This window comes from Giraffa tippelskirchi, chromosome 13, assembly GCF_054371585.1.
Source record: "Giraffa tippelskirchi isolate mGirTip1 chromosome 13, T2T-mGirTip1v1.2.pri, whole genome shotgun sequence".
NCBI lineage: Eukaryota > Metazoa > Chordata > Mammalia > Artiodactyla > Giraffidae > Giraffa > Giraffa tippelskirchi.
The window spans coordinates 33,622,350-33,765,032 of NC_137287.1; the positions used below are offsets into that span (position 1 = coordinate 33,622,350).

Consider the following 142,683-nt stretch of genomic DNA (forward strand, 5'->3'; position numbering starts at 1 on the left):
ATGCTGGGTGTAAAGGCATCGTATGTAGTTCAGAAAAGGAGGGGATTTGGGGCCTTTTTGGGGCTGACAGTGTCGGTGGGGAGGGAGGGCAGATGCTAAGTGTGTGTGTGTTATTAGAGATGGGAAAATGTGCAAGGCAAGAGAAGAGTGGGCTGGTCCAAGGCAGAACAGCAGCAGGGGGCGAGTTGGGGAGCAAGGTGCAGATGGCCTGGGGCCCGGACCTTGAAGGGCACCCCAGGTATGGGGAGGAGGCAGGCCATGGGAGCAGCAAGACTGGCCTTCTGCCCTGGACAGGAGCGGGATGGGTACCCTTGCTCAGGGGAGGACCCTGATTTGGATCCACATCACTGGGGGGAAGCTTTGATGGTCAGAGAAAAAGGGGAGAACTGTGAAAGCTTGGGAGCACTTAAGAACAAGAGGAAGCGGCTTTAATTTGTATTTGTCTTTAGTTAATGATGCAAGCGATAGGACTACGCTTATCATGGATTTGTTGTTTCTTCTGTTAATTTTCTCCCTAGGTGTCTGCATAGAAGACTCTCCTTTTCCGGCTTCTTCCTCTGTGTTAATTTCTGCCATTCGGAGGCCATGGTCTGTGGGGGTGTGTGGGTGTGATTGTGTGTCTCAAATGTTTGGGAACGCTGTCCAGCCCTCCCCCAACCCCCATTGTCAGCCACCGTGTCTCTGTGGGTTCCCTAGATAGAGGGGCTGTATGTGCAGTGGAAGGCATGACCCAGAGTCTGGTGGTGGGCCTGAAGGGTCCTGAAGGGCTTCAGACCCACTCAGAAGTGCCGGCTCTTAGGGTAAATGGCATCTGGTTCCATTGACAGATGGTTTTATACCGACTTTAAAACAGCCAGAACCTGACTGCTCTCACCTCCGCCAGCCCCGCCACCCTGATCCAAGCTGCCCTTGTAGCTTCTGGATTATTACAGCCTGCTGCTTCCGTCCTTACCCCTCTGGAGTCTGTTCTCACAGCAGCCAAAGTGATCCTTTAAAAAAAGAGGATTACATCACTGCTATAGAAGCTGAAGTTCTTACTGTGGTCTATAGGTCCCGCCTGGAGCATGACCTGGCCCCTTCCCCCAGCTTCCTTGCCTCATCCACAGCTCTGTGCTGATCACGTCACTTGGCTGTATTTCCCTTGCTCCTCCTCCAGTAGTCAAGCACCCTCCGGCCTCAGGGCCTTTGTATTGACACAGTTCCTCTGCCTGAAGCCTTTCTCCCCAGATATCTACATAGAAGTCTCTCCCTTTCCAGTTTCTTCCTCTGCATTGACCCTCAAAAGTTTTCGTGTGGAGACTTCCCTGGTGGTCCAGTGGTTAAGACTTTGCCTTCCAATGCAAGGGGCGTGAGTTTGATCCCTGGTTGGGGAACTAAGATCCCACAGGCCTCACAGCCAAAAAGCCAAAACAAACAAAAAAACAGAAGCAATATTGGAACAAATTCAATAAAGACAAAAAAAAAATGGTCCACATCAAAAAAAGTCTTTAAAAAAAGTTTATAGTGAGGATTCAGTTATACAGAAGACTTGATTATATAATTATCTAGAACTGTCTGTGCCTGTCTCTACTTTTCCCTCACCTGCTCATCAAGTGCCTTCAATGCCTGTGAGCCTCTTTTCTCAAGGCTGTGCCATTTGATAGCCTGTTCCTATAAAATGTCTTAAGGATTAATGGTTTGACCTTGACTTATTAAAACCCAAAATGAACTCAAATAGGCCTCTTGGGATACTTGTAAGCACTTCCCTGAGCAAGCTTCAGCCCTGGAGTTTCTGATTATGTCCAGCTTGAGCTTGACAAATGCAGCCAGGCTGGGAATTTTTTTTTTTTTTATTACTTTATTTATTTTAGTTGGGGGCTAATTACTTTACAATGTTGCAGTGGTTTTTGCCATGCATTGACATGAATCAGCCGTGGGTTTACATGTGTTCCCCATCCTGAACTCCCCTCCCACCTCCCTCCCCATCCCATCTCTCTGGGTCATCCCATTGCCCCAGCCTTGAGCATTTGTCTCATGCATCGAACCTGGAATGGCGTTCTGTTTCACATATGATAATATACATGTTTCAATGCTATTCTCTCAGAATGTCCCACCCTCACCTTCTCCCTCAGAGTCCATAAGACTGCTCTATGCATCTGTGTCTCTTATTCTGTCTTGCATATAGGGTTATCAGTACCATCTTTCAAATTCCATATATATGCATTAGTATACTATATTGGTGTTTTTCTTTCTGGCTTACTTCACTCTGTATAATGGGCTCCAGTTTCATCCATCTCAATAGAACTGATTCGAATGTATTCTTTTTAATGGCTGAGTAATATTCCATTGCATATATGTACCACAGCTTCCTTATCCATTCATCTGATGATGGACATCTAGGTTGCTTCCATGTCCTGGCTATTATAAACAGTGCTGCGATGAACATTTGGGTACACGTGTCTCTTTCAATTCTGGTTTCCTCAATGTGTATGCCCAGCAGTGGGATTACATATGGCAGTTCTATTCCCAGTTTTTTAAGGAATCTCCACACTGTTCTCCATAGTGGCTGTACTAGTTTGCATTCCCACCAACAGTGTAAGAGGGTTCCCTTTTCTCCACACCCTCTCCAGCATTTATTGCTTGTAGACTTTTGGATAGCAGCCATTCTGACTGGTGTGAAATGATACCTCATTGTGGTTTTGATTTGCATTTCTCTAATAATGAGTGATGTTGAGCATCTTTTCATGTGTTTGTTAGCCATCTGTATGTCTTCTTTGGAGAAATGTCTGTTTAGTTCTTTGGCCCATTTTTTGATTGGGTCGTTTATTTTTCTGGAATTCAGCTGCAGAAGTTGCTTGTATGTTTTTGAGATTAATTGTTTGTCTGTTGCTTCATTTGCTATTATTTTCTCCCATTCTGAAGGCTGTCTTTTCACCTTGCTTATAGTTTCCTTTGTTGTGCAAAAGCCTTTAATTTTAATTAGGTCCCATTTGTTTATTTTTGCTTTTATTTCCAATATTCTGGGTGGTGGGTCATGGAGGATCCTGCTGTGATTTATGTCGGAGAGTGTTTTGCCTATGTTTTCCTCTAGGAGTTTTATAGTTTCTGGTCTTACGTTTAGATCTTTGATCCATTTTGAGTTTATTTTTGTGTATGGTGTTAGAAAGTGTTCTAGTTTCATTCTTTTACAAGTGGTTGACCAGTTTTCCCAGCACCACTTGTTAAAGAGATTGTCTTTTCTCCATTGTATATTCTTCAGGCTGGGAATTTCTGAAATAGATGGCCAGGATGGGAAGCACCAGAATAATGTGCCTCTGTGGATTTTGTTTCCCTCAACCATTTTTTTTGCCCCCTAAAGAATAGGTTCTCAGCCCGGGCTCCATGTGTAGAATCACCTGGAGACCTTTAAAAAAAAACACTGTTGCCGAGTATCCTTGCCTGAAAATCCTGTGGACAGAGGAGCCTGGTGGGTTACATACAGTTCATGGGGTCGCAAAGAGCCGGACATGACTGAGCAGACCCGCATGCCCAGGCCCATGCCCAGCTTCCTTAGGTGACGGTGATTACCATCCTCATCTAGGTTGACAGTCACAGCCCAGAGGTGTCAGCGCAGTGGGAGATGAGAGCCCAGATTCTCACCAGTTTTGGTAGGAAGAGCCACCTCTACCCACTCTAGTATTCTTGGGCTTTCCTTGTGGCTCAGCTGGTAAAGAATCCGCCTGCAATACGGGAGACCTGGGTTTGATCCCTGGGTTGGTCCAATCCCTGGAGAAGGGAAAGACTACCCACTCCAGTATTCAGGCCTGGAGAATTCCATGGACTGTATAGTCACAAAGAGTCGGACACAACTGAGCAGCTTTCACTTCAGTCTACTTCCCGACGTGTGGTTTGCTCACACAGTACCAGCAGAGGGCGCACAGAGCAAATGCATCATTCCACCCCTTCCTTTCCTGCTGCCCCCTTCCCAGCTCCCCACAATTCCGGATCACCCTGTGGCAACAGAAATGGGTTAGGGCCTCTGCAATGCCCAGCAGGGCAGTACCCAGGAGCTGTCCCTGTGCCTGCCCCAGATTAGCAACAACAGAACCAACAGGAAATGGGGTGACCTGTAGCATGTCTGTTTTCACATGGTAGTTGCTATGGACTGAATGTGTCCCCTCCTAAAATTCATATGTTGAAACCATAGCCCCCCGCTGTGTGATGGTGTTTGGAGGTGGGGCCTCTGGGAGGTGATTCTTATTAGATGAGGTCATGAGGGTGGGGCCCTCATGATGGAATCAGTGCCATGTGAGGACAAGTAGGAAGAGACCCTCACCAAGGACCCAACCATGAACTTCCAGCCTCCAGACTTGTGAGAAATAAATGTTGGCTGTTTATGCTGCCCTGTCTATGGTATTCTTTTTTTTTAATTTATTTTTGTTAGTATTTATTTTTTAAAGTTGTTTTATCATTCTTTATGTTACTTTATATTTTTTGGCTGTGTTGTGTGGCATGTGAGATCTTAGGATCTTAGTTCCCCAACCAGGAATGGAACCCATGCCCCTGCATTGGAAGCCAGAGTCTTAACCACACACCACCAGGGAAGTCCCTGCCTATGGTATCCTGTTTGAGCAGCCTGAGCTAAGACAGGGGGTCCTCCAGACTGTGGTGAGGTCAGCTGCAGCCAGGGGCATTCACAGTGTGCATAGCTGGGAACTATTGTCCTTACTATGCTTGCGTGTGTGCTAAGTCACTTCAGTTGTGTCCGACTCTGACCCTATGGGCCGTAGCTCACTAGGCTCCTCTGTCCATGAAGATTCTCCAGGCAAGAATACTGGAGTGTGTTGCTATGCCCTCCTCCAGGGGATCTTCCCCATCCAGGGATCGAACCCAAGTCTCTTACATCTCCTGCATTGGCAGGTGGGTTCTTTACCACTAGCGCCACCTGTCCTTCCTCTCCTGGTTATCGACACTGAGCCTTACCTTGTTACAGGCCCAGGTAGCCCACCCCAGCCCATCATAAACAGGCATATTTAATGCAATCCCCGAAACAGATCTGATGGACTTAGCTGTTTGCAGGGGGCCAGCCTGGGGCAAGTTACCCAAATAACTAGGAGCTTGCCCTTGGCTGCTTTAAGAATTCAGGACTCATGAGTCCTAAATGGAAAGCCACAAGGTCCTTTTGAAACCTGGGCAGAATCCAACTTTATGGCCTTGTTTTGATCGTGTAGCATTCATTCAACTGTAAATTCTTGCCTGATGAGGGTTAATCAGGCAGGGCCAATACCATCTGGCCATGTCTGTACCAACCCTAGAGACAAAGCATCCATTTTACCGGTTAACTGTTGTAATCTACCCTGGGATCTGGTGGGACTTGTCTCCTTGTTGGGATGTAGATTTTATATTTAGAGTTATATGTGAACCCTGTCCATGGAAATCAAGTTGCTGAAGGAACCAGCATGTATTTAGCACCTGTTATGTGTCAGGCGATGATTATGCGCTTTTCTTGAATCCCCCCAGTAACGGCTAGAGTTGGAGAACCAGAAGTTGCACGAGTATGGAAAGGACCGTGTTTGGAAGCAAGACTTCTAGCTGGTTGGAACCCCAGCCCTGTCACTTCTGGGCTGTGAGTTTGGGCCAGTCATATAATCGCTCTCTGTGCCTTGTTTTCTTCTTTTGTGAATTGATGACACTAAAAGCACCTACGGGTGGTTTTAGGGTGGTTGAAGGGACTGACTTCCTACACGAAAAGCACTTAAAATAGCCCTTGGTCCAGGGAAGCCCTCAGTAACTGTCAGCTGCGTTACTATGATCAGTTTCACTCTGCGGGTGATGCTCAGAGAAGTGAAGGGACTTGCTCAAGGTCTCCCAGCTAGAAAGCAGCTGATCATTCTCCTGCCTTGTCCTGCCTGTTCCTGGGGGCATGCGGGAAGAAGGACAGAAAAATGAAAACAGTAACTTTTTAACGGAAGTCCTGGCACCTTCCACCCACCTGCCTTAGGGTTATACATTCAGGAGCTTACACTAACGCTGACCAGTTCAAGTCCACTTTCTCAGGCTGGTGGCCAGAATGGCAGAGAGAAGTGTCCTGAGTGGCCACTCCTCAACCAACCCCATGCTGATGGAGTGTGCGCACACACACACCCGTGTGTCTCAAATCCCTGCTTCCAGGCTGTATGATGCTGGGCAGGGTCCCCAACCTCTCTGAGCGTCAGGATCCCCATCTTACAAACAGGCCACCACGTGCATAGGTGTGTTGTGACAATTACAAAGCCCCAGCAGAGTATGGGCTTCCCTGGTACCTCAGATGGTAAAGAATCTGCCTGCCATGCAGGAGACCCGTGTTCCATCCCTGGGTAGGGAAGATCCCCTGGAGAAGGGAATGGCAACCCACTCCAGTATTGTTGCCTGGAGAATCCCATGGACATAGGAGCCTGGAGGTCTGTAGTCCATGGGGTCACAGAGTCAGACATGACTGAGCGACTCACACTTTGACTTTCAGCAGAATGTGCTTACATGTAGCAGATGCTCAAACAAATGATAAATATTATCATTACCTGTGATTATTCTTAAAAGCACATTTAATGGTAGATATTACTTTCCAAGTGCAATTATTTCATAGACATGTTGAGTGTCCCAGCCAGAAGGAACATTGGAAATCATGTGATCCAAACCATACATTTTCCACATGAGAAAAATAAGGGCTGTGTAGGGCTATGGAGACAGCTGGGCACAGAAGTGAGTCAGGAGCCCACGACCCCTGCCTGGTTCCAGGTCAGGACACCAGGAGGACTGAAGAGGCAGACTCCCCCCCGCCCCCCAGGTGCTGACTCAGCATCTCTTCCCTGCTTTCCCACGCTGCACCTGCCTGTGGGCTGATTTCCAGCTGGTCCTCAACTTACAACCTCAAACGGTGGCAGAAAGAATGTGGTTGAATTGGTTTGGGGTGGGGCACAAGCATTAGGAGTTTTACAAAGCTCTTTAGGGTGACTCCAAAGTGCGTCCAGTGTTGGGATTTCCCAGTGGCTAAAACTCCACGCTCCCAAGGCATGGGGCCTGGGTTCGATCCCTGGTCAGGGAACTAGATCCCACATGGCACAACTAAAGAAAAGATCTCATGTGCTGCAACTGAGACCTGGTGCAGCCAAATAAATTAAAAAATACTAAAAAATTGAAGCAACGCAAGGTATCTAGTGTGGATGGTCACTGTCCTGGACTCTGGGCTCCGTGCCCATCCCCTCCACATCCAGCCCATTACTGCTGTCCTGGCTGGGCCGCCCGGTCATCTTGATGGCCACAGATTCCCACCTGGTCGTCCAGGCTCTCTGTTGTTCACAGAGGCCACTCAGGATATTCTTTCTAGAATGCATGTTGAGTACCCCCTTACCCCAGACCTTTGGTGGCTCCATCACTGTGTGGAAGGCCCAGCCTGGCCCAGAAGGCCCTCTGGATCCGTGCCCTGCCTTTTTCTTTGGCCTGGTCTCCAGGCTCTTCCTGTCTCCCCGTCTTTGTGATATAGTCATGCTGAACACCACAGACCTGCCTAACTCACCCAGCCTTCAGCTAGCTGTTCTCTTGGTCTGGAATGCCTTCTACCCCTCCTCTGAGTCACTGGAGCAGTTCTTACTCAACTGTGAAGTTGAAATTCAGGGGCCTAACTTCCACCCTGCCTTGGGCCTATCCTTTGTTCACGAACAGCGTCCTCCTGTATCCTGGTCCTTACACGGGCCCATGGCAGGTGAGCCGAGGATCACACCTTGTCCACCGTACGTGGTGTACCTTGGATGAACTCTGATGAACTGAATGGCCTCAGCAGGCTTCCTGAGCCCAAGGCAGACTTAATGCAGGCACAGAATTCCCCCAGGACACCCCGAAGAGGTATATTATACGTGCTTAATAAGAACCTGTCAAATGAGTCCTTACCAAAACCATTTCTAACCAAAAAGGCCACTTATACACAGGTGTTTCCATTATAAACATTTTGTTTTTAATTTAAGAATACTGATTAACACAGGAAACATTGAATTCATGGAATTGGGCATAGGGTTATCCGTTACATTGTGACATGTTAATTTATCATTTATTGGCACTGTCAACAGAATACTGTAAACAAGATCACTTTGTATGCGGGTAAGTTGACGAGGTTCCCTAGCTATGGTTTTCTACCATGAGCTGATATATAGATAGATATAGACAAGTATAGATATACAGACAGATGAATGTTGTGCACAATTTTGCATGGTTACTGAGTGTCAGTAAAAATTATAAAAAAAACACCCATTTATAATAAAAGTGAGGATGTGCTAAGATTTGCTATTACTGGACCGTGTTTTTCTGTAAAAGGATGAGATTTCCTAGCGACACGTACTAAACTCCATGGCACTAATGTGGGATGGATTCATTTCCAGACCATAGGTCACAAAAACTCTTCTGCACCTGTCTTCTGCTCTCCCTGTGTTCCACTAACCCCTGACAATTTTCTTGAACACTGCTGAGAATATTTACCTTGAAATTCTTCCAGCTAGACCCCCCATGCCCAAAAGAGGATGTCTCAGGAACTCACTCAGCCCTGAGTCAATGAGAACTGGCTGATAAATGGCTTAAAAAGTTTTCCAAGAAGTAACTTCCCTTGGTAAGGAGTGGATAAGTCTGGTCATGACTCTCCAGATTAAAAAAAAAAAGATTTCATTTATTTGTCCATGCCCTATGGGGAGAGAACAAAATATTGGAGCCACTCTCTCCACCAAAGAGAGCCATGTTTCTGATTATGACCTGGCTTAAAAATCTTTTGGACTCCAGGAACCTCACTGTGTGTTTGGATCTGATGCTAAAGTTCTCAAGAGAAAGCATATGTGAAGTATGGTTTGGTTTGCATTTTGCTTGTTTGTTAAATAAGGCCTTGAATCTTGGGATATTGCCTGTGGAATCTGGATCCCCAGTGAAAAGTGTGAGGCTGTGAACGGATGTGTCTTTGCATATGCTGTTCCCTTTCTGCAACACTCTTCCTTGCCTTGTCTGCTAGATGAACTCTTACTCATCCTGCAAAACCCTGCTCAAATGTCACTTTATCCTTGGACCCTCCTCTGACCCTTAGGTGGATCAGGCCACACCCTCTGATTTCTTGATGTTCCCACACATACTGCTGTTATGGCACTTGCCATTCTGCATTGATTGTTGTTTTAAGAGTCTGTTGTTCCCAATGGGAGGGTGAGTCCCTTGAGAGCAGGGACTGGGTTTTATTTCACCTTTGGATTTCTAGTGCTTAGCAATGGGCCTGGGACAGAGCAGGTATTTAATGCAAGTTTCATGAATGAATAACTGGATAAATAAATGAATCTACAAGTGAGTGAAAGTTGTAGAGAGAGGGACCTCCATTTACCCGGCAGTGCGCATGCCCTCGGACACAGCAGAGCTCCTTAAAAGCAACAGATTAGCACTGAGTGCAGGATGTGGGGTGAGCCAGTATTCATGGATCTGTCTGTGTTCTTGTTAAACATGTGAGTTTGCCTTTCACTCTTGGCAAAGATAGGTTGATGACCAAATCTGCTGAACAGTGGAAGCAGGAAGAAAAAACCAAAGCACTTTGAGATCTTTGGATGATTAGTTATTAAAAGAGAAAAGTGCTGAATTGAGATTCTTGATCTGCCCAGCTCCCCCAAAACAGTCAACCAAAGCACGGGGAGACCCAAGTGGCTTCCTTTTGGATGGACTTCCTTCGTCTACCTGCTAAACCACACCGCATTGCTCTAGGATGACCTGCTGCTCTGTTTTAGGAGCATCTGAAGTCAAATTAGTTGCAAAATTGTCTCACCTCCAGGAGAGACCCCCTTGAACCTCAGCCATCGTCCAGTGAAGCCTCTAAGCATCACCTGCCTGATCCTCTCACACTCACGCATGGCGGGAAAATCTCTGACTCGGAGCAATAACGACAAGGGAATTGCCGCGTACTGACAGGCTGCATTTTCCCGCCTGGAGCGCTGCGCATTTGATGCGTGATGCCTCCCACAAGAAGAAACCTGGCCCTGTAACCAATTCCCTCTGACGGAACAGCAAAGCCATTCCTGGGGCGCTGCTCACATGTGAAGCAGAGGTGGATGAACAGAAGCTAGAGAAAGGGTTCCCCCCGGACCAGGGGTCCAAAGTCAGGCCCCAGGTGCTGGGGGGACAGGAAGAGGGAAGTCTCTACTATCCCCGGCCTGGGCTGACACTCCTGGGAGTGTGTCCCAGGGTGATGGGCTACAGCTTTCCTTCCCAGGAGGGAGGTCCAGGCTGACGTCTAACAGGAGGGAGGGGACTTGGGGAATGAAGGTGGTGACTAAGACCTGTCGGTGATGCTGCCCAGAGATTCTCCCAGGACGAAGCCCCATCAAGGAGAGAATTCACAGTTTGGAGAGGAATCCCCAGATGCATCGGGGCAGTGGCCAGAAGACCCCTTCCCACAGCCCGAAGCTCAGTCTCATGTCCCTGCCATCCTGCCTTCCCATGCTCTGTCCTGCCCATCACTGCACTGCCCATGGGACATGCTCAGAGCTCCAGGGCTGGGGAGCAGGGGTCGGGGGACACGAGTCTGTTTGCATAGGACAGGGGAGGGGGGACCAGCATCCTCCCCTCTCTGAATGTGTCACTCGAGTGGAACGGAACCCAGGAGTCCTAGCCACCAGCCCCAGCAGCAGGTGTCATTCCCTTGACTGGCTTCCAAAGTTATTGTGGGGGTCCCCGGGGGGCAGTTACATGGCTAGGACCCCCGGGGACCATCCTAAGACCAAGTCCAGGGCTCAAGCAGAATCTCTGAGCTGAAAACCAATGTGCGCCATCAGCTCCGCAGAGACGGAGACCCCAAGCAGCCCCTCCCTGCCCCCAAGCCACCAGAGGCATCCCTGCCTCTTCATGAATAACCCTCCAGTTTATGCCTTCACCTCTGAAACTTTGAGTGAAAACATGAATTAGGTGAATTAATCAATTGGACAACAGTTGAGGTTGGGCCGTCCTCACAGCGCGAAGGAGAGGGCTTCTTTACTTGAAGTCGGCTAGGATGTCACTAAAGATGTTGAGGAACAGGTGGGCGTGGTGATCTCGGAAGACCAGAGTGGGACGGAAGCGGATGGACTTGTCGCCACAGCCCCCCAGCATCAGGCCTGGAAGGAGAGGCAAGGGGCGGGTTAGAGGCTCTGGCTCAGAGTCACCTACCGGGGGTCCCCCAGGGGGCGGTCACACAGGGGTGCTACCATCCATCTGGACTGTTTCATCCTTAGCCTAGCCACCCATCCAGCCTTCCCGTTCTCTCCCATCGCCTGGCTCACCCACCCTTCTCTCTTCCCTCCCTCCCTTCCAACAGCGAATGCCAGCTCTGGTGCCCCAAACTAGCCCTGCTGATGGAGAAACCCTGAGACCAAGTCCCTGCCTTCGAGGAACTCGGTGCGGCAGGGAGAGAAAATAAGTAAAGAACTAAATTACAGCGCTTCCCTGGTGGGGTCCAGTGGTTAAGAATCGGCCTGCCAATGCAAGGGACATGGGTTCGATCCCTGGTCCAGGAAGATCCCACATGCCACGGAGCAACTAAGCCCATGAGCCACAAGTACTGAAGCCAATGCTCTAGAGTCCATGCCCCACCACGAGAGAGGCCACCACAATGAGAAGCCCGCGCACCACGTGGTTAGAGAGTAGCCCCTGCTCCCTGCAACTAGAGAAAGCCTGAGTGTAGCCAAAAGTAACCGAATAAACACAATTATGAACAAAAGAAGTAAATTACAAAAGTGTGGGCAGGTCAGCAGCATGTCCAAGAGACAGAATCTGCTTATCGTTATCTTTTTTTAGCATATGGGACTTTTGTTCCCCAACCAGGGAGGGAATCTGTGGTCCCAGCAGTGAAAGTGCTGAGTCTTAACCACTGGACCGCCAGGGAGTTCCTGGAATCCACTTATTTTATTTTAAAAATCTATTTATTTATGGCCTGCAGGAATCTTAGTTTCCCGGACCAGGGACAGAACCCGTGCCCCCTGCAGGGGAAGCACAGAGTCTTAACCACTGGACCATCAGGGAGTCCCCAGAATGTGCTTAAAGGGCAACTTCACCTTTGACTAGATGGGGGTCCTTGCCTGGGTTTCGCAGTGTCTCTGAGACTTGTTTTTTTAAATTCTCAAGAGGAGATGAATTGCCCTTCAGGGTTGCTGCTGGGATCCTCTAAGATGGTCCACATGAAAGACACCAGCTTAGTCACGTAGCAGGCACCTGATCTCCCCCACTTAAAACTTCCAGGGCTCCCATAGCTCTCAGGAGAAAGTCCAGAACCTTGAACCTCATCCACCTGAACCTGATTCACCTGCCACTGCCTCTGTTCCTTGTCACACTCTAAGCCCCGTCTCACCCAGCTAAAAGGAACACCTCCCTCCCTCTGCCCAAAATGCGCCTTCTCACCTTCTTCACCTGGCCAACCGCTATTCATCCAGCAAAATTCTGCTTCCTCCAGGAAGCCTTCCCTGATTTCCTGGACATTTTCCCCAGCTATGTGCTCTCTAGATCCTTTTCATCCATTCTAGGACTTAAAACTGCAATAGATTGTTTCTGAAATATTCTCTTTGATGTCACCCCTTCCTGCTAGATTGAAAGCTCCTTGAAGGAAGTTTTCCTGATCCTCTCCAGCATGGGCACCACTCACCTTCTCTGGGAATATTGCCACATGAATCAACATATAAAGAAAGCTCCCTGGTAACTTTCTCTTAAGAAAGGAGATTCAGATTATTTTTAGTTCCTTGAAGGTTCATCTTCTGTGCCCCAACTGGGCCCCCCACCAGGAACTGTGGTCACTTCCCCCCCTGCCCGGGTGTCTTACCTTTGTTTCTGGCTATTGAAATGAGTTTATTCCGCATGGATTCGTCTGGAGTGTCGAAGGAGCAGAAGGTGCCTCGCCCTCTGACTCTGCTGATGAGCTGGGGGAACCTGGCCTGCAGTCGGGAGACAAGGCCGGCATCAGTGCAAAGGAAGGCAAGACTTCCCTGGTGTTCCAGGGGTTAAGAATCTGCCTGCCAATGCAGGGAACCTGGGTTCGATCCCTGGTCCGGGAAGATCCCACGTCCTGCAGAGCAGCTAAGCCCCGTGCACCACAATGACTGAGGCCCGCATCCTAGAGCCCGTGCTCTGCAATAAGAGAAGCCACCTCAATAAGAAGCCTGCATGCCGCAACTAGAGGTTAGCCCCTGCTCACTGCAACTAGAGAAAATCCCATGCAGTAATGAAGACCCAGTGCAGTAAAAAAGAAAAAAGCCAAGGCAGCCATCAGTCCACATGGACCTCATGGCCACTTGGCTCAGGGCAGGGACAGCCTCAGAACAGCAGGATCCTTGCAGAGCCCAGCCGGCCCTGGCACGTCCACACTCCAGCACCGACAACTGCAACTGGGGCCCAGCTGTCCCCCCAGGGGACATAGAAGTGTCTGACATTTCCCCTGCCACCCTGACAACGGGGAAGGAACGGGCAGCAGGAGGGAAGGTCCTTCTGCTTCCATCCTTCCCAGAGGCTTTTTCTAGCACCTGCTCCTGCCCAGCCTCAGTCTAAATGCAAATCCAGTCCAAGGACAGAAAAAGAAATCCCCCTTCGAGCTACATGCAGCACAATTGGAGGGGCTCAGCTGTCTCAGCAGTCACACTTAACCCCTTCAGCATCTGCCATTAGGCAGACCTGGGTTTAAAGCTCCCCATTCCCATCAGATAATGAGAATTAAATTTTTCTAACTTCTACTTGTTCTGGCTTAGGGGTGCCAGAAAAAAATACAGCACACCCAGATAAATTTCAGATAAGCAACTTCTTTTCTTTTTTAACTTTTTTTTACTTATTTTTGGCTGTGTTGGGTCTTCCTTGCTGCGCGAGCTTTTCTCTAGTTGCGGTGCGTGGAAGGCTACTCCCTACTCGTGGTGAGTGGTTTTCTCACTGTGGTGGCCTCTCTTGTTGCAGAGTACTGTAGGGAATATTCTATGCCCAGGCCTGTACTATAATTAACAGAGCTTCTTTGAAAAATAAGGATGACTTTCTCATCACCCGCAGGCGAAGGGCTGGGAGCAGTAAAAAGTACATTGGGGAAAAACATCTTGAAAACAAGATGTTGAAGTGCTGATGTGACTGATGGAAAGCCATTAGTGACTGTTCCCAGAGCCTTGAGGGATTGCTGAGAAAGGGCGTCACTAGCCCAAGGGCTAAACAGAGTCATGAAAGGCCTGAAGGTTTGACACTGAGGACTTTACTGTATATCTTTATCCCCTATCTGAGACTGTAAAGAACAGATATCTCTAGAGCACGTACAAGGAAAGGAAAAAGGAAAGTGAAGTCGCTCAGTTGTGTCTGACTCTTTGTGACCCCACGAACTGTATCCTACCAGGCTCCTCCATCCATGGGATTTTCCAGGCACGGGTACTAGGGTGGGTTGCCATTACTTTCATTGGAAGGACTGATGCTGAAGCTGAAACTCCAATACTTTGGCCACCTGATGCGAAGAACTGACTCATTGGAAAAGACCCTGATGCTGGGGAAGATTGAAGGCAGGAGAAGAAGGGGACGACAGAGGATGAGATGGTTGGATGACATCACTGACTCAATGGACATGAGTTTGAGCAAGCTCCAGGAGATGGTGAAGGACAGGAAAGCCTGGTGTGCTGCAGTCCATGGGTTTACAAAGAGTCGGACACGACTGAACAACGACAAGAGCTTGCAATCTGTCCCCCTGGAGAGCACCGCTACGGAGTGATCAGGGTGTAGAGGATGGTCCAGGGGAGAGAACAGGCAGCACATGGGTGGGAAGGAGAGAGGAGTGTTGGGGAGGTTTCTCAAAGGAGGGATATCTGAACTCAGAGGAGGATGTTAGAAGAAAACTAGGAGTTCAGGAACCGGGAACAAGGTTGGAAATGAGGGGTAGGAAGGCACTCCCTACAGAAATGCTGCAGCCCATTCAGAATCGCTGGGGCAGTGGGTGCGATGCCACCCTGAAGGGTTCAGCTGTTGCCCCAGGGGCCGTGGGGAGCCATGGGTGGGGATCTTGGAGGGTTGAGGTGGGGCCGGGGTGGCGGAGTACCTGGAGGTCGAGCAGTCCCGTGAGCAGGACCTTCCCAGCATGGGCTGCGTTGTTCAGCAGGTCCTCTCGCTTGATGACGTTGATGACCTCAGCCAGCAGCAGGTTCTTGGATGGGTCTCCCAGCCACGTGTTGAAGATCCGGTAAGGCTGGAATCAGAATCAGATATCATGGGGTATCAGAAAGGTTCCAGACATACCCTCAGACACACTTCTCCCCGTTTAAGAGGAGAGAGATCAACTCAGCGAGCAGCTGCTAAGGGCTGGGAGGATAACACATGGTCTCACCAAATTCTCTCCATCACAGCAACCTTGTAGGTATTATGTGTGTGTGCTAAAGTTGCTTTAGTCGTATTTGACTCTTTGTGACCCCATGGACTGTAGCCTTTCAGGCTCCTTTGTCCATGGGATTCTCCAGGCTAGAATACTGGAGTGGGTTGCCATGCCCTCCTCCAGGGGATCTTCCCGACCCAGGATCGAACCCGCGTCTCCTGTACTGCAGGCATATTTTTTTATAGCTGAGCCACTGGGGAAGCCCTGTGGGTCTTATAGTTACTACTATTAGGGACACCGACTCATCCAGGCCCTGGAAAATCCCTCAGTCCTGGGGAAACTGAGACAGTTGGCTCCTCATCACCACAATTCTTATTTTTATAAAGGATGAGCTGGGGTTCTGAGAGGTTAAGTGATTTGTATGTGAAAATACAGCACTTTGGTGGAGTCAGGAGTGGATTGATGGCAGCCTGACCCTTAAAGACCACTCGCTTTACTCCTCTTTCAGGTATCAGTGCAGCCAACTGAAGCACAATGCCCAGCCTCTCTTGCAATTAAGAGTGGCCACATCAACAGATCTTAGGCAAAAGCGGTAGGAACAGAAACATTGTGGGATTTCTGGGAAGGCTGCTTAAAGACGAGAAGTGGGCCACTTTGTCCTTGCCTCCTTTTTCCTTCCTACTGCCTCGAATTGAAACTTGAGGGCTGGAGCCCAGGTAGCCATTTTGGATCAGGAGGTGACTTTGAGGGTAAAAGTTACATGCAGGAATGATGGAAAGAGGGACCCTGGGCCCTTGATAACTTTGTGTGTGTGTGTGTGTGTGTGTGTGTGTGTGTGTGTGAGAGAGAGAGAGAGAGAGAGAGAGAGGGAGAGGGAATCTGTATGTACATATGGCATTCTAGTAAAGTGGTTAAGAGCATAAGCTCTGGGTTTATACCTTGACTTTGTCACTTAACTGGCTGTGTGACCTTAAACAACTTACTTAACCTCTCTGTGCCTGATTCCTCATTAGCAAAATGGGAGAGAAAAATAACATTTACTTGGTTAGATGTTGTAAGGATTAAAAGTACAAGCAGAGTATTTAGAACTGGGTCAGAGACAAAGGCTCTGTTCATGGCCGCAGCTATTGACAATATTTTTCCTTGTGCACAGAGAGAAAAATTAGAAGCCTGATGATAGACTGCTATAGAGTCAACCCTGCAGAGAGAGCTGGGGTGATTGTAACCATCACCTTTAAATCAGGTTGATAAGAAATAAGGCTTCAGAAACTTCTGTGAGACATTAGGTATTTACTGAGTGCCTTGTTGGTGAGAAAGAAGCCGTTAAGAGAAAGCAATGCCCCCTGCCCTGGAAAGCAGAGGTGGGGGGGGGGGCAGGCAGGCAGGGTCCCCACTCACAGCATTGGGCCTCAACTCCTCCTTGTGGAAGAAGCCCCCGGTCATCATCTTCTTGCTGAAGGTCATCACATCCGCCGGGTCATCCAAGCCCCAGTGCTCGTGGGCCCAGAACTTGCCGGTGCAGCCTCCTCCAGTCTGAACCTCATCCACCAAGAAGGCACAGCCATGCTGGTGGAGGTGGGGTGAGGGAGAGATAAATACCCCGTCCACCTCGCCCACCTCAGACCCGCCCACCTTGGACCTCAGATTCCTGAATCCAGCCCAAGAGCCACTGCTTTCTGAACCTCACATCCAGCCTGTGTTCTCAGGCTGTGCAAAACCAAACGAAGGCTTAGGAGGTCAGTTCTTGCAGGACTGTGTCTGCACGTGGCCTCTCACTGCTCAACGGGAACAAAATTGGAACATCAAACGCTCCCTGAACCACTGGCTTTGGTCCCCGAACAGGCCAACGTGCTCAGAAGGAAGTCTGTCCCGATGGTAAGGCAGCCCCATTTCCCAAACTTCAGGTGCCATGTTTGCCAGCTCTGCTCAGCACCTGGACTATTATTATTATTGGTCTTAACTTTTTTCTTTTTTAAATTTTGGCCACACCATGCTGTAGGCAAGATCTTAGCTCCCAGAGCAAGGATTGAACCCCTGCCCCTTCAGTGGAATCGCAGAGTCCTAACCAGTAGACCACAAAGGAAGTTCACCTGGACTATTATTTACTTAGCATCTGTGTTTAAATCAATTTATAGCACCTTTATCTGTAAAATGACTGCTTGGATGGGCCAGCTATACATGCAAGACACATTAAAATAGATATGCGGGCATGCTAAATGCTTCAGTTGTGTCCGACTCTTTGCAACCCTGTGGACTGTAGCCCGCCAGAATCCTCTGTTCGTGGGATTCTCCAGGCCAGAATACTGGAGTGGGTAGCCTTTCCCTTCTCCAGGGGATCTTCCCAACCCAGGAATCGAACCCAGGTCTCCCGCATTGCAGGCGGATTCTTTACCAGCTGAGCCACAGGGAAGCCCACAGGGTCATCTGGGAAGCCCAAAATAGACATGATATTAAAATAAAGTTTGTTCATTTGGTTTCTGTGGAGAGTGAACCACAATGGGCTGAAAGATGAGGTGGGATCCCTTCAAAGAAAAAGGACGAGGAGGCTGAGGCTTTCCCTGGGACGTTCTCTTGTTTGAGAATGTCCCTAAGATGGAAACTGCCTGCAAAGCGGGAGACCCGGGTTTGATCTCTGGGTTGGGAAGATCCCCTGGAGAAGGAAAATGGCAACCCACTCCACTATTCTTGCCTGGAGAATCCTATGAACAGAGGAGCCTGGCAGGCCACAGTCCATGGGGTTGCAAGAGTCAGACACGACTTAGCGACTAAACCACCACCACCATCTAAGACGGCAGGTTGGAGGCTGACTTTGGAAGAAGATTTTAGGGAAGAATCCCCTGTCCTGCCATCAGCCCCAAGTTTTCTATCCACGATGCCCACAGATAGCCTCTGAACATCTGGAAATTTACAAGGAGTTCAGGTTCACCCTTTGCTCTGGAAACCAACTAACTGGCCCCGTGCACTGACCTTCCTGGAGATGTCTCTCAGCCTCCGGAAGAAGTCGTCGGACGCGTGGTTGTCTCCGCCCTCAGACTGGATGGGTTCCACAACGATGCCGGCCACCGTCCTCTTCTTCTTCCGGTATTTCACGATCAGGTCCTCCACCTGGATTCCCAAGGGGGACAGGACAAGGGCTCGTGGGCAGCCCCCGAGGAGGATGGGCATGGGGGGTGCTGTGGACCCCTGGAAGTTATGCTGAAGATGTCATGGTGTCTTATCGTTAGAATATACAGTGGAGAAAAGACAGTCTCTCTTTAGCAAGTGGTGCTGGGAAAGCCGGACAGCCACATGGCAGTCAATGAAGTTAGAACACACCCTCATGCCATACACAAAGTAAACCCAAAATGGCTTAAAGACTTAGATATAGACGTGATACCACAAAACTCCTAGGACAGAACATAGGCAAAACATTCCCTGACATAAATTTTAGCAACATTTTCTTAGGTCAGTCTCCCAGGCAGTAGAAATAAAAGCAAAAATAAATAAACGGGACCTAATCAAATGTATAAGCTTTCGCATAGCAAAAGAAACCATAAGCAAAACAAAAAGACAACCAATGAACTGGGAGAAAATACTTGCAAATGATGTGACAGACAAGGGCTTAATTTCTAAAATATACAAACAGCGCATATAACTCAATAACAAAAAACCAAACGACCCAATCAAAAAATGGTCAGGAGACCTAAATAGACATTTCTCCAAAGAAGGCATACAGATGGCCAACAGGCACATAAAAAGATGCTCAAAGTCACTAATTATTAGAGAAATGCAAATCAAAAGTACAATAAGTTACCACCTCACACCAATCAGAATGGCCACCATCAAAAGTATACAAATAATAAATGCTGGAGCGGATGTGGAGAAATGGGCACCCTCCTACATTAAAATTATTAAAAAAACATTGAAGTGTAGCTACAGTGTTGTGTTAGTTGCTGGTATAAAGCAAACTAAGTTACACACACACACACACACACACACATTCTTTTTCAGATTCTCCTTCCCTATAGGTCATTACAAGAAAAAAGTTTTTAACTGTTAACAATGATGGAGTAGTAAGAAAAGCATCTGATTTTCCCCAAGTGGTTATATTTCTTGGAGTCTTGTTCTAAAACAGCATCGTCTTATAAATAACTAAGGAATAGTAATTGTGATACTTCATTAATAATTTAATAATTATACTTAATTTAAAAAACCCAAACCCCACCCAGATAGAGTAACAAGTGCAATCTTTCTCTGTTATGCAGAATTAAAGAAAAATCATCTATGTGAATGATGTAATTTTGGTCTTTGCCTCGCCGGTGGCCCCAAGGATGCTGTCAGATGCTTTTTTTACTTTGAGTGTCATTTGCAATTTGTCATCGCATGGCTATTTTTCCATTTGTCCAGCGCTGTGTTTCTGACTAGTCTGCACTTTCCGATAGGATGCAGAAGAGACACATGTCTATCCAGCACTTGGAATGCAGCTGGTCCAAACTGAGATGTGCTTGATGTCTAAAATACACCCAGCAGTTTGAAGGTTTAACATTAAAAACACATATAAAAATATCTCATCAATAATTTAAAAACATTAATGACATGTTGACACAGTAATATTCTGGGATACACTGGGTTCAATAAAATGTTATTAAAATTAATCACCCAGGTCTTTTTACTTTTTAAAAATATGATGACTAGAAAAAAATATGATGACTAAGGGGACATGTGGCTGGCCTTATTTTGCTTGGACTCCATCATCTTGCTTCTTTTATTTACCACTAAACAGCCAGGTGGCTCAGTGGTAAAGAATTTGCCTGCAATGCAGGAGATGTGGGCTCGATCCCTGGACTGGGAGGATCCCCTGAAGCAGCAAATGACAACGCACTCCAATGTTGTTGTTGGGAAATCTCACGGACAGAGGAGCCAGGCAGGCCACAGTCCATAGGGTCACAAAAGAGTCGGATACGACTTAGTGACTAAACCGTGACGATGAAATACCTAGCACCTAGCCTCACACCTGGTAGGTGAAATCTATTAATTCAAAAGGAAGATGTGGGTAAGAGGCAAGCCAGCCTTATTTGAGCTCAAATCCAAATCTGAAGAGTGATAGCCACTTCCCACCTGCCCCCTCAACAACAGAATCCTTTCAACGTCTTACATGGAACCCTAATATCTGGGACAGATCAAGGAGGGGCTGTTATGGTTGAAGTGAAGGTTGCCCATCCTCAGTCCCTCCCCCACCCCCTGCAACCTCCAGGGCTCCCCCAAAAGCCCCAGGATTCTGGAGAAGACTGACACACAGTGGACTAGAGGATCCCCTGGAATCAGTTTTCCTATGAGCTGTCCCATATTCTTTCCATCAGTTCATTTTCTCTTATTCTGGAGTCAGTGAAGCTTGTTCCCAAAGAAACTTAAACGACACAGAAGTTGGTACCAGAAGCTGGGTGATGAAGGCTGGGTGGCAAAATCAGTGTCTTGTTACCTTTCCTAACATGGAACATCGGGACACGTGGCTCCCTGTCCCTCTGTCCCACCCAGGGAGTGCCACATGGTTCCCCAGATACTCTGTGTGTATTCCTCTTATCTGGGCTAATTCTTGGGGTGCTGAGGGTCAGGATGGGGTGTTGAGGAGAGGACCGGGAGGGTCCAGGTGTTACCTCTTCTAGACAGCGGGCCTCTTCTTGTTGGTTCTCTTTCACAAACTCTTCCAGAGGATATTTCAGCCGTGGGAACGGTGCGATGGGCCAGTCAAAGGAGGGGATGTCGATCTTGTGAATGGCTTTGGAATGCGTGGTTGCTAAGCAACCTAAGCCCAGCAGAACAGAAGAGCAGAGGTTGGCTCAGGGAAGGAGGGTGGACCAATTTTTTTTTTTAAATTTCAAAGTTTGTGAATTTATTAAATTTTATGTTTTAGAGCACAGAAAATGGAGATTGGACTTGTCATAAACAGAATTAACCCCTCTATCCATTACATCATTACATCACCGACTCATTACATCATTATAGGACCAACTCAATGGACATGAATTTGAGCAAACTCTGGGAGGTAGTGGAGCCTGGTGTGTTGAAGTCCATGGGGTTGCAAAGAGTCGTACACTACTTAGCGACTGAACAACAACAACAACAAATCCATTACATGGTCTCTCTAAACCTTCATGAATGCCTGGTTTTAATCACAGTAGTTATAAAAACTTTAGGGCAGGTCAAGATATACTCTTAATTCCCAAAGTCTTTATCTAATTATTAGATTTTTTTTAAGGCAAAGATTGTACTTTTTTCATTTCAGAACTACTGTGCCTTCAGTGAATGGTACCTTCAATAAAGCAGGACCACAGCAAACGCTTTTTATTTATTTTTAAATTTACTTTTTAGTTGGAGTAAAATTGCTTTACAATATTGTGTTGGTTTCTGCCAGACTGTTTTTGAGAATGATATGGGGCAGCCTGGGGAGACCCGGAGCCTGCAGAACCCCAGTTCTGGGAACATCCTGAAGCTGAAGGGGCACGCTTGTTTCTTTGTGTGTGTGTGTGTGTGTGTGTGTGCCTTTGCTTTCTGATTTATCACAGACTAACTCTTTGAAGGCAAAGAGGCAAGGGTTCAAATCCTAGCTCTGCCGCTGAATGGCCTTGAATGTTCCTTCCCTTGCTGAGCCTCAGTTTCCACATCTGCAAAGTGGGAACAGCCACCCCTAGCCTGCAGGGAGTGGTGTGCAATTAAGGAGACCATAAGTAGAAGCCGCCATGCCTGATCAGAGGCAGCGATCGCTATTGTTGTTATTATTACTCTACCTGCCATCTCCGGATCCCACGGCCCTCCTTACCCATGGTCCTCCCGTGGAAGGCGCCCATGAAGGAGAGGATGCTGTAGTCGGGGCACCCGGGGGCCTGGAACCAGGAAACAACCATCATTCAGGATTGTGAACCAGGGACCTAGATGGCTGTCCACATGAACCTCAAGGAGCATGAGGTCTCAGAAGAACCAGGAGTCCCCTCGCAGGTAGAAGTTACAAACTGGACACCAGAGGTAAATATCCAGCTTGTGGATTTTTTTTTTTTTTTTTAAATCAAGAGGTTTCATGAGATACATTTCTGAACCTCTGTCTTCTCACAAGTTCTGCATCACAGACGCCCATCTTTCTTGGCCAAGCCTGAAGATGGGTGGGCGTGCTGCCCCAGGGCCCCCACCACCCCCCTTTCGCCTTTCCATAACCACCCCAGACGTCTACGGGCTCTTCAAGCTCCTCCCAGCCCCCCTACTTTCCCTGCTTCAGTGGCTCTGGCTCCCATAGCCCACAGGTGGGCCAGGTGTGGGGGTGGTACCTGCCTCCCATGACCTGATGCTGAGCTGGCTGGCCCCTCACAGGACACTCCCAGGCTTTGGACCAGCAGGAGGGGAGGAACACCAGCTTTTCCTGGCCCTCCAGGGCTGCCCCTGGGAGCAAGAGGAATTCATGAATGCCCAGGCCTCTCCTGGCCCTAAGCGAACAGCACAGCAGCACTGCCTTCTGACCCTCCACTCGGCAAGGAAGTCAGACCTGCCTCCAGGTGACTCAGGAAGAGTCGCTGGGGACATAGCAGAGGCCACCTTGGGGGCCCCTGAGTCTCTGGGAGGTTGACCTGGTTCAACTCCACTAGGTCCCCAAGACTCCCAGGAAAAACTCCAGCACCTTCTCCCGCAAACTCCAGAATACCCTCTCATCGTTTTCTTTTGTTCATCTCCAAATATGATATGAGATGCAGCTTGTTTTATTGCACTTCACAGATGTTGCATGTTTTTGTTTTTGTTTTTTTTTTACAAACTGAGACACCCTCCAACTTGAAGAGGACAGGACCCCACACACTGGGGCGAGGGGGTGCTGGGCTTACCTGGTTGACCATGCACGTCTCCAGCTCCTCTTTGGAGAAACTTGACTGGCCCCTTTCCTTGCTCTGACAAAATGGAACAGAAAAGATTCTCAGAGATGCTCTGGGGCAGGTAGAGCTGCCACTTTCCACTCACATCTAGGCAACAAGGGGGTGCTTTCTCAAGAGCTGCTCACACACGTCGATGTTACACGTATGGACGGAGGCACGAGACTGTTCTCAGTCTCGTGATGAAATGAATAGATGGATGGATAAGGCTCATCCCTGTTCTATTGGCAACATTGAAGATCTGTGAGATGGTACGTTATTCCAGGTAAAATAGCGTAGCACACTGGGGAGGTTTTGTACCATTCTCTGCTGGGATATTTGGAAAGGCTTGACTAGCCAGTGGCCCTCCCTGGATTTTGGACACGGTCACTGATGTCCAATATTCTGGCCAATTGGGGTGAATAATCGGACAAAGGCTGAGTGTGAGGCTGGGGGCTGAGGAGCCTGTGTGTGTGTGTGTGTGTGTGTGTGTGTCTGTGTGCACATGCATGCGCATGCATGCCCCAAACCTCACCCGGTACCACATGAAGATGGTCTTGAAGGCATTCTCGTTGGAGCAGGAGCCGCAGGCCATCGTGATAAGCTGGGTCATCCCTTTGGGAGCCACCTGTGGGGAGGGAAACAGTCATGGGCTCCCCACTACCTCCCTCCCTCCAGCTGGGCCGCTACATGTGGGGAGGGAACCAGGTAAGGAGTCCTGGACATAGACTGGGAGGGTGAGTGAGAAGCCCAGAAAGGCCCGGGGGCTGGAGGCCAGAGAGGATAAAAGGTGAATGAAGCCCATAGATCCTTCCTGATGGCCCTCCCTGCCACTGCCTGGAGGCACCTACATTTTACAGGTGGGAAGTCAGGATTCCGAAGGACACTGATCATTGTGGCCACTGAAACCCAAAGTCAGGGAGGACTGAAGGACACAGGCAAAGCTCCAGTTGTGGGATCCATGTTAATTTAAGTTCCCCTGGGTTCCCTTTCCCCCTACTCCACCCCCCAGCACACAAGGGATCCCAGCTTTTCTTGCAAGGAAAAATTTAAAAAGACTCATCCTGAAAGAAACAGCAGGAAGAGTGAGACTAATGCAGAAACATCCCATCCTTAATTGCTATGGATGTCAACCCTTTTCTTCCCAGCTACTCTGGCCTCCTGGAGATCCGAGCCAAGGGCCAGTGGTAGGGAGGGCGGAGGTGGGTCCTCATGTTGCAGTCTGTCCCCATGGAGTCACTCACCGAGAGCAGGGACTCCCGGAGCTTCTCCACAAAGTTCTCCGGAGGAAGGATTCCAAGGGCAGGTCTGTTAATGAACGTGCTCTGCAAAAAAGCCAGGATGCCAGCAGTGATTTCTTGCCTGACCCAGCTCCCACCCATAGGCGAAGCTTTTTGAGTGGATGTGTTTCCTGCTTCTGGAATGACAGATTTTCCTGCACTTTTAGAGAAATCCACTAGGATGGCTCTGGGTTGAAAACAAAGTGTCAGTTTCTTGGCTGGGGTATTGCACTATCACTATAAAGAAAGAACTGATGCTGAAGAATTGATGCTTTTAAACTGTGGTGCTGGAGGAGACTCTTGAGAGTCCCATGGTCAGCAAAGAAATCAAACTAGTCAATCCTAAACAAAATCAACCCTGACTATTCACTGGAAGGACTGATGCTGAAGCTATCCAATCCTTTGGCCACCTGATGTGAAGAGCTGACTCACTGGAAAAGACCCGGATGCTGGGAAAGATTGAGGGCAAAAAGAGAAGGGGGCAGCAGAGGATGAGATGGTTAGATAGCATCACTGACTCACTGGACAAGAATTTGAGCAAACTCTGGGAGATAGTGAAGGACAGGGAAGCCTGTCATACTAGTCCCTGGGGTTACTAAGAGTAGGACATGACTTGGTGACTGAACAACACCAAAAAGTTTTATTTAAGAAGGACGTCTTGACGGCAGCCTCACATTGATAAACTGCCCGCCTGCTTTTCCAAAGATTCCCAGCACGCCTTAGAGCCTGTGCTCCTCAACAGAAGAAGCCCTCACAGTGAGAAGCCTGTACACTGCAACTATAGAGTCGCCCCTGCTCCCTGCAACTAGAGAAAAGCCTGCACAGCAATGAAGACCCAGCACAGCCAAAAATATAAATAAATAAATAAAATTATTTTAAAAATTATCAAATAAATCTGAAAAGTTAAAAAAAAAATCAAGTTTTATTTATTTTTTGGCCCCATCAGGTGGCTTGTAGGATTTTAGTTCCTTGACCAGGGATCAAACCCATGCCCCCTGCCATGGAACCATGCAGGACCACCAGGGAATTCCCAGATTATGCATTTGTTGAAATCCATAGAACTGTATATGGCAAAGGATGGATCTGACCTCATGTGAATTATACTTTAATTAAAAAAAAAAACGAGGAAAGAAGTCTCAGTAACTGTAAGTTTTAAAGAGAGGGAGGCATAGGAAAGCACTCTGATGAAGGGAAGGGAAGGAAGGGAAGTCGCTCAGTCGTGTCCGACTCTTTGTGACCCCGTGGACTGTAGCCTACCAGGCTCCTCCGTCCATGGGATTCTCCAGGCAAGAATACTGGAGTGGTTTGCCATTTCCTTCTCCAGGGGATCTTCCCGACCCAGGGATCGAACCCAGGTCTCCTGCATTGGAGGCAGACACTTTAACCTCTGAGCCACCAGGGAAGTCCCGAAGGAGCTGGCTAATAAATGAAAGAGCTGCCTATGAAAGAAGCAGTGTTAGGAAACTTCCTTTTTTTGATAGATGTGGGTCTAGAGAAGGGGTCCCTCTATAAGGAAATCAACAGTGCAAACCCGATGCTTCACAGACACTTGATTCTGAAACCCAGGAAACCAGGAAGCGTCATTTACAACAAAAAGGAGAACCACTCTAAATGACAAAATCAGGTTAAGCAAACAAAGGTACATTCAGTTCAGTTCAGTTCAGTCGCTCAGTCGTGTCCGACTCTTTGCGACCCTATGAATTGCAGCACACCAGGCCTCTCTGTCCATCACCAACTCCCGGAGTCTACCCAAACCCATGTCCATGGAGTCGGTGATGCCATCCAACCATCTCATCCTCTGTCGTCCCCTTCTCCTCCCGCCCCCAATCCTACCTAGCATTAGGGTCTTTTCCAATGAGTCAACCCTTCGCATGAGGTGCCCAAAGTATTGGAGTTTCAGCTTCAACATCAGACCTTCCAATGAACACCCAGGATTGATCTCTTTTAGGATGGATTGATTGGATCTCCTTGCAGTCCAAGGGACTCTCAAGAGTCTTCTCCACACCACATTAGCTGATGACAATGTTGTATTGCTGCTAAAATGGCACATGGAAAGGTCACAGTTGTACATTAGGGTTCACTGAGTGGTGTACCTTCTGTGGGTGTTGATAAATGTGTCCACCATTATGGAAAGGATGCAAGTGGAAATGCAAATGGGGATAAGAACAGAGCTGACCTGTCTCTCCAGGTGCAGCCAGTGCCCCCTGGAAGGAACAGCGAGAGTCTGAGTGGGGTCTGCACAGTGGATAAGTAATGAGGTCATCAAGAAGTAGACTGGGGGATTTTCCCTGATGGTCCAGTGGTTAAGATTCCACGCTTTCAAAGCAAGTGAAAGTGTTAATTTCTCAGTCATGTCTGACTGTTTGCAACCCCATGGACTAAAGTCCACTAGGCTCCTCTGTCCATGGAATTCTGAAGACTAGAATACTGGAGAGGGTTGCCATTCCCTCCTCCAGGGGATCTTCCTGACCCAGGGATTGAACCCACATCTCCTGCATTGCAAGCAGATTCTCTGCCATCTGAGCCACCAGGAAGCCCTTCAATGCAAGGGGTCCAGGGTTCAATGCCTGGTCCAGGAACTAAGATCCTGTGAGTCAAGTTAAAAAGTAAAGAAGGATAGACTGAGCTTGGAAATTCTCAGGCACCCCTCTCTCTTGGACTCAGCTGTGTAAATAAACTCAGTGCAAATCCAAACAGGAGGAAACTCAAGGACGGGCGGGCCCCAGCTCTCATCCTCCTGTGGCACTGCGATTATTCGGCATGGCCGCTAGACTTTGTGGCAGCCTCGTGCCTCTGTTGGGTTTTCTTCTTCATGACTAGCCAGCTAGGTCTAGGATAAGCAATGGGGGGAGTTAACAGTTTTCATTGTAGAGCTGGGGAAATGGAGGACCAGAGAGGTCAAGCAACCTGCCTCAAGTCACACAGACAGAAAGAGACAGAACCATGAGTTGAATCCAGGTTGGCTGACTTCTGATCCCAGCCACTGGCAGGCACTGCAGGCAGCCTCCACCTGAAACTATAGATGCTGTTGGTAAGTAGGCTTGGCAGAGACTGGAGACCTTGGATGGCCCATGGGGGCCGCTGAGCGGCCTTTTGTTTTGTCTTCAAGCCATTCATTGTGTCCCCTGGAGAAGGAAATGGCAACCCACTCCAGTATGCTTGCCTGGAGGATCCCATGGACAGAGGAGCCTGGCAGGCTACAATCCACAGGGTCGAAAAGAGTAAGACACGATTCAGCAACTAAGCACACACACAGTCAATGTGCCCCCGAGGAAATCAAACACATCATGAGCTCGGGGTAGAGGTGAATTCCCAGCACAGGTAGTGGGGGAAGTGGCTCACAGAGGAGATGGCCGGGCTGACTGCCTCTCTGGGCCCAGGCAAGATGTGGTGGTGGTGTTCTTGTTTGGCAAAGCGTGACATTCATTAAGAACAGAAGGTATCTGAGACTCTGGGTAGCAGAATCAATTGAGGACAGGTTTCTAGAATCCTTGCCATCAGACTCAGCAGCTGTAAAGTGCAGAAGGAGGAGAATGGGCTTTGGTTTAAGTGGCTGTGCAACCTGGGGCAAATCACTTAACCTCTCTGGTCTTTAGAGTCTTTATTTGAGAAAATGAGGATTCCTTCCTGGCTGCTCGTCAGGAGCCAGTGAGAGGACACAGCCTACGGATGAGGCAGGAGCTAGTCCTGAAGGACAGAATCACACAGGTGGAAAGGCCTGGAGGTTACATTGCTGTCTTAGCTGACAAGGTCAGCTGCCCTACGGCCAGCCCAGCCAAGGTACCACGGATGTCAGTCGGCACTCATCATTCATTGCAGTGACCAGGCATATGCAATGACCAGTAATTACTGTATAACCCGTGAGCAGTGTGATGAGGCTGCCCCGGTGACGTAAGAAGCTCTATCTGCAACCGGTTAGATCCAGGTGACCCAGCACATGAATTATAGATGATGTGGTTGGGATATGAAAGGGTTGATAAGCACCATCTCAGGACTTCAGTGACTTGGCAGTAGCCTGTCCAAGACAGGTAAAACACCATGACCACCACCTGAGTGCATCTCTCGCTAAGAGTTTGGAAGACGTCAATCAAGGTCGTCCTGTCTGACACCTCAGATGTACTCTGCTGAGCTTGCAGTGGTCAACGGTCACTTCTCTAAGGCTGTGCCAGTCTCCCTGCCCCACACCCAGCCCTCTGCAAGAACGACATCAGCTTAGACTGTGATCTAGACCTTGATCCAGACTATGGTCTAGGTGGCGATATAGGCAGATCTGATCTGTGATCCAGACACTGGTGCAGACTATTCTGGACTGTAACATAGACTGTGATTGTGTCATCAAGCTCAGCACCAAGGACAGTGCCCAGCACACAGTAGGTATTCCATCCATCATTAAGGGAACAGATGTCAAGAAATGAGGCTGGGACTTCCCTGGTGGTACAGTAGATGGGAATCTGCCTGCCAATGCAGGGGACACAGATTCAATCGCTGCTCCGGGAAGATTCCACATGACAGGACCAACTAAGTCCATGCGCCACAACCATGGAAGGCTTTGTGCCTACAGCCTGTGCTCCACAACAAGAGAAGCCACTGCAGCGAGAAGCCTGCGCATCACAAGGAAGAGTGGCCCCCGATTGCTGCAACTACAGAAAGTCTGCTTGTGGCAATGAAGACCCAGTGCAATCAAAAAAATAAAAATAAATTAATTAATTTTAAAAAAAGAAAGAAATGAGGCTGAGGAAGCAGGAGCCAGATCACAAAGGGCTTTGCACGTGAAGAGGAGGAGCTGGGAGGCATCCTGAAGGCAGTGGGTGCCAGGAGAGGGTTGCAGGCACAGAGCAGTTTGGAGGATGGTTTGGAGGAGGTGAGAATGGACGTGGAGGTGGGAGGGAGCAATGGAGAGGGGCTGATAGGAAACTCCAAGTGGAAGAGGGGGAGCTAGGACTGGTCCCAGCCTGGGTGGGGGAAGGGAGGATGAAGGGTGGCATCCGGGTTCTTGGCAGGGATAGGTGATGCAGGGCATTCCCCCCACCCCCGCCCCTGCAAATCAGAATCCCTGGGCCTGGAAGTCACGTGCTGTTGGGGCCACTCTGCCTCCGGAGGCAGCTGACATGGCAAATGTGTCTGGCTTGTTTGCTGACACAGTTTTTTAGCACCAACTGCTGAGGCATCTGGGATCTGCAGAACGTTTCGAAACAAAGCCGGGCTCTGAATGTAAACACACGCTCGGAGATACCAACAGGCCTCTCCAGACACCCTGGGTTTGGGGGGTGGGGGGACGAGGCTTCTGCCAGAGCAGCCCCTGAACTTGTCAACCCATCGGAGGTGAGAGCCATCCCCAGGTCCCTCCCAGGCAGGTACGCCGGCCCACAGGTGAAGAGGAGCTGCGTTCTTTCCTGTTATCTTCTGCTGCTACTTTATGGCTGGAGAGGGGACTTCCCTGCTGGTCCAGTGGTTAAGAATCCTCCTTGCAGTGCAGGGACGTGGGTTCGATTCCTCGCTGGATAACTAAGATCCCACATGACATGGAGCTTTGCCCCAACTACTGAGCCTGTGCTGTAGTGCCTGCGCACTGAACCAGAGAGCCCGTGTGTGTGTGCTCAGTCGCTTCAGTCGTGTCCAACTCTTTGTGACCCCATGGACTGTGGTCTGCCAGGCTCCTCTGCCCATGGGATTCTCCAGGCAAGAATGCTGGAGTGGGTTGCTATGCCCTCCTCCAGGGGATCTTCCCGACCCAGGGATCAAACCCGCAGCTCCTGCAACTCCTGCATTGGCAGGCAGATTCTTTACCCACTGAGCCACAGGGGGAAGCCCAGGGAGTCCATGCACTGCAACCAAAGATCCTGCATGACACACACAAAGATCCACGTGCTGCAACTGAGACCCAAGACAGTCAAATATACAAATATTAAAAAAAATAAAAATAAAAAGCTGGGGAGTCGGTTCCTGCTTTCAGTCCTCCTGTCTTTCTTTGATTTCTTTTTGGGAATCACACCCCTTATGTGTGGACATGATGTCACACTCTGAGAAAAATGGACGCCCTAATGACACGTGGCGCCCAGGGAGGCGGGGTTGGGAAGTGGCCAGAGGGAAAACTGTCCAGGGATCTGGGATCTGCTGAGGCTGACCATGTGTGCACACTGCTGCAGAGATGCACTGGCTTTGTCTACACCTTGTATTGTGGGACGCATGGCTGTGTCACCAACAGACATGCTGGAAGGTCCACAGCAGTGGCCTTCATGGGAAGTGACTCAGATGCTCATCCGTGGTAGGTAGGATGCTAATTACAGTGTGTTCACACAATGGAATGATTAAAGCTGGGAGGATGGATGCCCTTTGGCTACCAAGGACACATCTCCAGATGGATTTTGAGTGAAATAAGCCTGACGTGATAAAGAACACACACAGTATGATTCTGTCCATGTGCTGTTAGAAGTAAAGGGAGGCTTCCCTGGTGGCTCAGCGGTAAAGAATCCACCTGCAATGCAGGAGATGCAGGCTCGATCCCTGGGTCAGGAAGATCCCTTGGAGAGGGAAATGGCAACCCACTCCAGTACTCTTGCCTGTAAAATCCCATGGTCAGAGGAGCCTGGTAGGCTGCAGTCCATGGGGTCTCGAAGAGTCGGACACGACTGAGCGACTTCACTTTCACTTTTCCCTTTCATGCATTGGAGAAGGAAATGGCAACCCACTCCAGTGTTCTTGTCTGGGGAATCCCAGGGACAGTGGAGCCTGGTGGGCTGCCGTCTACGGGGTTGCACAGAGTCGGACACAAATGAAGCGACTTAGCAGCAGCAGCAGCATACATATATACATACCATGTATCATAAGTGTGTTGTGGGCACCATTATGGCTTCTAAGAAGATACCCCACTCTTATCCCATCCCCACAAATGTGAATATGTTACACGCAGAGAGGACTTTGCAGATGTAATTAAGCTTCCTATTCAGCTCAGAAAGGACACAGTCTTAGATTTTCTGGGTGAGCTTAATGCAACAACACGAGCCCTTTGCTAAGGGCAGAGGCAGAGAAGGAAGACAAAGAGGGCTGGATCATACATTGCTGGCTTGATGGTAGAGGGGCCACATGAAACAAACTCTGCCAACAACCTGAATGAGCCCCAAAGCAGATCCTCCCCTGGAGCCTCCAGCTAAGAGCTGGCCTCAGCTTTGTGAGCAGCTAAGCAGAGCTTTCAGCTTTGCTCACCAGATTCTAGACCCACAAGATCTGTGAGACCATGAACGGCTGTTGTTTTAAATCTCTAGACTGGTGGTAGTTTGTGATGCCAATAACAGGAAACTAAAACAGGGTGGTATTAACATTTCATGGTTGGGGAGGACAATTAGGATCTAAAAAGCCTCCTGAGGGTCTTCCCTGGTGGTCCAGTGATTAAGACTCCGCTTCTACTACAGAGGCTGTGGGTTCAATCCCTGGTTGGGGAACTAAGATCCCACATGCAGAATGGTGCAGCCAAAAAAAAAAAGGCTCCTTAAGCGAGTGATAATGGGAGAAAAAATTGAGGAACACTGGATTACAGGGGAAAATTCATTCAGTAGTATGCTTCCATGGTGGTTCAGATGCTAAAGAATCCACCTGCAAACCCAGGGAGACCCGGGTTCCATCCATGGGTTGGGAAGATCCCCTGGGGGAAGGCATAGCAACCCAGTCCAGTATTCTTGCCTAGAGAATTCCATGGACAGAGGAGCCTGGTGGGCTATAGTCCATGGGGTCGCAAAGAGTCGGACATGGCTGAAGAGACTAAACACACACACACAGTACGCTCAGTGTGTGTGCACATCTCCATGTGTGTTACAGCCAGCGTCATCAATCAACGGCCCCCACCACTGAGAAGAATCCAGCTCCAGACAGTAGCAATGCCGAGGATGAGAAATTGCTCCTGACCCCTGCCTGCCACCCCAGTCACACTTGGACCCTTCCTGGCTCTTCTGATCTGGCTGCCCTGCCCTCTTTTGTTCCTGAAGCTGCTTGCACCTCTCCCTACAGGGACCATTCTTCCCCAACCCCCAGCCCGTCCATCCCTAAAAAGCCCAGCTCCCTTGGGTTTTTTATTTCCAGCACCTCTTCTGGCTGTGTGACTTTGGACAAATACTTAACCTCTCTGTGCTCAGTTCCCTCATCTGTAAAAACAGGGATAACAACAGTAGCCGCCCGAGAGACTTGGCAATATTAGATCTGTGCTGGCCACAGTGTTTATACATATTATGCTCTTAATTATTGTTCATTATTATCACGATCATTGTCTTGTGCCCACACAGCACTGATTGCATTGCTCGGTAGCGCTTCGTATGGGTGCGGTTCTCTGCTTACGTGTGTGGTTAACCGGCTGCCTCCATGGGAGCAGGGCGCTGTGTTGGCAAGGCGTTCCAAGGGCTTAGCACACAGTCTGGACTCAACAAATATTTCAGGGAGGACTGAATGGATGGACCATTTCCAAAGGCTGCCCCAGTCATCCTCTGAATCTCCATGAACACAATCCCGGGGACTCACCATATTTTGAGGCTGTTGGACGAGCTTCATGAGAGCAGGATGGTTGTAACCTGGGGAGAGGAAGATACAGTTAGAGACCAGCATCATATCCGGGGGTCCCCTGCCCCTCACCCCATCACCTGCCCCCTCCCTTCCCTTCCAACCCTGCAACCCTCTTCACACACAAAGGCCCATTCCTGGGGCCCCACCCAGGAAAAGCCCTGTGGCTTCACTCTGTTGGATGCAGGGGGTGTGGACTGGGGTGGTGGTGTGAGGACCAGGGGAGAGAGTGATTAACACTCTTGCTCGGTCTCTCCACCACCCACCCCACGCCCAGGGGTGCGGGGACCAAGGTTGGGAAGTGCTTGTTCCCCAAGGAAGGAACGCTCTGGGGGTTTTTCCAACTGACCTGTGGCCAGAGGTCTTTCGGCTCTGACTCTTACCACGCTGCCTGGATGTTGATGACTTTTCTGCCTCAGTAGATAAAGGCAGTGTCAGGGAATCGCATTAAGCCACAGACGCAGCTTTCCTTATCGGCTTCAGAAAGAAAGATGAAAGCAGAGCTAGGCCCTCTGATCAGGAAATCCTACGCCTGGACTTTTTTTTTTTTAACCCACACCGAGCAGCAGGTGGAATCTTAGTTCCCTCACCAGGGACTGAACCTGTGCCGCCTGCGGTGGAAGCGCTGAGTCTTAACCACTGGACCCCCAGGGAAGTCCCTGCATACCCGGGTCTTTGATGTCATGCCCCACACCCCCACCCCACTGCAGGGCAGGGGCAGCTGTCTGGAGGCTGCTATTATAGAAGTAAGCTTAGGAGGCAGAGTCATTGTTGCAAACCTTCGGGTTCCCTAGATGGCCTGGGGAACCCTGAAACCCCTTCAAACCTGACTCCCTATTGATGGGCCTGAGGTGATATTAAAAGGTCCAACATTATAGGATGGTTGTAGGGATTAAATGAGAGAACACGGAGGACACCATGCATGCGGGCTAGGTCGCTTCAGCAGACCCTTTGCGACCCCATGGACTGTAGCCCGCCAGGCTCCTCTGTCCATGGGATTTTCTAGGCATGAATACTGAAGTGGGTTACCATTCCCCTCTCCAGGGGATATTCTCGACCCAGGGATCCAACCCGAGTCTCTTGCATCTCCTGTACGGGCAGGCAGGTTCTTTGTCACTAGAGCCACTTGTGAAGCCGTTGGAAGACACTATGCCAGATGGTAAATTTTCAATAATCATTAGTTAAAAAAAAATTATTTCAGTGACTACAGATGTAGGAATAAAGGTGGCCAGAGACAGAACTTTCAGAACTTCTGGCCTTTTAAAAAAATAATTTTATTTATTTATTTATTTTGGGTTGCTCTGCGTTGTCGTGGCTGTGTGGGCTTTTCTCTAGTTTCGGAGAGCTGGGGCTACTCTCTAGTTGTGATGCGCGGGCTTCTCATTGTGGTGGCTTTCCTTGTTTCGGAGCATAGGCTCTAGAGCTCGGGTTCACAAGTTGGGGCACACCGGCTTAGTTGCTCCAGGGCGTGTGGGATCTTCCTGGATCAGGGATCGAACCCGTGTCCCCTGTATTGGCAGGCGGATTCTTCAGCACTGAGCCACCAGGCAAGCCCTAGAACTTCTGGTCTTTTAACAACTGCTGCCAGTCTGATCAGCCCGATTCCCCCAGCCCCACAGAGATGCCGGCTGGCTGGGGATTTGAGCTGAAGGAGCCCTGGGTGGTGGTGGGGAGGATGTAGGGGTTAGCCAGGAAGAGATCGGCCCACGGTTCCAGGATAATGTGAGATCTTAGCCCTTTCACTCTAGTGGGACGTGGAGAGAGAGAGCTGTAAATCTTAGACTGTGGAGAGAGATCTGTAAATCTCAGACGCCAAGTCACCTTCAGAGGCCAAGGCATCTCTGAATGATGAACTTACCAGAAACAATGAGTCATCTGCCTGCTGTTGGATCTCATCTTCATGGGAAATAAATAGGTTTGGGGGACCCGACTTGGCCAAAGCAGAGGAGGTGTGGAGACCTAATGGAGGAGTGGATCTCTGCGGAAAGACCCTAAGCGGGTGAGTGGAGGGGATTGGAGGGGGTTGGGGAGCTGTGGCTGCTCTAGCATCACCCATGAAGGGACAGCCTTCACAGATACTCAGCCTACAGACTGGCGGATGCCATGAGGAATCCATTGACCCAAGAAACATGGACCAGCCAAGCTACAAACAGCATGTGCCAGTCAGCCCTGCCTCTCCCTCCTGCAGTAGGACAGTCTTGCTCTGGATGGCCAGGAGGTGAGCCTGCTGAGAGAGATACTTCCTCGGGCCAGCCACCCCTCTCCCAGCTGCTCTGCGTGCATGTATACTGGGGGGAGGGGGACACTGATAGTGGCTCCAGCCACCTGCTCTGGCAAAGTGCCCCTGATGAATGGAAGCCGTGTTGCCTGAAAGATGACACATCTTTCCCTCTGGCAGCTGATCCACAATGACCCCACTGGCCCAGGGGGACCAAAAGATTAGCCTTTTCACATTGGTCTGGGATTGACTCTGGGGTGCAATTCACATTCCAGAGCCCCCACCTGCTCCGCCCCGTGGAATCAGGCTGCAGCTGGTCTCTGGCTGAGAACTCATCCTTTTTAACCTCCCCTCTGCTCTCTGCTGTTTCCCTCCCTTTCCTTTCTCCCATCTCCCCCGGCCCAGCTCTCCCTTAATTAACCACTGGCACTGAATCCCCACCTCCGATCTTCTTCCAGGAGTCCTAAGACTGCTGACATTGGACATGGGTTCACATCCTACCTGTGCTTCCTCACCAAGCTCTGCTCATCTACCTACAAATGGGTATATTTACCCAGACCCATACCTGTCAGGTTTTGGGGGAGGAGTACATGAGAAAAGACATGTGAAGTTCCTTTTGTAAAATACCCCCTGCAAACAACTTGTTCTTTTTCTCTGCCCTTGAGGGACGTGCTGGGCCCCACACACAAGGATGTGTCTCTTGGAAGGAGCGACTGAAGTCCGGATAACCATGACTAACACAGAGAGAGAAGCTCCATCCAGGGATTTATTTTCCAGCTCTTACCTATAGGGACAGAGGAGATCTGGGAATAAAGATCCAACATCCGGTTGCCATCCACATCCACCAGGTAATTGCCTCGACTCTCTTCATAATTGCAGAAAAAGTGCACAGCCTCTGCATTCTTGGGGAAAGAAGAGACTGGATCAGGCTCACTGAAATTCCCTAGACCCTCAGTCTTTCAGGACTAAGCTTGAACTGAAGTAAAGAGCCTCCCTGATGGCTCAGACAGTAAAGAATCTGCCCGCAATGCAGGAGTATGCGTGCTAAGACGCTTCAGTTGTATCAGACTCTTTGTGACCCCATGGACTGTAGCCCACCAGGCTCTTCTCTCCATGGAATTTTCCAGGCACGAATAATGGAGTGGGTTCTCATGCCCTTCTCCAGGGGATCTTCCTGACCCAGGGACCAAACCCATGTCTCTTATGTCTCCCCCATTGGCAAGCGGGTTCTTTACCACTAGCGCCACCTGGGAAGCCCCTGCAATGCAGGAGACCTGGGTTCAAACCATGTCGTGACCATTTAAAGACACATGGATGGTGTCTGTGGTTGTTGGCAATGTAGGATTTTTTGCCCTGCAAGTAATTATCAATACATAGGTGATTTGCTTTATAATCGTTTATGATGCTGTGGATTTGTATTTGATGATTTTTTTTCTGTATGTGTTTTATATATCCCAACAAAAAAGATTAAAAAATAAATCTGAAGGAAATTCTGGAAAGTTAAGGTGTATATGGTAAGTCTTAGGGCCCAAGAAAACTAAAAAACTAAGGTGATTATGTACTGATAATATAATATATATATTATATAGTGAAAGAAACGAAAATGGTACACTAGAAGATTTTCACATTATGTACCAAAAAATAGTAGAAAACAAGATGAGGAACAAAAAAGACAAGAGAAAGAGAACAAAAAATAAAACTGGGGACTTCCCTGGTGGTTCAGTGGCTGACTCCTTGCTCCCCCTGCAAGGGGGCTGGGCTCAATCCCTGGCCAGGGAACTACATCCCACACGCCACTGACCCAGTGCAGCCAAATAAACAAATGTTATAAATGAAAAAAGCCAGAAAATAAAACTGAACCTGTAAATACAACTATATCAATAGTAATGTTAACTGCGCATGGATTAAGCAATTCAATAAAAAAAATCAGAACTATCAGACTGGATTAAAGGATTCAGTGATAAGCCGTCTACATGAGACATATTTTAGATTTTAGAATACAAATTAGGTTGAGAGTAAAAAGATAGGAAAAGATCCATGATTCTCATAGTAATCATAAGGAAGCTGGATGTTTTATACTAATATCAGATAAAACTGTTAAACAAACAAAATGTTCCTAGAGGTAAAGAGAGGCATTTTATGAAGACAGAAGGGTCCATCCACAAAGAAGACGATAAACATGTAAGCAGCTGATGCTGTTGTTTAGTTCCTCAGTCATGTCTGGCTCTTTGCAACCCCATGGACTGCAGCCCGCCAGGCTCCTCTGTTCATGGGGTTTCCCAGGCAAGAATACTGGAGAGGGTTGCCATTTCCTCCTCCAGGGGTCTTCCTGACCCAGGGATCGAACCCATGTCTCCATCATTGCAGACGAATTCTTTACCGCTGAGCCACCTGGGAAACCTGCTATACAGCCCCAAATACATGAAGCAAAACCTGACAGAACTGAAGGGAACCAATAATTCTATAAGACTAGTTGGATACTTCAGTACCTGGCTGTCCATAATGGATAGGACAACCAGGCAGAGGATTAACGAGGAAAGAGATGTGAACAACACTCAAAATCAGTAGATCTCACAAAAACGTGTGGAACACCACCCCCCCCCCCAGCAACAGCAGGGTGTATGTCCCTCTCAGGTGCATACAGAACATTTTCTAGAATAGACCAAATGCTGGGCCATAAAAAAGGGTCAATAAATTTCCAAGAATTGAAATCATTCAAAATAAGTTTTCCAACCCCAGTTGAAGGAGATTAGAAATCTCAGAAGTTTGGGAAGTTCACCAAAATGTGGGAATTACACTATTTAAATAACCAATGAGGGACACCCCTCATTGGTGGTCCAGCGGCTGACTCCGTGTTTCCAGTGCAGGGGGGTCAGATTCAATCCCTGGTCAGGAAACTAGATCCCACATGCTGCAGAGAAGATCTAAGATCCTGCGTACTGCAACTAAGACCCAGCTTAGCCAAATAAATAACTAAATAAATATTAAAAAAAAAACAAACCAACGAGTCAAAGAAGAAATAACAGATAAATTCAGCGAAAAAAAAAGGTTTAGAACAAAAGCATGTTTTATAAAAAGAATCAGCACAGATTAAGTTGTAACCAAGAAGCAAAGAAAGGACGGCTATTTCATCCCCACTCACCTGAATTATATTCAACTGTTTCATTAGCTCCTGCAGGAGAGAAGAAAAAAAGCATCATAGTAAGGACACATACTTGCTTAAAATCTATCATCTTTTCCCAAGTCTTGGGGCTATTTCCCCTTCATGTCAATAACTTAATAGTTAGTCAACAATATTACACATATTTTTTAAAATCCTTAAAAGAAATAGTTGGTGGGAAATGATTCTTGCCAGTACAATTATCAGTACAACAGATGGGCTGGAGGGTAGGACACTTCAAAGATAACAATCAAGTAAACTAAACCATTTAACAAAAAAAATTGAGCTGAAGATATTTATCTAACGTCCAGAAAAGCATGGGTTCTTTTTTTATTTAGGGGGAAAAAAAGCTCTAACACACCATTAGGAAAATAGAAGTCTGCACCATTTATAATTATAATCTGAACATTCCATAAATCACTTGTACAATTATACATAGCAACTGGGAATTATAAACTGGGGTTTTACTATTACAAAGATTTCATCTTTGAAAAGAAGTCACAGAAAGTAAACTTTAGCAATTAGTATCATAAAATCATATATTTCCATGTAAAAATACAAAATAATATTCATGATAAGAATATGAAATTTATTCCAGCTATTTTACTATTATTAAATTAAAATTCACCCCTCACCAACAGAAATATGCATGAAAAAAAGTCTTCTTTTGTTAGCAAAGGACCATGCAAAATAGCTACAATCATTTACATCAGCACAAAGATTTCTAGTTTTATTAAATAGTTTCAACGTCAAAAGAAACATCTTTTGACTTTTAAAAAACAAAGACACTGTGTGTGGATAAAACCTGCAAAATATGCAGAGAAAAAATAAATTTGTATTACAAAGGTTTACACTGTTATTTTTTAGATGCAAACATTAGAAAAAGTATTGCACATCACAACACAGAATCAAGGTTAACCAATCTTGCAAAGTGCGGTATATACAGATTTTGTAGCTTCTTTGGGGAGAAGCTGCAACACCCCTCGCCACATTTATCTGTGTCTCTAACATCTATTCCAGGGATTCTGAGCTGCCCAAAATCTCTCACACACCATGCACTGTCACTTGTGGGCTTGTCACCATTCCCCTTGCCTAGAACAGAATACACTCCTTCCAGTTCCTCTTTGTGGCCCTTCAAGATCAAGCTCAGAGAGGCATCTATTATACACGCCCTGTGCCACATCACACAGTCAGGTTCTTTCGCTGTTGGTGGGATGCTCTGCCCCAGCCCCCGATTCTGGACTCAGAAACAAGCCATGTAACTTGCTTTGGCCAACAGAATGAGGTAGAAGTAATGGTGGGTCAGTGGGGAGCCTGGCTCAAAGACCTATAGCAACCACTCCTTTCCATCACCATGAGAACAAGCCCAGGCTGGCTGGCTGGAATATGAGAGACCCATGAAGCAGAGCCACATTACCACAATGACCTAAGACAAGCCTAACCTAGATCAACTGGTGTCCAGTTATCCCTCAGGCACATAGATAAGTCCAACACAGCTGCCTACCTAACTGCCAGTTAACCATGGATGCATGAGCAACTTCTATGCTGTTGAGGTTTTGGGACTGTTTGTTATGCAGAGCTATTACAGCAATTGATAACTGATACATATCCTTTAAGAAGACTTCTTTAACTTCTTATGCAAGGATGGCCTGGTTTAAAGTTCTGGATCTCTAATCATGAACTCTCTGAAAGCAGCTAAGGATACAGGGCCCTCAGCGGGGCTGTGTTCTTGCCCCATGGACCCTTTTTGCTCTTTTCTGAAACACACCACTCAAGTGTGCTCAACTCACCCGAGATCTAGGCCCTGGGACTTCCGTCTTCATCAAAGGTCCATCATAGTCAAATTCAACGTCGACTTTGGCTGCAGCCTGACTGATGTGTCTGGATCCTGCAGTAAACAGAGGCGGTGAGACCCCTGGGCACAGTGGATATGAGAATCCTGCCCTTACAACACTGGGAGTCCCTAACAGAGGCAGTGCCAGAGCCTGAGACCCACACCAGCCTGATGATCCCAGAACTCTGAGTATGGTCAGACATGGGTACCACGAGGACCCTGAGGATTTCAAGAAATGGGAAGCCTGGTGTCAGTGATGCTGTAGGCAAGCAGGCATGCTCACATCCCACTGTTGTGAGGATAAGGTGATGCTGACTTCCTATTCTTTTTGACTGAGCAACCTCAGTTTTCAGGATTCATCCCAGGAAAATAATTGGACCAGTGCAAAAAGATGGAGATTAAAAATATTCATCATAGCATTGTTTCTAACAACAACAGAGAGAAAACAACCTAAATGTCCAACAAGAAAGGGTCACTAAATAGAATGTGCCATATTCTACCATTTTCATGGACAGCAGAATATTAGGAATATTATGTATCCATAATAAAAATTATCCAAATTTTGTTAAAAAATTAATCTATATCTATATGTACTGTGTGTGCATGCTCAGTCATGTCTGGCTCTTTTGTGACCCCATGGACTGTAGTCTGCCACACTCCTCTGTCCATGGAATTTTCCAGGCAAGAATACTGGAGTGGGTTGCCGTTTCCTTTGCCAGGGGATCTTTCCAATCCGGAGATCAAACCTGTGTCTCCTCCATATGTATATATAGACTCAAATTTCTTAGCCCTGGAACTACTGACATTGGGGGCTGGATGGTTCTTTGCTGTGGGAGGTTGGCCTGGGTGCTATAGGATGTTTAGCTGCATCCCTGGCCTCCACCCACTAGAGGTCAGAGGCATCTCCTCGAGTTGTGCTCCAAGTTGTGTCAATCAAACATCACCCAGGAGATGGGAATTCCCTGGCAGTCCAGTGGTTAGGACTTTGGTGCTTTCCCTGCCCTGGCCAGGGTTCAATCCCTGCTTGGGGAACTAAGATCCTGAAAGTGGTGTGGCAGGCCCACTCCAGTATTCTTGCCTGGAGAATCCCATGGACAGAGGAGCCTAGCAGGCTATAGTCCATAGCATCAGAAAGAGTCAGACATGACTCAGTGACTAAACAATAAGATGTTTCATGTAAATCATGTATGTGATCTTTGCCTGTCAGAATCGGTGCCATCAAAAAGTCTACAAACAATAAATGCTGGAGAGGGTGTGGAGAAAAGGGAACCTTCTTACACTGTTGCTGGGAACACTGTGGAGAACAGTGAGGAGATTCCTTACAAAATTGGAAATAGAACTGCCATATGACCCAGCAATCCCACTGCTGGGCATACATATTGAGGAAACCAGAATTGAAAGAGGCACAAGTACCCCAGTGTTCATCACATCACTGTTTACAATAGCTAGGACATGGAAGCAACCTAGATGTCCATTGGCAGATGAATGAATAAGGAAGTCGTGGCACATATACACAATGGAATATTACTTAGCTATAAAAAAGAATGCATTTGAGTCGGTTTTAATGAGGTGGGTGAAACTGGAGCCTATTATACAGAGTGAAGTAAGTCAGAAAGAAAAACACCAATACAGTATATTAACGCATATATATGGAATTTAGAAAGAGGGTAACAATGACCCTATATGCAAGACAGCAAAAGAGACACAGATGTAAAGAACAGACTTTTGGACTCTGTGGGAGAAGGCGAGGGTGGGATGACTTGAGAGAATAGCATTGAAACAAGTATATATCATATGTGAAATAGATGACCAGTGCAAGTTCGATGCATGAAGCAGGGCACTCAAAGCTGGTGCTCTGGGACAACCCAGAAGGATGGGGTGGGGAGGGAGGCGGGTGGGGGGGTTCAGCATGGATGGACCCATGTACACCACGGCTGATCCATGTTGATGCATGGCAAAAACCACCACAATATTGTAAAGTAATTAGCCTCCAATTAAAATAAATCAATTTTTTAAAAAAGAGAAAAAAATCATGAATGTGATCTTATTTCATCTTTCTACAATCCTGAGGGGTAGTTGTTATTTACTGCATTACACGGGAGAGGAAACTAATACTAAATCATGCTAGTCTCTCTCTCTGTCATACACACACACACGTGCACACACACACACAACCTGCTAAACCGTAAAAAGCCATATTATAAAACATAAATTCATTCTTATTTTTTCATAATTGCTTGGAATATCAAAGAAGTTTTCTGAATTAATTATGCAATAAAGTGGAGCACTTTGAACATAAAATCCAGTTAAAATCCAATACCACCCTTATTTTCAGGCATGAAGATACCAGCTTTTATTATCTTTTGTTTGACCTTACAATGAAAAAGGAATTCCTAAAGATCTTATTGCAACAGCAGAGAGTTAAAAATCATGGACCATACTGATGACTTAAAACACACACACACACACACACTCAACTGTTTCTCTCTTCCTTGGCTCGAACTCAGCATTACTGGTCAAGACTGATTCCAACTAGACGTGCATTCAACAGGTCTATTTGGGTAAATAGGGCTCTTAACCTGCTGTTCTTCCTTTGTTTCCAGCAAAGGGAGGAAAGTGAAAAATCTATAAGCAGTAAGTCGTCCTCTCATGAGGACACATAAGTCCTCTCTTCCTTTCTCCAGAAAATGTCTTGACATCGCATTGTAGCAATCAGATTTCCTGGGGGTTGGGAAATGGAAATACCAGGGGTGGAGGCAGTTGGCAGTGGGACCTGCAGCTGAAAGGATCCTGATGAGGTGGAGCGTGTGAGGTCCCGGGGAGCTGTGGTTAGGAGGCCATGAGTAAACAGGACTGGAGGGCGGGGTCAGGGTAAGACCTGGGAGACACAGCGGAGATCGATGGGGCACGAGACGGGGACGCCAAGGCCAGGGGCGAGGCAGATGCATCTGGGTCAGGAACCGCACTGGTTCCTATCGTGTTCCAAGTCTTTCTGGGTGTGGATGGGAGAGGGCCAAAAATGCTGGGCAGAAATCCTGAAAATCAGACTCTGCTGAGTTGGTTTTCTTTTTTGGCAAATATGCTATCGGAAAAAGGAAGATGGGGAAGCTCACATATATTTGGGCAAACGCTCACCTATTATTTTATTCTTTTTTTAAAGGCTTTTTCTCTTTTTTTGATGTGGACCTCTTTTAAAGTTTTTGTTGAGTTTGTTACAATATTGCTTCTGTTTTATGTGTTGACGTTTCTGGCCCCTAGGCCTGTGGGATCTTAGTTCCCTGACCAAGGATCGAATCTGCACCCCCTGCACTGGAAGGTGATGTCTTAACCGCTGGAATGCCAGGGAAGCCCCTCACCTATTGTTTTAATTGATCCACAACCTTCTTGTGAAAAGATATTGTCCCCATTTCACAGATGAGAATCAGAGAGGTTAAGCAAGTTTCTTGAGGTCACAAAGCTAGTCAGCTTGCAAGGCCCGAATTTGAGTTCAGAAAACTTGTGCTTTTCCTACTATATCTCAACTTTGACTTTTTGTAGAGGAAAATGACCAAATGCCAATACAACACTTAATGATGACATGTAATGTCATAAACCACAAGAAAAAAGAACAAGACTTTAATGATCAAGAAAGCCTTTTCCAGGATCCCTTCTATCAAGCTGTGTGAGCAGATGTCCATTTATTGAGCACTTACAGTGAACATACTGGACACTATTCTGAGTTATTTCCATGGATTACCTCATGTAATGCTCACAACCCCATAGGAGGTAAATGTTATTATGAGTCTTATGTTACAGGAGACACTAAGCTCAGAAAGGTCAATTAATCTGCGCAAAGTCACACAGATGGAAAGTGGTGAAGCTGGCAGTCTGTCCACTGGACCTCTCTTTTCCCAGATGCTGTGAGCATAATGGATGTATAGTTCATCTTATCTAGTGTGGGTTTTTGAAATGAAACATTCTCAGCAAAACAACTCACTTCCCCAGAGGCAAATTACTACCAAAAGGAGGAGGAAGTTTGAATCAACATTGAAATATCCAACGTTTTCATTCATGAATAAAACAGCACACCCAGAGGGCAGGGGTGTGCCCTGACAGGCAAGACCAGGTGGGGTGGGTAAATTCAACCCAATCCTCTGGATCTGATAATGATGCTCGCCACCCTCCATGACTGTGCCAATCCACTGAGTCAGTTTAACTCCAAACTGCCATCCAATGTGTTTAATGTCCTCTAGATCTTCTATTGAGAGTAATAAATGAATGTCATTTTCCCAAACAGCAAGGGTTCTGTATGTGAGCCTAGCCAAAGTCAAGATCAAGTTCAAATGGAGTTATTTGCTTTGCTTTTGTTTAAAACTAAACTGAACATCGGGGACTTCCCTACTGGTCCAGTGGTTAGGAATCTGCCTGGAATCTAATCCCTGGTTAGGGGAACTAAGATCCCACAAACTGCGGAGGAACTAAGCCTGTGCTAGGTAGTCCATGAGCCACAGCTAAGACCTGATGAATCTTCCGTGCCAATGACTCTCCCTTCTACTTGGAACACAACAGACCTGCATCATTGGGGTTTATTTGTTACATAATTAGAGTAAGCATTAATTTGCTTCTCTTCTAATTAAATAAAACAAACCCTCAAAACCTACTAGTAACTTCTCAAGGCTATCAAGGTTAAAAAAAAGAGGAAAAACTGAGAAACTCACAGACCAGAGGAGATAATGAAACTGGATTGGACCTGGAGCAGAAAGAGGCCCTGAGAAAAACTTGGTGAAATTCATACGCAAGTCTGGAGTTTGGTTCAGATCAATGTACTAAGGTCAGTTCCTCAGCAATGACAAATGCGTCCTGGTGAGGTAAGATGATAAGACTGGGGAAAACTGGGTGAAGAGCATATGGGATCTCTTTGTTCTGTCTTTGCAATTTCTCTGCATATCTAAAATATTCCAAGGTAAATGTTTATTTAAAAATAAAGCCTATAGGAGAGAAGAGAACACTCCTAATTTTTATCCCACTCAAGATACAAACACCTGCAACATTCAACAAGGAGACCAAGGGCTCCGCCGACAATTTGTCTTCAGAAGGCAGATGGGACGCATAAGAAGGAGACGTGATGACAAGCACGGAGCTCTGAGAACTGTGGACAACCTGGAGGGGCAGGCATCCGAAGCAGGATACCGCAAGCTTCCTTCTCCCAGACCTGCTGGAAGGCAAGCTGCATGCATGCTCAGTTGCTAAGTTGCGTCCGACTCTCTGCAACCCCATGGATTGCAGCCCGCCAGGCTCCATGGGATTTCCCAGGCAGGAATACTGGAGTGGGTTGCCATTTCCTTCTCTAGCGGATCTTTCCCATCCAGGGATCAAACCCACGTTTCCTGCATTGGCAGGCAGGTTCTTTCCCACCGAACCACCAGAGAAGCCCAGGAGGCACATCGAGGGGGTGGATAATAATACAGTGTTTGGAGCTGGACTGACGTAAGAAAAACTTAAAGTGGTCCATTTTCAAGGATAACTAGCCTAGAGTGACAGCTTGCTAATGTAATAGCCATTAGGATACTTGCGTGGGAAAATCCAGACAAAGGGGGAGTAATAAATCCAGGTGACTTTCTCGGGAAGATTGTTAACCCCGTAGTATGCAACCAATGAGGGACTGGGGGAGGGACTTGTGTGCTGAGAGGATAAAAACCCCACTGTAATGCCTCTGGGTGTGCTTGCCCGCCAGACGCCTGATCTTGCAACATCATCATTAAAGCCTTGCTTCTCACTGCACCTTGGGTCTCCAAGTCCATTCCTTGGGTTTGGGTCGGTGTGCTCTATTTCCCACATCGGACTTGCATTCAAGAGGCTGCGTGACTTGGCTTCTCTGAGCCTCAGTTTCCTCTTTATCTGTAAACTAGGATTCACTCTTTCCTTCCTTGTGGGACCTATGGAGGGAGGTCTCCTGAGATCATACAGGCAGGGTGCTCAGTGGGCTACGCTGCCTGAACTCAGTGAGGCAGAGGGAAATGGAAGCATCTGAGAGGGACTGCATATAAAAGCAGAGACTTTACTGACAACGGTCCAGTCCATCCTAAAGGAAATCAGTCCTGAATATTCACTGGAAGGACTGAGGCTGAAGCTGAAACTCCAATACTTTGGCCACCTGATGTGAAGAGCAGACTCATTGGAAAAGACCCTGATGCTGGGAAAGATTGAAGGTAGGAGGAGAAGGGGACAACAGAGGATGAGATGGTTGGATGGCATCACCGACTTAATGGACATGAGTTCAAGAAGGCTCTGGGAGTTGGTGACGGACAGGGAAGCCTGGCGTGTTGCAGTCCATGGGGTAGCAAAGAGTCGGACACAACTGAGCGACTGAACTGAACTGAGAGGGGCTGCGGTGACAGCATGAGCTGCTGGCCATTTGGGTGTGGGGAGGTAAGGGACAGTGAGAGGCAGGGTGGCCATTCCTTGGATAGGGCCCACTCTCTAGTGCCCTTGAAACTTTCAGGTGAATTACAAGGGCTTTTGTAGTTTCCTTGTTTTTTGGCAGCAAACCCAGCTCTGTGTTTCCCCCAACAGTCCCTGTGGGGATGGCTTGGGCCCTTCTGGCTTCGGGGGCAAGCAGAGTGGCTCCAGGGCAGATCAGCTCCCTGCCCATTGCTGAGCTGTCCTCCCAGGCACAGGAGCACATGCTGGAGATGGGAGGGGCGGCCAAGGGGACAGTTTTATGGGGGTGGGTGGGACAGCAGGTCCCTTTGTCCCCAATAACTCTTCTGGACCCCTAAATCCCTAGTCTGGATTGCATCTTCCATTAGGATCAATTCTTGCCAAGATCCCCCAGAGCTTACCCGGCACCAGCAGGCGGTAGTTGTGCTGCAAGCTGCAGATCAGCCGCTGGGTGAGCAACATGGAGGCCATGGTCCCCTCCGCTGGGAACAGAGACCCCTGTCACACGCTCCGGCCCTGAAAGAAACCAGAAACTCGGAGTCAGGCCAACAGAGGCCACACCCTTGCTGGCCAAGTATCCCACTCCCCACCGTTTCCCCACATGGGGGAGAAAGTTCTGCTAGTATCAGATCCTTTGCTTTCATGTGGAAGTTACACTCTATTTTTTATGATTTAAAAAAATTGTAATTTATTTTTTTAGCTTTGCTGGGTCTTTCTCTCGTGGCGGCCATCAGGGGCTGCTCTCCAGTTGCAGTGCGCAGGCTTCTCACTGCAGCGGCCTCCCTCGTTGAGGAGCACAGGCTTTAGGAGTTGTAGCACTTGGGCCCAGTTGCTCCCGGGCACGTGGGATTTTCCCAGACCAGGGATCGAAACAGTATCCCCTGCATTGGCAGGCAGATTCTTAACCACTGGACCATCAGGGAAGTCCTACACTTTATTTATTTTTAAAAAATTTTTTGACTGCGTGATTTGCACGATCTTAGTTCCCCAATCAGGGATTGAGCCCAGGCCAAGGCAGGGAAAGCGCAGAATTCTAACTACTGGACTGCCAGGGAGGTCCCCAGAGTATATACACTTTAAAGCAAAGCCTGTTCACCTTGTGGGTTTTTTGTTTTTTTTTTTTAATATTTTCTTAGTTTATTTGGCTGCTCTGAGTCTTAGTTGCAGCATGCAGGATCTTTAGTTGCAGCATGTGAACTCTTAGCTGTGACATGTGGGATCTAGTTCCCTGACTAGGGAAGGAACCTGAGCCCCCTGCATTGGCAGCTGGAGTCTTAGCCACTGGACCAACAGGGAAGTACCCCAAGTTGTGTTTTTCTTGACCTGGTATGTAGGTAGGATTATTACACTCACTTTCCAGATGGAAAAACAAAGAGAGAGGACAGAGTTGGCTGGAGGACCCTCTGTGGGCAAGCTGGCGAGAGGGCCTCATCCACCTGGATAAGCAAAGCAGCCTGTGTCCTACACGATGGAAAAACTCGGATGGAGGAAACTCCAGAGCAGATGTCCTGATGACCACTCAGTGGGGGAGGCCGGGCGGCCCCCTGCCCTGTTCACACAGAATGTTGGTGGCTGGGTCGCTGGGAACCCTGCAGATCCAGAGCAGTACCTGAGGCCCATTTTGAGGGGTGAACTTCTCCAGCACGACCAACCATCCTGAGTGTGTTCTGGACCGAGAGGGTTCCAGGATGTGGAATTTTCAGGTTTTGCTTTTTTTTTTAAATAGAATTGTTATTCACAAAAATGGCAATCACATGAATATGGGATGCCTTCGTTTATTTTAGTATTTTTTTCTGATTCTCATTGTATATGCATTTATGTATTCATTCATTTATTTTTATTGGAGTATAGCTGTTTTACAATGCTGTGTTGGTTTCTGCTGTGGTGTGGCATGTATGTGATTAGTCGTGTCTCACTCTTTGTGACCCCAGGGGCTGTAGTCCACCAGGCTCCTCTGTCCATGGGATTTTCCAGGCAAGAATCCCTTCTCCAGGGGATCTTCCAGACCCAGGGATTGAACCTGGGTCTCCTGCATGGCAGATTTATTCTTTACTGTCTGAGCCACCAGAATCCTTCAGGATGGAAGTGACTGGTTTTTTATTTTTTAATGTTGTAACAGAAGGCTTTTATGAAAAAATATATCTTGCACATGGACAAAGATTAGAAGGGAACACACAGACACACAATGGAAACTACTATTATCTGGAAGCTTAGAATAAGAGTGATTTTGAAATTTTCCATCTTTTGCCGAAATGTTATCATTTCCCTTTGCCACCAAAAAAAAAGTCAAAAGAGATAGGATGGGAAATATTAGCAACTCTAGGTGTGGGAAAGAAATAAGTGAGAACAGAGGACCCCCAGGGCAGTGCTTCTGAAGCTAACTGATCATATCCCTGTCTAAAAACATATTGATGCGTTCAATTAATGTGTGTGCATGCTCAGTCACATCTGACTTTTTTCGACTCCCATGGACTGTAGCCTGCGAGGCTCCTCTGTCCATGGGATTCTCCAGGCAAGAATACTGGAGTGGGTTGCCATTTCCTCCTCCAAGAAGTGACTGTTTTGAAGGGTATTTGATCCCCCTCAATCTGTTCAACCATCCAGGGAGTAGGGTACCTCCCCATTTCAGAGATGAGGAGATAGAAGTTCAGAGAGGTCATGGTATTCGGCCTTGATCACAGGACTGCTTGGGACTGCCTAACCCCAAACCCTTGCTCATGACAACATGGATTAATTCAGTGACTAACAAAACACCTAACTATAGAAGCAAGGGGCTTGATGAATACAAATGATCCTCTTAAGAGAGGAAATCTTGCTGCTTTTCCCCTGAGAAAATATTATTGAGGAAAGCATGGTCTTGGAAAGTGTGACCATAAATTAACTGAGAAACCAGACTCTTTCTGTGATAACTCAATGGAGTTTTTGATCTATCCTGGAACAGCCAACTCAATGCAAGCCTGTTAATTTAGCAGCCTGGTAACTAGGTAGTGCTAGTTGTAAAGGCCTGCCTGCCAATGCAGGAGACTCAAGAGACTCAGGTTCAGTCCTTGAGTTGGGAAGATTCCCTGGAGAAGGAAATGGCAACCCACTCCAGTATTCTTGCCTGGGAAATCCCAGGCAAGAGGAGGAGCCTGGTGGGTTACAGTCCACGGGGACCGCAGAGTCAGACACAACTGAGTGACTAAGCACAACAACACAACAACTAGGCAGAAAGAGCAATTGCTGTCTCTCTTTGAAGACTATTCCTCTCAAATGGGAGCACTAAGGACTCCACACAATTCAATTTCCATTCGATGTGTGTTTGAAAATGCGAGAGAATCGCGGAGAACTCGAATATTAACATTTGAATGCTCTGCAAAAGTGAAAGTCACACCCGTACACTTTCAATTACAGAATGTCACATTGGGAAATATATCTCCGTGACATTTCAGTGGCCCGCAGTTGAAACTGACCTTATAACGAAACCTGATCTCTATCAGACGTTAGTTCTCAGCACAATGTATTTCCAACAATCAGAAGAGTTGATGTCATTCATTCACTTTCTCTGGCCCACTAATCCAATCAACAAAATTAATCAGGTACCCGTCTCACGAAAGGCACTGTATTATCTAGACACAGGAGCAAATGAAGATGAATAAAACGCTGCTCTCTTTCTAAAGCTCATAATTCAGTGTCAGAGGAATGAGGGGGAGAAAACGGGAGAATTTAATGTAGTAACTGCTTTACCCATCATGTCAATAAATCCTTAAAATAACCTGGCAGGTTATGTAGATGAAGAAATGCCTAGTTCACTGTCAACAGCTAATTCTGCATGAGACAGAATGGAATCTTTATCTTTGCTGGTATAAACAAGGTGCCACGGGAACTGAGAAATTAATTCTAGGTTTGTGTGGGAGGTGTTGCCCCTTGAAAAGCTGCAAGATTTCAGAAGCCATAGAAAGAAAGGGGAGGTAATGAATGAAGGAATGAATGCTAAGTCGCTTCAGTTGTGTCCGGCTCTTCTTGACTCTATGGACCATATCCTGCCAGCCTCCCCTGTCCATGAGATTCTCCAGGCAAGAATACTGGAGTGGGTTGCCGGACCCTCCTCCAGGGGATCTTCCTGACCCAGGGATCGAACCCACGTCGCTTATGTCTCCTGCATTGGCAGGAGGGTTCTTTACCACTAGGGCCACCCGGGAAGCTGAGCTAATGCTCAAAGGCAAGAAAGGACCTGGAATGTCCATGGACTCAGGCATGAAATCTCAGAGCGGTGAAAGGGAAGATGCACAGAATTAGGTCACAGGACTTCCCCAGTGGTCCAGTGGCTAAGACTCCATGCTCCTAATGCAGAGGGCTCGGGTTCTATCCTTGGTCAGGGAACTATCCCTGGTTAGGGAACTAGCCCTGAAAGCGGCAACTATAACATCTTACATGCTTCAACAGAGATTAAAGATTCTGCATGCTGCAACAGACCCAGCGCAGCCAAGTAAACAAATATTAAAAAAAAAAAATCTGCTGATTGCCAGATGGAACCCTCTAGAGACCTTCTCAAGGAAGGAGGGTGCCAGTTGCTCTTGTCTTATCCAGAAGGGACCTCTTCAGAGGGCAAGGAAGAAATAGGTACTCAGTATGTTAACGAGATGCTGAGGTCATTGATGAGCTGGGGAGGGGGACTTGCTGGGATGAGCTGAGTGGAGAACATCAAGTGGGGTGGGAGTTGATGGCGAGGAAGAAGTCAGAGACCAGCTCCTAAACTCCCAGCCTTAGAGTTGGTGGTTTAAGAATTACAGGTCCCTCAAAATGTTAAACACAGAATTACCATATGGTCCAGCAATTCCACTTCTAAGTATACACCCGAAAGAACTGAAGACAGCAACTTGAAGAAAAACGTGAAGACGCATGTTCACAGTAGCACCATTCACAAGCACCAAAAGGTGGAAACAACCCAGTGTGCACTGATGGATGAGTAGATGAACACCATGTGGTTTGTCTATGCCACGGACTATTATTCGCCATAAAAAGGAAAGAAAGGAGCACCGATACAACATGCATGAACCTTAAAGACATTGTAACTGCAGCAATCCAGATGTAAAAGGTCACCTATTATAACAGTCTGTTTATGTCTGAAACTTCGAGAATAGGTAAATCCAGGGACGTCCCTGGTGATCCAGTAGTTAAGAACCTGCCTGCCAATGCCGGGGACATGAGTTCGATCCCCGGTCCGGGAAGATCCTACAGAGCACCTGAGGAGCAACTAAGCCCTCGAGCCACAACTACTGAAACCCATGCACCTAGAACCCATTCTCCGAAACAAGAGAAGTCACTGAAATGAGAAGCCTCCACACGGCAACTAGAGAGTAGTCCTCACACTCCACGACTAGAGAAAAAGCCGGTGCAAAGCATGAAGGCCCTGCTCAGCCGAAAACAAAAACAATAATTAAAAAAAAATAAAATTAGTGAGCAGGTCTGAAATTCGTGTTAAAATGGCAGTTTAATAATTGTACTCCTCTCCCCTAACTCTGAAGTCACTGAGTCATTGCCTGTCCACCACAGCCCTTGTTTGGCTCTGGAATCGAAGACACACCCCACTTCCAGCCTCGGTTTCCTTGTGTGTAAAACATAGGTGTTGGATCATGTCGTTTCTAAGGCCCCTTCTGACCCTGAGAAGCATCTGGGGAGCAGTTTATGGAGAATTCCTTGCAGCACTGCTCCCAGCCCCCACTCCTACCCCAGAAGTGATACCATCCTCCCCTCCACCTGGGTCCTCCCGTCTGCAATCTGCTGCACATCTGGAAAAGGGACAGGGTGGCCTGAGGGATCCTGGGCTGGAGGGGGAGCTTTCTGAGCACCAGCCCACCCTGAGGCTTAGGACCAAGGTGGGGCTGGAGAAATTCTGACTCTGAATGGAAAACTGGCTGGTTGCCAGGCACCCCGGTCCCTGAAATCCTTGTCTTTTTGGCCCCGCCACGTGACATGTGGGATCTCAGCTCCCTGACCAGGGATTGAACCTGTGCCCTGTGAAGTGGAAACACAGAGTCTTAACCTCTGGGCAGCCAGGGAAGTCCCCACTTAAGGTACTTCTTGAGATCAACTTGCTTTTTAAACTTGCCTATTTAAAAATTACTTTCCTACAGCTGGTGGTGGAAAAGACTCTTGAGAGTCCCTTGGACTGCAAGGAGATGAAACATTCAATCCTAAAGGAAATCAACCCCGAATACTCATTGGAAGGACTGATGATGAAGCTCCAATACTTTGGCCATCTGATGCCAAGAGCTGACTCATTGGGAAAGACCCTGATGCTGGGAAAGATAAAGGGCAGGAGAAGGGGGTGACAGAGGATGGGATGGTTGGATGGCATCACTGACTCAATAGACATGAGTCTGAGCAAACTCTGGGAGACAATGAAGGACCGAGAAGGCTGGCAAGCTGCAGTCCATGGGGTCGCAAAGAGTCGGACAGAACTGAACGACTGATCAACAACAGCCCCTACTAATCACTCCCCAGCATTCTTCCCTCAAAGTTTTATTTGCTGCAAATAAAAGTGATCGGGGAAAGAATAAAATCAAGGCGGGTTGTCAAATTAAATGCTGGATGACTGCCCAAGGTTTCCAGCCTCTGCCAGGCCCCATCTTCTGTAGAGGGCCCCATCCTCTTGCTAGGATAGAGACGAGCAGCTCTCTAGACAGGTGTTAAAATCAGGCTAGCATCAGACAGGAACTTTTCTCCTTGCCATGATGAGAACCAAAAGAGAAATTTCAATCAATCCATAAACTAAAGAGAATAGGAACCATCAGAGCACACGGTAGGTGGGGGGTGACCTTTGTTTCAGACACGTGGAGCTCCTACAAAGAACCTGTTTCTCAGTGCATGTTTCAAGCAAAACAAGTTGAAACCCTGGTCTCACCAGATACTGGAGTCCTTGGGTTTCCACCCACCGCTCCCTATCCCAGTTCCTTTAATTAAAATGCTAATTAGTTCTCTCTGCTGCCTCTTATCTTCCTGGTGCATTTGGAGGGTGGGCTGGGCGGAAGCAATGTTTAAATCAATAGGGCGAGAGGAATTCAGGTGAAAGGGTAAAAAAAAAATCTTCTGATTTTTTTCTATGAATAAAAAGCCATAGAGAATAAAAAGACAGACACAGATGCTGGGAAAGATTGAGGGCAGGAGGAGAAGGTGTGGGGGAGGGGGACAGAGGATGAGATGGTTGGATGGCATCATCAACTCAATGGACATGAGTTCGAGCCAACTCTGGGAGATAAAGAAGGACAGGGAAGACAGGTATGCTGCAGTACATGGGGTCGCAAAAACTTAGCGACTGAACAACAACAACAATCACAGTATTGCTTGCCGCTTATGGCTCACCTATTGTGAGCACCGTACCTTCTGTGTGACATTTTGTGTCTGCCTCAGGTGACAGGCTCAGAGGTGAATGGCTCCCCACGGTCTTAGGTCTCAAAAGCCAGTGATTCTTACCCTTGCTGCCGGCGAGAATCAGGGGAGCTCTCCATCTATGATGCCCCCTCCCTCCGGGCACACCCATGAGTGTGACCTGGGCATTGGTGATGCTCCCGAGGCAGGGTTACAACCACCTTCCTAAGGGGTAGACGGTGGACCCTGCACTTGACCCAGGTCTGCACTGCCCCCAAGTCCTTGGAAATGGCTTCTGACTTTGAAAGTTAAACATTCCAAAGATGACAAAGAAGAGAAAAAAATGAAGACCAAGGTGGCCCTTTGGGGAGCTGGGGTGCAGGGTGCTTGATGTGAAACCAGCCTCTTTTGCCTGCTGTGTGACCTTGAGCACCTTAAGTAACCTTTCTGGGCTTCAGTTTCCTCCTCTGTAAAATAGGGACAATAACAATTGCACCTAACTCATGGACTAGCTGAGGGTGAACTGAGACCTGGGACTTGGGTCCCTGCTGTCCCCAGCCCCAGTGCCGCGCTGCAAACAATCACTGAGTACATACTAAACACTCCAAAACCATCTCTTTACCATTTGCATGTGTCACTGGTTGGGGATGGAACCCCTGGACTTCTCTGAGGCCTCCCCAAATACTCTTTCTCATTCTTCTATCTGCTCTTGGAACGGAGACAGAAACACTGGCAGAGGCTGGGGACATTCCTTTCCCTGTCTGCAGCCCCAACTGTCAGCTTGTCTGCAGACTCAATGGGACACAATGATGGGCTCAAGCTAAGTGGGCCTCCATTGTCAAGGCCAGGGGTCGCCATGGCAACCAATAAAGCCAGAGGCTTGGCCTTTGCAGATGGCTAACAGGGCCCCATTCAAGGGCCTGTGACGATGGCCATGGGACAGAAGGTTTTATCTCCGACCTGGCTTCCCTTGTCCAGCCCCACCCCCAGCTTTCTCTGCAAAACAGACCCCTTTCTCCTTGGATTTGTGATTCCCTGTAACCTGCTGGTGGAACACCATACAATCATCACTGGCTTGTATAAGCGGAGAGGAATACTGTTCTTAGAAAGGGGCAAGTATTGACTCCTAAGACAGATCGAGGGTGGAGTTGAGAAAGTAACGTCAGCCAGAAACTGGGCCCAAATGTGCCATCTAGTAGCTCGATGACTGGGCAAGTTGCTCAGTTCAGTAATTTCCTAGTGGTCCAGCACTCTCCCTGCCGAGGGCCCAGGTGAGGGCCCGGATTCAATCCCTGGTTGGGGAACTAAGATTCCACAAGCTGTATGGTGTGGCCAAAAAAAAAAAAAGGTTGCTCAGCTCACCAAGGCCTTGGTTTCCTCATCTGTGAAATGGGAAGAATTAAACCTACCCATGCTGTCATGAGGCACAGAATCTGGCCAACTGAAGCCTGCACACAGGATGTAGAAGAGACTGCTCCTCGCAGGCCACATTCTCAGTTTCCAAAGAAACCTCCACCTTGTAGGGAGGGCATTTCTTCTACAGTCTAATGTCCTGGGAGGGACCATTTGCGCGTGCAAATCTCTGGCTCTGCTCAAGCCTGAAGATCTAGCTTCCACAAGACAGAAGCCGGTCTGCCCTAATCTCTCCACCCTTAGGTTTCTGTCTCCCAGTTCACCTGCCCACACTGCCCCAGCCCCCGGGGCTCTATCAGGAAGAATGTGTGGGTTGCCATGCCCTCCTCCAGGGGATCTTCCCAACCCAGTGATCGAACCCGCGTCTCCTGCATTAGCAGGTGGATTCTTCACTACAGAGCCACCTGGGAAGCCCCATCAGGAAGAATAAGGTGAACTTAAATTCTGCACGCAGGCAGCATGGACATGGTGTCTCTAGAATAGAGTGAAGGGAGAAAAGAACAGACAAGGCTTCGAATCCAAGCCCTGAATGAGAGAGGCAGAGGCTTCGTTCTGGAGGCAGCACATAAGCGGAAAGACACGTCCTGGAAGTGCTGGGTGAGTTTCGGATTTCTGACCCCACAAGGGAGCGGGAGTGAGAGAACAGAATCTGGGTTGGGAAAGATGCTGTGCCAATGCTGAACAAGCTGACCAAGGCCAGCGGACCGGAGTCTGTTTGCTGAGTTTCATGAATGTTTACCAGGTGTCTGTCCAGTGAGCACATGCTCTGCTCTGCCCGGGGGACCCAGCATTCCCGCTCAGGGTGGGGGGGTGGGGGGTGGGCAAAAACCAGCAGATAAGGTCCGCGTGATGGGAGGAGACATGTTTCCTGTTTGGAGAAACCAAATCGTTTTAAGGACTCCAGGAACTGCTGAGGGTGCAAATACCACAGCTTGTTACAAACGAGCCGTTTATTTTCTCCCTGGTCTGCACTGAGGGCAGCTTGGAAACACTTTTTTGGTGACTGGAGTTACCACGTATGCCTGACGGTATTCCTATAATCCCTTGGAAATGCTTCAGCTTCAGAAATTCAAAGGATCTGATGCGTGATGGAAGGTCTGCTATGATTCAGTGAACAAATGCCTGCTGTACCAAGCGTGACCCACACTATCTCATCTACTCCCCAAATGCAAATTCTACTCTTCCCATTTTTTCAGGTGAGGGAACAGGCTCAGAGAGGTTCAGACACTTGCACAGGACACATAGCCAGAGCTTGGTTGGAACTAGGGCCCTCTGGGCTTGCAGACCAAGATCTGGGACTATTACCAGTTTGGTGGTTGTAGTCCTTACCCAGAAACCTCATCAATCAACTGAGACCAACAACCAACAAACACTTCCTTTACAGGGACAAAAAAACTTAACAGCTATCACTGTTTGCAGTCTTCCTGAAGATCTTCATCTTTTTTTGTTTGTGCTTTTTTTTTTTTGGCTGCAGCATGTGGACACTTAGTTCCCTGACCAGGGATCGAACCCACACCCCTGGCATTGGAAGCGTGGAGTCTTAACCACTGGACTGCCAGAGAAGTCCCAAGAAAGTCTTCATCTTTTGGCCTTGCATTCATTTCCAATCTCAGTCCACACTTGGCACTTTCCCTACATCCCAATTCTTATCCTACCTTCCCTTTCAGGGTGCAGGGGTCTGAATTCCATGAGGCACTCTATCCTACCCTAAGGCATGTAAGGTCCTTGGTGTCCAAGAAACAACATCTCTGCGACTCTATGGCACTCAGGACAGCTCCAGGTAACAGAGAATGCTGCCTGCACATTTCAAACATCAGTATATGAGGGATTTCCTTGGTGGTCCAGTGGTTAAGACTTCGCACTGACAATGCAGGGGGCATGGGTCCCTAGTCCCAGTCCCCTGGTCTGGGGACTAAGACCCCACATGCCATGTGGAATGGCCAAAAGATAAAATTAAAAAAAAAAATCAATATATGACCAACAGTTTGCCTACCTTTTCTTGCTTCCTAATTCTTCTAGCCTATGCTTTCAAAATTTTGATGCAGGAGAGACAGCTTAAGAGGAGGGGAGATCCAAGGACAGAGTCATGAAAAAGCCCCCGACGCATCACCTTCTGAACCAATCAAGTTGTTGACTGGCACAATGGCCATCAATCACGTGACCCTGGCCAAAACCTGGGGGCTTCTGGATGACACATGTGTGTTGATTTCCAAGATCCTCATGCCAATCTTATACCTCCTCCCATGCCCCCTGCAGTCTGGCAGCATCTGAGACATCAAACGTAGCCTGTCTGTTTAGGGAGGCTTCCCATGGTACTAGAGGGCAGATGGCTGAAGCTCTTATCTCTACAGCTTACAATGCCTTGTTTAGCTTGTTTATTGAAAGGAGGGGGGTCCCAAGGACAAAATAGAGCGCCAAAGAAACGGCTGGGACATGAACCTGAGGAGGAAGGCTGATCCCAGCTGCTGGTGATTATCAGTGTGCAAGGTAGACTGTCAAGCAAGTGCAAAACATCAATCGGCTTTCCTGTCTTTTGTCCACATAGAGCCAGATATTCAGAGTAAATAAAACTGGGATGGGGACTTCCTTGGTGGTCCAGTGGTTAAGACTGTGAGCTTCCACTGCAGGGGGCGGGGGTTCTATCCCTGGCTGGGGAACGAAGAGCACGTGTGCATGCTCAGTCACTTCAGCTGTGTCTGACTCGTTGTGACCCCATGGACTGTAGCCCACCAGGCTCCTCTGTCCATGAGATTCTCTAAGCAAAAATACTGGAGTGGGTTGCCATGCCTTCCTTTAGGGGACCTTCCTGACCCAGGGATTGAACCCGAGTCTCCTGCGACTCCTTCATTGCAGGCGGATTCTTTACTGCTGAGCCACTGAGGAAACCTCATATACCTCGTGGCACAGCCCACCTCCCCCCCACCACAAAAAAAAACACAACAAAAAACCTAGGGTGGAATTTATCCTGGTTGGCATACTCCCTGGAGGAGAAACCCACCCAGGTGTCCAAATCTCCTTTGGTTTCTGTCATCAGCAGTCATTCTCTACCTTACTTCTACCTTACCTCCTGTTGAGAAAAATGCCTCCATTTTATGCCTTCAGACAATTTTAGGAAAACAAACTTGCTAAGTAAAAAAAGCACATCTCTAAAATGACACTCCTCGCTTCTGTTCAGTCACTCGGTCATGCCTCACTCTTTTGCCATCCCATGGATAGCCTGCCAGGCTCCTCTGTCCATGGGATTCTCTTTTAAGCAAGAATATTGGAGTGGGGTGCCATTTCCTCCTCCTCCAGGGGATCTTCCCAACCCAGGGATCGAACCCAAGTCTCTTGCATCTTCTGAACCACTGAACCACCGGGGAAGGATACTCTTTGAGACATGTACAAAACCCCCAGCCATCCTCCAGGCAAAAAGGTAAGGGTTGTAGGAACAAATTAAAGTCTTTATATAGAAATCATATTAGTATTTCATACAATATGGGTGCCCCAACATTCCCTGGCTCCCTGCTACCCCCAGGATAAAGCCCAGCTGCTTATCTGGGTAACCCCCCACCCCCACCCCCCGCCTTCAACCTGTATGTCCTGCCCCTCCCCCTGTCCTCTGGGCGCTGACTCACATACAGTCTGCTCTTTGCTGCCTCCAGGTCATCTCTCACCAGATCCTGTCTGCTGGATTGTCCTCTCTGCCCCCTCCCGCTGTGGGTATTCCCTGAATCTTGGGCACTTCTGGCCACCTACTCCAAGAAGCCTTCCTGACTCTCAATTCAGGGTTAGACGCCACTCATCTGTATTTCTCCAGCAATCATTCTTTTTTTTTTTTTTTGCACACCTTGAGGCATGTGGAATTTTAGTTTCCCAGCTGGTGATGGAACCCACACCCCCTGCTTCCCACTGGAGCGCCAGGGAAATCTCAGCAATCGTTTTTTTTTTTTTAATAAAATATTTAAGGGAATTCCCTGGAGGTCTAGTGGTTAGGACTCTGAGTTTCCACTGGAGGGGACCCGGGTTCAATCCCTGGTTGGGGAACTAAGATTCTGCAAGCTGAATTGTGTGGGCCCCCCGCCCCCCGCCAAAACAAAAAAGCAAACACACAAGTCGACCTTAGCTCTACCTATCACCTTGTTCCAATTGTCAATATTTGTCATGATTAGATTAGCCACAGATTTATACACATATTCTTATGCATGTTCACCTGTACTGTGACAATCTGTTCACAATCCCTGTCTCTGCCTTTAGCCTGTGAAATGCATGTATTCACTCATTCATTCATTCCACGGGTCTGCCATCAGGCTCTGCTATTTCCTGACCATCTGTCACCTAAAGACACAACAGTAAATCCTGAGGACCCAGGCGGGGGTGGTGGGACCAGACATCAGAGTCCTTGCCCTCTGTTCCGGCCGAAGTGACAGACAATAAATAAATAAATAAAGAAGATAATTTCACATTGTGATGAGAGTCATCGGCATCCCTCAACAGAAAGAGGCTCATTCATCCGTCCCATCACCTCCAGCAGTGAGCAGCACGTCACATGCTGGACGCTTCGAGCACAGGTCCCCGCCGAGGCAGCCTGGGTTCTGTGGTCACTATGGTAACAGTCCTTTCCTTTCTCACCCCTCGAAAGGGGGACGTGGAGGGGAACCAGGGTGACTGAGGATCCACCCCAGCTGCTCAGGACTGAGACATGGCCCCCCCACCCACCCCCCGGCCCCCAAGTCCACTCCTAGGATGACTTTTCAAGGGTGCAAACATCTGGTTCACAAAACCAAAAGGCAACGAGTGGACGGATAAACACTCCCAATCGAGATTCTTTCTTGATCACCCTGAGGAGTCACCCCCAAAACGTCAATTGGTGAGAGCAACCCCCAACAGACAAAACACAGGAGCCTGCTTCCAGCCTTTGTGGATGGACTTTGAAGGCTCTGGTGAACTCGTGGGCTTATGGGCTCGGACTCAACCGGTGTGTTTCCCTGGTGGTCTTTATAGCACACCTGAGTAACTGGTTCTCAGGTGAGTTGTGGAGAGCAGTTCTTCTGGTAAGAGATGGGATAAGATGGCCTCTTACCATCCGCACCCCCCCACCCCAGCCTGATATCTCTGCAGAGACTGCTAGGGTCTAGAAAGCAAGCCAGGCCTGGGTGTGGAAGAGAAAGACCCCTCTAGGGTTATCCATCACTGGCTGAGTCAAGAAAGCTGGGGTTACAAGAGTAATAGTAATAGCAACAACAATATTTAGTGATCACTTGTGTGTGTGTGCGTGTGTGTGTGTGTATGTGTTAGTTGCTCAGTCATGTCTGACTCTTTGTGACCCCATGGACAGTAACCGGCCAGGCTCCTCTGTCCATGGGACTCTCCAGGCAAGAATCCTGGAGTGGGTTGCTGTTCCATTCTCCAGGGAATCTTCTCAACCCCGGGATCGAAGCCGGATCTCCTGCACTGCAGGCAGATTCTTTACCATCTGAGCCATCAGGGATCACTTGCTTTGGGTCAAACCCTGTTTCAAGCTTTTACATATACTAGTGCTTTTAATTTTTAGAATGGCTCTCGAAAGCAGTTACAATTATCATCCTCTCTTACCAAAAAAGAGATGGAAGTACAGAGAGGTTAAGTGACTTGCCCCAAAACACAGAACCACTAAGTAGATGAGCCAGGCCACAAGCCCAGGCTGGCTCTAGATCCAGCACTCTTAACCTCTACTCCAGAATGGAGATGTGAAGTCACTCAGATTCAGACTAGAAGTGGGCAAGACTGTTACCCTTCGTAATTTCCTCAGAAGGGAGGCGGTAGAGCAGCGGCATTGTGTGGATTTCGGCTGGGGCTGGAATCTGGCTCTGCCTCTGTTTTCTCAACTGGAAAATGGGTATGACAGAGCTCCCCCATCCCGAGGCTGCTCTGAGCATTACATAAGGCAGTCCATGGGCTGAGCTAGGCAGAATGCCCAGCATGTGGTGGGCCCTCAAACCATCTCAAACCTACAGAAAAGTTTCAAGTTGCTCAACAACCACCTATAATCGCAGAACCACCAACTGTTAACACTGAGCCACATATGTACCTATCCCATCTGTCAATCAATCTATGTACTTATTATCTCTCCTCTGAATTCTTTGAGAGGTACTTGCAGACTTTGTGATATTTCATTCCTAAATCCTCCAGCCTGTATATTCTGAAAACAGGGACACTGTCTTATAGAACTTCAGTACAAATGATCTGAGATACAAGATATGTCACCTTCAGGAAATTCACTATTGACATAATTTGTTGCTGTTTAGTTGCTAAGTCGTGTCCGACTGTTTTGCAACCCCATGGACTGTAGCCCGCCAGGCTCCTCTCATGGGATTTCCCAGGCAAGAATATTGGAGTGGGTTGCTATTTCCTTCTCCAGGGGATCTTCCCAATCCAGGGATCAAACCTGTGTCTCCTGCACTTATTTGCAGGCGGATTCTTTACATAATAGTATCAAATATTTTCTGTATTCAAATTCCCCCACTTGTCCCCAAAACATCTCTGGCGGCTTTCTGTTTCTCAAACTTCCCCTTGGAACCACTAATCACTGCACTCGTGTGCAAGGCTTTTTCATCTCTCTCTCTCTCATTTTTTCCTTTCGTTTCATCTCTTTTTAACCTGGGACCATTTTTCAGCCATTTTGCCTTTCATGCCACTGGTATTTCAAGAGTTTAGGCTGATCACTATGAATGTCTTCATATATTTCTGACTCCTTGTAAAATTAACTGTAATGGATAAAATGCAGAAAGCACTCTATAGGGTACCTGATGCCAGTGGTGCAGGGGACTTGGGGACCTGCAGCGGAGGACGTAGGGCATCAGGTCTACCTGGGTCTAAGAGGTTCCTGCAAGCAGTGACGGAGGATGGTTAAAGGTGATTAGAGCTTTGGCCGGTGGGCCAGGGTGGCAGGACCTCTGCAGACAGAGGCCCTGGCGAAGGGGAATGAAGGCGGCAACTTAGAATCACAAGTAGCAGCGAGGCCTGGAGGTTGAGGTGCTGAACAAGCAGGGTCCGTGCCTACGTGAACTAGAACCTTCCTGAGGCTGGTCCTTGTCTTCGGATCTGTCCTTTCCTTCAAGATGCCAAGGGCACTGCCCAGCCCACCAGCAGCGTTCACTCACAGATAGATACTGGCCGCCAAGCCTCCCAAACATTCAGGAATGGAGAAGCACAAAGGATTCCCTTCCAGGGGGCGACGTGATCGCCTGCCCTCACGCACCAACTGCTCGATCTTAAACGGCAAGTTGCCAGGGTTCCCACATCCTGCCCTGGAAATCAAATCTCCCTTTCTCAACCTGCTTGCCTCTTGAGGCCTGGGCTGCTTCAGTCAAAAAATACAAAAGGAACTTCTAACCGACCCCAGAAATAAACACTGTGAGCATGTTGCCAGCCAAAGTTTCCTACATCTCCTTGTCATAAGCCCCCCATATGCCAAACAAACTCCTTCTGTCTTGTGGAGGAAGAAAGCGAAATGTGTCCTGAAAGAGCCCCCTGAGCCTTCGAGTTTCAAAGAGGAAGTTGTGTGTGTGTGTATGTGTATGTGTGTGTCTGTGTGTGCTGTTTTAGCCCTTATGACAAAAGGCAAGGATCTCTTTGGGGGGCTTGAGCAAAAATGCCCTTTCAAGGTGACCCTCACTTCATTTCCTAGGGCCAGGAGGCAGATGCATTAAGAAGCGGTTCAGCCAACCTACTGATGCAAATTCAATTCCTTACTTAGCATTTTAACATCCATCTTTGTTTATCTTGTTATCATTTGAAAGGGGCTCATACATCAAAAAAAAAAGTCAACTATACTTCAACAAAAAATTAAAATAGGAGGGCTCATCCTGCCATGTTCTCTTCACAAAATATCCTTGAACAATCTGTCATGCAGGTTTCTGTGTCCTTCAGATAGAAAGTCACCCACAGGCATACTTGCATATGTGCCGCGGGGTACACATTTACACACCCACTACCACAGATAACAGTGACACACCTCCATATGTCAGCAGATACGTGCAATACGTGCAAATACATGCACACACACACACACACACACATCTGCACTCACAATGCCCGGTCGTCAGGGTCCTGCAGCAAGCCCAGCTCTTGCCTGCTTACAATGCCTCCTCTATGCCATCCTGCAGAGTTTCAGGGACGCGGCCAGCTGGTTCATCCTAAGAGGCGCCGCCGGGTATCAGCTCCCGCCTCGGGAGGATGCTCTAGACTCCCAGGCTGTCCCCAGAACATTGGCTCAGATACTGGAGGGGGAACAGGGCTCCTCCGAAGCAAAGCAGATTTGGAAAAGGATGCGCTCAGCTGGCTCCTAGCAAGCGCTTAGAGGAGAGGGATGGGGAGAAGGTGAGGAGGAGGGAAGGGAGAGAGAGCGTAAGGTGGAAAGATGGATTCAGAGAGAGAGAGAGAGAGAAAGATTTCCAGACAGAAGCAGAAAGAAAAAGATCCACACGAACCACCTGCTCTGGGACTTTCTGAAATAGGCTGTTTTTGTCCCCTTGACCCCTTCCAGGAGCCTCTCTCTTGATTTTTCTCTAGCCAGCTCAGGAATTCCTGAAGCTACAAAGCACAGACCCAAGGCTGCGGAAGACTAAATGGCTTCCCCTGGACAGTGGCGGCAGAACCAGCCTGTGTCGGGGCCACAGCCCTGAGGGGCTCTGAGGGGTGCCAGGTCATCTCCAAGACCTCTGGGGCCAGGGGGAGGGGCGGCTGCCCTGGTCCTTACAGTCCATCTGACCCCCGTCTCTGGGAGGGGGTCTGGAGGATTACTCTAGCCTCCCAATTACAGCCGAAGCTGGGGTCAGTGCCTGTGCACAGGGGTGCCCAGAAGAGGGCGTGGCAATGGTCATAAGATGGGGAGGTTGAGTGGGGGGAGCCCAGAGCTTTCCATCACAGGCTGCTCATCAGTTGCCATGACGACGGCAAGGAGGTGGGGTCGCCCAGACCGGAGGCTGCAAGAGAGATGGGTTGGTTCTAAATCACCGTGACAGCGCTTCAGTTGAGCTATTACGCCGTTGCCGTGGCAACCAAAGCACTCAAATCGCAGAGGAAATCTATAATTATTACAAGCCAGATACAGGCGAACTTGGGGCGGTAATCAGCACGTTCGGGCAATTCAACCTGAACCTTGGGGGTGGCTTGGAGGATACTGACCCTCCCCCCCAGCCCCCAGTTCTGGGAAGAATAAGGCCAGAGGAGTTTCAGCAAGGCAGATCTGTTGATGACACAGAAAGGAAACCTAGAAGAATCTTTCGGCGAAATGAGGAGTAAACACTCGGTGAAACCACACGAAAATGTCAACATTTGACCACTGGAAAACATTTCCCCTGAATTTATTATGGAAATTCCCAACATATAGCAAAGATGAATTAATTGTCATACCTGTCCACCCACAGCCTGACTTCTGCTGTTAACATTTTTACCATAATCACTTCATCACAGCATCTACCCCGCTCTCCATCCATTAACCCTCCTGATTTGCTGAAGCATTTCAAAGTAAATTGCAGACAACAGTACCCTTCCCCCTCAAGTGCTTTAGCCTGCAAAAAATAAAATATTTGATCATTTTTAACAACCAAAACAGCAATTCCACCTGATTCAATCTAAATAGAATAAAATCTAGATTTCTGTCTGTCATCTAGCTGTCCACCCATCCATCCACCTATCTTCTCTTCCATCCATCCACCCACCCAGTCTCCCACCCATCCTTCTATTCATCCATCCATCCATCCACTCATTTATCCATCCATCCATCCATCTATTCACTCACTTATCTATTCATCCATCCATCCATTCTCTCACTCATCCATTCATCCATCCACCCACCCAGTCTCCTACTCATCCTTCTATCCATCCATCCACCCACTCATTTATCCATCCACCCTCCCACCCATCCATCTATCTATTCATCCATCTATGTTTTTTAAAAAGGTTTCACAGTTTTATTGAGAAATAACTGACCTACATCACTGACTAAGTTTAAGGTATATAGCATGATGGTTTGATTTACATATACTGTAAAATAATCACCATTGTAAGTTTAGTTATAATCTATCATATCACATAGATACAATAAAAATTTTCCTTAGGATGAGAACTCTTGGGATTTGCTCTCTGAACAACTTTCCTGTGTATTATACAGCAGTGTAAACTATCATCATCCTTATACATTTCATCCCTAGTCTTCATTTATCTCATAACTGGAAGTTCATAACTTTCAGCTGCCTTCATTCAGTTTTCCCTTCCTGTACCCCATGCCTCTGGCAACCACAAGTCTGACTTTTTCTCTGTGAGCTTGATGGGTATCAAGCTCATAATCTAAAACTTTTGTTTTAGATTCCACATATAAGTGAGATCATACAGTATTTGTGTTTCTCTGTTTGACTTATTCACTTAGCAACATGCCTTTGAGGTCCATCTAGGAGAAAAATATTTGTATAATACATAATTAACAAGTTTCACATGAAAAGGAAATAGAAAGACAATGTTCAGATTTAGATATACATGAGCCTCAACTCAAAACTAGTATCAGAGTATTGACTTCAAAAACAAATATTCAAATTATATCAGAAATTTTTAAAAATCATTACACAAGTCAGCTTTTCTACATACTTCCAGTTGCCTTCGCCCATCTATCTTTTCTTCCATCCATCCACTCCCCCAGTCTCCCACTCGTCCACACATCCATCCATCCATCCATGCATCCCTGGGAGAGCTCATGTGCACTCACGGTTTCCACACATGATTCCCCACCCGTGAATCTTCTTCCTTGTTCCAACCGGAGTCCTGCACATTAAGCTCGATACATTTCCAGCTAAAAACCATGATTTTTTCCCCTTGACTGCTTCTATCGCATTCCCTGTGTTCAGCATCTCAGCAAGTAGAACCATTGCCTACCCGGTCATTCAAGCCGGAAACCCGAGACACAGCCTTGATCCCTCCCTTCCTCCCTTCACTCAGTACTATGCCCTGGCATTTTTCCTCCACACCAGCTGCAGCCTCCACCTTCTCCTCTTTCTCCTGTCCCAGTTGTGGTCCCCATCGTGTCTTAGGTGGACGGCTGCCCCAACCTCCTGACTGGCCTCCCGGCTGCCATCTCACTCTCCCTTTGCTTTCTCCACTCTGCTTGATTGTCATGAACTATCTCATCATGCTGGAGGGGTCACACATTTCTACAAATACTTGGGAGAGCAATTGATCAAAATCTAAGCCAAAGAAGTTGCAAAGGAGCAGTATGGGACAATGTCCCCTGAGTCCCCAGCAGCTCTTAGACTTGGGTATCATATTGGTTTGAGACTTAAGTGGACCAGTGGGTCTGGGGAACATGGCTTTATGAGCAGTCACAAGTGTCAACACTAGCTCTTCGTGAGCTCACAAAGCTCACAAAGCCTTCCTGCTTTGTGAGCCTCCCCGGAAAACACACAGCATCCCCACTGCACCCTCAGGGAAGGTCAGCCCTGCAGGGGCTGGTTATACTAGATGATGGTCTTCTTCCCTGTTCCAGGATGATGGCAGAGTGTGTGTTAGTTGCTCAGTTGTGCCTGACTCTTTGTGACCCCATGGACTGTAGCCTGCCAGGCTCCTCTGTCCATGGGATTCTCCAGGCAAGAATACTGGAGTGAGTTTCCATTTCCTAGTCTCCTGAGTCTCCTGCATTGACAGGCAGGTTCTTTCCCCACTAGCACCACCTGGGAAGCCATACATAACCAGAGGGTGAAGCAAAAATTGGAACACACTTTGAAGGTGTGGCAAGTTTCAAGGGAGCACAAAGGGGCTGACAGGAAGACACCTGGTCTGAGGTCATGTTCAGACCTTGCAGGGCCCCTGTGCCTCAGTCTCCCCAGCTCTGCAAGGGGCTGACTATACCTTGCAGGGTCGTTCTCAAGATCAAAGGTGGTGATGGAGGTGAAAACAGTGTGTTGAAGTCATCTTGCTACACCAAGGGAGTTACCTTCAGATCTACTCAGCCCACTTCTTTTTATTATTTTTAGTGGTTTTAAACTTATTTATTTACTTATTTGTGGCTGTGCTGGGTCTTCATTGCTGCGTGGGCTGTTCTCTAGTTGTGGCAAGTGGGGCTGCTCTCTGGTTGCAGTGCGTGGGTTTCTCATTGCAGTGGCTTCTCTTTTGCGGAGCACGGACCCTAGGGCGAGCAGGCTTCAGTAGTTGTGGCTCCCGGGCTCTCGAGCACAGGCTCAGTAACTGTGGTGCCAGGACTGAGTTGCCTGGCAGCACGTGGCATCTTCCCAGACCAGGGATCGAACCCCTGTCTCCTGCATTGGCAGGTGGATTCTTTACCACTGAGCCACCAGGGAAGCCCCAGCCCACTTCTTTTTAAATTATAGTTGGTTTACAATGTGATGTTAATTTCTGCTGAACAGTAAAGTGATTCAATTACACCTATATGCGTGTGTATATGTATATCCTTTTAAAATATTCTTTTTAATATCCTGTTTATCACAGGATACTGAATATAGCTGCCTGTGCTATACAGTAGGAGCTTGTTGTTTATCCATCCTATATGTAATAGTTTACATCTGCTGATCCTAAACTCCCAGTCCTTCCCTCCCCTACCTCCTCCTTGGCAACCACAAGTCTGTTCTCTATGTGTGTGAGTCTGTTTCTGTATCACAGATACGTTCATTTGTGTCGTATTTTAGATTCTACACATAAGTGGTATTATACGGTATTTGTCTTCCTCTTTCTGACTTACTTTGCTTAGTGTGATAATCTCTAGCTCCGTGCATGTTGTTACCAATGGCATTATTTCATTCTTCCTCATGGCTGAGTAGTATTCTGTTGTGTACATGTACCACATCTTCTTGATCCATTCAACTGTGGATGGACATTTAGGTGGTTTCCCTGTCTTGGCTATTGTAAACAGTGCTGCTACGAACATTGGGATGCATAGGAGTGGGATTGCTGGATCACGTGGTAACTCTAGTTTTTAGTTTTTTTCCTTCAGTTCAGTTGCTTAGTTGTGTCTGACTCTTTGCGACCCCAATGGATTGCAGCATGCCAGTTTCCCCTGCCCATCACCAACTCCCAGAGCTTGCTCAGACTCATGTCCATCAAGTCGGTGATGCCATACAACCATCTCATCCTCTGTCATCCCCTTCTCCTCCTACCTTCAATCTTTTCCAGCATCAGGGTCTTTTCCAATGAGTCAGTTCTTCGCATCAGGTGGCCAAAGTATTGGAGTTTCACCTTCAGCATCAGTCCTTCCAATGAACATTCAGGACTGATTTCCTGTAGGATGGACTGGTTGGATCTCCTTGCAGTCCAAAGGATTCTCAAGAGTCTTCTCCAACACCACAGTTCAAAAGCATCAATTCTTCAGCACTCAGCTTTCTTTATAGTCCAAGTCTCACATCCATACATGACTACTGGAAAAACCATAGCTTTGACTAGATGCACCTTTGTTGGCAAAGTAATGTCTCTGGTTTGTAATATGCTATCTAGGTTGGTCATAACTTTTCTTCCAAGGAGCAAGCATCTTTTAATTTCATGGCTGCAGTCACCATCTGCAGTGATTTTGGAGCCCCCCAGAAATAAAATCCCTCACTGTTTCCATTGTTTCCCCATCTATTTGCCATGAAGAGATGGGACCGGATGCCATGATCTTAGTTTTCTGAATGTTGAGTTTTTTTACGGAACCTTCATACTGTTCTCCGTAGTGTGCTCAGCCCACTTTTGAACACCAAACACCCCTAAGCACCTGGAACAAAAGCTGTACCTGTTGCTTCTGTCTGAGCGCCTATTTTGTGTCTAGGACTGAGGTAAGCACTTTTTCTATATAGTCTCTTTTAAGCCTCAAAACAACTCCTTTCTGTTAGAGATTTTTCCTTGTATTTTGCAGATGTGAAAGAGGCACAGAGAGGTTAACAAGCTTCCCTGATAACCTACAGAGGAGTGCTACCCAGGTACCCCCAAATCTTTCTGGCTGCCAAGTCCACAATTTTCTCATTCCTTAATCATTATTACTTCTTAAATCAGAACTGTGTGTGTGTGCATGCTCAGTCACTTAGTTGTGTCCGACTCTTTGCTACCCCAGGGACTGTAGCCCACCAAACTCCTCTGACCATGGGATTCTCCAGGCAAGAATACTGGAGCAGGTTGTCATTTCCTTCTCCAGAGGATCTTCCCGACCCAGGGATCAAATCTGCATCTCTTGTGTCTTCTGCATTGAAGGTGGACTCTCTACCACTGTGCCACCTGGGGAGCCCCCTTTAGATCAGTGCAGTTAAAAATGTACACCTGACTCTCGAACAACATGGGGGTCATGGTCACCAACCCCCACAGTTCAAAATCTGTGTAGCGCTCTCTCTGCCTCAAAAACAAAAGAACTGATAATGACTCATCTCAGGGCAGGAAGCTGACCTATGTGGATAGAACCAGGATTCAAACCCTAGTTTTTTGTATTCCATATACTGTGAGCTCTAATTCTGCACAAACTCTCCACCATGCTTAGTTAATTCAAAGACCTGTAAAGTGAAAATATAGGTACTGTATTTTTTAAAAGATATTTTTGATGTGGATCATTATTTTAAAGTCATTGTTGGGCGATCCGCGCTTCCTTGGCGGAAGCCGGACGGTGCGCCCCGGCACCGTGACAGGCTGGTCCAGTAATTAAAGTGAAAATTCCGAAAGACAAGGATGGCAAACCGAAGCAGTTTGCATTTGTGAATTTCAAACATGAAGTATCTGTTCCTTATGCCATGAATCTGCTTAATGGAATCAAACTTTTTGGAAGGCCTATCAAGATTCAGTTTAGATCAGGAAGCAGCCATGCCTCACAGGAGGTCAGTTTGTCATATCCCCAGCATCATGTTGGAAATTCAAGCCCTACTTCCACATCTCCTAGCAGGACGGTGGATAACATGACTCAATCAGCACAGACAGTTCAAAGATCTTTCTCGTCTTCAGAAAATTTTCAGAGACAAGCAGTGATTAACAATGTTTTGAGACAGATGTCATATGGAGGGAAATTTGGTTCTCCACATCTGGATCAGTCAGGATTTTCCCCATCAGTTCAGTCACATAATCATACTTTTAACCAGTCTTCAAGCTCCCAGTGGCGCCAAGATACACCATCATCACAGAGAAAAGTCAGACTGAATTCTCATCCCTACATGATGGATAGACATTATAGCCGTGAACAGCGTTACAGTGATCCCGGGTCTGACCATCATTACAGAGGAAACAGAGACGATTTTTTCTATGAAGACAGGAATCATGATGGCTGGAGCCATGACTATGATAACAGAAGAGACAGTGGTAGAGATGGAAAATGGTGCTCATCTCGACGCTAACAAGTGTTATAAGGATTTTTCATAGGGTCATTTTAGGTCCTTTTTGTTAACTTGTTGCTTGGAATGTTTTCTTAAAAAACTATAGAGCAGCTTTACAAGTTGTCACATTTCTTTGTAAAAGTTTTAAAACCCAATAGCAATTCAGTACAGACATGAGAAGAATTGTGGTTCTAGTTTTATTACATTCATAGCCTTTCACCTCAGGGTTTTAAAAAGAGGAAAGGGTTTTATGCAAAAGAAAGTGCCACAATTCCTAATCATTTTAGACAATTGAGTAAAGGATGTATTATATGGATTAGTTGTATTATGAAGAAAATATTTTAATTATTTTTTTGTATTGCAAGAAGCTTCTTGGTGGTGAATCAGATTTTTGGTGTATATAATGAAAAATATTCAAGTTGATAGTCAGAATTGACTCAGTATTTTGTTAATAAATGTTTATGAGAAATGAGAAAATGTTTAACTTCAGTGATTCATTTTACTAACATATGAGAAAGCTTTTTGATAAAGTTTGGGGATAAACCATATTTAACTTCTCAGAGAACTTAAGTGTAAGTTCTGTGACATGATCTTGAGCATACAAGTATACATCTACACATGCTATTTCGTTGTAAAATTTTAGAATTTGCTCATTAAATCGATGTTTTACTGAAGCCATTCAGGAAGTTAAATATCACTAAATGTATTTTTTTTACAGTAAAAATACAGTGTTAATGTAAATCCTCATTTCTGGAAGAACAAAAATATAAATGCATAGTTTGATAAATGGTAAAATGTTTTACTGAAAATGTACTTTTTAAAGTACTGCCTCTATGACTCAAACTTCGAAAATTTTAAGATTGTACCCAGGACAGTTGTACAGGGATACATTTTATTATGGAGATTGTACAGGTTGCTTTTTGTTTTTGTTTGAACATTTGAAAGAATTTAAAACATTTTCTGATTTAAAAATTTTTAAATCTTGTTTAACAACACTTTTATGTATCAAGATGCTGTTTCCCTTTCATTGTAGAACTTGTTTATAAAAATTAATTCCTTGTAAAATTTGGATCCTTTTTAATATTAACTACAACATTTGTACTATGTTGCTTTTTAATATATTGAAAACAGAAAAAAAAAATAAAGTCACTGTTGAATTTGTTACAATATTGCTTCTGTTTTATAGTTTGATTTTTTGGCTGCAAGGCATGTGGGATCTTAGCTCCCCCGCAAGGGACTGAATCACATCCCCTGCTCTGGAAGGCAAAGTCTTTAAGCACTGGACTGCCAGGGAAGTCTCTAGGTTCTATATTTATTGAAAACAATCTATGCAGTTCAATCTGTGTCCGTCAAGGGTCAGTTCTAAATGCGAGTAAGGTATGTAATTTAAAATTTTCTATTAAGTTAACTATAATTTAATAAAATTTTAAAAATAAATAAAATGGATATAAATCATTGGGAAATTCATAGATCACCTAACATCTAAAATAGGACTGGATAAAGACCAGAGCTGATATATGTATAACTAATTCAGTTAGCTATTGTAAATCAACTGTACTCCAATAAAAATTAAAAAAAAAAGATCTGAGCCATTCTCAAATGACTGCATATCCCTGTTTAAACTTTTTTTTTTTCCCTACTGAACATGTTACCATAAAAGAGAAAGAGATGAAATTTTAAAGTTAGTTGTATGTCCTATTTGGGGCTTCCCAGGTGGCTCAGACTGTAAAGAATCTGCCTGCAATTCAGGGGACACAGTTCCCATCCCTGGGTCAGGAAGATCCTCTGGAGAAGGAAATGGCAACCCACTCCAGTATTCTTTTTTTTTTGGTTTCCTCTTTCATATTCTTTAATGACAGTGAGGTAAAACCAGTTGTTTTTAGGGGGATTTCAGTATGGAAGGATATATATGAAAAGTGGTATGATGACAGCATCATGTTCTTTAGAGAATTTATACAATGATTCCAATTTTTTTAACATTATATATAAAGTTGTTTTTGTTTAGTTGCTAAGTGGAGTCTGACCCTTTTGCAACCCTCTGGACTACAGCCCACCAGGCTCCTCTGTCCGTAGGGTTATCCCAGGCTAGAATACTGGAGTGGGCTGCCATTTCCTTCTCCACAACTCCGGCATTCTTGCCTGGGATAACCCCCTGGACAGAGGAGCCTGGCAGGCTGTAGTCCAAGGAGTTGAAAATAGTTGGACACAACTGAGCTCACACACACATACACACACTCAGGTCTCCAACATCACATATTATCTCCTCAGAGAAGCTTTTTTTTTTAACCTCATGGAAATATGCTTATCCTGCCTGAATTTCTCACAGCTCCTTGTGTTATTATTCCTTCCCGTTTATCACAGATGGCACATTTACATTTATCTGTGTATCTTCCTTTTTCAAATTTTTCATCGTTTATTTATTTATTTTGGGCTGTGCTGGATCTTCGCTGCTGTGCACCGGCTTCCCACTGTGAAGGCCTCTCTTGCTGTGGAACATGGGCTCTGCAGAGCGTGGGCTTCAGCAATCGTGCTGAACGAGTTTAGTTGCCCTGTGGCATTTGGAATTGTCCCAGACCAGGGATCGAACCAGTGTCCCCTGAACTGGCAGCTGGAATCTTAACCACTGGACCATCAGGGAAGCCCTGCATATTTTCTTAATCTGTGTCTTCCAGGCCGTTCCCCAGAGAAGGGGTGGGTCCCCAGCACAGTGCCTGGCACACGAGCACTATGTATCGAGTGGATTCTTACTATTTCCATTTTATAGATGAGAGAGCTCAGGACTTGGAAGAAGACAAACTTCTCCAAAATGACACAATTATATTACAAAATTATTGATATTCATCATATGATATCACTTACATATGGATCTAAAAAAATGATACTAATGAAAAGAGGCCCACAGACATAGAAGACAAATTCATGGTTACAAAAGTGGAAAGGGAGGCGGGGAGGGATAAATTAGGAGTTTGCGATTAGCAGATACAAACTACTTTATATACAATAGATAAACAACAAGGTCTTACTGTATAGCACAGGGAACTATATTCAACATCTTATAGTCAACTAAAAGGGAAAAGAAAAAAAATTAATGACATCCTCTTGCGTGCAAAGTCCTAACCCAAAGCGTCTAGAAGTTCTAGAAATGTGGCCAATTTGCTAGCACACAGTTAAACTCAAGAAAGAGCACCTGTGAAATAAAGGGTGTGTGTTAACTATGGAATCAATTCCCTCTCTTTGACATGAGACCCAGAAGGTAGGACCAACCAACCAAGCCGTTATGTTATTTGCATTTCCGATCTGAGAGTCAGAACATCATGCCTGCTCTCTCTCCAAACAGACTGTGATGTATAGTATCTGGGTTCAACACTTTTAGAAAACAATGGAGCCCCAAAGAGTCAAGCGATATTAAATATTTGAATCCCAAATAATTCCACCCCCAGAAACGTAGCTAATGCAATCAATCTTAAATAAAGTAATAGTTCTGGGCTCTGTTGTTCAGAACAGTGTATTTTAGAAGAGTGGACCACTAAAAATGATGTAAACAACCAACAGCAAAGGACTGCTCAAATAAGTTGTGATATGATAATTATTTACTGGAAATCATGTAAAAAGGCAGGGGAACGAATTTTGAAGCGATGTAAATGAGAGAGAAAAGACCATAAAATTTTATATGCAGTCTGGCTAGAATTTCATAGAGATGCAAAAACAAGCCCATAAACCAATACACGGAAAAGGAAGGCTGGAAAGAAATGAAATTTCTGTTCAACACCGTTTTGCCTTGGATATGGGGCTATAGAGAAGTCTGCTTTTTTCCACCTCTTGGTATTTTCTGAATCATCACTAATGACCTGAAAGCAGCCTCTCTCTTTCTCTAATAACACACAGAAAGAAACTGTAAGACTGAGCTAGGGCGGCCTCAGTTGATGGCAGCCGGATGTGTCTAGACATTTAACCACAGGAAAATAAGTACTGGATAACTTGACATTATTGGCATTCACAGAGAGCCTCACAGGCACTGGGACATTGATCTGTGTTCAGTTTGGTTTCCGAAGGTATGGGAAGGGATGAGCTCTCAGATGGACTCCAAAGAGGACATTTGTTCTCTGGCACTGAACCAGGTCAAACTGGATTCTGACCCCAGGTGTAAAATACTTGAAAGTTGAAAGTAGGTCAGCAGGGTCAGGGAGCGCAGGGCACATCTTGTCGCCACAACCCGAAACTTCAAGGCTCGTCCCAAGACACAGAAGGAAAGGGGAGCTTGGGAAAGGAAACCTGGGATTCCTGGAAGGCCAGACAAGAGGACATGTTGAGGCCTGGCAGCCCGGGGATTCAAATTCTAGGCTATGAATCTGCACACTGTGGAGTGATTTTTGCAAATGAAGACCCATCTCTGCTCGTCCGTTTCTGTGGCTGCGACAGAAAGCGCATAGCCGCACTGCGGAAAACACTGGCCATCTGGCCCTTCCAGAAAAAGTTAGCCGACACTGATCCAGGCTTTCCAAGCTTTGAAACCACAGATTGAGTCTGTCTTCCTTAGGACACAACGGTGACGCACGCGTATCCAGGTTCAGAGTTCAGTCTGTACAGAAAGGGCGCTCGCGCGGGGTTTGGCCGAGCCACCCGCTGCAGCACTCATGGGCTCTTTTTCCTGCTAACACACCGGCAGCGCTGGAGGTGTGTGTTTCTCCGGAGCCGGCATTTGCTGTCTGCCCAAGTTTTCTGTCTTTACCAACATTTACAAGACTCCTCCACACCCACCTTGACGTGATCTTGCTTTTTTTTTCCCCTAGTTTTTGGCTGCTCCATGTGGCCTGTGGGATCTTGGTTCCCTGATCAGGGATCCAGTCAGAGTCCCCTGCAACGGAAGTGTGGTGTCTTAACCACTGACCTCCAGGGACATCCCTATCTTGCTTTTTTTTTTTTTTTTGGCTGTGTTGGGTCTTCGTTGCTGTGCAGGCTTTTTCTCTAGTTGCGGCAAGGTGGGGCTACTGTCTAGTTGCGGTGAGCGGGCTTCTCATTGCGGTGGCTTCTCTTGTTACTGAGCCCTGGCTCTAGGGAGCTCGGGCTCCCATAGCCGTAGCTCACAGGCTTTGGAGCACAGGCTCAGTAGTTGTGGCCCACCGGCTTAGCTGCTCTGTGGCTTGTGGGATCTTCCCGGACCAGGGATCGAACCCGTGTCTCCTGCATTGGCAGGTGGATTCATTACCACTAAGCCACCAGGGAAGCCCCCCATCTTGCTTTTTGACCAGAAAAAATTTAAGTGAAAACTGTATATCATTCTTGTGTCTGGAAAGCAGTATCGTTTGCTGTAAATACTGTAGGTCACTGTAGAGCAGTGGTCCCCAAACTTTCCGGCACCAGGGACCAGTTTTGTAATGAGGGCTGATCCCAGAGGGATTGCTTTAAAGTGAAGCAGATCACATGAGCACCAAAGAATTGATCCTTTCAAACTGCTGTGCTAGAGAAGACTCCTGAGAGTCCCTTGGACAATAAGGAACTCAAACCAGTCAATCCTAAAGGAAATCAATAACCTACCAACAGTGTCTGATTGCAAAGAGGATAAAACCCAACTTTTTCACTATAACCTCAAAGTCCTTGGACCGGGTCCTGTGCGCACCTGCTGTGCAGAGCCGAGCCTCCAACCTGGGAACACGCTTCCCCGTCTCTGAACGACTGGCATCTTTCACAGCTCAGAAACCACCCCGTCAGAGGCCTTTCTTTCTTTCTTCAGTGGCTCAGTCGTGTCCGACTCTTTGCCACCCCATGGACTGCAGGATGCCAGGCTTCCCTGTCCTTCACTATCTACCAGAGTTTGCTCAAACTCATGGCCATTGAGCCAGGGATGCGATCCAGCCATCTCATCCTCTGTCACCCCTTCTCCTCTTGTGCTCAGTCTTTCCCAGCATCAGGGTCTTTTCCAATGAGTTGGCTCTTCGCATCAGGTGGCCAAAGTATTGGAGCTTCAGCTTCAGCAACAATCCTTCCAATGAGTGCTGCTAAGTCACTTCAGTCATGTCCGACTCTGTGTGACCCCATAGACGGCAGCCCACCAGGCTCCGCTGTCCCTGGGATTCTCCAGGCAAGAATACTGGAGTGGGTTGCCATTTCCTTCTCCAATGAGTATTTAGGGTTGATTTCCTCTAGGATTGACTGGTTTGAGTTCCTTATTGTCCAAGGGACTCTCAAGAGTCTTCTCTAGCACACAGTTTGAAAGGATCAATTCTTTGGTGCTCAGCCTTCTTTATGGTCTGACTCTCACATTGCCTTGCTGACTCCCACAGATTCAAGTCATGGAATTTGATTTTCACTGAGGCCCTTCGCCATTTCCCATTTGTTCATGGATACATCTGTCTCCCTGCCTGAGGATGCAAGCTCCCATTCACCTCTCTCTTATTGTCGACGTAAAATATAATTTATGTGTTGAGTGTTGCTCAGTCCTTGGGATGTGGACACCTCTGGGGCTGGGGCGTCAGGCTCAGTGGTTAAGAACCCGTGTGCCAATGCAGGGCTCACGGGTTCCATCCCTGGTCTGAGAAGACCCCACATGCTTCAGGGCAACTCAGAACGAGTGCCGAAAATGCTGAGCCCTAGAGCCTGTGCTCTGCAACGAGAGAAGCGCCGCAATGAGAGACACGTGCACCGCCACTAGAGAAGGCCAGTGCACGGCGATGAGGACCCAGCACAGAAAAAAAAATGCTCCACAACAAGGAAGACTTCTTCCCATTTAGTGGATGAGAAAGCCAAGGCAAAGAAAGCTGAAGTGCCCCTTGGTGTTCTTTGCTCTCTGCTCACTGATGTTGGCAAACATCCTGTGAGGCAAAGGCAGAGCTTTTTTGCAGATGGGGACACTGAGACCCACGGAAGTTTAAGTAAGTCTCACCCCCTGCTCCTTGTATCGAATAAGTGACAATCGGGCCTGCTTTTCTGCAGAATCACGAGCACGGTGCTATGGGGTGATACTATGCTCACGGAGAAACATAATCTCTACCATCATTTGGCTCCTGCAGAAAATGAGAAGTACAGCAAGTCACTGGCCTCTTATCGCAGCCAGTAGGAACCATCTGCTTCTCATTCCTGTCTTCACAGAAGTCTCCGAGGAGTTCTCGCTCCCAACGCCAGCTCAAGTGCGGAGATGCCTTGCAGACTCAGCAACTTCCCCCAATAACCATGTGGCATTGACATGCCACTTCTTTCCAAAGGATGTCCCCAAGCAAACCTGGGACTATTCATTTCACAGAGTTGAAGAGACGTGGGAAAAAAGTTCTCCTGGATACGAACTCGGGGTAGACACAGGTGGATGCCAGTGCTCCCAGTACCAGCTTAGCAGCTCCCAGAGCACGGTTTTAGGTGGGGGACAGGGAGGAGGTCGGGGATGTGCACCGTGTGGGTGGAGAACGGGGCACAGAGCTGTGTGAACTCACCCCCTCAGGGTCCCCAGTTGGAACTCAGGTGTTAGGATGCGGTGGACTCCAGAGTTTCTTTCTCCTCTGTCCATGAGCACCAGCCCGGATGTGGCCCAAAGCCAGCTTTCTTTCTTAATTAATTTTTATTGGAGTCTAGTTGCTTTATTTCTCTTTGAGATGACCTGCCCTGGTGGCTCAGTGGTAAAAGAATCCGCCTGCAATGAGGGAGACGTGGGTCTGATCCCTGGGTCAGGAAGATCCCCTGGAGAAGGGAATGGCAACCCACTCCAGTGTCCTTGTCTGGAAAATTCCATGGACAGAGGAGCCTGGTGGGCTGCAGTCCACAGGGTTGCAAAGAGTTGGACATGACTTAGTGACTAAACGACAACTATAAGGAGAGGGTAACCGCAGCACCCAGCACACTGCTGTCCTGAGTAGGTACTCAGAAAACAGAAGTGGGAGCCAGTGTGGGAAGCATGGTTTGCAAATGGAGGGATTAATGGAAATCTGTAGTCTGGTAGTGTAGTCATCTCCACCCCCTACGCATCCCACTGTGGAGGGGAGAAGCCAATCCTTATTCCAAAACGATACCATCTCTCCAGACTCTTAAGTTCCTGCTTCTCTGTCCTCTCGCCAGCAAATTCCTGCAATAAGAACCCACAAGGAACACAACAGATGCCCAGTTTCATGAAAACATCATCAATCTTGTCAGCTCTGTCTGGATTTCCCATCCCCAAACAGTGCATATTCAGTCACTTCAGTCATGTCTGACTCTCTGCAACCCCGTGGACTATAGCCCACCAGGCTCCTCTGTCCATAGGATTCTCCAAGCAAGAGTACTGGAGTGGATTGCCATTTCCTCCTCCAGGGGATCTTCCCGACCCAGGGATTGAACTCAGGTCTCTTACATCTCCTACATTGGCAGGCGGGTTCTTTACCACTGGTGCCACCAGGGAAGCCATCCCAAAACAGGGAGGGATCCATTTAATGAGATTTTAAGTGATGGCATAGATAGAGCTCCCCCCTCCTCCAGTTCTGTAAAAAATCCAGCAGACATATATCTTGACACATTAAAATCTTGTTAATTATTCTAAGCGTGCAGAAAGAAACGAAACCCCATGCTGGGTACGAAATTGAAAAAGCAGTGCCAAGGGCAGAATGAGGGGGTCTTAGGCAGAGATTCGGGGATATTTTAGAATCCAGACTCAAAACAATGTTGGAATTCTGCAGGTGAAATTCCTGAAGAATCTGATCCACCATTTGGAAGAGGGAAAAAAAAAGTACTATTCAAATTTAGAAAATAAAATTTGTAGAGAGATGAAAATGGTCATGGACTTCCTTGGTGGCACAGTGGATAGGAATGCAGGGGACTCGGGTTCAATCCCTGGTCCGGGAGGATCCCACATGCCACAGAGCAGCTAAGCTCATGCACCACAAGTATGAAGTCTGTGATCTAGAGCCTGCGAGCCACAGCTACTGAAGCCCATGAGCCTAGAGATTATGCTCCACAGCAAGATAAGCCACCTCAATGAGAAGACTGCACAACGCAGCTAGAGAGTAGCCCCCACACACCACAACTAGAGAAATCCTGTGCAAAGCAGCAAAGACCCAGCACAACCAAAAATAAAATAAGAAATATATAAAATTTTAAAAAAGAAAGAAAACCGTCATGTTTGCCCCTTGGAAGCTGTGTGATCTTAGGCCAGTGGCTTGAGCGCTCTGGGCTGCTGTTTGCTCATCCATGGGGTGATGAGCAGAGATGATGATGAATGAAGAGGCCTGGCTCAAGTCCATGGCGCAGGGCCTGCATCAGGCACATCCTGCAAATGCCCAGCAGGCAGGACACGCTCGCCGGCTGGGGACAGAAGGGTTCTAGACCTGATGTCGAGCCTGGCAGATGCTATCACCAGCGGAACCTGGGCCGCCTGTGAGGAAAAACTGTCGCTTCCACTGCCAGCAAAACCAAGTTGCTCTGAGCCAGAAACTGTGGGATGAGGCCAGAGGACCCATGTGTTACTACAGAGGTAACAGATCCCCCTGCAAAGAAGCAACCCTAGGACTTCCCTGGTGGCCCAGGGGATAAGAATCCGCCTGCCAATGCAAGGGACGTGGGTTCAATCTCTGGGCTGGCAACTAAGCCCATGCACCATGACTACTGAGCCTTCGCTTTAAAGTTCGTGCTCTGCAACAAGACAAGCCACCGAAATGAAGAGCAGCCTCCACTTGCCACAACTAGACAAAGCCTGCGAACAGCAGCAAAGACCCAGCACGGCCAAAAATAAATAAATTAATTAATTAAAGAGTCCGTGATATTGGCTCAGTGGGATTATTCATATAGAAAGAAAAATTTATCATGATCTTACCTCATTCAATACCTAAAAATCAACCTCAGGCAGATGATAGAGATAAATATGAAAAACTAAATGTGAAAGCTTCTAGAAAATAGAGGGGTAACATGAATGACTTTAAATTTCTGAACTAGCACAACAAAACCACAAAAAAAGATGAGTATGAGCTATGTAAAAATTTAAATCCTAATAACCCAAAGTCACCACTGAAAAGTAAATTCGTGCCACAGAGTAGAAGAAGATCCATAACACATGACTGGCAGAGGGATCTTTATCCAGAAAGATTAAGAAAACTCTTACAAATCTATAAGAAAAAGGAAAATAGACAAATGCAAAGAAAAACAGACAAGCGATCTTAATAGGCACTTCATAAAACAGGAATTCCAGGTAGTCAACATACATAATATAGAAAAGGTGATGAATTCAGTTAGCAGAGAAATGTTTAAAAAAATACACAACCCCTGGAATGGATGAAATATAATAGCAAGTTGAGGTGCTGGAGCTGGAGAGGGTATGTAGGAAGGGGACCCCTCATAAACACAGTTGGCGGAGTCTAAATGGGGCAACCACTTTGTTCTAGAACGTTCACGGCAACACTATAATAGTCTTGCTATGGACTGAATTATGTTTGACGTGGCCAGATTTTGGCCCTTCTTTCCTCTGTGACCTTGGCCAAGAAACTTAAAATTCTCTGATTCTGTTTCCACATCCACAAAGAAGGCCATTTCCACCTGGATTATTGAAAATTTTAAATGAGATACTCCAAATAGAACCCAGTGCCTGGCAGGTGGGAAGCACCCGACCACTCACTCTTATCATCCAATCTGTGTGTGTGTGTGTGCTCAGTCGCTCAGTTGTGTCTGACTCTTTTGCGATCTCATGAACTATAGCCTGCCAGGCTCCTCTGTCCATGGGATTTTCCAGGCAAGAATACTGGAGTGGTTGCCATTTCCTTCTCCAAGGGATCTTCCCAGACCAGGAATTGAACCCGAGTTTCCTACAATGGCAGGCGAATTCTTTACCACTGAGCCACCAGGGAAGCCCTAATAACCACCAATACACTATTTCAAAAGGCAGTACTGTTGCCATTTTACAGATGAGGAAACTGAGACCCAGAAGTCACAACCTCCAGGGAGCTCGGAGGCCAGCAACGTAGCTGCTTTCCAAACATAAGACTTCTTCCTTGACCCCAAAGGAACATCTAAGCAACAGACTCCAACCTAAGCCCATAGCAGGATGTCAAGGGGCTGCACAGGCTTGAATCTGATCAATTTCTGCAAATGATCCAAGTTGTTGGCTGCCACTGGAAGTGCTTTGAACTTTCCCCACTCACCACTAGCTTTATTCAGCATTTTGGACTTTCGAATCTTGCTTTCTCATTTGCCGTGCTAGCCGGTCTTCGAAAACTCTGTTGTGATCACCAAAGGATAAGACAAGATTATTCCCATTGATGGATGAGTAAACTGAGGCCAGAGAGGGCAGCGGCATCCATGTGGCTTAGTATTAGCAGAGGTCTAGGTCTGTAAGCCTGGGTTTCTCTCTAGACTTGGTGTTTTTACTATGAGTGCCGAAGTCAATCATCTATTCTGAGCTTGCATTTCCCACCTCTGAAACCTGATCAGTCTTTCCTCTTTAGGTTGTTATGAGCAATGAGATAAGCAAATACACATGAAACTCTCAGAAGAGCCCTAGCACCCGCTGAATGCTCGGCAGATATGAGCTGCCAGTGTTTATGGGCCATTGCAATAGGATGGACAGAGCCTAAGTTGAAAGTCTGTCCAGGGTCCTCTGAATGTTTCCTCTTGTCCCTGAAGCTTATCATTACCCTGGCAGCCCAGCCCTAGATCCCTCTGGGACCCTGACCCTAGGTCGTAACGTCCATGTTCTTCTGTGGGTGGCTCTTCTTTGAGTCCCGTTTTTAGCCCCTGGGAGGACTGTGCACTTCAGGCGGGGGCAGAACGCCAGCCATGCAAATCCACATGCAGGCAGTAATTTGCACAAATGCTCCTCGGTGTGCTCATTTCCAGCCTGTCCCCAGAACGGTGCTTGGCTTGCAAAGCCAGCAGAGAGCTATTTACAGCTCTGGGCAAGGAGAAGGGAGGCAGGCTGTGATCTCGCACGGGAATGGCCCTGCTGAGGTGGTGGTGGCTTGCTCTTTCCGCTGCTTTAAGAGGCTGTTCAGCCAGTCTTGCCCTGAAGGAGCTTCGAGGTCCTGAAAGCTGTTGCTGAAAGGCCAGGGATCCACTCCCGGGATTGTCTGATTCCCTCAGGGAACCTACACGCAAAGTCAGGGGACCGGTGTCCCTGGGCTCCCACTAATAGCTGCTGAGCCATCAGGGAAGCCTGACCAATAGCTGCCGGTAGACTCTAAACATCTAGATAAAGGGATACAGGAGGGCTGTCAAAGCCATGGACAGCTCTAGCTGCTCTAGGTCAGGGATTGACAAACTGGTTGGGAGGTGGGAGACATCTGGCCCCGCAGTCTGTTTGTGTAAATAAAGTTTTATTAGCACACAAACACATCCATTCATTTACATTTCACAGTACATTTGAGTGGTTGCGACTATAACTGCATGGCCCATAAAGCCTCAAGTATTTACTATCTGTCCCTTTAAAAAAAATATCTGCCGAGCCCTACTCTATGTGAAGCCCCCACCATCTCATCTTCTAACAAACAGGCTCCTCCTACAGTCAGTCCACTCTCCATGAAGCTTCCCGAAGAGTATTTCTCAAGTGGTAATCAAATCAGGTCACCTCCTTACTTAAAACCCTTCCAGGTTCCCCAGGGGTCTCTGGGTCAAGTCTAAACTCAGTATCAAGGGTCAACAGGCTATTTATGATCTGGCCTTCTCGCAGCACCCCTCTTTTTAGCCATCTACCCTGGGGAGCCTCTGCCAAACACCTCCCCCTTCCTCTGAACCTTGGTTTTGTATTAAAAAAAGGCATCTCAATGGAAAAGTATGCATTGTTTATGTACCACACAAACTTCTAAGATATCTGATTCTAGCCTTGTTCATTACATTACCTTCAAGCTATTTTTTTTTCCAACTCTTTCTAAGTTGTAGGAATCTGATGTGTGTGCGTGTGCTCAGTCGCTTAGTCGTGTCCAAGTCTTTGCGACCCTATGGACTGTAGCCTGCCAGCCTCCTCTGTCCATGGGATTTTTCAGGCAAGAATATTGGAATGGGTTGCCATTTCCTCCTCCAGGGGATCTTCCCAACCCAGGGATCAAACCCATGTCTCTTGCATTAGCAGGCGGATTCTTTACCAGTGAGTCACCTGGGAAGCCCAGGAATCTCATAGAGGAGCCAATTCTGTCTTGTCCAGTCATTTTTTTGCCTCCATTTGCAATGCATTTCACCATTCCTTTACTCCATAGACAATTGTGCTTTATTTGACTTTTCCTTTGAACCTCTTCCAACATCTGTTTGGTTCTTTCATCGAATGAGCATTACAGAATCATTAAGTGTTCGTCTTGGTATCTGTAAGGGAGCCATGGTTTTATCACCCCCCACCTTTTATTTTTTCCAGAAGATTTTCTTTTAAGAGTTTTCCATGAAGTCTCTGAGCCCCTGTCCGTGTCCTATCTGTTGAGAATATCTTTCCTGTCTTTTCTGCCCTTTCCTCCAGAAATTTCTTTCCCTGCATGCCCAGGTACACAGACAGAGAACCTCTTCCTTCTCTGAGCTCCTCCCTCTATCTACTCCCACCTGCCTGGTACTCTCTCGGACTGGTTGTTTATGGGCCTGTTCCCTGACAGCTGGGCTTCCCAGGTGGCACTTGTAGGAAGGAACCTGCCTGCTAATGCAGGAGACATAAGAGACTCTGGTTCGATCCCTGGTGGGGAAGATCCCCTGGAGGAGGGCACAGCAACCCACTCCGGTATTCTTGCCTGGAGAATCCCATGGACAGAAGGGCCTGGTGGCCTATGGTCCATGTGGTCTCAAAGAGTCAGACATGACTGAAGCGACTTAGCGCACACAGCACATCCTGACAGCTAGCCTAGAAGATCCTCTGATGTAGAAGCTGGGTGTTTGTCTCTTCTTACCATGCACACACACACACACACCCTACCATTAGTGTATAAGACAAATGGGAGTTGTACAACAAACGGGCACATTCACTTAGGAATGAATGAATGCAGATTGCTAGACTGCTCACCTAGACAGGAGCCACTAAGAGGGAGGCCTTGTTTTCTTTGTTAATACCATACACGGGATGCCATTGTCTGACATCTACAAAGTACTCAACAAACACTAGCTGAATAAATGAAAAAAATACCATTTCAGGACTTTCCTGGTGGTCCAGTGGTTAAGAATCCATCTGCCAATGAGGGGACATGGGTTTGATCCCTGGTCCAGGAAGACTCCACATGCCAGGGGGCAACTAAGCCCATGAGCCACAACTCCTGAGCCTACACGCGCCCTGGAGCCTGTGCTCCGCAACAAGAGAAGCCACCACAATGAGATGCCCGCGCACGGCAACTAGAGAGAGCCCGCACAGCAACGACGACCCAGCACAGCCAGAAATAAATTAATTAATAAAAAATTACCATTTCAGTCCCTGTTCTTGGCCCACTTTTAAATCATCTCCCAGCTCTCCACATGTGAAAAGCACCCCAGTAGCCTCCAAACGCTACCCTCCCGCCCTGCATTTTCATGTGGCACCACCATGGCGTTTCAACTGCTCCCCTCTCGGGAACGGATGGCCATCTCTCTGTTCTGCTTTATGGTCATTGCGTGACCTTGAGCAAGACACTGCCCCTCTGGTTTTCCAATGGGTGAAGCAAGGTCAGTTCAGGCATTCCAAGAGATAAAATACATCAGGCAGAGATACGGATGGCCAGTAACACCCTAATGAAGTTCTGGCTCAGGCACCATTTACAGTGTAACAGATGCTGTCAGGGTAACACAGGGGCTAGCTCTGAGTTGTGAGGTTACAGAGATGGTCAAGGACAAGCTTCCCAAACTAACTTGAAGGTGCACACGAACCCCCTCATCCCACCAGGATAGTGTTAAACTGCAGGCTGCATTTTGTAGGAGGCTGGGTGGGGCCCAAGCGCCCGCATTTCCTCCCAGCTCCCCAGAGATGTCATGCCACTGAGCACTGGACCACACTTCGAGGAGCAAGATGGCAGGACACAGTGGGTCCCAGCTTTGACGGAACTCTCCATGCAGTGGCTGAAGGACAGATAGTATGTGGCTTATGTGTTGTGAGCTCAGTTGCTTTAGTCATGTTGACTCTTTGTGACTCCACAGACTGTATAGCCTGCCAGGCTCCTTTATCCATGGGATTTTCCCAGCAAGATTACTGGCACGGGTTGTCATTCTCTCCTGCAGGGAATCTTCCTGACCCAGGGATTGAGCTCGCGTCTCCTGTATCTCCTACACTGCAGGCAGATTCTTTACCACTGAGCCACCGGGGAAGCCCTGGTTGCTGATCATTCAAAGTAATAAATGTTGGTGGGAGAGGCTGACAGTTAAGACTATGAGACTTTGTGGATGGACAGGTTGGCAAGCAGGGGTAGTCGGGTGCAAAGTTCCCGAGGGACGTGCAAACTAGGTTGGGAGCATTCTGCCAGGCCGGTGACTCAACAGAATGATAATTCTGGTGGTGGGACCTGTCGACCTCTGTTTTAACACATCCTCCAGGGGATTCTAATGTGCAAGTGTGAGAACCATTGTGCTAGGCAGAAAGGGGTAGAATATTCCAGTTGGAAGAACAGTGTTTTGTTTCACATAGTCGAGTTTCAGGCACACGTCCAGACCCTGTAAATTGCATTCATTATTTCATCTATCTATCCATCCACCCACCCATCCAACATCCAACAGATAAGTTGTGAATGCCCACCAGGCATCTTGTTAGGCACAAGAAATATGACTTGCTAGGCACATGAAGTTGTAGACAGACATGCCTGTCTAAGCCTCTAAACCAGTGATTCTCAGCCAGGGGATATCTAGCAATGTCTGGGACATTATTGCTTGTCACAACTTGGAGGTAAGTGTGCTACTTGGCAATGAGTGGGATAAAACCCAGAAATGCTGCTGAACATCCTATAGTACACAGGTCACCCCACCCCTGCCTGCCTCCATCCCCACCCCACCCCAGCCGTGGCAATAGTGTCAAAAAACTTTGTTCTGGGAATTCCCTGGTGGTCCAGTGGTTAGGACTTGGTGTTTTCAATGCTGGAGCCTAAGTTCAATTCCTGCTTGGGGAACTAAGACTCTGCAAGTTGCAAAGTGTGACAAAAAAAAAACAAAAAAAAAGAAAGAAAAAGAAGCTTTGCTCTGAACTGGGAACCCCTTGAGAGCAGGAACTGTACTGTAGTCACTTTGACATCCCAAAGTCATGAGACAGGGCCTGACCCCCAGGAGCTAAGCAAACATTTTAAATGCAAGAGTAAATAGCAAGACAAAGATATAGTTAGGTATATAAAGAATTCTTACAACAACAACAAAAAGACAAACATCTCAATTCAAAAATGGGCAAAGGAATTGAATGGACCTTTTCCCAAAGAAGACATATAAAAGGCCAACTAGCACATGAGAAGATGCTCAACATCACTAGTCATTAGGGAAACATAAATCCAAACCACAGTGAGAAAAAGTAAGAAAAAAAGATTAACCCCCCCCCCCCCAACAATCAGGTACTGCTTCGTATCCACTAGAATAAGGTAATACATTGTAATAATAGTAACCGGAAAATAACAAGTGTTGACAAAAATGTGGAAAACATTGGAACCCTCACACATTGCTGGTGGGATTGTAAAATGGTGGAGTCTGGCACGGCGGTTCCTCAAAAGGTTAAGCAAAGAGCTACCATGTGACCCAGCAGTTCCACTCCGCAAAGAACGGAAAGCAGATCTTCAAGCTGAAATTTGTACATACACGTCCACGGCTGCATCATTCATAGTCGTCAAAAGTCGGAAGCCCAAATGTCCCTCAACTGACAGACGGATAAACAAACTGGGGTATAAGCCATGCGATAGAATATTATTTTGCCATGAAAAGAAATGAAGTAGTGATACATGCTACCGCAGAGAAGCCAGACCAGTACGCCACATATTGGATGATGCCATTTATACGAAATATTCAGACCAGGCAAATCTATCGAATCAGAAAGCAGATGAATGGTTCGCAGGGGTTGGGGGAAGGGAGGGTGATGGCTTCATGGGGACAAGGTTTCCTTTTAGTGTGATAAAAGAGTTCTGGAACTAGAGAGAGGTGACTGTTGCACGACACTGTGAAAGTACTTAATGTCACTAAATTGCACCTTTCAAAATTATTAAGGGATTTACTCGGCAGTCCAGTGGTTAAGATTCTCCACTCCTAATGCAGGGGACATGTGTTTGATCCCTGGTTAGGGAACTAAGATCCCATACGCATTTTTTTAATCACCTGGGGCTTCCAGGTGGTGTGGTGATAAAGAATTAGCCTGCCAATGGGGGAGATGCAAGAGGCGCTGCTTTAAACCCTGGGTCGGGAAGGCCCCCTGAAGAAGGAAATGGCAACCCACTCCAGTATTCTTGCTTGGAGAATCCAATGGACTGAGGAGTCTGGCGGGCTACAGTCCATAGGGTTGGCAAAGAGTCGGACATGACTGAGCATGCAAGCACTCTCTTGCACACATTGCGCAGTAAATGCTCATCCAGTCTCTATTGTGTGCCAGGAATGGTGTTTTGCATTCAGGATGGAAGTGAAAGAGACTCAAATGTATGTCTACTCCCCAGGGATACAGAAGGGGAGACAACCCAGCCAACAGTCACAGACCCAAGGAAGCCTCGGATGTTTAAGCGCTCAGTTCTGAGGATAAACGGATCCTCGCTGGGGGGAGACTGGAGGTGGGAAAGGTCAGGGAGACAGGTTTTGAAGGAGGTGGGCAATTTGCCCTTGGGAAGTCGATCCCAAGACAGAGAGAATGTGTGATTAGAGGCTGTATCAGGCGATGCCATTCCTGGGATGGGTAAGACAGTTTAATGCCTGGTGCCTCTAGGAAAGCAAGGCTAGTCAGACATGGTGGAGACAAAGGAGGACGCACAGCTCTGAACCACCTCCTGGACCTTCTGCGGGGATGCAGTGGGGGGGGGGTGATTCAGCCAGCCCGGCGTTCTGGAAGCCCTCAGGCTCCCCAGCTGTCGCCCACAATGCTTTTGTCCCTGGCTTCCTGGCAAGGAGGGCAGGCAAGGAGAGAGAGATGGGGAGAGCGGGGCTCACACGACTGAAGAGGGACTAGGTACCAGGGGCTTGAACAAGGGTTTCAGCCCCTCCTCACAGTAACCCAGAGCTGCATTCTACCACTGCACCTCCATCTACCTTCCCTCCCCCTTCTCCCTTTCTTTCTTTTTCTTTCTTTCTCTTTCTTTATTCCTTCTTTCCTTTCTTTCAACTACCATTGCCTTTTAAAAGATGGGAAAATGTGACACTAACAAACAAAATGGCCATGGCCTAGGCCGTCATGCTGTGAGGAAAAACAGTGAAGTGAAAGTGTTAGTTGCTCAGTTGTGTCTGACTCTTTATGACCCCATAGACCATAGCCCACCAGGCTCTTCTGACCATGGGATTCTCCAGGCAAGAGTACTGGAGTGGGTAACCATTCCCTTCTCCGGGGTATCTTCTCCACCCAGGGATTGAACCCAGCTCTCTCGCATTGCAGGTGGATTCTTTACCATCCGAACCACCAGGGAAGCCCCCCTCATGCTGGTGGAAGCCCAGTTCAGCTCTGGTCAGTGTGACCTCAGGCTCCACCAGGATGCTGGTAACAAGAATCCCCTGTGGGCAGGGCGGAGGCTCAGCCTGTGGACATGAGGCCTCAGATTTCTGTCTCCTGGCCCCAGAACTCTTTGGAAGGTCAAAGGCCTGAGTTTCGGTCACTGGCAGCTTCTGGCATGACCACTTCCCAGGAAAGAGGGACTGGGTGTGCAGGAATGTCCAGTCCTCAGACCCTGCCTGCTTCTCTTTCCTGGGGGCCAGGCAGCTGAAAGAGCCCCAGCCTGGTGTGTAGAACTCGGGACACAGTCCCCTTGCCATTTTTGTGGCTGAGGAACTCTGAGCAAGTCTCAGCCTCCGGGGTCTGTGCTTGGCTCACCTTTAACGCACGGTAAGCTGGCTGAAGGATCCCTTTCCTCTTCCTCCCCCATGGATAGATAGACACACACACACACACATACACACACACACACACACACACACACACACACAAAGAGGCCCCTTTCATGTTTCTCGCTTCCCTATATGTATGTACACATACTTACTAAAATACCGATATATCGATCCTGTGACTTTATCGTTTTCACTAAATGATGTCTTAGAGATTTCTCCAGGTCAGGAACATAGTTCCACCCCATTCTCCTAAAAAGACGGCTCATTTTCCCACATGATGGAACCCCTTCCCATCTTGGATTGCCAAGCCCTTTGGTGAACATTCCTGCATTGGCCTAGCATTTCTACAGGAGATTCTTTCTTAGCTGTGGGGTGGCTAGGCCCCAGGGCATGCAGTTAAAATTCTGAGACTGCCAAAGGATCTGAGAAGGCTCCAGAACTAGGTTATTTCTAAAACTGTCTTTGACTTCCAGCAGGGACAGTTGCTTTGACTTCTAGCAGGGATGGGGGTAATGCTGTTAGCAGAGTCCTTTAACCTCCGTGGGCCTCAGTTGGCTCACCTGTAAAATGGGAAACCTACAGTAACACACGTGGAGGTGCTCTGGATTTTCCTGTTGAAATGTGAGGGGTTAATATTGCTCTCAACATCGGGAGGCTCAGCAGTTGACACATGACCTCTGTGATGCACAAAGCGGAACAAGGAGCCTGAGTAAGAAGGGTGCTCTCCTAACGTCAATCATCCACCATGAGTGGAGAATCTGCATTAGACCAGCAGTTCTCATTGTGGGGAGGGGGATTTTGCCCCTCAGAGGACATGCTTGGAGACGATTTTAGCTGTCGTCACTAGAAGCGGTTGTGACTGCCTTTAATGGGTAGAGGGTAAGGATGCCTCTTCACACCCTACGATACACCGAACAGCCCCCTCCCCTGCCCCTTGCAACACAGAATGATCCGGCCAGCCCCAAATGGCAACACTGTTGATGATTAAATAAAAAGAAAACCCTGCTCTAGACCTGTCTCTTATCTGATGTCTAGCCCCTCCCCCCACCAACAAGCCCAATTCAAAGATGAGGAAACTGAGGCTCAGAGAGGCAGATGACCTGCCCAAGGTTGCCCAGCCAGCAGTAACGGAAGTAGATCCCTGGCTCCATCTGACTTTAGGGTCTGGGGTGCATTCCATATCCCGTATCATCTCTCTGGGAAGACACCATCCTAGCCTCCAAGCAAGAGCTGACTGTTCACTGCCTGACAGATGATCTACATTGTGAGTCATAAGTCTTACCTAAAAGCATAAGCTCCCTACCCAGGTTTAGAAGTTTTATGACTTGTCATAATCACTGCTTCCCCTCACTTGCCATACGCTATGTACTTTACCAAGACCAACTCATTTTACCCTAATAAGGACATCGAGGGAATTACTTGCAGAGAGTTTAATAATTCCACCAAGACACATACTAAGTAGCAAATCTGGGCTCTAACCCTGAATAGAGGGGCCAGAGATGGATCCCTCAACCCTCATTGCACTACGCATCTCCCTCATGCTGTTAACTTTCACCTTGGCACCTTGAACTTGGATCCCTGGTCCAACTTGGAGCACTGCCAAGCCCTCAGCTGGAGGCAGGGGGGAGTCCCCACCTCAAGACCCTCCCATCTGTAGGGACCCGGTTGCTTCTGCTGTGTAGGGGTTCAATGTCTCAGGGAAAGAAGCAGGCTCTGAACTAGGGTGGGAGATGGCAGCAGAGAACTTGGGGTCACAGTGAAAAGGCAGGGATGGAGAGGGAGGGGGCCCTGGAGGGAGGGACTGCTACTTCCATTGCGGGGGTGGGGGTGGGGGGCTGTTGTCCAAAGAGCCTGGAGCAAGCCTCGCCTGCAACAGATACTCCGGCAGCAGCATCGGCTCCAGACTAATACGACTGATTTCACTTGCCATCCTGAGTCCATTTGGATTCTGGCAAGCCTAGATTTGGCAGTTGGCTCAATAAAAAGATGCCACAGGCTGAGCAGGGAAGTGCAGGGGCCCGGGAATGGATTCTATACAGTGGCCTGTTGGGGGACGGCACCGAGTTCCAGCTGTGTCCCCTCCTAGCTGCGTGACATTGGCAGAGCCTCTGCACCACCTCTGACAAGTGGGGAGCCTGGTGCCCCACCACCTTGGTTCTAAATGTGAGGACGGGAGGTAGTATTCCGGACCCTGCCGGCCCACGAGTCCCAGAGAGGCTGTGACCAGCTTCGCCATCCACTGGCTGGGTGACCTTGAGCAAGTCTCTTTCTGTCTTGGTGCCTCTGCTTGCTCAACTGTCAAATGAAGGAGCAAGATCTTTGTTCTCGAGTCCCTGGGAGGTCTAAGGTCTCCAGATCGCACCATTTCTCTCTTTTCAAGGCTGACCTCTTTGGGCGTCTGGGACACACACTTCTTTCTCCTCCTCTCAGCTGCAGCTCCAAAGCAAAGCTCCTTGCTTTTTCTCCTCTGCCACCACCCCCTACTCTGACCTGTTGGATCAAAGTGGTTCCCTGCCCCCATCAGGTCACCACCAACCTGACCCTTAGTTCAGCTTCATCAAATCCAGTCTGATGGATGGTTCCTGCAGAATCTCTCTTGGCTAAGGGACTAGGGAATTCCACTGGGCAATGCCCACAGGAGCTAGGAAGGGGGAGCCCCAGGAGGCAAATGGGGGCCCTTCTCTCTGCATGGACACCCTCTTCTCCAGGAGAGGTGTTGGTCTGTCTCAGGGGAGGATATTTGGAACACAGTCCTTTGTGTATGTGTGTGTGTGTATGTGGAGGGGGGGTCCTCACTGGTCCTGCTGTCTCAGAGGCCATCTCTGCTGGCAGTTTGGAGGCTCTGGGAATGATCTCTAGGCTGAGGAGCCAAGCTCCAAGGGTTTCAGTCTTTTAAACCTTCTTACTAAAACTCAACCTCTGCTCTCATCTCTGGCGATCGTGGGAGAGGAAAGGAGAGATGGGATTAGGTGGAGTAGAGAGGTGGGAGGGATGGGACAGGGTAGGGGGGCAGTTAATGGGATGAGATTTGTGCGAAAGGGTTACATAGGGGTGGGTTGAGGTGTGTGGCTTGGTCCAGACGGGTGACCGGACCCTTGCCCTGTTTCTGAATGTGAAAATCCCTCCTCTTACATCTTGAAAAAGAGGAGTAATCTCCCAAATGCCTTAATTGTGAGGTGTTGGAGGCAAGCAACCTTCTCTCTCTGATGGATGAAGGGGGGTTGGTGGGGGAGATAGGGTATTGAGTCCAGTTTCTGAGTTGGGGGGGGGTACAGGGAGGTTTGTATTGGACTTGAGGGTTACATGCAGAGTCTCTGACCACCGATATCCTTCTCTTAGGGAGGAGCTTATTTTCCCTCCTGGAGGAAGCACCCCGTTATCTCCGAGCTGAGAAGGGAGGGTGGGGAGATGAATCCAAACTTAGTTTTTTAGGGACGGGGGAGAGGCATGCGTCTCCAAAGAAATGATGGGCTCTAGAAAGCCGGGGAGGCTGGAACCCACTTTGGGGGCGGAGGGAAGCACGTTCCATTCCAAGGGGGAATGTGGGGAGAGCAATCTTATTTCTAGAGCCGGGGGGCCAGGAAGGAAGGGCCCATTTCTGAAGCGAAAAGGAAACTATTTCGCTCTCTGGACGGTGGGAGGCTCTCTCTTTTCGGGTGAGGGGGACCCGCTTCTCGGAAAGATGAGGGCTCGGTCTCTCAAGAGAAGATGCCCCGTTTTTGCTCCCTGGGGGGCAGGGCCGAAGGATTCCATCTCAGCTCGCGCGCAAGGGCTCGCCTCACGCGACCCAGCGCCAGGTCCTTACCTCCAGGCCTCTGCTCCAACGTGCGGACTCCGATCCGCCGGGCTCCGACTTGAGCGATCCGCGCCCTGCGCTCCGGCGGCGCCCGGTCTCTGCCCCGCTTCCCCCAGCGACTCGCCGGGCTCCTGGGCTCCGCCGAGCCGCGCTGGCCAATCAGCGCTGCGGGTCCCGGCCCTCGCGCGCGCCGCCGCCAATGAGAGCGCCCGCCACGGGCCACCGCCCCCGGGAGGGCGGGGGAAGGCGGGCCGGGGGCAGAGTCCGGCCTCCCGGGGGCGGAGGAGCCGGGGGCCCGGAGGAGGAGGAGCCGGGGGCCCGGAGGAGGGACAGCGAGGGCCGGGATGGACGAGCAGGGTTGTGACAACGGCGGCGAGGAGCCCGTCTCTGAAAAGGGGGGGCGGGCGGGGGGGGGGAGGCTCTATAGGCTGGTTTAACCTAGACCTTAATTGCCCCCTGCCCCTTTTCTGGATACTGGGGGCTGCGGACGTGTGTAGCTGCCCGCTCTGCACCATGAGCCTTGGATCTCGGGCTCTGGGAAACCTAGATTCAGAGTTAGACAAGGTTCCGTAAGAAAGGGAGGGCGAAAGAGCATAGAGTTCCCCTCCACCCACTCCCCCGCCCCCGCCCCCGCACACCCTCCCTCCGTGCGAGTGCTCAGGGCCTTCGCTCTCAGCTCTCTGAGCTGCCATTCATTTAACATCTCCCAGCTAGTGCATCCTTGGGTCAGTGCAAAGACCACTGGACTAGGAGTCCATGGTTCCTGCTGCACGTTCTCGGGCAGGTCACTCTGCCTCTCTGATCCTCAACAGTAAGTGGAGACAGCAGTGATTAACACCTCCTTCATGAGCACAAGTGACACAAGTGAGAGGGTAGATGTGATGAAGCTGTCTTTATAAAAATTAAAAGTGCTGTATGAAGACTAGCTAATACTAAAGTGTGAATGACTGCTAGCCCAGTAGCTTTCTAAAGGTATTTGGAAAGAGGATGCATTCGTTCAATGGTAAAATCAAACACACAGGAAACTACCCATCAGAACAAGAGCTCACCAAGTGCTCATGATGAATAGCTGTTCCAGAATTTAACATGCCAGGAAAGAACACAGTTTGGGTTTCCCCACTCAGCCTGATCAGGTAACTATTTCCTTTGTTTGCATCTTGCAAAACCCTGAGGTCCTTCCTTCCTGCCTTCCATGAATCCAGGATGCCCTACCTTTGATTAGGTGAGCAGGACTATAGGCCTGGGAATTAAGATAAATATAAAGCAAAAAAAAAAAAAAAAAAGGGGTTTCCCAGGTGGCTCAGTGGGTAAAGAATTCACCTGTCATGTAGGAGACATAAGAGACTCAGGTTTGATCCTTGGGTTGGGAAGATCCTTTGGAGGAGGGCATGGCAACCCACTCCAGTATTCTTGCCTGGATAATCCCATGGACAAAAGAGTCTGGCAGGCTACAGTCCATGCGGTGACAGAGTCAGACACGACTGAAGCAACTGAGCACTCCAAAGCGAATGAATACATTTAAAAACTGAACAAACCACCTGCCCTCTAGTGTGGTCTGTGACTACAGGGACCAAAAGAAACAATAAATAAGAATAGTACAAAGGAGGGCTTCCCCGGTGGTCCAGTGGTTAAGAATCTGCCTGCCAGTGCAGGGGACATGGGTTTAATCCCTGCTCTGGGAAAATCCCACATGCTGAGAGGCAACTAATAGCGTGGGCGACAGCTACCGAAGCCTGCAAGCTCTAGGGCCTGTGCTCCAGAATTAGAGAAGCCACTGCAATGAGAAGCCGGTGCACCTCTACTAGAGAGTAGCCCCAGCTCACTGCAGCTAGAGAAAACCTGAGTGCAGCAGCGAAGACCCAGTGCAGCCAAAAAGAAGAATGATACAAAGGAATGGATAGAAAATACCACTGAACCTCGGTTCTGCTAAAACTGAGAGCTTTGCCAGTCTCTTTGGTATGTTAATGCTGTCACCTTGCAGAACTTTATGAGGCCTGGGTTATAAATTTTTCCTTAAAACCCAAGCCATGCAGATAATCCTTTTTGCTGTCCAAAGAAATAAAATGGTCAGTAAATATGGAAGGAAGGCAGGTTTGCCAAAGAAAGACAAGTTAAAGAGATGGAAATTTTCATCTACCAAAATGGCCTCATTTTTATTATTATAATTAGCATTATTTGTGGAGGTCTCAAGGGAGTGGACAATTTCATAAATTGCTGTAGGAAATATCAATGTTCAAAGCCTTTTGGGGAAGAAACTGAGTATTCCTATTCAAAAAATCTGAAAAATAAGCTTAACCTTTGACCTAGCAGTTAAACCTCTATGAATTTATCCTAAAACAATGAAAGGTGCTAAAGTTTAGTGATAAAGTGGTTTACTGTCATTTGTTTCTTGTAGCAAAAAACTAGAAGCAACTTATAAGTACTTATAAGTTGAGTACAACAGGGACTCAGAAAGGACATCTGTTGCATGAAATTAGATGCCTCCAATAAAGCACAGATGTTGAATATTGAATGGTATGGAGTTAAATAAAACAGAGGTATTGAATATTGAATGGTTTACTCAAAATACTAAGTGAGTAAAAGATATTTGCCAAAAAAGTTTATTTGGTGTTCTATTTTTGGTAAATCTAGATAAACAGATATTGATAAATCAATGTTGTCTAATAGAACTTTCTATGATGGTGGAAATGTGCTGTTCAATATGGTAGCCACCAGCCATAGGTAAGTATGGAACACTTGACACGTCGTTAGTTGATCGTGAAATGGAATTTTAAAATATTATCTAACTTTTGTTTTAATTTAAATAGTCACACGTTGGTGGTGGTGGTGATTTAGTCCTTAAATCGTGTCCAAGTCTCACGACCCCATGGACGTAGCCCACCAGGCTCCTCTGTCCATGGGATTTCCCAGGCAAGAATACTGAAGTGGGTTGCCATTTCCTCCTCCAGGGGATCTGCCCCACCCAGGGATCGAATCCATGTCTCCCTCGTTGCAGGTGGATTCTTTTACCACTGAGCCAGCAGGGAAGCCCCTGTCTATCACACTGGAGAGCACCAATATAGATGATAAATAGATTAATAGACTGAAAAAAATAAATGCCCACTAGTAGAAGTAATCTCTGCATGTTAAAATTGTGGATGACTATAATTTTATTTTATCTGCATGTTACTAATTTCTAATTATATATATATATGTATATATATATATATATATATATATATATATATATATACACACATTGCTTTTGTACTAAGAACAAATAGTTAACATGAAGAACAAAAACCAAAAGTGTAAGTCAAATGCAACCCACCATCAGTTTACATGACCTGCAAGCTGGGCTATAAAATGGGGTTTACACTGTAAATGGTAAAAGAAAATCAAAAGAAGAATATTTTGTATTGCAAGAAAATTGCATAAAATTCACATTTCATTGTGCATGAAGTTCTACTGGAACATAGCCGCACCCATCCACTTCTGGATGTCTGTGGCTGTCTTTGTGCTACCACGGCAGAGCCAAGGAGCAGTTGCGACAGAGACCATACAGCCCGCAAAGCCAAAAATATCTACCATCTGGCGTTTTCAGGAAAAGTTTGCCAAGCCTTGGTCTAAGGCAATCAGGGGAGACAAAGTGGGTGGCGTCGTCTTCATTCATCTGTTCATTCATTCATTCCTCTACGTATGGAGCATCACTGCAGGTTAGGGCCTGGCACGGGACATTCAGGAGGCACTGCATTGTTTCTGCTTCGGGGAGCCTGTGAGGATTTTTAGAGCCAGGTGCTTCGCAAGCTGGTTCTCAAATAGCTTCATTGTGACACTTGAGAAGAAAACTGTTGCAGGTGGAGAAAGCCCTGCTCACCTTAGCTTTGCTTGCATTTCCCACAGCCCCATGGTTTTCCTGTGGGGCCGCTTGGGGCTCCGGGTGTCTTCCAGAGGCTGACTGAGACCCAGGATTTGTTGTTCAGTCACCAAGTCATGTCCGACTCTTTGCGACCCCGTGGACTGCAGCACAACAGGCTTCCCTGTCCATCACCAACTCCCAGAGTTTGCTCAAATTCATGTCAATTGAATCGGTGATGCCATCCAACCATCTCATCCTCTGTCACCCCCTTTGCCTGCCTTTAATCTTTCCCAGCATCTTTTCCAATGAGTCAGCTCTTCCCTTCAGGTGGCCAAAGTATTGGAGCTTCAGCTTTAGCATCAGTCCTTCCAGTGAATATTCAGGGTTGATTTCCTTTAGGATTGACCAGTTTGATCTCCTTGCAAGGGACTCTCAAGAGTCTTTTCCAACACCACAGTTTCAAAGCATCAATTCTTTGGTGCTCAGACTTCTTTATAGTCCAACTCTCACATCTGTACATGGCTACTGGAAAAACCATAGCTTTTACTAGATGGACATTTGTCAACAAAGTGATGACTCTGCTTTTTAAATACACTGTCTAGGTTGTCATAGCTATTCTTCCAAGGAGCTAGTGTCTTTTGAGACCCAGGATGGGAACTCCTTAATATCTTTTTTAAGATATTTATTTATCTGGCTGCACCAGGTCTCTGGGTTGTGGCAAGGAGGGATCTTCGATCTTTGTTGCAGCATGTAACGTTGAAATATCCTCCACTCTCCACTGTAGCCACAGGCAGGGGACAGTCCTCCCCCCCACACCACGGTCCTATGTGTCACCAAGGGCCTGATCTCTACCACACTGGGGGTCCCGAGTGGAATGCCAGTGACCCTTGCCTGCCTCAGCCCATCCTTGAGTCTGTGATACCGCACAGCAAGTGGAGCAGGATGGTTCCGTGCGAACAAATGTGACCTTTGAGGAGCCCTTAGAGGCTACAGTGGAGACCACTCACTGGGTGTCCACCCAGCCCTGCAGCTCACAGGCCCAGGGACCCCCGGGGGCCGCTCCTCCTCTCTGACCCTCAGTTTTGCTGCTGTTTTTTGTTTAGTTGCTCAGTCATGTCTGACTCTTTGCGACCCCATGGACTGTATAGCCTGCCAGGCTCCTCTGTCCATGGAATTCTCCAGGCAAGAATACTGGAGCGTGTTGCCATTTCCTTCTCCAGGGGATCTTTTCAACCCAGGGATTGAACCAGCGTCTCTGGCATTGGCAGGAGGATTCCTTCCTGCCGAGACACCTGGGAAGCGCTGACCTTCCATTTCCTTGCCCATAAGAAGAGGTGGCATTGCAAGATGTGTCTGTCCAGCAAGGAGGTTAGATGGTTGAGTTTCTCCGTGATTTCCTGTGTCCCTCGGCTGGCTCAGGTATGGGGCTTACACCCAGTTCCCAGATCCTCACCATTAAAAGACCTCAAAGTCACACGATCGCATGGGATCCCAGGAGGCAGGTCCTGTGACAGAGCTTTACAGATGGAGAGTGCCCTACATGTGTAAGGAAAGACTATTAACCTAGCCCAGGGTCAGCAACTGGGATGCCTGGCTCTGTCTGGAGCTGGTTTGGGTTGTCATGAGCAGGGGAGGAGGGAGGTGCTGCTGGAACTCAGTGCAAGAAGGCCTGAGATGCTGCTCAGTATCCATAGTGGAGAGGATGGGCCGCAACAGAGTTATCTGGCCCCAGATGGCAAGTCTTTTGTGTGTGTGTGTTTTTTTTTTTTTTGCTGTCCTGGGTCTTCGTTGCTGCGAGGACATTTCTCTAGTTGCGAGCAGGGGCTGCTCTCTAGTTACAGGGCTCGGGCTTCTCACTGCAGTGGCTTCTCTTGAGGGACACAGGCTCTGGGTACTCGGGCTTTAGTCGTTGCAGCTTCTGGGCTTTAGAGCACAGGCTCAGCGGTTGTGGCGCGTGGGTTTACTTCTTCCATGGCATGTGGGATCTTCCCGAATCAGAGAAAACTTGAGTCTCCCGCATCGGCAGGCGGATTCTTCACCATTGAGCTACCAGAGAAACACTGTTTATATACATATATATTATATATATATATAATATATATATATTTTGCCACACCGGGGAGCATGTGCGATCTTAGTTCCCAGACCAGGGATTGAACCTGTGCCTATTGCAGTGAAATCTCAGTGTCCTAACCGCCAGACCGCCAGGAAAGCCCCCCTTGGGCAAGTTTTAATCTCTCTGAGTTGCAGTTTCTTCATCTGGAAAATGTAATAGTGCTTAGTCCTGAAGGTCCTGAAGAGGTGTAAAAGAGAGAACCTGTGTAAAGCATCCTGCTGTACAAACACAGCCAGAAAAATAGGAGGAGTGTGGGGACCCCTCCCCATCTCTTGATTTTCGTTCTCGCTCTTCCCCCATGTGGCTGCCTTCCCCCTGGAAGATCCAGGGGTGCGTTGTCATGGAAACCTTTCAGGGATGGTGCACTCAAGAGCTCAAATGATTTTTTTCTTTCCTCCCCAAAATAACCCATCCTGTCAGTCAAATAACACTTAGGCAAAATGGTTCGACAAGTGAGATGGTCTTACATCATTGGCTGCTTGGGGAGTTTCCATGCCTCACTGAGACAGGCAGTTAATAGAAATGCGACAGTGGACAATTAATAATAGTGGTGATGGTGATGCTGATGGCAGTGGTGATGAAGGTGAAGATGATGGCCGCCGTCTCTTGCACCTCTCCTGAATCAGGTTGTGTGCCGCATGCTTTACATGCATTATCAAGTACCATCTTTAAGAGACACAAATATCGAGGCTCAGAGAAACAGACACGACTGAGCAACTTCACTTTCACTTTTCCCTTTCATGCACTGGAGAAGAAAATGGCAACCCACTCCAGTATTCTTGCCTGGAGAATCCTAGGGACGGCGGAGCCTAGTGAGCTGCCGTCTATGGGGTCGCACAGAGTCGGACACGACTGAAGCGACTTAGCAGCAGCAGCAGAGAAAAGAGTGTCGGGCTGGCTTGAGCCCAGTTCAGACGCCAGGCGCCGTGCTCTAGCCACCTATCTTTATTACCTTTCAGGAGCCGCCAGAGGAGGAGGGTACGGGGAGGAAGGCTCAGTTCCTTTTGTCCCTGACCCCTGCATCCAAACCATCAGTTCCAGGCTCTCTTTGTGGTAAGCTGGAAGCTGGAAACGCCTCGATCTGCCCACAGGACCCATTTCTGAGCTTGACTCCTTGGTCCAGACACTCCAGTCCCAGAAGAATGGTCCTGTGTGGCTCCAATGTCCACTATTTCCTAAGCCCTTAAGGCAGAATCACATCTCAGTCCTGGCGTATCAGACCCTTGGCTCTATCCCAGCACAATGTCATAATGTAGTCTCCGACCCACAGGACTCCTGTTTGCCTTCAGACAAACAGTCCCCACCTTGGGCAAGAGGGTAATTGGAAGAATGCTGGCTACAGAGCCAGGCAGACCTGGGCTTAGATCCCATTCTTGTTACTTCAGAGTCCTGTGATCTCAGACAGCCTACGTGTGCTCTTTGAGCCTCAGCTTACCTATCTCTAAAATGGGTTTAGGGTTGGTGGGCTGATAAATGAGAGCCGTGGTGTGTGTTAGTTGCTCAGTCATGTCTGAGTCTTTGAGACCCCAAAGACTGTAGCTTGTACGACTCCTCTGTCCATGGTATTTTCCAGGCAAGAAGATGAGTGGGTAGCCATTCCTTTCTCCAGAGGGGATCTTCCCGACCCAGGGATTGAACCTGGGTCTCCCACATTGTAGGCGGATTCCTTACCATCTGAGCCACCAGGAAGCCAGGCTTGATCTAAATTACGGTATGGGGCTTAGCTGGGTTCTGGCTGCTCTCGGAACTAATGTGCCATCGGATAATGTAGCGCGGGTTGTGTAGAGAGTCCCCCCGTGACTCTTGGGGTTCGGTTGGGAGAGGCTGCCAGTGGCCAAGGGGGCAGACGACTGTGTCCTAGATTCCTCACCGCAGTTCCTCCTGTCGATTCATGAGGCTGGGGCGCCACCTCGCGGCGAGAGGCCTCCAGGGGCCCAGCCCGGAGGCGAGGTGGGAGGAGAAAAGGAGCCGCGGGCTTTCAGAACTAGCTCCGCCCCGTCCTCACCTCGGGTTGGGGCCGACAGGGAGGCCCGGGAGCCCTGGTTCCCAAGCGGTTCATTCATTCATCCGAATCTCCCAGAGGAGCAGTCTACTCAGGCCCTTTTTTTTTTTGGAGCATAGTTTATTAACAATATGTGGTGTTGTTGGTCAGTCGCATCCGACTCTTTGCGACCCCGTGAACTGCAGCACACCAGGCTTCCCTGTCCTTCACTGTCTCTGGGAGTTCGTTCAAACTCAAGTCTGTTGAATCGATGATGCCATCTAACCATCTCGTTCTCTGTCACATCTCATCTTAACAATATGTGTTAATAACTTTTAAAAATTTATTGAAAAAAAACGTTGTGTTAGTTTCAGGTGTACAGCAAAGTGATTCAGTTATACATATATGTGTATCTATTATTTTTCAAATTCTTTTTCCAATTTAGGTTGTTACAAAATATTGAGCAGCTTTCTCTGTGCTATATAGTAGGTTCTTGTCATCTATTATAACTATAGCAGTGTGTACATGTCAATCCTAAACTCTTGATCTCTCTAAAGCATGTTTTTTTAAAAACAATCTTAACTTTTTTTTTTTTTTAATTTAAAGAGTTCTCTTTATTTTGCCTGCACCTTGCAGCATGTGGCATCTTAATTCCCCTACCAGGGCTTGAACCCATGTCCCCTGCATTGGAAGGGGGAGTCTTCACCACTGGACCACCAGGGAAGTCCTGCCTCAGGCTTTCTCATGCTCTGAGGTCACCATCTTTCTAGGTGGCTCCTCACTGCCCAGGTGTTTAGGGACTTATGTGCTGTGATCTTTTTTCGAGTCCCCATACTATGCTTAACTCCCAGTGGCTTGAGCCTTGGAAGTGATGGAGAAGCAAGTTTAGTGGGTGGAATTCTAATCAATTAAGGTTTTACAACATGGGGCAGGCTTCCCTGGTGGCTCAAATTGTAAAGAATCTGCCTGCAATGCGGGAGACCTGGGTTCCATCTCTGGGTTGGGAAGATCCCCTGGAGAAGGGAATGGCAACCCACTCCAGTAATCTTGCCTAGAGAATTCCATGGACAGAGGAGCCTGGCGAGCTACAGTTCACAGGGGTCTCAAAGAGTCAGACATGACTGAGTGACTAACACACATGTGCACACACAATACGGAGGGCAGCTTAAGAATAAAGTTAGATTTTAATCATTATAACTCTGCTGCTTAAAATCAGCAAGCTTTCCCTATGGGAAACAAACTCAAGACCCATTTGGATCAGGCATCTATCAATCAATAGAGACTGATTTTTTTCCCATTAATTCATTTGTCCACTGCGCTTCATTGGTTTATTCCTATGGGTATAATCATCAATGGTGGGATTGTTTCTTTCTCTGACTCCTATGCTCTTTCTAATCATCCATCAACATTTTCTGATTAGCGTAGAAATCATAGTCCCCGGGTACCAGATCGTTTTGATGAGAAGAGTGCCTGTGAGGGGACAGAGGCCTGAGCATTGAGGGCTTCTTCCATCACCCAAGCCCACAGGTCTCTTTTTGGTCTGAGGGGCTGACCTCGCCCTTTGTGGTTTTATTTTTACTTTTTTAGAAATTTTATTTGGCTGTGCTGGGTCTTTGTTGCAGCATGCTAGATCTTTAGTTACAGCAGGCAGACCCTTAATTGCGGCATGTGGGATCTAGCTCCCTGATCAGAGATCAAACCCGGCCCCCATGCATTGGGAGTTCGAAGTCTTAGCCACTGGACCACCAGGGAAATCTCCTGTGGTTTTAACAGAGCCATCAGGTTGATTTCTCAGTCTGCTGGTAGAGAGACCTGGAATGCGTGCATGCTTAGTCGTTCAGTTGTGTCTAACTCTTTGCAACCCTTTGGACCGTAGTCTGCCAGGCTCCTCTGTCCATGGGATTCCCAGGCAAGAATTCTGGAGTGGGTTGCTATGCCCTCCTCCAGGTGATCTTCCCGACCCAGGAATCGAACCCATGTCTCTTGCATTGCAGGTGGATTCTTTACCGCTGAGCCACCAGGGAAGCCAGAGAAAGAGAGAGAGAGAGAGACCAAGACCATAACATCATTTGAAAGTTGGCAGATTTCAAAACCATCCAGTGTTTCGGGCAGAATCACTAATCAGGGCTCGATCCCCAAGTCCTGACGGATACTGGCTTTGGGGCACTGTACTGCCAGGCCAGATGAAAAATGGCTCAGAATGAGGGGTCTCTCCCAGGTTCTCGCTGGGACCAGGGGTGAACTGCTGCCTTCTTCCCTCATCTGTGGGGTGACTGCCTGCTCAGCGCCTGAGCCCGTGTGCTGGTCTAGTGGCTAAGGTGGGTTTGACCCTGTAGTCACACTCCTGAGATCTAATACCACTCTCATGTAGCTTTCTAAAAGGCTGCGGGGCAGGGAACACAGCATGCACAGCGTCGTCATCCCCTTGGGAGACCAGTGCTGGGGTGACCCAGACAGCTGCTGTGGTTCAGCGCCCAGATGCCTAAGGGTCACCTTGACAGAGACCAGCGAGCTGGGGCTCCTGTAAGGAGCTTTATGCCAGAGTCACAGAAGGCCAGGATCGGCCTGCCAGCGCATGGTCAGCCCACACACGAGGGTCTCACCACAGATGGGCAGACACGACATCCCACTTCAGCTCCACCCAGTATGACGGGGGGCCCCGACCTCTGGGATCTAATGCCTGATGATCTCAGGGGGAGCTGATGTAATCATAACAGAAATAAAGTGCACAACAAATGTCATGCGCTTGATTCATTCCCAAACCATCTAAGCCCCCACCCCTCACCCACTGCCTCAGTCCATGGAAAAATTGTGTTTCATGAAACCCATCCCTGGTGCCAAAAAGGTTGGGGGCCACTGCTACTGCATGAGATACCTGGACCCCGAGATCGTTTCCCCAGGAAGCAGGTTCCCCTATGGACGGTGTCGTGGGTGGCTTGCCTGTTCCTCCTCTAAAGGCCAACCAAGTCCTCCAAAGTGACTTTTGTGTATAACATGGAGCCTGGGATTTTAGGCAGGTGTCTATAATGTGACTCTTCAGATTTGCTCTGTCTAGCTATTGTGTCTGGATTTTTTTTTCTGGCCACACAGCTCTGTTTTCAGGATCTTAGTTTCCCCTAGGGATTGAACCCAGGTCACGGCAGTGAAAGCATGGAGTCCTAACCACTGGACTGCCAGAGAATTCCCAGGACCCCTTTTACTGACACAGATAGGAATCTCCTGAGTTGGCTCTCAGTGATTTCAGCAGAAGATGACAATCAGACCTTATAAATCATTAAGGCCACAGTGTGGTCAGCCAGTTTGTCACTACAGTGTACAAACTGAAAATGCTCCCACCCCAGAAGTCTGCATTGGGCCAATACCTGCCATCTAGTGAAAACTCCCCTGGTTCATCTTTAAAAATATTTGTTTTTAAAATATATTTAACTATTTATTTAATTGTTTCAGGCCTCAGTTGTGGCATGTGGAATTGTATCATATGGGAACAACTCTAGTTGTGGCAGTCAGGCTCAGCAGTTGTGGCATTTGGGCTTAGTTGCTCCAGGACATGAGGGATCTTAGTTTCCCGATCAGGGATCGAACATGTGTCCCCTGCACTGCAAGGCAAATTCTCAGCCACTGGACCACCAGGGAAGTTTCCTGGTGCATCTTCCTTGGCTTATCTAATATCATCTTTGCAGTAACTCCATGAATATGGGGAGTCTTACCATTTTACAGATGAGGAAGCTGAGGCTCAGAGAGACTAGGTCGTTTGTCCAAGGTCACCTGGCTGGTCCACGGCAGAACTAGGACTGAACCCAGTTCTGCCCAACCCCAGAGTCTGTGCTCTCAAGCAGGGATGACCTGTCGTCCCTCGACCAGAAGCACCAGCGTCACCTGGGAGCCTGTTAAATTGCAGCCTGGAGCCCCATTTGGGACTGAGAAGCTGTGTCTGTCAAAACCCTGGGTGATTCGCATGCATAGAATTTGAAAAGTGCTGGCCCCATATCATTCCTGTTTGTTGGTTTTACCAAATATTTCCCAGGCAGGCTTGAACCATCAAGTCCCCTCCCTGGGCTGTATATCTTCTGAAAATGTTAGAATATGTCCAAAAAAAAATGAGTCCAATGGCCTGGCTTAATTCCTTATCCTAGTACAACATCTCAATGGTCTGATGATTCTGAAATATCACTGCCGAACAGGCACTTCCAGAAGTTCAAGCAAAGCTGTAAAACATGGTGATAAGGGTGCATTTTAATTCTGAGGAGTGAAAATCTGATGATGCTTTGAATTATAGTGAATCAAGATTAATTCCAGGCTCCACTTAGAGGAAGCTTTCAGGCCAGTGGTTTGCACATAAAAGCATGTCCCCTGATGCACCAGGTGAAAGGCATGACAACTCTATCGCTTGGTGTCAATTACCTTGATAGGCTTGTCCCCAGGAGTGCTGGGAAAGTCACCGGTGGTGCTCTGTTTTGAACACTTATTATTAATAAATCCTGGCTTTTTTTTTTCTTTTTTAAACGATGAAAGTCATTGTTCTGTCGCCAAGTCATGTTCGACTCTTTGCGACCCCGTGGACTGCAGCACGTCGGGCCTCCCTGTCCCTCACCATCTCCTGGAGTTTGCCCAAGTTTATGTCCATTGAATCAGTGATGCCATCCAACCATCTCATCCTCTGTCACCCTCTTCTTCTGCCCTCAATCTTTCCCAGCATCAGGGTCTTTTCCAGTGAGTCAGCTCTTCACATCAGGTGGCCAAAGGATTGGAGCTTCAGCCTCAGCATCGGTCCTTCCAGTGAATAGTCAGGGTTGATTTCCTTTAGGATGAACTGGTTGGATCTCCTTGCTGTCCAAGGGACTCTCAAGAGTCTTCTCCAACACCACAGTTCAAAAGCATCAATTCTTCGGTGCTCTGCCTTCTTTGTGGTTCAACTCTCACATCCATACATGACTACCGGAAAGACTATAGTTTTGACTATACGGACCTTTGTCAGCAAAGTGCTGTCTTTGCTTTTTGGGTTTGCCATGGTTTTCCTTTCAAGAAGCAATTGTCTTCTGATTTCATGGCTGCAGTCACCATCTGCCGTGATTTTAGAGCCCAAGAAGAGTAAGTCTGTCACTGCTTCCACCTTTTCCCCTTCTATTCGCTATGAAGTGATGGGACTGGATGCCATGATCTTAGTTTTTTAAAGATTGAGTTTTAAGCTGGCCTTTTCACTCTTCTCCTTCACTTTCATCGAGGTTATTTCCTCTTCAAGTTACATATAGTTTCACTATATATTACAATTATTTAAGTAGGTAAATTAAGATTTTTAGTTGGAGTTGCAAATCAAACTCTCAAAAATTATTAGAATAGACAGAAAAGTAGAAGGATATAGTAGACCTGAAAAGCACCGTGAACCAATTCAACATAATTAAGATTTATACAATTTTCACACAACAGTAAGATACAAATTCTATTCAAGTTCCCATAGACTATAAACCAGGAGACACAGGAACATATCCAGGGACATAAAACAAGGTGCAAAAACTTCACAGTCTAAAGGTATTGAAATTATACAGAGTCTGTTCTTTTATCACTGTGGAATTATATCATAAATCCATATCAAAATATAAATGAATCCTGTCTTGATCTGCTACTCTGCTTGATTATGGCAAGTCAATCAGGGAAGTTTTTTGTTTTTTATAATTTGAATTTATTTTTTAAATTTTAATTTTTTTAAAACTCAAAACATTTTGTATTGGGGTATAGCCGATTAACAATCAGGGAAGTTTTTTTGTGTGTATAGGAACCTTGGAAAAGGGGAAAATCTCAAAGGCGAGGCTTCTCAAACCTCTGTGTTCACAAATTGCCCGGGGTCTTGTCAGAATGCAGGTCTGACTCGGGTCTGGGCTGGGCTTGCTGCTACGTGTCTAACAAGCTTTCAGGAGATGGCACTGCCGGGGTTGCTGGTCTGGGAACCACACCGGGGATGAGGGGAGAGCACAGGCCTGGGCTGGGAGCCTGACCCTGCCACATGGTAGCTGTGTGGCGGTGGGCAAGTTGCTTAACCTCTCTGAACTTCAGATTTCTCACATTTAAAATAGGGATCCTTCTGCCTCTCAAGGTCTTTGTAAGATTTAAAGATGGTGTGTGTACATCTCCTTCCACTCCCCGTGGGAAGGCCTGGGACTCATTCTCCTGCATCACCTTCATGGCAGTTTCAACCAAGGCCCATTTTTCTTTCCTCAAGTAGTTGATCCTCTTCTTCCAGGTCACGGTTTCTCTGCCTTGGAACCACTACCATTTTTGGGCTAGAATGTTCTTTGCTGTGGGGGCTGTCCTGTGGTATGGGATGTTTAGTAGCCTCCTTGGCCAGGGGCACCCATCTCCCCGAGGTGTGACAACCCAAAATGTTTCCAAACTTAGTCAAATGCCCCTGGAAGCAAGAGCACCCACAACTGAAAAACACAATCCTAAGCAACAGTTTCTCTGAACAATTAATTCCATAAAATGTACTGAGCCCCTGCTTTGGGCCAGGGTAAGATGGAGGGTAAGACGGCAGGAATGTATTGGTGTGTAAGACACACAGGTCTCTGATTCATGGAGACTTTTCCCTTTCAACAGCCTAAGTCTTCTTAAACATTAAATGGGTCGGCCTAACCAGGCTGCTGACTTACTAGAATAGAGTGGTTGGGAAAATGAAATGAATGGAGACCTGAGAAGCCTGGCCCACCATGTCAGGATAGAAATGGGACCTCTGCTTGGGGGGTAGCGACATGGGCAGGGGTGGCTAGGCTGGAGCTGGAGGGGCATCAGGGGCGGGGCTGTGCTCATGGGGAGGGGGGCAGGGTGGAAAGTGTGCAGGAGCATCAAGGGGGAGGGAAGGTGGGACTCAGCTGGAAAGCAGGAGAGAGAAGGAGGGAAAGAGGTGGTGGGAAGAGTGGAGATGACAAGGTGCGGGGGCGAGATGCAGCAAAGCCCAGGGAAGCGGGTTAAAGACCAGACAGACAGACACCTGCGAGGTGACACACGGTGGAGAGAAGAGGGGAGGGGGGACCAGCCCAGGCTGAGGAAGGGAAATGCCCACGAGGCAGATGGCTGTGGGGGGCCCTGACTCTGGGCAGCCAGGGGGCGGCTTTTACGTCTGCTCCGAACACCCCTGATTTTGGTTATGAAGAGTTAAAACCGTACTGGATCATAGAAGATCCACTTAACAAATTTTTTAAATGATAAAAAATCAATGATAAAATTCTCAAGCACATGACTTTGTGAGCTTTCAATTTTATTAGAAATGTCATGAGAACGGTTGAGAAGCTATCTCTACAGACTTGATGGGGTCCGTCACTGGTTCCACAAAGATCTTCCAGAGTTCCTGCAGCAAACAGAGGGATGGATTCCCAGGTGAGCAAATGAGACTTTAGTTTCACAAAGGGGTGTAAATTGCAAAAGAGAAGCCCCAACAAGATGCGAACACTTGGGCAGCGTGGAAGCTACTGGGAGAGCAGGCGCCCCCTCTGACGGCTCTGGGCTTTTCCGTGGAGGAGCTGCGTGCTGAGTACTGGCATGGATCTGGGAGGCTGAGGCTGCCCTGTGGTCTAAGGGATGAGGATGGCTCAGGTCACACAGCTCCTGCTTCTTGGAGCAGTGTACCCAATGCTGTGCTTGCTGGCAGGACAGACAGTGGGAGCCAGGCCTGGTCTCCACGGGACCAGAGAAAGGGCGGCTGCAGACAAGGGGTCAAGGGAACGAAAGTCCTTGGGATTTCTATGAATTCAGCTCCTGGGAATTTTAAGGGATTTTTAAGGGGATTTTAGACTTTCCAAAATTTCCCCCAGTGCTAGTTTTAAAACTGTAATAGGAAGCGACGTGTCTGTAGGGTTAACCCTGGCTTCCCGAGTAAAGAATCTGCCTGCAGTGTGGGAGACCTGGGTTTGATCCCTGGGTCAGGAAGATCCGCTGGAGAAGGGAAAGGCTACCTACTGCAGAACTCTGGCCTGGAGAATCCCAAGGACAGAGGAGCCTGATGGGCTCCAGTCCATGGGGTCACACAGAGTCGGACACGACTGAGGGACGGAACACACACAGCCGCCATTTCCCGCGGGAACTCACCTTGCCTGGGCAGGGAGCCAGCCAGCACCCGGCACCTGTCATCAGGGTGAGGGCTCAGAGGCCCTCTGAGAGGACCCCGCCTGCCAGTTTGTAGGGCCCTGGGCCATCAGACCCGCCCCTCTAGACCATGAGGCCACACACTGTCACAGTGACAACGCGGTCGTCAGCCCATCCAAGTACTCCCTTCCCCGCCTGCCGGTTTCCCCCCGAGTCCGCACTGCCTGCAGGGAAAGGACATGCCCTAAAGCCGGGTGACCACTCACCCAGCGGGCCCTCATCAGACCTGGAGGGCCCAGCGCAGGTATCAGCGGGGAGAGCTCGGGCCGGGCAGACCAGGATGCTGGCTCATCGCCTCCTGAGCCCGCGGCTGGGAGCCGACGCGCGCACCTACCAGCTGCTCGATGCGCTCGTACACCAGGAGCTGCGGGAAGGAGGCGTCCACTGGCTCCACCGCGAAGCGCAGGCGCCCGCCGGCCAGCCCCTCCAGCCGCCGCAGCCACGCGCGGAAGTGGTCGTAGGCCTCGCACGTGACGTCCAGGTGCCTCAGCGTGAAGTTCAGCCTGTGCACAAGCGGAGCGCGCCGCCGTCACCCCTGGCGCTTTCGGCCCCTCCCGTCCTGCCGGATTTTAAGTGAGCACCTCTGCGTGCTGAGCAGGAAGGTCAGCGACAACCTCCACTCACCCCCGTGCGATGGGGCTCAGAGGGGAGGGGCAGATGTCAAGTTCAAACCAAGTGATCGGGTCCACGAGGTGCCACAGGTCACGGGGACCAAGCAGGTGGGCGTCCTGGGCCTCATCGTGTAAAAGCTGCAGGAGCAGCCGTGCCCAACTGAATGGCTCTGCGCCCGGCCTCGATCGCTGCCACGGGGCCAGTTCTAGAAGCTGCTCGGTTTCAATGTCTGCTGTTTATTCTAAACTGCTTTCAGGAGAGCTGTCGGCTAGCTCATGAATTAGAGGGAAATGTGTGTAGCGGCCCTGCACTGCATCCACCATGAGCGTCACTCCCGCAACAGGAGCCCCAGCGTGTCAGGACGTCCGGTGGAAAGGCCCTTGGGCTGTGAGTGCAGCCGGCTGAGGACAGGGGCGCGGGGCACAGACGGGCAGCGCCTCGGCGGAGCGCTGCAGCCATGCATCCGGGCTCCGGGGCGCCCACGGCCCGGCGGGGCCTGGACGGGCCCCCAGAGCTCCAGCCCCCTGAGGTCTCAGCCTCCTCCCTGTGGCTGTGTGATGGGGGCAACGGCGCCCGCACACATGCTGGTGAGTGGGGGTCACATGAGGTGGCGTGTGTCAGGGACAGCAGGCGCTGGATGAGGAAGGGACGAGGACAACACGGATGGATGCCTCTGGGAGGCAAGGGTGGCCTGGCCCGCGTGGAGCTCACCTCTTCTCCACCGAGAGGATGGCGGTGCAGGTGTTCTTGAGCTTGTGGGCCAGTCGGGAGAGGGTTTTAAACACAGCATCAGTTAGGTCGTCGTCGTAAAACACTGAGGGGAAGAAAACAGGCAAACGTCAGGGAGAAGGATTCCTTGGCGGATCCCAAGGACCCCGGGACGGAATCTGTATGGACGTGAACAGTCACAGCTCAGAAGGGAAGTGGGAGGAGCCGTGGTGGGAGGCCACCCCTGAGGACCACCCCCAAGGACCACGTGCGGTGACGCAGAGGCGCCCTCACCTTCGGCTGCCAGCAGGATGGTGGTGTGGCCGTACAGATGGGAGATGTCCTCCTCGGACCAGCTGAAGGGGACCTCGGGATCTGTGAAAGCGGAAGGACACCATGGGCTCAGCCCTTGCTCCGTGGGCCATCTCACCGAGATGGGCTGCATTGCAGTAAGCTTTAGGAGAAGAAACCGGAGTGGGTGAGCTGGGCACCGCTGGGCAGCCCCGAATCCCAGCAGGAGGTGCCCTTTCTGCTGGGCCTGCCTCAGCCACCAGGGGCCTGACCTGCTGCCTCAGCCGGCAGCCTGAACAGAACAGGGGCCGCCCCTCTGTCCACGGCACTCCTGGCCCCGCAGACTTGCTGTGTGACCCCAAGAAAAGTGCTCCACCTCTCTGGGCTGTGGTGTCCACGCTAGCACGGGCCTGACAAGGCTTCCCTCACAGGACTGTCAGGGAAACCGAGGGACCTCAAGTGCGCTGGGTGCACTCAACGACAATGGTTTTCCTCACCTCACGTCTGACAGGAAAAATTCTTGTACAGAGAACAAGAGCAAAGGTGTGAGTATGAAATAGTCTGTACAAGAAACTTAAAAAGCAAAATTTAGCCATCTCCCCCGCCCAGCGGACCCTGAACCCCCACGAACCGACTCCTGCGGGCAGACGGTCTCAGCCCTGGAGTCCCACAGACGGGTTCGCACCTGCCCGGTACCTGTGACCCTGGGCAGGCACCGAACCTCTCTGAGCACCTGTCCTCCCCCGTGACCCAGGGACTACGGGACAGACGGGACAGCGATGCTGTGAGTCCGAATGACAGAACGAGTGGAGGGCGCCTGGCACGTGGCAACAAGGGCAGCTGTCACTCATCAGCCAGTGGACGCAGGACCCTGCTGGTCAGTCAAGGCCACAAGGCGGATGGCCTCAGGGTGGCGCAAGGAACCACGAACGAACAGGGATCTAAGTGAGGAGGCCACGCACCTGTGCAGAGGTCATCTCTCAGCCAATCCAGTTCCTTGACCTTAACCACACCGCCTGCAAAACAAACGCAAGCAGAATTCCCCAAACGCTGAGCAGTTAGGGAAGATGAACCTCACACACCTCACGATCCATCCATCCCACATGTTTTTTGGTCATGTTCTGTGGCTTGCGGGATTTTGGTTTCCTGACCGAGGATTGAACTTGGGGCCCCAGCAGTGGAAACATGTAGTCGTAACCACTGGACCATCAGGGAAGTCCCCCATCCCGCGTTTTTCCTGTTAAGTGTCAGGCCTGGTGCTGGCCCAGGGAGCAGCCTCACGAAGCACATCCCTGTCCCAGGAGACCGGCAGGCAGCTGATGCTGATATGAAAAGGACGTGCTAGGTGCACAGAGGAGAGGGGCTCTCGCGTGGATGGGGTGTCAGGGAGGGCTTCCAGAAGGAGGTGTTTTATGCATGCTCCTCCCTTTCAGGCCTGCTCTGCCCTGGGCAATCAACAAACATGACACAGGATCCACCACAGATGGGGCCCTGCCCTCAGGGGTGGGAGCTCTAGTGGAATGGCAGATGCCTATCAACTAGTCACACGAACAGATGTCCAAACACAATGGCTCAGGGTGAAAAGGGGAGTCTGTGAGGGGACTGTGACCTTGCCTGGAGGCCTGAGCCTGATTAGGAACTGACAGGACAGCAGAAGGAAGGGAAACAGGAGGAAAGAGCCAAACAAAGGCCCTGAGGGCACCAAGTCTCCAGCCAGGCCAGGGTGTCTGGAGTGGAGGTAGGGTAGGGACTGCCAATGGGCAGGCACCAGACCCCACAGGAGCAAAGGAGCTGGGTCTCTGCTCCAAGAGCAACGCGCAATCTCTGAAGGGTCTGAAGCCTGTGCGACCAGCTGACCCTGTCCGAGTCTGGGAAATACCCCTGGCTGTGTGAGGGAGGGGTGTGGGCAGGTGGCGCCTGCATCAGCAGCTTCCTCTTTCGGGTGGTCAGGCTGATGGGGCAGGGGGGCACCCTGTGCAGAAGGGCATGTGAGGTCAGTCTGTAGCTCACTGGGTGCAGGGCTGGACCGTGCGGCTGTCAGGAGAGGGGGCAGGAGAAGCCGGCTGAGCCAGAGTAGAGGGGGGTCTGGAGCCAGAGGAGGAGCTCAGACTTTGCCCCTGGAAGATGCTCAGCAGCGAGGGAAGCGGTCAGACAAGGAGCTGTGGAGACCCGACAGGGGCCCATGGCCTGTGGGGAGGAGAGGGCTGAGGTGGGCCGCGGCAGCAGCCGTGGGGAGAGAGGAGGAAGGACAGAGCCATCGAGCACCTGCAGGTACACGAGGTCAGGATGTCTGCTCCCTCCACTGTCTGGGGCGTCCGAGGGTGCGGGCAGAACCCCGCCTCCCGGTGCCCTGGTTCTGGGTGCCTGTCCCACCTGCCAGACAGAGGAGTTCCCCTCCCAGGGGGGGACCCACCCGGCCTCACCTCCAGAGGCGAGCAGGTGGCTGTTGAGGGAGATGTTTCGCTGGCACATGGCCAAGAGGTCTGCACCGACATCTGGGGAGACAAAGGGCAGCCATGAAGTGCCGGCCGCGATGGCCCTTCACCATGCTCCGGCCTGCAGAGAGCTCCTGTCCACGGCCCGGTGGCAGAGACGTGCAAAACGGAAACCAATGTTCCTCCCGTGTGTTTTATGCCAAAATGAAGTATGTTCACCTTAAGGCTCTTTCTCATGATCTCTTCCTTAGAGAAGATTGTCCTCGTGGGGCAGACTCTGCATTACAGAGAGGAGGGATGAGAGCTCCCAGCATCTTCAGAGCTCATGAAACACGCATATGCTTCCCGAGTCCACCCTTGATCTTTCTAACGACCCTGAGCTGGCGTCACGGTCCCCTGTCACAGATGAAGTGGCTGGGGCAGAGTCATGTGGTTGGATGGAGCCAGGGCTGGGAGTTGAACCCAAGTACCTCTAGAGCACGGGCTCAGTAGCTGTGGTGCCCAGGGCTTAGTTGCTCCGCGGCATGTGATATCTTCCCAGAACAGGGATCAAACCCATGTCCCCTGCATTGGCAGGATCCTTAGCAGATCCGTAGACCATCTGTAAAGTCTGAACCCAAGCATTTCTGACTCCAAATTGAGCCTCGCTTTTTGACGCCCTTGAAGACGGATGAGCCAGGAGGGCGTCTGGATGTGACTGGTGGGGACAGAGCAGGGTCAGGCGGGCTGACGGCCACGCCCCAGGGCCCTACTCACTGTCGACACCATCGCTTCTCCCCACCCGCCTGCTGCTCTGACCAGGCGGGGATTCCCGCCACTTGAGAACTGAGTTGTAGCTCAGTGAGCCCTGGAGGGGGGCCAGGGCAGTGCTTTGCCAGAATTTGCTTTCAATTAGGACAGAGAGCACGTGGAGGGCACAGGAAGCCTTGTGAATGTCTCTCCTTGCCTCCCTGCAGCCATGAAGCACCCCCGCCATCTCCCCCAAGACCTCCCTGGGACTGGACCACTGTTTCAACCCAGGGACCATGCAGAGCCCAGGGGTGGTGGGGGTGTGGGTCACAGGACACCCTGTCCCTGCTCCTGGGGCTTTGGGAACAGAGAATACTGAGGCATGTGCCTGGCAGCACAGGACAGGATCAGCAGTTTTTAAGCCTTTATGGTACTTTTGTCAGAACATCTCTTGTGGGATTCTAACGTGCCAAGCAGATTTGAGAGGGGCAGTGCTGGCTGAGTGGGGGTGGGAGGTCCAGAGCCCTGGGGCTGCCTCTGCCCTCCACCCCTTGGTCGGCCCCGAGGGGGGTCCCCAGGTGACCGTGAGCCAGCCACCTGACCTCAGCCCCTCCCGCTTGGAAAGAGGGGATGGTGACAGGCTGCCTGGGGTCGCTGTGAGCTTGCAGGTGCTAGTGCTCATGAAAAGGCTTTACTAAGTGTAATATGCTGCCTGCATGCACGCTCTTTCAAGGGGAAGATAACTACTAAGAGATGAGATGCTGGTGTCAGGCTCCAGGGGTGAGCACAGCCCTCGGGCGCTGCTCGGTGGCTGGACTCTGTGAAGTTCACTGGCCATTTACACCCAATTGTCGAGGAGCCAGAGTGGCTTCGCTGCAGACTCCTGACCAGTGGCTGACATAGGGTATCTGAGCAGGATGCCTGCCTCGCAGGCTTCCCCTTTCTCAGCTCAGACGCAAAAGACGGGCGCCACAGAAACATAAACTAAGAATCTGATGAAATGCAAAGTGTTTCAGTAGACACCACTTTCTGCCTAGCAGATATTAAAGATTTAAGAAATAATAACACTAATAATAATCGCCTGCTGAGATCCTACTTTCTTGTAAACTGGTAGACTGCCCCTAAGAAAGCACGCTGGCCAAGTCTGGAGAGTAGCTGGTGGTAATGCCATGTGTCAGTCTGTGGGTGTGATCCCTGATGTTATCATGGTGGGAGTTGGGGGGGGGGTTGCATGGCACTTTCTGTACTGTTCTAGCAACTTTTGTGTGAATCTAATATTATTTCAAAATAAAACTTTTAAAGAGCAATCATTAAGTACATTAACAGTAAGTATAGGCTTCCCTGGTGGCTCAGATGGTTAAGAATCTGCCTACAATGCAGGAGACCCAGGTTTGATCCCTGGGTCGGGAAGATCCCCTGGAAGAGGACATGGCAACCCACTCCAGTATTGTCTGGAGAATTCCATGGACAGAGGAGCCTGATAGGCTATAGTCCATGGAGTGGCAAAGAGTCAGACATGAATGAGTGACTAATACACATCAAAAGCTTAAGAAAGGTCCCACTCACTTCCAGGAATCTGGTTTAAGGATTATCAGCCAAAGATGCACAAAGGTTATTGGTTGCAGTACAAAAGAAAGGCAAAAAAAAAAAAAAAAAAGCCAAACCACATGAAAACAGCCAAAATGTCCAGCAATAGAATGGTTAAAAAAAAAAAGAGAGAGAGAAAAGGGGTGAAATACTGCTTGATCATTAAAAGTTAATTTTTAAAAATTTATTTAATTGGAGGCTAATTACTTTACAATATTGTAGTGGATTTTGCCATACATTGACATGAATCAGCCATTAAAAGTTATTTATAAGTAACTTTTAATGACAACAGAAAATGTGCTTTCTATTTTCCGACATTTTTGACAGGATGAGGCACTGAATATATGTAGTTTCATCTAACTTATTCGGGAACATGTACACACAAAGGAGAAGACTGCAGAATATAATTTACACAGTTAAAAAATAGACTCCGAAGCTTCCCACATATAGCGACTTGATCTGCTTCATTCACCCCAGGTTTCCCATGTCTGGCATGCAGTGACCTGCACACTGTTGACACTATCTGGGGGCTGTGAAATTATGAGGAACTTTTATTTGCTGTTCTACAAATTTTCCATAGAGAGTAGGCAAGATTTCTATAATCAGGAAAAAAATAATAAACTGTCTTTAAGCCTTGTGCTAAGTCATGCCCAACTCTGCAACTCATGGACTGTAGCCTGCCAGGCTCCTCTGTCCATGGGGATTCTCTAGGCAAGAACACTGGAGTGGGTTGCCAGTCCCTCCTCCAGGGGATCTTCCTGATCCAGGATTGAACCTGTCTCTTATGTCTCCTGCGTTGGCAGGCGGGTTCTTTACCACTAGTGCCACCTGTGAAGCCCATCTTTAAGCCTTATTAGAGGCACATTCTTCCTGATTTCCTGAGATGTTTACTCTCTTGAGGGGGTGTGAGCAGAGGTACCAGCCAAGCTGCTGGTCCTGCACCCTGGGGTTGATGGGAAAACAGCAGAGGGTGGAGAAACCAGCCCAGGAGGAGGGCAGAATCAAGAGCTGCCAAGGTCGGATTCCCAGTCTCCCTCCCTCCCTTTTTATACAGTCAGCACACCCTTTGTGAAGAGAACGTTCCCCCCAGCCTGGGATGGCGGGCGTTACCTGTACAATACACGGTCTGCGCCACGGTGGCTGCGATGATGCTGGCCAGCCCGGTGCCCGCCCCGAGCTCCAGCACCGTGCGACCCTGGAAGAGGTCTCGCTGGAACAGGATGTAGTCTGCCAGGAGCAGGGCACCCCGCCACACCTGGAGGGGAGAGGGGCAGGAATGACAGGTGACCTGAGGCAATCAAGAGACCCTGCAGGGCCGCGGGGAGTGGACGGGACCTACCCACCTGCTTGCCAACATCCTCCAGGGGGGTGGCCATAGTGTGCTCTGGATGGGGCAGAAACCAAGAGAGAAGGGCCACCGTGAAGACAGGGATGGACAGAGCACAGACAGGGTGCAGGGGAGGTGGACGACACGGTGGGATGGGGGCTGGAGGCCAGCGTTCTAAACAGCAGCAGAAACAAAGGCCACGCGGCCATCCGCTGGCCTCCAAGGCGGGTGAGCATTCCTCTCCTTCAGATCACTGAAGCCTGGACTCAAGTCTAGACTGCGGCCTGGATACTCCAGTCACAAGAGAACTTGGCCCAACTTAACCACCAACACATACCCCACACTCCACTTGAAGTATTCTCAAACACAGAACACAATCTAGTGCCGGTTACTGGGGTCGGGATGGAGCACAGAACTATGCGATCAAGAAGAAAGAGTGACGGCAAACATTTTTCCTGTTAGAGAAGAACCGGCTCTCGCATCTTTAAGCCAGATGGTGACGGCCAGCAAATCAAATACCAGGACACACGCGCAGCAGGGCAGCTTGGCTCACATCAAACCAAGAGCAGGGAGCAAGGGTGGGAAAACAAACAGCAAAGCCGAAGGGTGGGTGCGTGTCGGTGTGAGTGTGCGTGTGAGAGGCGCCTTCCCAGGGGGCCCTCTTCTCCAGCTGCCTTTGGACCTTCAGTCCAAAGGCCCCACCCCACCTCCTCCCCAGTCTCTGTGGACCCTGCACTGTCCCTGGCCCACTTTCCCTGCCGTGACTCAGGTCCCCCTGCAGAGGGGCCTCATCCCATCTTTCTTGGCCTCCTTCCAGTCTGCCTGGCCAAGCTGGGGGTACCCTCCCACGGGGATCTCGGTAGTCTGAGCCTGGTCTTTTCTCCCAGAGGTACCGTGAACTTCAGTTTTGCCTCCGGCTGCATTTAAGGGGTGCTTGGCTTCCCTTGAGTGAGAATGTGGACTGAGCTCACAGAGCTGAGGGTGACCCAGGCTTGGTCACGGATCTGGCTGGTGGCATGAGTCACTGACCTTCTCAGCACCAGAGCCATGGGTTGCTCCTTCACAAGACGCAGAAATAACATCACCTCATTCGTGGGCTCAAAGGCCTCCCTAACCAGGGTCAAGGGTGGGGAGCTCCTGCCTCATGGGAAAGCCAGTTTATACTTAAACAATCCCAGTGGCCTTGTAAGAGCATAAAAGCCCAGCCCGAAGAACTTTCATGCGTGCTCCTTTGCTCAGCTGTGTCCAAATCTTTGTGACCCCACGGACTGTAGCCCGCCAGGCTCCTCTGTCCATGGGATTTTCCAGGCAAGAATACTGAAGTGGGTTGCCATTTCCTCCTCCAGGGCATCTTCCTGACCCAGGGATCAAACCTGAGTCTTCTGCATTGGCAGGCAGATTCTTTACCACTGAGCCACCTGGGAAGCCCCATGAGAAAGCCCAGGGCTAGCAAAGGGGGTGAGGCAAATAGTCTCAGTGTCTGAGGGGTGCCTGGCCCGTCAGGACAGTCTCCAGACCTGTGGAAACCCAGACTCTCCTCCTCAGCCATCTCCCTCCTCTGCACTCAGACTGGTCCCCAGGAATGAAAGCTCGACAGCAGCTCATGTTTACTTAGCACCTACTATGCGCCAGGCACTGTGCTAAGAGCTCTATGTGGGCCAGCTCCCTCCGTTCCTCACAACCAGGGGAGATTATATCCCTTTCACAGAAAAGGAAACTGAGCTCTGAGGTTAAAGTACTTGTGTGAGTCACAGGCCAATGGAAAAGGCAAGTGACTCGAGATCCAACAGCCCAAGTTCCAGCCCTGCCTCTTCTGCGTTCTCTTTGGGTTCCAGTTTTTTATCTATAAAATAGGGGAAATGCTCATAATTTACTTGGAACTGTGTGTCTGTGAATTCCCAGCTGGTCCATGAATAAATGTTAGATTTTTGACAATAGAACTTTCCAATGTTACGATCACACAACGTGGGTAGGGAACATGGGTGGTGGTGTTGGACAGACCTGGTGTGAGTCTGACTAGCTGTGTGACCTGGGCAAGTTCCTCAACCTTTCTGAGCCTCAGTTCCCTCCTCTGTGAAATGGGAATACTCATCCCTGGGAGGGCCACAGGGACTAGAGATAATCCAGAGAAAACAGAGAAGGGTCCCCACCGGGTGATCTAGAACCAGTGTGCTGGGGACCTGCAGACGCTCAGTCACTGTCTGCTGGACTGCTGACCAGGTTGCCATCAATCCAAGTTGCTGTTCTATTAGGGTTTTTGAGAGAGTCCAGGGGACCCCATGCCCCTGACCTGGGCCAATATTGAGGGAGGCCTTCACCTGGGACCTCAGGCACCACCTGGACTCTGGATCTCAACGAACAGAATCAAATCAGAGCTCTTCCCTGCAGATGAGTAGGGCTGGGGTGGCTGGAGCCCTGCCTGTGGAGACGGTCCACATGGGTTCAGAACCTCCCTCACTGGCCCCAAATTGTACAGCCTCAAGCCTGTCACTTCCTCATCTGAACTACCCCCTAGAGGAGCTGTGAAGACCACGTGAGGTGATGAAGGTGAACATCAAAACACAACAGGTGCCCCACCACTGCTGGCTTCCTTCCTGTCCTGGCCACTTTCCACTCCTGGCATTTCCAGAGATCAAAATCCCTGCTTCGCCAATGCCCTCTGCCCTGACCTCGGGCAGGTGTGGACGCTCTGGGCCCTGCCTGAGGGCCCACTGAGATCCCCTTCCGCTCCACCTCTCCTGCCGCTGCCATCTGCATTGCCCCTCTAGCTTCTAGCTCCCACCCCTTGGGCCATCTGATCGGTCCACCCGCTCCTCCAGGTTGCCTATGGACCTACTTCCCTCTTCGTCTTCCTTTGCCCTGATCCGGTTCTGGAATCTGCCAGGGCTCCCTGCTGCCTGCCCCTGCTGGCCCAGTCTTCCACCAACAACCCACAGCCAGGCAGCTGTGTGGGCTCAGAATGCTGACGCAGGTGGCAGCAGCAGCAGCGGCAAGGCTTTTGGAACACCTGACTGCCGAGCTGGGACTCGTACTATGACAACCGGGAACGTGTCAGCCAGGGAAGCAGGGGAGGGGCAGGCCCTCCGGGACGGAGGCTGCGCTCGAGCAGAGGTTCGCAGGTGAGGAAGCACATGGAAGGTGAGGGGGTCAGCGATGGTGGGAACTGAGGCTAGGGAGGTGGGCAGAGCTAAGCTGAGCACATGGACTGTGTCCTGAGGGCAATGGGAGTCACTAAGGAGTCAGGAGTAGGAGGGGGATCAGACCACGTTTTGGCATGCTCCCCAGCGGGCTCCAGTGTCTGTGCTCCGGTCCTGCTGACCCAGCCCGCCCTGCGATGCCTGGACCAGCCCACGCTCAGGGGGCCATGTGCCCTGACCCACTGCGGCGCTGCCCTGGCGGCAGGTGAGTGGCCGTTTACCTATTTTGATGATATTGTAGGGGCTGCTCTCTGCGGCTTCATCTCCCAGAACGTCGTCTTCCTCCTGCATTAGGATCATGGGATGTACCTTGTCTCTCGGAGGCCCCGGTGGCTCGGAGGCAGAGGCAGCCCGGGGTCTTCTCACGACGTCCAAGTCCCCGTCCTCGTCCAGCTGAGCTGCCAACCCCTCTGAGGTGGTGGTGTCAGCCCCCGCCTGGAGGGAGGCCCCCACACGACTGCAGATGCCACTGGTGGGAGGGTTCCCCTCTGTGTGATCGCCACCCTCGGCCCCTGAGTCAGTCTGAGAGTCTTGGTCCCACAGAAGCTTGAACTGGGACAGGAAGACTGAAAGGGAAACACACAAGCAGAGATTTCCTTTTGTATTTCCTTTCCTCAATTTTCACCTGGAAAGAGTTTTAAAGGCTGGGTGGGGGGAGAGAGGAAGAGACAAACAAGGTCCTACTGCATAGCAGAGGGAACTATGTTCACTGTCACATAATAAACCACAGCGGAAAATAAAAAAAAGGGCCAGGTGGAGACATCGTGACGGCGGCAGAAAAGGCCCGTGTGATTCGGCTGTGAAGTTGTGGCCTTCAGAGCAGCCACATTCTGACCTACATTGCAGGCACTCAGCTCAAGTGCTCTCATTTACTCCTCACAGCAGCCATGAACACAACAGTGTTGCTCCATTTTACAGACGTGGAAACTGAGGCTCAGAAGTTAAGTGAGCTGACCAAGGTCACGCAGCTGTGGGTAAGCTGAGGCAGGATCCAAATTCAGTCTCTCCGACCCCTGGGCCATTGCCCTCCTTGCCATACTGTCCTGCCTTGAGGTCTGGAGTCTGGGACACGGATGCCGGGTCCCTCACCACCTGGGGCCCAGAGAGTCACTGGGACAGGTTTTGGTAAGAGTACAGTGCCAGGCTGGAGGTAGGGGCTGCCAGGACTTGAGTGGACAGTCCCCGGCCAGAGTCCTCCCGGCCCCTGCTGTATGACCCCCAGGGCAAAGAGCTCATCTGTTCTGAGCCAGTTTCCTGAATCCTGGAATCCACGAGGGAAAGGGAGAATGACTAATTGCAACAGAGCAATAAGTAAACACAGGGTGACATGAGCTGGGGAGGGTGGCCACGGAGGTCCCGGGAGGTGAGAATGTTCTGGGCAGAGTGAAGAGCAGATGCAAAGGTGAGGAAGTTGTGTGTCTGGTGTGAGGGACAGAAAGGACCTGGAAGTGGCTGCAGGGCATTGATGGCGGGAGAGAGAAGTGAGGACACTCGGGCAGGAGCCTGGATCTCAAAGGCCGAGGACTCTGGTTTCATTCTGAGAGCACGGGAAGCCACTGGAGGGTCTGAATCTGGGCAGTGGTGTGATCTGCATTTTTCAAAAGATCCCCTGGGGCACTTCCTTGGTGATCCAGCAGCTAAGATTCTGCACTCTGAGTGCAGAGGATCCCAGTTTGATCCCTGGTCAGGGAACTAGATCCCGCATGCGGCAAAGAAGATCAAACATCCTGTATGCTGCAACTTAGACCCGCGCAGCCAAATAATTAAATAAAAATAAATATTAAAAAAAGAGAAAAGATCCCTTGGGCTAGAGGAGTTGGGGAGGGTGTGTGGGAAGAAAACCAGGGGGCCCTGGTTGGGGGAGCCAGCCTGGGAGAGGGCCACGTCTTTCCGACTGGTACGTGGGCTCCCCGAGGGCAGAGTTCAGCCTATTCCCTCCACTTTCCCAGCATCGCAGCCGGCCTGGCACACGGCAGGTGCTCGAGAAAGCTGAGGGGCTTACTCTGTGAGACAGGGGCTCCGAAGAAGTGCTGCGAGGGTAAGTCAGACAAGCCAGTCCTCCCCGTCCTTTCTGTGAGGACGCAGAAAACACAGTGGGCTCCTGGGGCGTGGGCACCTTACCCGGCTGCCCCATGCCGTTCAGCCGCACCATGAGGTGCCTCTTGTTTGGGGTATGCAGGTGGACATCTGACAGCACGGTGTTGCTTCTGAATGTGATCTCGTCCATGGTGGGCACGGGAGCTGGTGACCATGGCCGGGCTGCACACTGACCAGGGACGGCAGCACCTGAGGGGTGAGAGCAAGTCCTCAGACAGCAGCTCCCAGAGGGAAGCGGTGTGAATGACCCATCCAGGGGGCAGAGCGCTCCGGCTCACCCTGAAGAAAGGTTTCTCTTTTCAATCCTCTCGTAATCCTGCAGGTGAAAGTCTCAGAGCCCTGGCAAGAACATAAACAGAACTATTACTCTGTTTTGCACTGTGTTCATTTTCATGGTAACCTTTTATATATGGCAAGGGATCCAAATTTCCATTTATACTGAAACAGTTTTCCTACCCTTTTTATTTTTTCCCATCTTTTTGTTATGAAGAATTTCAAATACTAGCAGGTTGAGGGCACAGCATAATAAACAGCTATATACCCACTGCTTAGATTCAATGATCATTCACACTCTGTCATATGTGATCAATCAATCTATCTAGGTTTTTTTCTCCCCTGAACTGAGCACCTTCTAGACATCATGACATCTTAACTCTAAATAATTCTTCAGCATCTGTCTGTTTCATAAGAACATGCTTCTACATAACCAAAAGACCACTAGCAGACCTGAGGTAACTAACAATTCCTTTACATCATTTAAAACCCAGTTCATGGTCAGTTTTCTCCATTAGTCACACAACTGTCTCTGGCAGCTAGTTTTTCCTAAACCAATATTTAATCACAATTTACATGTCACATTTAGTAGTTTTTTCCCTATAATCTTTTTCTTCCTAGAAATTGACTCCAGCTGTCCACATACCATTTGTTTTAAAATCTTCTTTTTAAACTTAAAAAAAAGTGAGTGGATTTAAAGCAAAATCAATGAAAGGAATCATTGTACAGGTGATATACAGGTTTGAAAAATTATGAAGGTGACCCAGAAATAACTAAAATTTTGAAAACCATGCTGGGGGCAAAGTGGTTAAAAACAGGAAGGCTTGGACTATGGAAGACAGTATGGAGATTCCTTAAAAAACTAGAAATAAAACCACCACATGACCCAGCAATCCCACTCTTAGGCATATACCTGAGGAAACCAAAACTGAAAAAGACACACGTACCCAATGTTCATTGCAGCACTATTTACAATAGCTAAAACACGGAAGCAACCTAGATGGCCAGTGACAGATGAATGGATAAAGTTGTGGTACATATATACAATGGAATACTACTCAGCCGTAAAAATGAACGCATTTGAGTCAGTTCTAATGAGGTGAATGAACCTAGAGCTTATAGAGTAAAGTAAGTCAGGAAAAAAATATTATATACTAATGCATACATATGGAATCTAGAAAGATGGTACTGATGAAATTAGTTGCAGGGCAGCAATGGAGACACAGACATAGAGAACAGACTTATGGACACGGGGAGGGTGGAGAGGGGAGGAAGGAGAGGGTGGGATGTATACAGAGTTAACATGGAAACTTACATTACCATATGTAAAACAGACAGCCAATGGGAATTTGTTGTATGACTCAGGGAACTCAAACTGGGGCTCGGTAACAACCTAGAGGAGTGGGATGGGGAGGAAGGTGGGAGGGAGCTTCAAGAGGAGGGGACATAAGTATACCTGTGGCTGATTCATGCTGATGTTTGGCAGAAACCAACATACACACACAAAAATAAACTTTTCTAAAATGTGGGAAAAACAAAACAAAACAGGAAGGCTTGGGACTTCCCTGGCAGTCCAGAGGTTAAGACTCTGCACTTCTAACGCAGGGGGTGAGTTTGATCCCTGGTCAGGGAACTAAGATCCCACATGCCATTAAGCTTGGCCAAAAAAAAAAAAAAAAAAAAAATCCAGGAAGGCTCTTCCTCCATCCAAATGTTCCACCTCATCAAAAAGCATCAGACAGCGGCAGCATGTGGACAGAGCCTAGGGCTGTGATGCTGGGCGGAGCAGGTGCTAAATCTTGTCTCCAACCTCCTCATTGTGTGACCCTGAGAAAATTACTTCACCTCTCTGGACCAGTTTCTTCAGCTATATCTATACTCTCAGCTTGCAGGGTTGAGAGCCAGCAGGATGTGGAGGATGTGTGTCACGCACTGAGCAGAGTCCCTGGTGCAGACAATTTTCTTGTCTTCGGGTTGGTTTCAGGTGTTTGACACAAACCTGCCACAATCCCTGACCCCTGATAGGAACCACTCCTATCTGGATAGATGTGTGCATGAGTGGTGTGCCCCACAAATGTCATGAAACCTCTTGGGCCTCCATTCCTTCAACTGGAAAATGGCATCATCATAAGCCACAGTCTATAATCTGAGTCCACATAACTGGAGTTCCTACATTTAAGCACTTGCCACGGAGAAGCAAAAGTACCAACACAAACGTTTTCTATAAAAGAGTCACTCCATGCTGGCTTTAGTCTCTGTGCTGGCTTTTCTATCTGACACGATAAGCCAGCACAAAGCAAGTGGGTTGTGAGGTGAAGCTGTGAATCTGATAAATGGATGCAAGATTTCATGGTGTCAATGAAAGTGATGCAGGAGAAATGCTGGGGATGGGTGGGTGGGGAGGGTTGTTGCCTCACAGGCAAAAGCCCTCAAACAATGAGGACTGGAAAAATTAGGATGGATCCACGAAGAGGATCCCGTCTAAATACAGTGTGGACCAACCATGACCAATCGTTTTAAAGGCAGATTTGGCTCCCTGAGGGCTGAAAGATGTAACACTGCAGTTATACACTAATACTTTTAAATATAGACAAAAAAATAAGCTCGTATTCTTAACCTGCAGTTGAAATTTCTCCCGTTCAAGTGCTAACCAGGCCCGACTCTGCTTAGCTTCTGAGATCAGACAAGATCGGGCACGTTCAGGTGTATGATTGTAAACTTGTTGAAATTTCTATTTTGAAATCCAACCTGCCGGGGCCTTCCAGGAAACACACCCTACAATGGAGTACTAGGTAAAGGGGAGTCCCTTTAAGGGGCTTTTCCTAGAACCAGATCTCTGGGAATTACAGGGGCAGCTTGGACCTGTCTCAGGGTCTATGTGAGCATTAAACAAGACAATGATCACTTTCAGGGTTCAAAACATAGTAAGTGCTCAACTTCCCCAGTGACTCAGCTGGTAAAAAACCTGCCTGCCAGTGTAGGAGAGGCAAGAGACGAGGGTTTGATCCCTGGGTCGGGAAGATCACCTGGAGAAGTGAATGGCTCCCCACTCCAGTATTCTTGCCTGGAGAAATCCAAGGACAGAGAGGAACCTGGTGGGGCTACAGTCCATGGGGTTGCAAAGAGTCAGACAGGACTGAGTGACTTACACTTTCACTTTCATCATTATAGCATTGATAAGAGTAATTATTAAAGGATGTGCTGGAAGATGGGAAAAGGCAATAGTCAGTTTCTCTACTTAGGAACAGCTGACTCACGGTCTCAGTCTGGGAATTCTGGGGCTGGATGGGCTTCAGTCCCCTCTCCTAACTGGGGAGGAGGGAAAGGACATTCCAACTGCAGATGGGACCTCCGCTCCCTCCTTCGTGCTGCAGCTTCATCTCACAAGAGCTGCTGACAAGCGTCCTTCATTCTTCTAGGCTATGGGAGCCTGACGCAGACGCTGTCATCCTAACCCTGTCAGGGCTGCCCGCTAAAAGCAGTTTGCCGGGATCTGGGGGGTCCTGCCTGCTTCCCAGGCTCTCTCTCTGCCGGGTGTTACACGGTCATCAACGACCGGGAACTGGGTGCGATTCCGGAGCCGAGGCCCAGGGCTGGGGGGCTGAGGCTTGGCCCCGGCCACGGCGCGGGTCAGAGTCAGGGGTTCTAGGGTCCTCGGTCCTTGGGGCTCTTCCTTCCCTCTGTCATGCCGCCTCTGAGAACTCCAGCTGGAGGGCTAATCATGCCCTTTCAAGGGGGAGTCACAGCTCGTGCATCGTCGTCCCTTCCTAATCCGACACCCAGGGGGCTGCTTGGACCCCAGACGGAAACCCACAGGCAGGCATGGACTCCTCAGCCCAACACCCTCGCTTAGGGAAACTGAGGCTGAGTGGGGACTCAGGCTTCAAGTCCGTGGGGGAGCCGGCGCTTCAAGGCCAGGTTCGGTGCCAGAAGGCCTCCTGCAGCCTTCTCCGTGCCGCCGCTCCTCCAAAAGGCTTACCCGCCGCCGGCCGAAGCCCGAAGCGTCCCCCGACCCTCTCACCACAGCTCTCAGGCGGCCGCCATAGTGGGATGGCCTGCGCAGGCGCGGCCCCACCCCCCGCGCGCCCGCCTCCCTTGCGGTGCTTCGTGGCCACGCCCATCTGCCGAACTGCGCGTGCGCGCCAGCGTTGCCGTCTGGGGCAGCCCGGAAGAATCTCGTTTCTTATGGGCACAGGTTTGCTCTCATCTGCCCGGGTTTGGCAGTATGGTGGATGGCCTGGGTGGGATGGACCTGCGAGTGCGGGAGCCGTCACATAACTCGCTCAAGGTCACCCAGCTAAGTGGCGAGGCTTGGATTCGAACCGAGTAATAGGGCTCTAGAGCCTGCGCTGTTAACCTATGCTGCTGCTGCTAAGTCGCTTCGGTCGTGTCCGACTCTGTGCGACCCCATAGAAGGCAGCCTACCAGGGTCCTCCTCCCATGGGATTTTCCAGGCAAAAGTACTGGAGTGGGTTGCCATTTCCTTCTCCGTAACCTATGCTAGGTATTTGTTAATTATTGTTATCCTTGCTGTTCAGTTCAGTTCAGTCGCTTAGTCGTGTCCGACTCTTTGCGACCCCATGGACTGCAGCGCGCCAGGTCTCCCTATCCATCACCAACTCCTGGAGTTTATTCCGACTCATGTCCATTGAGTCGGTGATGCCATCCAACCATCTCATCCTCTGTCGTCCCCTTCTCCCGCCTTCGATCTTTGCCAGCATCAGGGTCTTTTAAAATAAGTCAGTTCTTTGCATCAGGTAGCCAAAATATTGGAGTTTCAGCTTCAGTATCAGCCCTTCCAGTGAACACGCAGGACTGATTTCTTTAGTTCTTTGCTTTCTGCCATAAGGGTGGTGTCTTCTTGCTCTTAGTACTCAATAATATAATATCTGATACTCGTTTCATTCATTCTTCCACTCATCGTCTCCAACATCAGGTGAATGAAGAACCTCCGTGTTAATTGGCATCTAATAGCAAGAGAGTTCCAGAAAAACATCTATTTCTGCTTTATTGACTATGCCAAAGCCTTTGACTGTGTGGATCACAATAAACTGTGGAAACTTCTGAAAGAGATGGGAATACCAGACCACCTGACCTGCCTCTTGAGAAATCTGTATGCAGGTCAGGAAGCAACAGTTAGAACTGGACGTAGAACAATAGACTGGTTCCAAATAGGAAAAGGAGTACGTCAAGGCTGTATATTGTCACCCTGCTTATTTAACTTATATGCAGAGTACATGATGAGAAACGCTGGGCTGGAGGAAGCACAAGCTTGAGTTAAGATTGCCGGGAGAAATATCAATAACCTCAGATATGCAGATGACACCACCCTTATGGCAGAAAATGAAGAAGAACTAAAGAGCCTCTTGATGAAACTGAAAGAGGAGAGTGAAAAAGTTGGCTTAAAGCTCAACATTCAGAAAACTAAGATCATGGCATCCGGTCCCATCACTTTATGGCAAATAGATGGGAAAACAGTGGAAACAGTGGCTGACTTTATTTTTCTGGGCTCCCAAATCACTGCAGATGGGGACTGCAACCATGAAATTAAAAGACACTTGCTCCTTGGAAGGAAAGTTGTGACCAACTTAGACAGCATATTAAAAAGCAGAGACATTACTTTGCCAACAAAGGTCCATCTAGTCAAAGCTATGGCTTTTCCAGTAGTCATGTATAGATGTGAGAGTTGGACTATAAAGAAAGCTGAGTGCCAAAGAATTGATGCTTTTGAACTGTGGTGTTGGAGAAGACTCTTGAGAGTCCCTTGAACTGTAAGGAGATCCAACCAGTCCATCCTAAAGGAAATCAGTCCTGGGTGTTCATTGGAAGGACTGATGTTGAAGCTGAAACGCCAATACTTTGGCTACCTGATGTGAAGAACTGACTCATTTGAAAAGACCCTGATGCTGGGAAAGATTGAGGGCAGGAGGAGAAGGGGATGACAGAGGATGAGATGATTGGATGGCATCACCGACTCAATGGACATGGGTTTTGGTAAACTCCGGGAGTTGGTGTTGGACAGGGAGGCCTGGCGTGCTGCGGTTCATGGGGTCTCAAAGAGTTGGACACGACTAAGCGACTGAACTGAACTGAACTGAATAGGAAATGAAGTCCGATACAGCTGTTGCAGATGGAGTAAATTTCCAAGCACATAGGACCACAGATGTAAAGAGTGCACATATGCATAATTCTTGGGCTTCCCCTGTGTCTCAGATGGTAAAGAATCTGCCTGTAATGCAGGAGACCTGGGTTCCATCCCTGGGTAGGGAAGATCTCCTGAAAAAGGACATGGCAACCCACTCCAGTATGCTTGCTTGGAAATCCCACGGAGAGAGGAGCCTGGCGGGCTACAGTCCACGGGGTTGCAAAGAGTCAGACACGACTGAGCAACTAACACTTTTACTTCACTTACGGAGCATTAACTTAAGTTTTATGGATAAAACTGGGCACGGCATTAATAGGGTGACCAAGGAACATAAATAAATATTCTCAAAGGAAACAGATTGTTTCCTGAACTCCTTGGGACAGTACACGGAGAGTTGTCTGTGCATCTTGAGACCCCGTTCTAGTCTTGATTGGGTTGTTCTCAGGGAATGTCTGGGTGGAAGGCACTCCTGGCACATCGGAGCTGCTCAAAAAGTTCAATTTGCTGAATGAAAGAGGGAAGGTCACTGAGGAAGATGGCATAGACACCTCTGGAGTTGTTGTTTTATTTAAAAACTTGTGAAAATAGAGCAGGCAGAAAGTGGAGGAGAAGGTGAGGGTGGGACGTTCTGGGAGAATAGCATTGAAACATATATATTATCATATGTGAAACAGAACACCATTCCATGTTCGATGCATGTGACAAGGGCTCAGGGCCGGGGCAATGGGATGATCCAGAAGGATGGGATGGGGAGGGAGGTGGGTGGGGGGTCCAGGAAGGGGAACACATGTAAACCCATGGCTGATTCATGTCAATGTATGGCAAAAACTATTACAATATTGTAAAGTAATTAGCCCCCAACTAAAATAAATAAATTTATAAAAAAAATAAAAATTAAAAAAAAAATAATAAAGTGAATTAGGTGTTTTTTTAGATATTTATGTGAAGGAGAGTGTTAAAAAGATTGAAAAAGAATGCTAAATATGAAAAAATGTTATAAAGTATTATTGGGTTAGAAACTAATGTCATTATTTTTTAAAAATAATTGAGTTGTCATATAGAGCAAAGTAAGTCAGGAAGAGAAAAATAAAGATTGTATATGGCACCCCAAAAAAAAAAAAAAAAAAACTTGTGAAAATAGAGCAGGCAGAAAGTGGAAGTGTTAGCCACTCAGTCGTGTTCCACTCTGTGTGACCCCATGGACTGTGTAGCCCACCAGACCCCTCTGTCCATGGGGATTCTCCAGGCAAGAAAACTGGAGTGGGTTGCCATTCCCTTCTTCAGGGGATCTTCCCGACCTAGGGATCGAACCCGGGTCTCCTGCATTGCAGGTGGATTCTTTACCACCTGAGCCACCAGGAAGCCCCCAAAGCAGGCAGAGTCATCTTCTAAAAACAAAAGTCAGATCACATCTGTCCTCTGTTCAAACCCCTGGAGGCCTCTACCTTGGGCAGAAAGGGAGGCCAGGATTCGCGCAGTCATCCATTTCCCATCTCACACCCAACTCTCTTCCAGCCACCATGATCAGTCATGTTCCCCTTCACGTGCTTTGCACTGACTGTTCTGCTCACTGAGGGTGCTTCTCCCTAGGACACCTATCTGCCCTGCCCCATTCCTTCGCTTCCTTTGGGCTTGTGATCAGGCATCCTCTTCTCAGCGAGATCTTCCCTGATGGTCCTATTTAAAATAACCATCTCTCCCCACCCAGGCACTCCTGGCACATTGGAGCTGCTCAAAAAGTACAATTTGCTGAATGAAAGAGGGAAGGAAAAAGGGATGGGATATGTTCAGGAGCTGGAGGGCCGCTGGGAGTCTGGGTCCCTCACTGCGATGTTGAGGGAATTCACATCATTGCAGGATTCCTAACAATCTTCAGGGTCAAGTTCAAACTCTTCTATCTGGACCCTGTTAACCTTTACGCCCTGAAGGATGGACAGTATCCATTCTCATCTTTCCCCAGAGTTGTATAATATTTTGCTGGGCACATGCCTCTCCCTCAATTTTTTTTGTGTTGTTTTTTTCGTCTCATCCTTTTTTTTTTGGCCATGCCAGGCCGCATGTGGGACCCTAGTCCCCCAACCAGGGATTGAACCTGTGCCCCCTGCAGTGGAAGCGTGGAGTCTTAACCACTAGCACCACCAGAAAAGTCCTCTAAATTAAAAACTATTTCCCAGCCTCCCTTGCAGTAGAGTGAAGTCATGGGGTTAAACCAATGGGATTAAGGCAGTGGAATGTAAGGGGAAGTGTTATAGAGCAGTTTCTGGGACCCTTCCTTAAGCAGGAAGCTGGGGAGTCCTTGGTCCCTGATACTTTGTCCCTTCCTCATTCATGAAGCCCAAAACAGATCTGCCCCGAGGGCCCTACACTAAGTTATGGCAGAGTGGCAACCCTGCTTGTGGGTCACGTCTTCCAGGCAGCCTTCCCTGATTCCTCCTCCTCCAGTTCATATTGATGAGTCTCTGGGCCTGCCCAGTCCTCTCCGTTCTTCCCATCAGAGCACTTGTGACTCCTTCACCAGGTTGTGAGTGCCTTGGAGGCAGGAGCAGCTGCTAGTTTTCATCATCAACTCGTACCAAATTTGTCCATATCTGCAAGGGAAAAATTGGATGATGCTTGTAAAGCAGTTAGCATCGTTCTTGGCACGCTGTAAGCACTCAAGATACAGCCACAGTACTTTTAGACTATTATAGTTGATCCTTGAACAACATGGGTTTGAACTGTGCATCATACGTCAACTTATAGAAGCATTTTTTTTCACTAAATAAGTACTGTGGTATGACACAATCCATGGTTGTTTGAATCTGCAGACTGTAAAGTTATATTTGAATTTTTGATTGTGCAGAAGGTTGGTGCCCCCCCACCCCTGCATTATTAGAAGGTCTACTATATGATTTCTTATATTGTATTTAGTTCATTCAGGTGGTGAATTGCCAGACATGTTACAGGGGGCAGGTGAGACCCTTTGGTGAATAGGTTCAGCCTGATTGATTGTTCACCATCTGGCCTGGCCCTGCAAATGGAAATGTATTAATATTTATTAATATAAATATTAATGTAACAAATTTTCACAAATTAGTGGCTTAAAACAAAATGCATTTATTTTCTCACAGTGCTGGGGGCCAGAAGTCTAAAATCAAGGTGTCAAGAGAGCTGAGTTCTCCCTGAAATCTTTCAGGAGAATCCTCCTGTGTTAGCTTAAACTGCTGTAACAAAATAGCATAGACTGAGTGGCTTAAACAACAGAAATCTGTTTTCTGACAGCTCTGGAGGCCAGAAGTCCAAGATGAAGTTGCCAGCATGGCTGGGTTCTGGTGAGGAATCTCCCCTTGGGTTGCAGACAGCCACCTGTTCACCATGTCCTCACATGACTTCCTCTCTGAGTGTGTGAGAAGAGAGAAAGGGAGAAAGTGCTCTGGTGTCTCTTCTTCCATTTTTTTTTAAAGTTTTTTTTTGATGTGGACCATTTTTATCTGTGTTATGTTTGGGGTTTTTGGTAGCAAGGCACGTGTCATCTTAGCTCCCCAACCGAGGATCAAACCCACAACCCCCTGCATTGGAAGGTGAAATCTTAATCACTGGACCACCGGGGAAGTCCTGCTGTCTCTTCTTATAAGGACACTAATCCTATGAAATCAGGGCCCCATCCTTATGACCTCATTTAACCTTAATCACCTCCTTAGAGGCCACATCTCCAAATACAGCCACATTGGGGGTTAGGGCTTCCACATATGAATTTGGGGGGGCGCATTCAGTCCACAATACCTTTCTTGCCTCTCTCCCAGCTTCTGGTGACCCCTGGTGACCCCTGGCTTGTTGATGCAGTGACACAGTTTCTTCCATCTTCACATGGCCATGTTCCCCATGTGTCTATTCCACATCTCTTCTTCCGAGGACACCAGTTGTTGGATCAGGGCCTCCTAATTCATTATGGGGCTTCCCTGGTGGCTCAGCGGCAAAGAACCCGCCTGTCAATGCAGGAGACATGGGTTCAGTCTCTGGGTTGGGACGATCCTCTGGAGAAGGAAATGGTAACCCACTCCAGTATTCTTGCCTGGAGAATCCCACAGATAGAGGAGCCTGGCAGGCTACCTTCCATGGGGTCACAAAGAGTCAGACAGGACTGAGCAACTAAACAACAATAATAAAAATTCAGTATGACCTCATAATTACTTGCTCACCCTTCAAAGACCCTATTAACAAATAAGGCCACATTCACAGGTTTGGGGTTAGGACTTGAACATATCTTTGAGCGGGGGCGGGGGGGGGCGCATAATTTGAACCCCTGTGGGAAATGTCTTGGAAAGGATGCTTGAAGACCTTGTTTTTCAGCTCCCAGCTGTGAGTCACCTCAGCTATCGGGGTCCTCTTGATAGACATCGTGGGGCAGAGAAAAGCCAGCCCCACATTGTTCTGTCTGAATCCTGACCCACAGAATCCATAAACATAACAGAAATGTTCTTATGGTTTGTGTGGTCCTCAACCTTTTTGGCACCAGAGACTGGTTTCATGTAAGACAATTTTTCCACGGACTGGGAGGATGGTTTCAGGATGATTCAAGCACATTATATTTATTATGCACTTATGTCTATTATTATTACATCAGCTCCATCTCAGAGTGTCAGGGATTAGATCCCAGAGGATGGGGACCCCTGGTGGCATCATGCCACTATATTTGGGGGTAGTTTGCAACACAGCGTTTCCCTGGTGGCTCAGACAGTAAAGAATCTGCCGGTACTGCAGGAGACCGGGGTTCAATCCCTAGGTCTGAAAGATCCCCTAGAGAAGAGAATGGCAACCCACTCCAGTATTCTTGCCTAGAGAATACCATGGACAGAGGAGCCTGGTGGGCTACGGTTCATAGGATCCAAAAAGTCAGACATCGCTGAGCAACTAACACTTTTACTTTCACGTGTAACACAGCCGCAGATGCTCAGAATAGGGGGGAAGGAAATACTGCCCTCTTTGCAGAGCTTTGCAGGTTAGGGAGAGGTGGTCCCCCACGCACCTGAGTCTCAGTTACATACACAACCACCCCTGAAGCTCGGACAGGTGAGGTGCCTTGCTCAAAGTGCCAGTCACTGAGTGGCAGAGCTGGGGTGCAGACTCAGGTCTCTGAAACATCCCTGTGAGTCTGTTGGATGGAGCCTTAGAGTGAAAAGCCCTTTCTGGCATCCCAGGCACGTCTTTTCCTTTGAGAGGCTCCCCTAGGCTTGGCAATGCAAGGGTTACTGTGCTAACTTCCATATCCTGGAGTGCACATCACCCGCCCCGCCTGGGCTAATGACAGATCATGTATGCAACGGAGGAAAGCGGACGGACTGCCAAATGGGCGTAAGAAACCAGCTTGCAGGAAATTGCTATTAGGTGATCATTATTATCCTGGGTATTCAGAGTCGCCACGTTTCCAAAGGTCGTGCGTTTACCAAACGCTTGATGCATTTTCCCCGTCGGCCCTAGATTTTGTCCTCCTGGAGAGACAGCTCTTCCCCCTGGATCTGCTGAGAGCAAGTGATTATGATTCTGTCCCCAACCCCATCCCACCTCCCACCAGCTTCTGGCAGCAGCTGCTACACAGGCACCGTGAATGCCTCTCTGGTTCCTGGCTCTGTGTAGAGAGGCACCTAGCTGACCTTGGTGTGCAATGAGCTGGGTTAAAATCCCAGCTGGGCCACTGAGTAATCATAGACACTCATTTGATGCCTGATGGTGGAGAGCTTTTCACATGCTAGGTACTCAGGCAAGTTACTTCTTTGAAACTTGTTTCTGAGTTCTCAAGTACTGATAATAACACCACCTACCTTGAAGTACTGCTGTGAGAAGGAGTGAAATAGAACGTGGAAACAGACACGATTGAGTGACTGAGCACAGGAGCCTCTGCGAATATATATTGGCGAGAACAAAACATGACACCCAGAATAAAAGCAATCCACGTAAACAGGTACTCAAACAAACGTGTCTCAGTGTGTTGAAACTGTGTAACAACATACCATACACTGGGTGGTTTATAAACAAATGGCCCTTCTGGAGGCTGGCAGTCTGAGATCAGGGTGCCAGCATGATTGTGGTGAAGGCCCTCCTGGTGTGACACAAACATTCTGGCCAGTGCTTGTACACGAGTGTTGGTAAGTCGCTATTCATAGTAGCAAAAAGAAACAACCTACATGTCCATCGACTGAAAAATGGAAGAATAAAATGTGGTCTCTCCTTATAGTGGGAAATTATCCAGCCTTAAAATGAAACTGTTGATATGTGTTACAATGTGGATGCACAGTGACCCTCAGTGAACTGTGGCAGACACAAAAGACCACACACATACTCTCTGATTCCACATGCAATGAAACATCCAGAAAAGGCAAATCCACAGAGACAATAGGCAGACTAATGGTCACCAGAGACGGCGGGGGGAGGGATAAACTGGACAGAGACTGCTTAATGGGTCACTCCTTTGGGAGTGATGAAAATGGCTTGAAACCAGTTAGAGAGGGTGACTGTACAACATTGTAGATGTACTCAATGCCACTAAACTGTACACTTTATTTTTTTAAATTTATTTGGCTGCGTCAGATCTTAGTTGCGGTACATGGGCTCTTTTGTCATGGGGCACAGACTCTCTGATTGTAGCGTGCGGTCTCAGTAGTTGTGGCTCTCCGGCTTAGTTGCTCCGGGGCTTGTGGGATCTTAGTTCCCGGACCAGGGATCGAACCTTCGTCCCTTGCATTGCAAGGTGGATTCTTACTCGCTGGGCCAGGGTTCAGATAAGTCCCTAAACTGTACACTTTAGAATGATGTGTTTTATATGAGTTTTACTTTAGTAAAAAAAAAAAATTCATGAATGAACTTCCCTAGTGGTCCAGTGGCTAAGACTCCTTGATCCCAATGCAGGGGGCCCAGGTTTGAGCTCTGGTCAGGGAACTAGTTTCCACATGTCGCAACTAAGAGTTTGTATGCTGAAACTAAAACAAACCCCATGAATTCATAATGATACTAAAAGACTTTTTATTTATTTATTATTATTTTTTAAAACTGGATACTATAGAATAAATAGCTAAAGGACTTTTTAAAAGGGAGGGCATGGATGAAAAGCTTCAGTGAGAAACTGTAGACAGAAGGATGAATAGTAATAGAAAATCACTCTTAAAAGTCACCTTAATAATGACCAGTCCAGATGAGAACCATCAATGGATGTTAAAACCCTTGGGGAAAAGACAGTTGAGCGATAAGATGGACACACAGTCCACACTGACCTGACCAGACTGGCATGTTGATCTCAGATTTCCAGCCTCCAGAGCAGTGAGGAGGAAATTCCTATTTATAAGCTGCCCAGGCTGTAGTGTGCTGTGACAGCAGCTAGAATGAACCAGGACATAACAGGCTGCTGCTTCTGCTGTTCAGTCGCTCGGTCGTGTCCAACTCTGTGACCCCACGGACCATAGCCCACCAGGCTTCTCTGCCCATCTATTCTCCAGGCAAGAATATTGGAGTGGGTTGTCATCTCCTTCTCCAGGGAATCTTCCCGACCTAGGGATTGAACCTGTGTCTTCTGCTTGGTTGGTAGGTGGATTCTTTACCACTGAGCTTCCTGGGAAGCCCAAGGTATAACTTATATACCATCAAAGTCACGATTTTAAAGTGTACAAATGGGTGGATTTTGTGTATTCACAACATTGCACAGCCAGCACCACTGTCTAATTCCAGAAAGGGATCATCACCCTCAAACAAACCCTGTGCCCATCAGCACCCTCCTGTAACTAAAAGTGGGGGTCTGGCTGCTTGCCACTCAAAAGCTGATAAAGAGGCCAGGTTGGTGGAAAGGAAAGTTTGCTTTATTTTAGGTACTGCCAACCTGGGGGAGGGCAGACACCTGTCCAAAGGCTGACTCCCCCCACCACCAACACCCCCAACAGCCAGTGGGCAAGAGCTTTTATAAACAGAGGGAGGGGGTACTTATAGAAACAGCACAGTGACCTCTGACAGTCATCTTGAAATTGGTTCTGTGGTGGTCTGACCAGCATCATCTTGATCGTTTTAAGTACAATTAACCTTCAGTTCTGTATTCCCAAGTGGCTCAGTAGTAAAGAATCCACCTGCCAATGCAGGAGACTCAGGAGATGCGGGTTTGATCCCTGAGTTGGAAAGATCCCCTGGAGGAGGAAATGGCAACCCACTCCAGTATTCTTGCCTGGGAAATCCCATGGACAGAGGAGCCTGGCAGGCTACAGTCCATGGGGTCGCAAAGAGTTGGACACAACTGAGCGGCTAAACAACAACAACCATCCACTCAAGTATCTCTATTGCACACCTGGTTTATTTTCTTCCTAAGCGTGTGGCGCTCCAGAATGACCTGCTATTTAATTTCTCCTTGTTTATCATCCGTCTCTTGCACTAGAATGTAAGATGTGAGACAGCAGGGCCTGGCCTGCCTGGCTCATTGTTAGCCTGAGCACCTGGGGCATGATAAGGGGCTCTTTGCAGGATGAACGAGAGGCTGGAGACCTTTGGAGCGCCTCTGGAGGCTCTGTTGCCCCGCATGTCATGGGGAGGATGTAGCTTCAGAGCAGCTGCCCTCTGACACCCCACCGACTCCCTGTGCATGGCGGGGAAAAGAAAATCCTGGTCTGAGTGAATCAAAATGTTCCCTTTTTGACTCAGTCACCCTGTTCTCTTCCCATGTCTGGCTTTGGGAGAGTAATGAATATTTCCAAGTGTCACGCTCCTGCTCTGTTTCCTTTTTTCCCCAGATTACCCCAGGACCCAGGATGCTGGGGGAAGACTCTGAATGGCATCTTCTCTTCCCTGCAAGGCTCCCTCCCTCTTCTGATTATGGCTGTCTCCTCACGAGGTTATCTGATTGCTGTATCTTGGCCCTTATTGTAGGAAGCAAAGCAGTGGAATCAATGGGATCTAGTTAGTGGGGTACATCCTCTGAATAGCGGGGGAAGTACTGGGGGGTGGGGGGGAAACTAATATACCCCCCCCACACCCAGGGAAGGGTTAGCTTCTTTCTTTCCTTTCTTCCTTCCTCCCTTTAAAAGATTATCTTGTAGCTGCTTTTCTTTTTCTTATTATTTTAACATTTATTTTCATTTCATTATTTAACACTTATTTTCATCTGCACTGGGTCTTCATTGCTGCACGTGGGCTTTCTGGAGTTGCAGCACACGGGGGGCTACTCTCTTGTTCTGGTAAATGGGCTTCTCATTGCAGTAGCTTCTCTCGTTGCAGAGCACAGCCTCTTGGAGTTCAGGCTCAGTAGTTAACGGCGCGCAGGCTCAGCTGCTGTGCGACTTGTGGGATCTTCCCGGGCTAGGGATCAAACCTGTGTCCCCTGCTTTGGCAGGTGGATTCTTAACCACTGGACCAACCACCAGGGAAGCCCTAGAGCTGCTTTTCAATGGTCTCTGCCCAACAGCCTCTTTTGGTGGGTTTCCTCTCTGGTTCCCTCTTTCATCTTATTTAACATATATCTGTCTCCTTCAAGCTTGGGCAGGAATTGGTCTTTGCTAGCTGTGTTAGGACTTCCCTGGTGGCTCAGAGGTTAAAGCGTCTGCCTCCAATGCAGGAGACCCGGGTTCGATCCCTGGGTCGGGAAGATCCCCTGGAGAAGGAAATGGCAACCCACTCCAGTATTCTTGCCTGGAGAATCCCATGGACGGAGGAGCCTGGTAGGCTACAGTCCATGGGGTCGTAAAGAGTCGGACACGACTGAGCGACTTCACTCAGCTGTGTGAGGGGCAGCAAATCGGGAACTCGAAGCCATGTCCTGGTTAGTACTTCCCGAACCAATGGAGGCCGTGCCAGGCATCTCACTTTTGTTTTTTTCTTATCGCTTTTAATTCTCACAACAAGTCTATGATAGAAGTATTGTTCCATTTTACAAAGAGGTCAGAGGGGTTAAGTCATGGGCCCAGCATCCATTCCTTTCCTTTCCTTTCCCTCCTTTCCATTCTTCTTTTCTTAAGACATGAAGAATATTAATAAATGTTATTATTTTTTTGGAGCAGTTCACAGCAAAATTGAATGGAAAGTTACAGAGATTTAGATTCAATACGTCCCCTGCAAACCGCTCCCCCCACCCCCAATCCATAGCCCCAGGAACCTCTCCATCTGAGCTGTAGCTCCTTTTTCTCCCAGTGTCTTGAAATCTGATGCACAGGTGGGCAGTCACGGTCTCGACATTCAGGTGACTTTGATGGATGCCGTCTATGGGGTTGCACAGAGTCGGACACGACTGAAGGGACTTAGCAGCAGCAGCAGCAGCAGCAGCATGACTCCTATCATAGAGATGCTCTCTTCTTTTTCAAATGTGGGACCATTTTAAAGTCTTTATTGAATTTGTAGCGCTATTACTTCTGTGTTACGTTTTGGTTTTTTGGCCCCAAGGCATGTGAGTTCTCAGTTTCCTGACCCGGTATTGAACAAGCACCTCCTGCTTTGGAAGGCGAAGTCTTATTCACTGGACCTCCAGGGAGTCTCTCTTGTCCAAGAGTCCTCTGGGGGGTGATGGCTGTATTGAGTAAGGACTTCCTAGAACGTGTTGTGGTTTGAAATGCAGGACTTGGCAGATAGTGAATAGGCTGGGGTGGGGGAAAAACACAGAATTGGGGTCAGGAGGGGTCTCGGGCAGCTTAAGGGAGGCAGGGGTTGAGATTCTGGGCTCTGGACTCCAGTAGACCTGTGAGACTTTGGCCCCCACCTGTGAGACTTTGGGTGACCACTCTGAGCGTTGGCTTCCTTCTGGGAGAACCAGGACAGGCTGATTTAATGCCTTCTCCCCTGCAGTGCACCCCGCTCCCACCCTCACATAGGCACCCCTGCCCCCAGAACGGGAGTGGAGAGTTGTTGGAGAGTCAGGTTGTAGATGGACCCCTTTGATTCTATTCCCAGCCTTTGTCATCTTTTTTGTTTCTCCCCCTTTTTCCAACTTGAAATTTCTCTTTTTTGGGTGACAACACTCCATGAGCCTTTAGATCTCACAGAGCTGCTTTGATCATATGGCTCACCATCATCAGATCCTTTTATCTTGGGAACATTTGGCGAACCAAATCTAATCAATACAGAGTGGCAGAAGGCTCGTGGAAGGTCCACGTCTTCTAGGGCCTCCTTCAAGAGCCCTGCCTTGGATGAGGGTACCTTGCCTGAGAACTCACACTTGGCTGGACACACCCACACTGGACCCATGAAGCAGTGAGGAGGAACACAGGACCCTGGCTCAGAGGCTTGCTGCATGCTTACAGGCATCACCTCCTATTCTCCAAGCTGCCTTAAGAGGGAGACACCAAGACTGGCCCCATTTTGCAGACCAGCAAACTGAGGCTCAGAGATGCACAGTCACTCAGTTCCTAGGGGGCTGGCCCAAATGGGTCTTTTTACCGAAAAGTGTGTGGAGTCTGGCTGCTTACCATTCAAAAGCCAATAAACAGGCCAGGTTGGTGGAAAGGCTTTATTTCAGATGCTGGCCACTGGTTGGGGGAGTGGAGGGTGGTGGATCCAAAGGCCGACTTTCCCTCCCCTGGCAAGCAGTCAGGCAAGAGCTTTTATAGACAGAAGTCGGCGGAGGGGGAAGTACGTGCAGAAACAGCACAGTCAGCTCTGACAGTCATCTTCAGATTGGTCATCAATGGTCTGACCGGCATCATCTTGGTTGTTTTGGGTACAGTTAATCTTCAGTTCCAGGGTCCTTTTTTCCCCATTTCTTTGCGGTCAGTTCTCAGAATCGTGGCAGCTCATGTCCTGGGTACAGTCTGCTCACCATGTAGTTAACTTCTCCACCTGGTGTTTTAGTGTTTATAAGACAGCTCACAGGATGTGGCTCAGAATAGTATCGACAGCCCTTGAGAAAGAACTAAAGGTCCTTGACTATGTTTAATGACTACATCATTATCATTTACTTTCCTTTTTTATTTTGACTGTTTTCCTTTGTTTCTGAATTTCTCACTTCTCTGATAAAACTTATCCTTTGATTAAAGTTTTTCTGCAGACAGACGGCAGGCAGAGGACATGGTATGGGGGTGGGGTGGGTAAAGGACCAGAGGGTCCTGCTCCATTTCAGTCTGACCCTGAAAAGTGGTTTGGAAAAGTCAAGTGAATCTTCTAAAATGCGCTTCCAACTTTCTGGAGTCAGGCAGCCTCAGTGCCAGTCTTGACCTTGCCCCTCCTCCCCCTCTTAGATCAGGTTCTCCTAGAAGCAGCCCCAGAGATGAGAATTCACAGATAAGTGACTTTTCAAGGAAGTGTTTCCAGGAGAAACTGGAAAGGGAGTGAGGGAGACAAGACAGGGAAGGCGAGAGAGAGAGGTCAGGCGGAACACCAGCCTCAGCCTGATCCCACAGGGAACCCTAGAGCAGAAGTCACATCACAGTCTTTCTCTCGCCTTGAGGCAAGTATAGGAGTTTCCTAGGGCCATTGTAAGAAAGGAGCACAAACTAGGTGGCTTAGAACAACAGAAGTAGTTTCCCTCATGATTTGACTTCCCCAGTGGGTCAGCAGTAAAGAACCCGCCTGTCAGTGCAGGAGACCCGGGTTTGATCCCTGGATCAGGAAGATCCCCTGGAGAAGGAAACATCAACCCACTCTAGTATTCTTGCCTGGGAAATCCCATGGACAGAAGAGCCTGGTAGGCTACAGTCCAAGTGGTTGCAAGAGTCATACATGACTTACCGACTAAACACACACACACACACACACACTCTCTCTCTCTCTCTCTCTCTCAGTTCCAGAGGCTAGAAGTCCAGAAGCAAGGTGTTGGCAGGGTCAGACTCCCACTGAAGGCCCCTAGGAAAGGTCTACCCCACTTTCTTCCAGCTGACAGCCCTGGGCGTTCCTTGCCTTGTAGATGCATCACTCCAGTCCCTGCCTCCATCTTTGCGTGGCCTTCTCTACTATGTCTATGTCTTCTCTTCTCCTTACAAGAACCTTTGGATCTAGGGCCCTAAGAGATAATCCAAGATGATCTTCTGACGACAGACCCACTCCTCTAATGTCTAATCCACTCTGCTGCTTTCCTAGAGCATTTGACCTTGGGTAGCCTTGTGCATGTGTGCACGTGCTTTTTTGTGTCCAACTCTTTGCAGCCCCATGGACTGTAGCCCACCAGGCTCTTTTGTCCATGGGATCCTCCAGGCAAGAATACTGGAGTGGGTTGCCATTTTCTTTTCCAGGGGATCTTCCCAACCCGGGGATCAAACCCGCATCTCCTGCCTTGGCAGGCGGATTCTTTACCACTGAGACACTTGGGAAGCCCATAGCCCTGTACGTCTTCTTTTTTATTTTTAAAATTTTGGGCTGTGCCGTGCAGCATGGGGGATCCCAATTCCCTGACCAAGGATCAAACCCATGCCCCCCACCCTGCATTGGAAGTGTGGGGTCTTAACCACTGGATCACCAGGAAGTCCCAGCCCTATACCTCTTTTGATGGCTTGGTTGGAAGCCCTGGAAACCAGCAATGGCAAAAACACGCTAAAAAGTGCGACCATGTGCTTGGGGACTCTAGCATCAAATAAATGGAAAAGCTGGGGGAAGCCAGCCCTTCAGAGGGACAGGATCCAGAGAGCTTGGGAAATTTAGAACTGAAGCAAAGGGTCCTGGTTCAAGGCGTTACCTTAGAAATGGGGTCATTGTAGCCTCAAGCACTTTCCTTCATCGGGCTGTCTATTCACGATGCAGATTTCAGAAAGAGGAGCATCTGATTGGTCTACCTTGCCGTGAGTGAACAGGGCACCTTGATTGACAGCCCCCTAAGACTACACAATGGAGGGGTTAGTTCCTTTAGGAAAAGCTAGGGTACTGTTACCTGAAGGAGAAGGGTGCTGGGCAGCCTCAAACTTCAGATGCCCACCGAGCAGTCCCTTCCCACTCCGAGTGTGCCAGGTGTATCAGGGTGCTGGTGGTTTTGCAAAGACCACACTCTCACTCTGGGTAC

At 48.5% G+C, this 142,683-nt stretch overlaps 2 protein-coding genes, 1 non-coding gene and 1 pseudogene across 13 annotated transcripts; 2 read left to right on the top strand and 2 right to left on the bottom strand.

The window, feature by feature from the left end:
* Window positions 1-7,922: 7,922 nt before the first annotated feature.
* On the bottom strand, window positions 7,923-93,404 carry ABAT (4-aminobutyrate aminotransferase). Of its 5 annotated transcripts, XM_081559296.1 has the most exons (16): window positions 93,309-93,404; window positions 47,009-47,123; window positions 40,144-40,241; window positions 38,336-38,365; window positions 35,978-36,095; window positions 32,937-32,986; window positions 24,396-24,476; window positions 23,687-23,779; window positions 23,128-23,190; window positions 22,083-22,146; window positions 20,920-21,068; window positions 18,254-18,391; window positions 16,685-16,852; window positions 15,017-15,163; window positions 12,788-12,899; window positions 7,923-11,093 (listed from the first exon to the last, which is right to left on the bottom strand). In XM_081559296.1, the coding sequence occupies exons 2-16, from the start codon at window positions 47,076-47,078 to the stop codon at window positions 10,972-10,974; spliced, it is 1,503 nt and encodes a 500-aa protein (XP_081415422.1). In that variant the 5' UTR covers window positions 47,079-47,123; window positions 93,309-93,404; the 3' UTR covers window positions 7,923-10,971. The 5 variants fall into 5 exon arrangements, with proteins under 5 accessions (XP_081415422.1, XP_081415425.1, XP_081415423.1 ...); XM_081559299.1 differs by lacking the exon at window positions 38,336-38,365 and having other exon boundaries at window positions 35,978-36,126; XM_081559297.1 differs by lacking the exon at window positions 12,788-12,899.
* Window positions 67,342-71,799, top strand: LOC145532999 (RNA-binding protein 7 pseudogene; annotated as a pseudogene). The gene has a single exon (XR_014073752.1). The product of XR_014073752.1 is annotated as an RNA-binding protein 7 pseudogene (transcript).
* Window positions 93,405-108,463: 15,059 nt separating the features above from the next.
* METTL22 (methyltransferase 22, Kin17 lysine) lies at window positions 108,464-126,745 on the bottom strand. Of its 6 annotated transcripts, XM_081559319.1 has the most exons (12): window positions 126,600-126,687; window positions 122,626-122,686; window positions 122,372-122,536; window positions 120,472-120,816; window positions 117,070-117,110; window positions 116,837-116,981; window positions 113,399-113,470; window positions 111,938-111,991; window positions 110,979-111,059; window positions 110,688-110,790; window positions 109,699-109,867; window positions 108,464-108,570 (listed from the first exon to the last, which is right to left on the bottom strand). In XM_081559319.1, the coding sequence occupies exons 3-12, from the start codon at window positions 122,475-122,477 to the stop codon at window positions 108,493-108,495; spliced, it is 1,194 nt and encodes a 397-aa protein (XP_081415445.1). In that variant the 5' UTR covers window positions 122,478-122,536; window positions 122,626-122,686; window positions 126,600-126,687; the 3' UTR covers window positions 108,464-108,492. The 6 variants fall into 6 exon arrangements, with proteins under 6 accessions (XP_081415445.1, XP_081415444.1, XP_081415443.1 ...); XM_081559318.1 differs by lacking the exon at window positions 122,626-122,686 and having other exon boundaries at window positions 126,600-126,745; XM_081559317.1 differs by lacking the exon at window positions 122,626-122,686 and having other exon boundaries at window positions 109,571-109,867; window positions 126,600-126,745.
* An 11,537-nt stretch (window positions 126,746-138,282) lies between these two features.
* TRNAW-CCA (transfer RNA tryptophan (anticodon CCA)) lies at window positions 138,283-138,354 on the top strand. The gene has a single exon. It is a non-coding gene; the product is annotated as a tRNA-Trp (tRNA).
* The last annotated feature ends 4,329 nt before the right edge of the window (window positions 138,355-142,683 follow it).

Excerpts from the sequence above, each read along its gene's own strand:
- ABAT (XM_081559296.1), bottom strand. The coding sequence starts at position 47,078 with ATGGCCTCCATGTTGCTCACCCAGCGGCTGATCTGCAGCTTGCAGCAC. Across the intron at positions 23,780-24,395 it reads TCCGGGAGTCCCTGCTCTCG|GTGGCTCCCAAAGGGATGAC; the intron begins GTGAGTGACTCC and ends CCCTCCCCACAG. Across the intron at positions 11,094-12,787 it reads TTCAATAGCCAGAAACAAAG|GCCTGATGCTGGGGGGCTGT; the intron begins GTAAGACACCCG and ends CTCTCCTTCCAG.
- METTL22 (XM_081559317.1), bottom strand. The coding sequence starts at position 126,741 with ATGGGCGTGGCCACGAAGCACCGCAAGGGAGGCGGGCGCGCGGGGGGT. Across the intron at positions 122,537-126,599 it reads CGGGCTTCGGCCGGCGGCGG|GTGCTGCCGTCCCTGGTCAG; the intron begins GTAAGCCTTTTG and ends CTCACCCCTCAG. Across the intron at positions 109,868-110,687 it reads ATCCTCTCGGTGGAGAAGAG|GCTGAACTTCACGCTGAGGC; the intron begins GTGAGCTCCACG and ends GCTTGTGCACAG.